Below are 144,179 nucleotides of genomic sequence, written 5' to 3' on the forward strand. Positions count from 1 at the left end.
CACTTCACCGCACTTTTTGGGCGCATTCTCGCATCCCATTAAATAATCGGTTTTGGAGGAAAAAATGCGAAGAGACAAAGTGCGATACGTTGCGATTTAAAGATGTTACTAAAAATCGCATTCTATTAAATTTCACCCTCTGGGCAGTATTCAATGAAAAAGTTCTCCGTGCATGGAGAGCGTTTTATTTCGCTCTCCATGCACTCTCCGTGTTCCGGAGGGCTCTCTGCCACTCCTGCTCCCTCTATTCAATGTGGCTGATGCTCTCCGCCACTCGCGGAGAGTCTTAACCCCTGCAGGGAGCAGGGAGCTTTCAGGGAGCCGGAAGCAGCCAGAGAGATTAAAGTCTCCCTGGCTGCTCCAGAGGACTGTGGAGGGGAGGGGGGCTCTCCAGGACCCAGGCTGCACCCCCCTATAGCCAGCGGGGGACCCAGTATTCACTGCATCCGTTTGTGCATAGTTACGTTCGGGTGCAGTGAATATATGAATATCTAATGAGCGGCTCGAGCGCTCCGGCCCCCTGCTGGCTGCACTGTGTAAAAAAAAAAAAAAAAAAATTTAAAAAATATTTTTTTTTAAATTAAATATATATTCATGTGCTATAAGCACATGACTAAAAATAACATGCCCCTTCACAGAAAAAAAAACTGATTTTTTTTACACCAAAATTTCTTAAAAAAACCTTTTAGTTTAAAAGTTCACATTCCAGCTCTCCATCAAAAGATGGAGAATTGCTACACGGAGAGACACGGAGAAAGTCACTTAGAAAGACGGAGAACATTTCACATTGAATAGGGTTGCTCGCTTTTGGAGAGCAAAATGCTCCGTCCAAGGCGAACAAAGCACAAGTTCTCCACAAAACACGGAGAACTTTTCTCATTGAATACTGCCCTCTATATTTTAGAAAATGCTAACTAAATAAGAAGTAGAATCTGAATGATTGCTATGGGCAACATCACATCTTTAATAGACCTCCCATCTTAGTAAATAATCAACTAAGGCCGGTATTCAATTTGGGGCCCAAAAAAACATCAGGGGCCTAATTCAGACTCAATTGCTAATGTGAGAATTCCCAGTGGGCTGCAAGGAGAAGCCGCCACGCAGGCAGAAAGAGAAAACGCTCCTTGCTAAATTGCTAGAAAATTATGTATGGATCGCTAATCACTATCCACTCGCAAATCTATGCGCATTTCCCGAACCAGTGACTAGCTCTGCCTCCCCTTCAGTAAATGTAGCCTCAGAGGGAATCAGAACACATTATCAATGAGACATACCATATCAACCATGAAAGCAGGGTGAGAAGAAAGGTTTAGAACATGGAACCCAAAATATAACATGAGACCCAAAATGAATCCTTGCTGGATCACTTCGCTCCTCACTCAGCCCACATGTTACTAAAGGGAGTAGATTGTAACGTGGATAATAAAATTGACTTTTGCCATTGTGGGTCAAATGGTATGTCCCATGTCTCATGTGCTGTGTTGACGCCAGTGGTCACATTCACTGCAGGGAATATAGCCTCTACTGCAGCAGCATCCCCTCCATATGTCAAAAGCACCTGGAGCTGGTGTGGTGTTAAAGCGGCTATAAGATGGAAGGTGATTACGAACCAGCCAATGAGCTGTATTTGAAAATGACAGTTAGGTTGATTGGTGCGTTATCACCTTCCACTTTATCACTTTATCGCCACTCTATCACTTTTTCAGGCTTAATACATCTGACCCATGAGTTTTAGTAAATCCAAAAGTCGTACTCTTGTCTATGGAAAGTACTTGCAAGTTAGTTCGATGGTCTGTCGACTTCTATTACCATGATTGGCCATCTGTTTCTATTCGGATCATATTTTTACAAGTATATCCATATTTGGCTTTTGTAAATCCCCCCAAAAATCTAAGGGACAAATATACTAAGCTTAAAAAGTGATAAAATGGAGAGTGATAAACCACTAACTAACTATCTCCTAACTGACATATCACTGGGTGTGACAGGTAGGAGCTGAATGGTGATTTATCATTCTCCATTTTATCACTTTCAAGTCGTAATACTTCTCGCCTTAAGGGGGGTATTTAATTTAATGCCAACAGTCGGAATCCTGGGTCATTTCCACCTGGCTTGACAGTTTCTAGACAGGAGGAATCAAATGTTCCACCTGTCGAGTGGGAAAAGGGTGTGTGCCGGTGAAAAAAACGGGCCGTTTCTTGACAATCCATGAGCGTTTCAGACGAAACAGATCCTACTCGTTTTAAAGCCAGATCTGTTTTGTTGAGATCCTCTTTCAATGCTGTTGGAAACGACAGAACTGAATAGACACTGGGTGCTATTTCCCCTATCGGAAATAGCGCACGGGAATGAATATCCCCTTTAGCCCGCAATCTCACCTAACACAATTCCCTTATAGTCCCAAACTTTAAATGAAGCACATACACGTATTACTTTGCAAAAGTAGCTAATGATATGCTGTTGTGTTCCTCCCGGGGTCCAATATCAATACTACAAATTATCAGCGTGTCCTTAAATTAATATCTAGATTTCCAGCTGCTCATTTGATTATGTTTATGAGAGTTCAGAAGCTCTGCAATGTCAGTATAGGAACATTAATCTGCTATTGAAAAGATAACCCTTGAGAAACACTATGTACTGCAATGTGCCCTTTGTAAGGCCAGCATTTAAGGTGTATGGATATGGTAAAGCAATACACAGGAGAGAGCTGAATATGTGCTGGTGCGCTCATTTCATTTAATCACATCTAGAAGCAAGTGGTTATATAACAATATTTTATTTTTAAAACTGCCAGTTTTATAATGATAGCAGATTGTTGTGGAGTGAGGTTGCTATGGATGTGTAAAAGATTAAGTCACAGTTTCAGTGTATGAAACTTATTTCCAAGTCTAATTTTTTTAGCTGTGTGGCAGAGCCGGGAATCAGTTTGTATCCTTCTGTCATTCTAAAAGGAAATAGGGACCCATTTTCCCCACCCCCTTCCCTGGAATGTCTCTCCATCCTAGGCCGTACAAATTTGGGAAACCACGATTGTATCATGGGATTTGTCACAAAAATCGACACAAAAATATTCTGTTTACATTATCTGCCTAATTAATGCATTGTTGACCTCATTAATGCATTGTCTGCCTCGTTAATGCACTGTCTACCTCATTAATGCATTGTCTGCCTCGTTGAGGCATGTTATACTGTATCGTCTAAGTTACTATATGGTTCTTTTGCAATAATGGTTTTCTTATTCTAGTAGTAATGTGTACAGGCTCATATTACACATAGGGCCTGATTCAGCTAGGCACCCATAAAACACTGGGAATTCCCCTGCAGCTGCCCCCAGCCCTCCCTACCTGCAACAAACAGCCCGGCTAGTATGTAACTCGCCAAAGCCGTTCTGTGCTGGGTTTAGACATGTGCAGAAATGCGCATGGGCAAACCCCGACCATCAGGGCTGGTGCCGAATTCGTATCGCAACAAGCTATCCTGAATCAGCCCCATAGAGTACATCACATATTACATACCTCCCAACTTCTGTGCTGTTGAAATAGGGACACTCGCTTCGCCCCGGAAAGGGGGCGGGCGTATGCAAATGAGGGTGTGGCTTATGCTAATTAGCCGCAACCTCATTTTCATACGAGAATAGACGCTGCACGATCACCGCTGCAGGGAAAGCCGCTCAGTGCATACACACTGAGCGGATTTCCCCCTGCCCTAACTAATGGAATTCAGGCTGTTGTGGGCTGGAATGTCCTAACAAACATCTTAGGTCCACTGTAAATGTCTTTTCTATCATTGTAGAGTGTTCTTTGACACTTAGGGGCAGATTTATTAAGCTTGGAGAAGAGATAAACTGGAGATAAAGCGGAGAAAAGGTAAAAGGAGATAAAGCACCAGCCAATCAACTCCCAACTGTCTTTTTCAAACACAGCTGATTGGCTGGTGCTTTATCTCCTTTTACCTTTTCTCCGCTTTATCTCCAGTTTATCTCTTCTCCAAGCTTAATAAATCTGCCCCATAGTCTGGGTTCTCCTTTGTGTCTGTCTCTTCCTCTCCAATCCAAGTGCTGTATATAGATGCCCAGGACAACTGTGGGCAGTTGCCTGGAACATCAGGAGCCTAAAAATACACTTTTCTTTAACTGTCAGTGTCTTAATTATGGGGCCACCATAACCCACCATCTGTGCAGTAAAGGTGTAATTAGTGGAAATTACTGATCCAGGCCCTACATGCTGAGCGGTTGATATAATACCCCCTACCACCTGGGGGACATCAAAGCTTCCCCCACCACTACCGCTGAAGGATCGGTAGGTGCCCCAATACATTGCTATGCAGAGGGGTCTACCCTGCTGTTGAAGCCCCTGTATGTATATATATGTGTGTGTGTGTGTGTGTGTGTGTGTGTGTGTGTGTGTGTGTGTGTGTATATATATATATATATATATATATATATTATTATTATTATTATTTATATACATTTGGTCTATCTATAATACTTTAACTGACCCGGCATATACTGGGTCACCTAAGTGTCCATCTACATGCTTTGCTCCGCTCCTCTGGAAACCCCCTTCTGAAAATCCTGCGTTTGCCACTGCTATGGCAGTTCACCCTGTATAGCACTGGCTTGCTGACGCATTGTGTGTAACCATAGTAGCCTACTCTGTATAGCACTGGTTTACTGACACATTTAACGTAAATTTAGCAGCTCACCCTGTAATAGCACTGACTTACTGACACATTGTGTTTAATTATAATAGCCTACCCTGTATAGCACTAGTTTACTGACACCTTGTGTGTAACTATAATAGTCTACTCTGTATAGCACTGGCTTACTGACACATTGCATTTAATTATAGTAGCCTACCCTGTATAGCATTGGCTTACTGATGCATTGTGTGTAACTATAGCAGCTCACCCTGTATAGAAACTGGCTTACTGACACAGTGGGTGGGATGTATTAATATACTTCGCCACCCTTCGCCGCTGTCCGCCGCGATGCCAGCACATATGTACAAACATATGCGGCTGGCATCGCGATGCGGTGACGGAGACCCCCCCGCGATACCTGTACTGTGGCCTGCGGGGGGTCTCCGTCTCCTGCCTGCCGCCTCCTGATGCCTACACGCTGGGGACAGCTAAGCAGGCTGTCCCCGGCGCCTCCTCCGTCCCCCTGCAGCCGGAAGGACGTCCGGCTGCGTTGATAGGGGGAGGAAGGGCTTACCTTCAGGAGTCCAGGAGGACCTGCAAGAAGGGTAGGCCCAAGGGAGGGGGAAAGGGGGGTCGGCGAGGTGGCGGGGTTGCGGCGAGGCGGCGGGTGGCGAAAAGAAGCCCATAGGCTTCTATATGTAGCTACCCTGCCCGGCTAAATCCGTGCGGCCGGGTAATGGTACATAGGAAAATGCGGTAAAACGGGGGTTTTATCGCAGTTTCCCTTTAGTACATCCCGCCCAGTGTGTGTATCTATAGCAGCTCACCCTGTTTAGCCCTGGCTTACTGACACAGTGTGTGTATCTATAGCAGCTCACCCTGTATAGCCCTGGCTTACTGACACAGTGTGTATCTATAGCAGCTCACCCTGTATAGCACTGGCTTACTGACGCATTATGTGTAACTATAGTATCCTACTCTGTATTGCACTAGCTTACTGAAGCATTGTGTGTAACTATATCAGCCTACTCCAGGGGTTCCCAATCTTTTTTAATCACGGCACCCTAGAGCAGGCATTGCCAAACATGGTCCTCAAGGCATTCCCAACCACGGTCCTCAAGACACGCCAACAGTGCAGGTTTTGTAGATATCCAGACTTGAGCACAGGTTACTTAATTAGTATCTGAGGGATTCTGATTAAACCATCTGTACTGAAGCCTGGATATCACTAAAACCTGCACTGTTGGCGTGCCTTGAGGACCGTGGTTGGGAATGCCTGCCCTAAAGTATCAGAATTTTTCCACGGCACCCCTAGGCCCCAAAAATATATATATAGACGACCAACCTGTATAACACTAGCTTACAGAAGCATTGTGTATAGCTATATTAACCTACTCTGTATAGCACTGGCTTACCGACACATTGTGTGTGTAACTATAGTACCCTACCCTGTATAGCACTGGCTTACTGACACATTGTGTGTATCTATAACAGTTCACCCTGTATAGCACTGGCTTACTGACGCATTGTGTGTAACTATAGTAGCCTACCCTGTATAGCACTGGCTTACTGACATTGTGTGTAACTATAGTAGCCTACTTTGTATAGCACTGGCTTACTGACACATTGTGTGTGTAACTATAGTACCCTACCCTGTAGAGCACTGGCTTACGGACACATTGTGTGTATCTATAGCAGTTCACCCTGTATAGCACTTACTTACTGACGCATTGTGTGTAACTATAGTAGCCTACCCTGTAATAGCACTGGCTTACTGACGCATTACATGTATCTATAGCAGCCTACCCTGTATAGCACGTCTTACTGACATATTGTGTATAGCTATAGCAGCCTACCCTGTATAGCACTGACTTACTGACATATTGTGTGTAAGTTTAGCAGCTCACCCTGTAATAGCACTGGCTTACTGACACATTGTGTGTAACTACAGTAGCCTACTCTATAGTATGAAAGTAATATAAAGGTGTTCAAATCGCGCTTAGAATGCATCTTGGTGGATGAAGACACAGGGATGGTGTCCCCACACCATATAAACACATGAAAGAAAAAGATCATATGCAAGACCATATGAAATTGTGTCTCGTTCATCAGCGCTATCAATAGATAATACATCCCTATGAAGGTATATTAGTCTCCTCTTCTCCGCCTCAAACTGGTTTATACAGTAGAGATGACCGCAGTATTGAAAGGGATTCTTGTTATATATGGATACCCATTACCGAAGATGCCTGCCAGAGTGGGGAGAAAATACCATACATCCCTATATTATTAATTTATTTATTAGCAGTTTCTTATATAGCGCACACAGATTCCGCTGCACTTTACAGAGAATATTTGAACATTCACATCAGTCCCTACCCCAGTGGAGCGTACAATCCATATTCCCTACCACATGTAGATTGGGCGTCTCCTCTTCTCCGTTTGTATGAAATAAAGTGTGGCCAAAATCGATAATCATCTGACTATACCACTCTCCAGTGGTGTGTACATAAGGAGAGAGATAAGTGTGCCACGTGTGCTGTTCATCAAGGCTTGTCGGCCTTTTTGGATGCTGTACACTGTATTGTCAGGACATAATTACCCATTTCCTTGTCTGCACCAAATAAGCGCTGGACTTGAAGTGTTCGGAAGAAGCCTGCTGTGTCTGTAAGGAGGATATTTATCAAAGATTGGAGAGAGCTAAGGTACCAACCAATCAGCTCTTAGCTGACATTTTTGAAACACAGGCCGTAACATGGCAGTTAGAAGCTGGTTGGCTGTTTTTATCTCTTTCCAACCTTTTTCACTTGGATAACTTGTTATAATTTATTATCCACGTGGCCTACAATTGGTAATGGTAAAGTATGGCGAGGGAGGCACCATACGAGGGTACTTGGTACACTAATTGAGGGACTGTTGTTGACCTAGGCACTAAAAATCTTAAAAAGTCATGTCGACCTTTTGCTTGTCTCAAACTTTAGTCCATGTCAACCATAGTGCATGTAGACCTTTTTACTGTCGACCAATAGTGGTTGACCTAATGACCGTTGACCTAGTTATCGTCGACCTACTAATACACTTTTTGACAGACAGCAATGCTAATATTGCATTGTGTGTATTATTTTAGCACAAACTTGTTAGGAAGATGCAAAATATCAGTCACTGTGAACAAGGGGCCTCACTGCAGCGCTTTGTGAAGTGGCCATTTTGTTTCCTGAGGTAACATTTTGAATGTGCCGCAACCTACTGTATGAACTCCCCAGGCATTTGTAACATTACTGAAATTACAGGATTTTAATGGCTGTTTTAAATACTGCAAGGACCAAAGCAAGGAACCCTCTGAGATGTGTGTAAACAGGAGAATGATGGGGTCTCCTCCTAGACCAAGGGATCTCCTCCTAGACCAGGGAACCCTCTGAGATGTCCTGTATGTAGACACAATAATGATGAGGTAATGGCTGCATCTCCTCATAGACCAAGGAACCCATCTGAGTTGTGTGTAGACAGGAGAATGATGGGGTAATGGCTATGTCTCCTCATAGATCAAGAAACCCTTTGAGATGTCTGTAGATAGGAGAAAGGAACCAAGGAACCCTCTGAGATGTATGTAGATAGAAGAATCATGGGTAATGGCTATGTCTCCTCATAGACCAAGGAACCCTCTGAGATGTGTGTAGACAGGAGAATGATGGGTAATGGCTAGGTCCTTCTCATAGACCAAGGAGCCCTCTGAGATGTGTGCAGACAGAATTATCGGGTAATGGCTAGGTCTTCTCATAGACCAAGGAACCCTCTGAGATGTGTGTAGACATATTTAAAAAAGTAAATGTACACATGTTTTATTTGACATATTCTGACACTGTAGCCGCCAAGCATTCACCCAGCATGGAGACGCTCCAAATGAGGAAATAACCACAGAGATACAGTATTATTCACCACTCATTTTATTACCCAAATTGTTGTTGGAAATAACACATGATGGGGTATAAGATGGGAATTCTGTTGAAGATGGGATGTTCTATCTAGTATCTCCTAGACAATACTAAATAAATAAATTGTCTATTATCTAGACTACTCATTAATTTAGTATCGTATAGGAGATAATAGATACAGTCTGATTGGTTGTTATGTGCAATATTCCATATTTAACAGAAGTTGAAATGTAGTGGGACACCTCTACATTGGGAGTGCATGCCACTTCGTGATGGTGACAGGGGTGCATACCACTCCTTGGATGGTGTAGGGGGTGCATGCCACTCCAGTGACAGGGACGCTTGCCACTCCGTAAATGGTGACGGGGGCGCATGCCACTCCGTGGATGGCGGCGGGGGTGCATACCACTCCGTGGATGGTGACGGGGGCGTATACCACTCTGGCGGTGGTGACGGGGGGCCACTCCATAGATGTTTCCTGGGTCTCTTGCCACTCCGTGTAGGTTTCCTGGGACTCTTGCCACACCATGGATGCTTCCTGGGACTCTTGCCACACCTTGGATGCTTCCTGGGACTCTTGCCACTCCGTGGATGCTTCCTGAGACTCTTGCCACTCTGTGGATGTTTCCGGGATCTCAAAATACCAGTCCATTGAGAATGGGTTCTCATGCCACTCCGTGGATTGGAACGGGGGCTCTTGCCTCTCCATGGATGGTGATGGGGGCGTATACCATTCCGTTGATCGTGACGGTGGCTCTTGCCACACCGTGGATATTGACGGGGGCGAATTCCTCAATGGTAAGTAAGCCTGTCTCTCCCTTGGTGCCGGTGGGGTCTGTCTCTCCCTTGGTGCCGGTGGGGCCTGTCTCTCCATTGGTGCCGATGGGGCCTGTCTCTCCCTTGGTGCCGGTGGGGCCTGTCTCTCCCTCGGTGCCGGTGGGGCCTGTCTCTCCCTCGGTGCCGGTGGGGCCTTTCTCTCGCGGGGAGGTGGTGGGGCCTTTCTCTCGCAGGGAGGCGGTGGGGCCTTTCTCTCGCAGGGAGGCGGTGGGGCCTTTCTCTCGCGGGGAGGCGGTGGTGCCTTTCTCTCGCGGGGAGGCGGTGGTGCCTTTTTCTCGCGAAGAATCGGTGGGGCCTGTCTTACCCGCGGTGCCGGGGGCATCTGCCTCTCCCGGGGTTCTTGTTTGGCTTGGCTCTCTGATGGCAATTGGGCCATTTCCCCTCTTGTAGCAAGTTTGACTCACTGCGCACCTTAATTAAAGATAAAATAGTAATATTAAATAACAAATAAGCTATACACAAATATCCCTTCTAGTCATAGTGGACGGAAACACAACAAACAGAGGAAAAATCATTCGATGCGGGTGGTGAATGTGTAAGCGTACGTGTTGCAGCATAGTGCGGGTATTTGTGTGGCGGGGTGGGCGTGCCTTTGGCGGGATGGAGTTTACCTGCTTGATAGGCAGCGGAAATAGGCAGCCAAGCGAGCCCTTTACGCTACTATACGCGACCTCTCTGGGCGCCATGAAAAGCAAAAGGTGAATATGGTCCCCGATCTCCTGTCACAATTAATTTCATATTCATAGGATTATAATCCGGAATCACAATGCTCCGCTAGTAGGATCAGTATAAATATGTGTTACACAACTGACCACAGATATGCAGGTATCAGCGAATACAATACCATAATGGAGTATTGGGGGAAATAAAGGGCTTTATTATGTAAAGCCCATTTATCAGCAACCTCATTTGCAGTGAAATGTGGGCATAATATCGGTGCCCATTGTCACATGCAAATTGTGATCATTTAACCACCAACAAAAAGAAAGGGTTTAAACCAAAATAAAAAAGTGTTTGTGTGTGTGTGTGTGTGGGGGGGGGGGACACGAACCCACTGGAATCGAATAACCATTTTAGCTCATATTGAACGCCAAAAATGTTGGGGGTCATTGGGAACCGGCAGTGATATAAATAATAAATAACCCCTCAGGTTTGGGCAAAGAGCCCCTGAAACACCCACTAATTTGGGACATAACCGCCTTCTATGCTATGACACGCCCACTTTCAGGTGAGCCTCGCTCCTTAAGAAATCCATGAAGAACCCCAATTGCTCAAACAAAAAAGTATGAATAGAAATAAGAGCGCACTTACCTTGCCACTATAGAACGGGACGCAGCGCAGGGCTGCTCCCGTTTGTCTCCTCCTTCCTCCTCTCTCTCCTCTCTCTCCTTGCTCCTCTCCAAACACAATATATGAACTGAAAATGCTGAATAATCAGACACGTTCAAAAGCTCTGACTGCACAAGTCGGGACCAGGCAACAGAATGATTCCTAGTGTTCCGTCCTGGCTCACCAGGCATTGTGACATCATAGAATCACTGTTATGTCATCCCAGGGCCATTGTGATGTCATCACACAGGTATTAGCAGTAGCCACACAGGCAAATATATGTATACAAATAAAGTGGTGCCCATACACTAGTAAGATTTATCTTCAGATCTGGCTGGTTGGAACAAAAACATGGTTATGGATGAGTGACAGTTTGTCTGTTTTCCAACATTTCCAAGCAAATGGTCAACTGTCATTTGCTCTCATCCATAACCATTTTTTTGTTTCAAGCAGCCAGATCTGAAGATAAATCTGCGTGTGTATGGCCACCTTTAGACTATGTGTATGTATAAGCAAGGGCAGAATAGCATATCTCCTACCTGCCTCAATTTACAACCCTGAAAGGGGCAAATATATTACCAAAGTGGGAGGCGATTTGCAGATTGGGGCAGGGTTTTTTATACCAATATAACATGTCTTAATGCTGTCAAGTGTATCAGGCCTTGCCAAGTACCATACTAAAGTTTGGGTAGGGGTCTGTCAGTGCTGCTTCAGCCTCTGTGCTCTCAGAAGGTCTGTTCGGGCACCGCTACTGGTCATGTGCGACCCTGATAAAGCCATTAAAGTGAAATGCGCATTGGCGGAACACCTGTGTTGTTATGGTAACAGTGATAGGTTACTGTGTGTGGCCTAGACAGAAGGGCTCAATAGTGGAGTTACCTGTAAGCCATAGGATAGATAGCTGCGGAAGGCTGATTGGATATACTGAATCACCTCTATGCAATATTGTTAGCAAACGAGATATTGATAAAGATATCGCTTCACCTGGTGGGCGAACGATCTAGGTCTTAAACACTGAATGATACCATTAACGATTTATAAACGGAATGTTAGGAGTAAATCACTGCTCTCTGACCGTCAGTGTAACCTCTACCTACCCTGTATATCACTGGCTTACTGACACATTGTGTAACTATACACGCCTACCCTGTACAGTATATCACGTTTTACTGACAAATTGTGTGTAACTATAGTAGCCTACCCAGTGTTCACTCTAGAAATTTTTTAGGGCAGGGTGCTGATCACATTTTTCATTTGCAAGGGCACATTTTTCAATCGCGAGGGCACATTTTTCATTTGCAAGGGCACATTTTTCATTCGCGAGGGCACATTTTTCATTCGCGAGGGCACATTTTAATTTAAAAGGTCAAAATGGTGACACCTGATCTTCAAACAATCAGCACGTTATTGCTAAAGTATATAATCCACCTTGTGACACCCGAGCGTATCACCATCGGCACATTTATGCTATATAACCATCTTGTGACACCTGAGCGTCACACCATCGGCACATTTATGCTATATAACCATCTTATGACACCTGAGTGTCACACCATCGGCACATTTATGCTATATAACCCATCTTGTGACACTGGAGCGTCACACCATCAGCACATTTATGCTATATAACCATCTTGTGACACCGGAGCGTCACACCATCAGCACATTTATGCTATATAATCCATCCTGTGACACCTGAGCGTCACACCATCAGCACATTTATGCTATATAATCCATCCTGTGACACCTGAGCGTCACACCATCAGCACATTTATGCTATATAACCATCTTGTGACACCAGAGTGTCACCAATCTTGTGACACCGGAGTGTCACACCATCGGCACATTTATGCTATATAATCCATCCTGTGACACCTGAGCGTCACACCATCAGCACATTTATGCTATATAATCCGTCCTGTGACACCTGAGCGTCACACCATCAGCACATTTATGCTATATAACCCATCTTGTGACACCTGAGCGTCACACCATCAGCACATTTATACTATATAATCCATCATGTGACACCTGAGCGTCACACCATCAGCACATTTATGCTATATAACCCATCTTGTGACACCTGAGTGTCACACCATCAGCACATTTATGCTATATAACCCATCTTGTGACACCTGAGCGTCACACCATCAGCACATTTATGCTATATAATCCATCTTGTGACACCTGAGTGTCACACCATCAGCACATTTATGCTATATAACCCATCTTGTGACACCTGAGTGTCACACCATCAGCACATTTATGCTATATAAACCATCTTGTGACACCTGAGCGTCACACCATCAGCACATTTATGCTATATAACCCATCCTGTGACACCTGAGTGTCACACCATCAGCACATTTATGCTATATAACCCATCTTGTGACACCTGAGCGTCACACCATCAGCACATTTATGCTATATAACCCATCCTGTGACACCTGAGTGTCACACCATCAGCACATTTATGCTATATAATCCATCTTGTGACACCTGAGTGTCACACCATCAGCACATTTATGCTATATAACCCATCTTGTGACACCTGAGTGTCACACCATCAGCAAATTTATGCTATATAAACCATCTTGTGACACCTGAGCGTCACACCATCAGCACATTTATGCTATATAACCCATCCTGTGACACCTGAGCGTCACACCATCAGCACATTTATGCTATATAACCCATCTTGTGACACCTGAGCGTCACACCATCAGCACATTTATGCTATATAACCCATCCTGTGACACCTGAGTGTCACACCATCAGCACATTTATGCTATATAACCATCTTGTGACACATGAGCGTCACACCATCAGCACATTTATGCTATATAACCCATCCTGTGACACCTGAGTGTCACACCTTTAGCACATTTATGCTATATAACCATCTTGTGACACCTGAGTGTCACACCATCAGCACATTTATATGCTATATAACCATCTTGTGACACCTGAGTGTCACACCATCAGCACATTTATGCTATATAACCCATCCTGTGACACCTGAGTGTCACACCATCAGCACCATTATGCTATATAACCCATCTTGTGACACCTGAGCGTCACACCAACAGCACATTTATTCTACTGTATATAATCCATCCTGTGACACCTGAGCATCACACCATCGGTACATTTATGCTATATAACCATCTTGTGACACCTGAGCGTCACACCATCAATTTGCATGTGCACTGCACTCGTACTGCGAATGAATAGTATGGGTCTGTGACATCGGTCATACTTTGACATCATAATGTCAGTGATGGAGAATGGGCAATAGTGTTGTTGGCATCCATTAAGTATTGCCTATTTCAAGCACAAATTCCTTGAGTTTAGCCATGTAAACCTGATAAATTTATGAATACTGCTGGGCTTTGAGTACATTACTTCTGACCACCTGAGACCCCCTGGCCACATCCTGTATTTATTATGGACAATGTTTTGATAGGCAATATGCATACTGTGATTACAGAAAATGTGAGTGGATCAATATAATGCAAACAATGCGTCCGGAAATGAAACGTTAAAGTTGGGTTCCTGCAACTTCCCTATGTATACTGGACAATATTATATGGCCAACAATGGTGGTTATTAGCATTGCACATGTAAATAAACTTGCACATATGAAACAGACCTTTGACACTTATCTGTGATCAATATAATCAAGTTTGCTGTCCACATCCCTGGCCTGCTCCCAGCCCTCTGGCAGGGGTAACTCTCCGGAGCGGGTTATATCCCCTATAAAGTCCCCCAGAGGCAGCGCTGAGGAGTCCATGTGGCCTGCAGAGAGGGGGCAGATGAGCCGGGACCCCCCTACACGCTGCACTCGGGCGCATCAACAAGTGCGCGGCGGCGGGGGAGCGGGAGGGCTGCATATCCCAGGGTGCCCAGCTGTCCATCACTGGCCCCGGGGGCCAAGCACTCCTTCCAGCCAGCAGGTGTCACTACCAGCAGGCTTCTGGGCCGGTGCCTTCAAGTGGACGCACTGTCACGCACAGAGCAGCCTCTGCCCTGTGATCTCCTGGTGCTCACTGTCCCCCCCCCCCCCTGCTGCTGCAGGCAGGGCGGAAATCGGCAGCTATAAAAGGGGCAGGGCGCAGCGCCCCGTGAAATAAGCCTAGCGGGAACACTACTACCCTGTATAGCACTGACTTGCTGACACATTACATGTATCTATAGCAGCCTACCCTGTATAGCACGTCTTACTGACACATAGTGTGTATCTATAGCAGCCTACCCTGTATAGAACTGGCTTACTGACACATCGTGTGTATCTATGGCAGCCTATCTGTATGGCACTGGCTTACTGACTCTTTGTGAGTAACAGTATGGCAGTTCACCCTGTATAGCACTGGCTTGCTGACGCATTGTGTGTAACCATAGTAGCCTACTCTGTATAGCACTGGTTTACTGACACATTTAATGTAAATTTAGCAGCTCACCCTGTAATAGCACTGACTTACTGACACATTGTGTTTAATTATAATAGCCTACCCTGTATAGCACTAGTTTACTGACACCTTGTGTGTAACTATAGTAGTCTACTCTGTATAGCACTAGCTTACTGACACATTGCATTTAATTATAGTAGCCTACCCTGTATAGCATTGGCTTACTGACGCATTGTGTGTAACTATAGCAGCTCACCCTGTATAGCAACTGGCTTACTGACACAGTGGGGGGATGTATTAATATACATCGCCGCCCTTCGCCGCTGTCCGCCGCGATGCCAGCGCATATGTACTAACATATGCGGCTGGCATCGCGATGCGGTGACGGAGACCCCCCGCGATACCTGTACTGTGGCCTGCGGGGGGTCTCCGTCTCCTGCCTGCCGCCTCCTGATGCCTACACGCTGGGGAAAGCTAAGCAGGCTGTCCCCGGCGCCTCCTCCTCCCCCTGCAGCCGGAAGGACGTCCGGCTGCGTTGATAGGGGGAGGAAGGGCTTACCTTCCGGGGTCCAGGAGGACCTGCAAGAAGGGTAGGCCCAAGGGAGGGGGAAAGGGGGGGTCGGCGAGGTGGCGGGGTTGCGACGAGGCGGCGGGTGGCGAAAAGAAGCCCATAGGCTGCTATATGTAGCTACCCTGCCCGGCGAAATCCGTGCGGCCGGGTAATGGTACATAGGAAAATGCGGTAAAACAGGAGTTTTACCGCATTTTCCCTTTAGTACATTCCGCCCAGTGTGTGTATCTATAGCAGCTCACCCTGGCCCTTATTCTGGTTGGTGCGGCCGGAGCCGCATATGCGTCTCCGACCGTGCAGGCGAATCCCCGCCTTCCATACGGATCGCCACGGCCGTCCGTACGCGGATATGTGGCGATCCGCATGAAATTGGACGGGGATACGCCTCCTCCATGGTGGGAGCAGCCCCTGCATTCGATGGTCGCCGAACATCGAATGCAGGGCCGCACGCTCCACCAGGTCCCGCAACACAAGACCACACGGACACTTGTCCGTGTGAAATCTTGTATGGGGGCGGGCAGCTGACATCCGGCGATGTCAGATGCCCGCCCCGTACCCACGTGTCACGGCCTCATTACCATGCATACGCCCCGCGTTTGCATGGGAACGCCCATGAAACGCGGGGCGTATGCATAGGGTAATGAGGCTAAGTAGCCCCTCACGCCCCTCTACGCCCCCTGTGCGGCGTATAGAGAATCCTTGCGGCGAAATCGCCTGCACATGCGCAGAGTGACCTCTGCACATGCGCAGAAGATAAACATCGGCGGCCCGTACGCAAGCGGGAAAAACCGCATCGATCAGAATAAAGGCCCCTGTATAGCCCTGGCTTACTGACACAGTGTGTGTATCTATAGCAGCTCACCCTGTATAGCCCTGGCTTACTGACACAGTGTGTATCTGTAGCAGCTCACCCTGTATAGCACTGGCTTACCGACGCATTATGTGTAACTATAGTATCCTACTCTGTATTGCACTAGCTTACTGAAGCATTGTGTGTAACTATATCAGCCTACTCCAGGGGTTCTCAATCTTTTTTAATCAAGGCATTGCCAACCACGGTCCTCAAGGCTCACCAACAGTGCAGGTTTTGTAGATATCCAGACTTGAGCACAGGTGACTTAATTAGTATCTGAGGGATTCTGATTAAACCATCTGTACTGAAGCCTGGATATCACTAAAACCTGCACTGTTGGCGTGCCTTGAGGACCGTGGTTGGGAATGCCTGCCCTAAAGTATCAGAATTTTTCCACGGCACCCCTAGGCCCCAAAAATATATATATAGACGACCAACCTGTATAACACTAGCTTACAGAAGCATTGTGTATAGCTATATTAACCTACTCTGTATAGCACTGGCTTACCGACACATTGTGTGTGTAACTATAGTACCCTACCCTGTATAGCACTGGCTTACTGACACATTGTGTGTATCTATAACAGTTCACCCTGTATAGCACTGGCTTACTGACGCATTGTGTGTAACTATAGTAGCCTACCCTGTATAGCACTGGCTTACTGACATTGGGCCTTATTCTAGTTCACTCTTCTTGACAAAATCCTTCTTAGATGGACAAAACCATGTGCACTGCAGGGGGGCAGATGTAACATGTGCAGATAGAAATAGATTTGGTGAGTTTTTTGGTGATTCTTTGCAGGATAAATACTGGCTGCTTTATTTTAACACTGCAATATAGATCTCACTTTGAAGTAAAACCCCACCCAAATCTAATTAGATCTGCACAAGTTACATCTGCCCCCCTGCAGTGCACATGGTTTTGTCCATCTAAGAAGGATTTTGTCTGAAAGAGTGAACTCGAATAAGGCCCATTGTGTGTAACTATAGTAGCCTACTTTGTATAGCACTGGCTTACTGACACATTGTGTGTGTAACTATAGTACCCTACCCTGTAGAGCACTGGCTTACGGACACATTGTGTGTATCTATAGCAGTTCACCCTGTATAGCACTTACTTACTGACGCATTGTGTGCTACTATAGTAGCCTACCCTGTATAGCACTGGCTTACTGACACATTGTGTGTAACTATAGTAGCCTACCCTGTAATAGCACTGGCTTACTGACGCATTACATGTATCTATAGCAGCCTACCCTGTATAGCACGTCTTACTGACATATTGTGTATAGCTATAGCAGCCTACCCTGTATAGCACTGACTTACTGACATATTGTGTGTAAGTTTAGCAGCTCACCCTGTAATAGCACTGGCTTACTGACACATTGTGTGTAACTACAGTAGCCTACTCTATAGTATGAAAGTAATATAAAGGTGTTCAAATCGCGCTTAGAATGCATCTTGGTGGATGAAGACACAGGGATGGTGTCCCCACACCATATAAACACATGAAAGAAAAAGATCATATGCAAGACCATATGAAATTGTGTCTCGTTCATCAGCGCTATCAATAGATAATACATCCCTATGAAGGTATATTAGTCTCCTCTTCTCCGCCTCAAACTGGTTTATACAGTAGAGATGACCGCAGTATTGAAAGGGATTCTTGTTATATATGGATACCCATTACCGAAGATGCCTGCCAGAGTGGGAAGAAAATACCATACATCCCTATATTATTAATTTATTTATTAGCAGTTTCTTATATAGCGCACACAGATTCCGCTGCACTTTACAGAGAATATTTGAACACTAGGTGATTCATCGCGCCCTACGGGCGCTCTTCGCGGGGGGGTGCCGCGAATTGCGGGAGGGGGGGTCGCGGGGGTGGGTGCCGCGAATCGCGGGAGGGCGGGGTTCACAGGGGTTCCGGTGGGGGGTTGCCGCGAATTGCGGGAGGTGGGGGGTCACGGGGGGTGCCGCGAATCGCGGGAGGGGGGGTTGCGGGGGGGTGTGACGCAAATCGCCACAAGAAAAAATCAACACAGAAAGGTCAACACATGTAAATGTTGACATAAGTGTGCCACTTCATTGGTGTCCATGTTGACACATGACAATGAATATGAAAACATTCAAAAAATGAAATAAATCTTCAAAAACTCATGTCAACCTTTTTCATTGTCGACCATAGCCGTGCCAGTGTTTTGCATGTGCCATTTAATCCTGGGGCTGCCGCGAATCGCGGGGGGTGCCGCGATTTGCGGGAGGGGGGGGGTTGCGGGGGGTGGGTGCCGCGAATCGCGGGAGAGCGGGGTTCATGGGGGTTCCGGTGGGGGGTTGCCGCGAATTGCGGGAGGGGGGGGGGTCGCGGGGGGGTGCCGCGAATCGCCGGAGGGGGGGTTGCGGGGGGTGTGACGCGAATCGCCACAAGAAAAAAATCAACACAGAAAGGTCAACACATGTAAATGTTGATAAAAGTGTGCCACTTCATTGGTGTCCATGTCGACACATGACAATGAATATGAAAAAATTTAAAAAATTAAAAATAAATCTTCAAAAACTCATGTCAACCTTTTTCATTGTCGACCATAGCCATGGCAGTGTTTTGCATGTGCCATTTAATCCTGGGGCTGCTGCGAATTGCGGGGGGGGGGAGGGGTGTGTGCCGCGAATCGCGGGAGGGGGGTCGCAGGGGGGGTGCCGCCAATCGTGCAAGGGGGGGTCGCGGGGGAGTTCTTTTTGCCGCGAATCGCGGGAGGGAGGTCGCGGGGGGGGGGGTGTTTTTTCCGTGAATCGGGGGGGGGGGGTGTCACGGAGGAGGGTTTGCCGCGATTCGCGGGAGGGGGGGTCGCGGGGTGGTGGTTATGCCGCGAATTGCGGGAGGGGTTGTGGGGGGGTTCTTTTTGCAGCGAATCGCGGGAGGGGGGGTCGCGGGGGTGTTTTTGCTGCGAATCGCGGTAGGGGGGGTCGCGGGGGAGCGGGTGTTTTTGCCGCGAATCGCGGGAGGGGGGGGGGCGCGCGGGGGGGGGGAGTTTTTGCCGCAAATCGCGGGAGGGGGCGCTCACCTGGTGGCTGTGGAATAGCAGTGCTGGGCAACATGGGAAGGCAGTGGGTGTCTGGCACTGTCTGTGGGCTCACTGGGCTGGTTCTCTGTCACATACCTCCCAACATGACCCTCTCCAGGAGGGACACAATGCTCTGTTTCTAGACTTCCCCTTAATGTATGATTGCCATCACCTGTTTTAAACAGGTTAATTTCTCAGAAAGGTGTTCAGCACAGATGAAGGCAATCACACATTAAGAGGAAAGTCCAGGAACAGAGCGTTATAGACACAGACACCCACTTTGAGTGACAGATGTAGCCAAATATATAGGAGATTCACATCAGTCCCTACCCCAGTGGAGCGTACAATCCATATTCCCTACCACATGTAGATTGGGCGTCTCCTCTTCTCCGTTTGTATGAAATAAAGTGTGGCCAAAATCGATAATCATCTGACTATACCACTCTCCAGTGGTGTGTACATAAGGAGAGAGATAAGTGTGCCACGTGTGCTGTTCATCAAGGCTTGTCGGCCTTTTTGGATGCTGTACACTGTATTGTCAGGACATAATTACCCATTTCCTTGTCTGCACCAAATAAGCGCTGGACTTGAAGTGTTCGGAAGAAGCCTGCTGTGTCTGTAAGGAGGATATTTATCAAAGATTGGAGAGAGCTAAGGTACCAACCAATCAGCTCTTAGCTGACATTTTTGAAACACAGGCCGTAACATGGCAGTTAGAAGCTGGTCGGCTGTTTTTATCTCTTTCCAACCTTTTTCACTTGGATAACTTGTTATAATTTATTATCCACGTGGCCTACAATTGGTAATGGTAAAGTATGGCGAGGGAGGCACCATACGAGGGTACTTGGTACACTAATTGAGGGACTGTTGTTGACCTAGGCACTAAAAATCTTAAAAAGTCATGTCGACCTTTTGCTTGTCTCAAACTTTAGTCCATGTCAACCATAGTGCATGTAGACCTTTTTACTGTCGACCAATAGTGGTTGACCTAATGACCGTTGACCTAGTTATCGTCGACCTACTAATACACTTTTTGACAGACGGCAATGCTAATATTGCATTGTGTGTATTATTTTAGCACAAACTTGTTAGGAAGATGCAAAATATCAGTCACTGTGAACAAGGGGCCTCACTGCAGCGCTTTGTGAAGTGGCCATTTTGTTTCCTGAGGTAACATTTTGAATGTGCCGCAACCTACTGTATGAACTCCCCAGGCATTTGTAACATTACTGAAATTACAGGATTTTAATGGCTGTTTTAAATACTGCAAGGACCAAAGCAAGGAACCCTCTGAGATGTGTGTAAACAGGAGAATGATGGGGTCTCCTCCTAGACCAAGGGATCTCCTCCTAGACCAGGGAACCCTCTGAGATGTCCTGTATGTAGACACAATAATGATGAGGTAATGGCTGCATCTCCTCATAGACCAGTGGTTCCCAAACTGTGTGCCGTGGCTCCCTGGGGTGCCCCGGGACACATGCAGGGGTGCCGCGGGTTGGTGGTCCAGGACCAACTCAAATTATTAATGGTTAATTATTTATGAGCAAACCAGTGCTGGTGGCTGCCAATCATAGAATGTGTACAAACAGAAGCAAATCCTGCCCTTTACCACATAACTGCCACTAAGAATCGCATATAAACCCAATCTAATTAATTTTTTTTGGATCTAGGGGTGCCGTGAAAAAAATTATGATTCTCTAGGGTGCCGTTAATCAAAAAAGATTGGGAACCCCTGTCATAGACCAAGGAACCCATCTGAGTTGTGTGTAGACAGGAGAATGATGGGGTAATGGCTATGTCTCCTCATAGATCAAGAAACCCTTTGAGATGTCTGTAGATAGGAGAAAGGAACCAAGGAACCCTCTGAGATGTATGTAGATAGAAGAATCATGGGTAATGGCTATGTCTCCTCATAGACCAAGGAACCCTCTGAGATGTGTGTAGACAGAATTATCGGGTAATGGCTAGGTCTTCTCATAGACCAAGGAACCCTCTGAGATGTGTGTAGACAGAATTATCGGGTAATGGCTAGGTCTTCTCATAGACCAAGGAACCCTCTGAGATGTGTGTAGACATATTTAAAAAAGTAAATGTACACATGTTTTATTTGACATATTCTGACACTGTAGCCGCCAAGCATTCACCCAGCATGGAGACGCTCCAAATGAGGAAATAACCACAGAGATACAGTATTATTCACCACTCATTTTATTACCCAAATTGTTGTTGGAAATAACACATGATGGGGTATAAGATGGGAATTCTGTTGAAGATGGGATGTTGCCCATAACAACCAATCAGATTCTATCTAGTATCTCCTAGACAATACTAAATAAATAAATTGTCTATTATCTAGACTACTCATTCATTTAGTATCGTATAGGAGATAATAGATACAGTCTGATTGGTTGTTATGTGCAATATTCCATATTTAACAGAAGTTGAAATGTAGTGGGACACCTCTACATTGGGAGTGCATGCCACTTCGTGATGGTGACAGGGGTGCATACCACTCCTTGGATGGTGTAGGGGGTGCATGCCACTCCAGTGACAGGGACGCTTGCCACTCCGTAAATGGTGACGGGGGCGCATGCCACTCCGTGGATGGCGGCGGGGGTGCATACCACTCCGTGGATGGTGACGGGGGCGTATACCACTCTGTCGGTGGTGACGGGGGGCCACTCCATAGATGTTTCCTGGGTCTCTTGCCACTCCGTGTAGGTTTCCTGGGACTCTTGCCACACCATGGATGCTTCCTGGGACTCTTGCCACACCGTGGATGCTTCCTGGGACTCTTGCCACTTCGTGGATGCTTCCTGAGACTCTTGCCACTCTGTGGATGTTTCCGGGATCTCAAAATACCAGTCCATTGAGAATGGGTTCTCATGCCACTCCGTGGATTGGAACGGGGGCTCTTGCCTCTCCATGGATGGTGATGGGGGCGTATACCATTCCGTTGATCGTGACGGTGGCTCTTGCCACACCGTGGATATTGACGGGGGCGAATTCCTCAATGGTAAGGAAGCCTGTCTCTCCCTTGGTGCCGGTGGGGTCTGTCTCTCCCTTGGTGCCGGTGGGGCCTGTCTCTCCATTGGTGCCGATGGGGCCTGTCTCTCCCTTGGTGCCGGTGGGGCCTGTCTCTCCCTCGGTGCCGGTGGGGCCTGTCTCTCCCTCGGTGCCGGTGGGGCCTTTCTCTCGCGGGGAGGTGGTGGGGCCTTTCTCTCGCAGGGAGGCGGTGGGGCCTTTCTCTCGCAGGGAGGTGGTGGGGCCTTTCTCTCGCGGGGAGGCGGTGGTGCCTTTCTCTCGCGGGGAGGCGGTGGTGCCTTTTTCTCGCGGGGAGGCGGTGGGGCCTGTCTTACCCGCGGTGCCGGGGGCATCTGCCTCTCCCGGGGTTCTTGTTTGGCTTGGCTCTCTGATGGCAATTGGGCCATTTCCCCTCTTGTAGCAAGTTTGACTCACTGCGCACCTTAATTAAAGATAAAATAGTAATATTAAATAACAAATAAGCTATACACAAATATCCCTTCTAGTCATAGGGCAGTATTCAATGACGGAGTTCTCCGTGCATGGAGAGCGTTTTATTTTGCTCTCCATGCACTCTCCGTGTTCCGGAGGGCTCGCTGCCACTCCTGCTCCCACTATTCAACGTTTTTAAGACTCGCCGCCACTCGCGGCGAGTCTTAACCCCTGCAGCGGACGAGCTGACAGGGAGCCGTGGGACGTGGCATCCAGGGAGATTAAAGTCTCCCTGGATGCCACAGAACATATGTGAGGGTAGGGGGCCCCCTGGGACCCAGGCAGCACAGGCTGCCCCCCCCCTATAGCCAGCGGGGGACCCAGTATTCACTGCACCCGAACGTGCATACGGGTGCAGTGAATATATGAATATCTAATGAGCGGCTCGAGCGCTCCGGCCCCCTGCTGGCTGCACTGTGTAAAAAAAAAGAAAAAAAAATTAAAAAAAATATAATAAAATAAAATATTTTTTTTAAATTAAATATATATTCATGTGCTATAAGCACATGAATAAAAATCACATGCCCCTTCACAGAAAAAAATTCCTGATTTTTTGACACCAAAATTAAATACAAAACCCTTTTAGATTAAAAGTTCACATTCCAGCTCTCCATCAAAAGATGGAGAATTTCTACACGGAGAGAGACGGCGAAAATAACTTAGAAAGACGGAGAACATTTCACATTGAATAGGGTTGCTCGCTTTTGGAGAGCAAAATGCCCCGTCCAAGGCGAAAAAAGCACAAATTCTCCACAAAACACGGAGAACTTTTCTCATTGAATACTGCCCATAGTGGACGGAAACACAACGAACAGAGGAAAAATCATTCGATGCGGGTGGTGAATGTGTAAGCGTACGTGTTGCAGCATAGTGCGGGTATTTGTGTGGCGGGGTGGGCGTGCCTTTGGCGGGATGGAGTTTACCTGCTTGATAGGCAGCGGAAATAGGCAGCCAAGCGAGCCCTTTACGCTACTATACGCGACCTCTCTGGGCGCCATGAAAAGCAAAAGGTGAATATGGTCCCCGATCTCCTGTCACAATTAATTTCATATTCATAGGATTATAATCCGGAATCACAATGCTCCGCTAGTAGGATCAGTATAAATATGTGTTACACAACTGACCACAGATATGCAGGTATCAGCGAATACAATACCATAATGGAGTATTGGGGGAAATAAAGGGCTTTATTATGTAAAGCCCATTTATCAGCAACCTCATTTGCAGTGAAATGTGGGCATAATATCGGTGCCCATTGTCACATGCAAATTGTGATCATTTAACCACCAACAAAAAGAAAGGGTTTAAACCAAAATAAAAAAGTGTTTGTGTGTGTGTGTGGGGGGGGGGGGGACACAAACCCACTGGAATCGAATAACCATTTTAGCTCATATTGAACGCCAAAAATGTTGGGGGTCATTGGGAACCGGCAGTGATATAAATAATAAATAACCCCTCAGGTTTGGGCAAAGAGCCCCTGAAACACCCACTAAATTGGGACATAACCGCCTTCTATGCTATGACACGCCCACTTTCAGGTGAGCCTCGCCCCTTAAGAAATCCATGAAGAACCCCAATTGCTCAAACAAAAAAGTATGAATAGAAATAAGAGCGCACTTACCTTGCCACTATAGAACGGGACGCAGCGCAGGGCTGCTCCCGTTTGTCTCCTCCTTCCTCCTCTCTCTCCTCTCTCTCCTTGCTCCTCTCCAAACACAATATATGAACTGAAAATGCTGAATAATCAGACACGTTCAAAAGCTCTGACTGCACAAGTCGGGACCAGGCAACAGAATGATTCCTAGTGTTCCGTCCTGGCTCACCAGGCATTGTGACATCATAGAATCACTGTTATGTCATCCCAGGGCCATTGTGATGTCATCACACAGGTATTAGCAGTAGCCACACAGGCAAATATATGTATACAAATAAAGTGGTGCCCATACACTAGTAAGATTTATCTTCAGATCTGGCTGGTTGGAACAAAAACATGGTTATGGATGAGTGACAGTTTGTCTGTTTTCCAACATTTCCAAGCAAATGGTCAACTGTCATTTGCTCTCATCCATAACCATTTTTTTGTTTCAAGCAGCCAGATCTGAAGATAAATCTGCGTGTGTATGGCCACCTTTAGACTATGTGTATGTATAAGCAAGGGCAGAATAGCATATCTCCTACCTGCCTCAATTTACAACCCTGAAAGGGGAAAATATATTACCAAAGTGGGAGGCGATTTGCAGATTGGGGCAGGGTTTTTTATACCAATATAACATGTCTTAGGCCCTTATTCTGAATCGGACGGTACGGCCCGCGTGCGGCCGTACCGCCGATGTTTTTAGTCTGCACATGCGCAGAGGTCAATCTGCGCATGTGCAGCCCCATTCGCCGCAGACGTATTTCGTCCGCCGCAAAGGGGGCGTATAGGGGCGTGAGGGGCTTCATACCCTCATTTCCCTATGTATACGCCCCGCGTTTCATGGGCGTTCCCATGCAAACGCGGGGCGTATGCATGCTAATCAGGGTATGACGCCACTGATGGGGGCGGAAAGCTGACGTCGCCGGATGTCAGCTCTCAGCCCCCATACAAGCTATCACACGGACGATTGTCCGTGTGGTCTCAGCTTGCGGGAGCTGCTGTGGCGTGCGGCCCTGCCTTCGATGGTCGACGACCATCGAATGCAGGGGGCAGCTCCCACCATGGTGGAGGCGTACGCCCCACCATTTTTATGCGGATCGCCAGCCGTCCGTGTACGGACGGCCGTGGCGATCCGTCTCGTGGGCGGGGATTGGTTTGTGCGGCCGGAGCACCGTGTGCGGCTCCGGCCGCACCAACCAGAATAAGGGCCATAATGCTGTCAAGTGTATCAGGCCTTGCCAAGTACCATACTAAAGTTTGGGTAGGGGTCTGTCAGTGCTGCTTCAGCCTCTGTGCTCTCAGAAGGTCTGTTCGGGCACCGCTACTGGTCATGTGCGACCCTGATAAAGCCATTAAAGTGAAATGTGCATTGGCGGAACACCTGTGTTGTTATGGTAACAGTGATAGGTTACTGTGTGTGGCCTAGACAGAAGGGCTCAATAGTGGAGTTACCTGTAAGCCATAGGATAGATAGCTGCGGAAGGCTGATTGGATATACTGAATCACCTCTATGCAATATTGTTAGCAAACGAGATATTGATAAAGATATCGCTTCACCTGGTGGGCGAACGATCTAGGTCTTAAACACTGAATGATACCATTAACGATTTATAAACGGAATGTTAGGAGTGAATCACTGCTCTCTGACCGTCAGTGTAACATCTACCTACCCTGTATATCACTGGCTTACTGACACATTGTGTAACTATACACGCCTACCCTGTACAGTATATCACGTTTTACTGACAAATTGTGTGTAACTATAGTAGCCTACCCAGTGTTCACTCTAGAAATTTTTTAGGGCAGGGTGCTGATCACATTTTTCATTTGCAAGGGCACATTTTTCAATCGCGAGGGCACATTTTTCATTTGCAAGGGCACATTTTTAATTCGCGAGGGCACATTTTTCATTCGCGAGGGCACATTTTAATTTAAAAGGTCAAAATGGTGACACCTGATCTTCAAACAATCAGCACGTTATTGCTAAAGTATATAATCCACCTTGTGACACCCGAGCGTCACACCATCGGCACATTTATGCTATATAACCATCTTGTGACACCTGAGCGTCACACCATCGGCACATTTATGCTATATAACCATCTTATGACACCTGAGTGTCACACCATCGGCACATTTATGCTATATAACCCATCTTGTGACACTGGAGCGTCACACCATCAGCACATTTATGCTATATAACCATCTTGTGACACCGGAGCGTCACACCATCAGCACATTTATGCTATATAATCCATCCTGTGACACCTGAGCGTCACACCATCAGCACATTTATGCTATATAATCCATCCTGTGACACCTGAGCGTCACACCATCAGCACATTTATGCTATATAACCATCTTGTGACACCAGAGTGTCACCAATCTTGTGACACCGGAGTGTCACACCATCGGCACATTTATGCTATATAATCCATCCTGTGACACCTGAGCGTCACACCATCAGCACATTTATGCTATATAATCCGTCCTGTGACACCTGAGCGTCACACCATCAGCACATTTATGCTATATAACCCATCTTGTGACACCTGAGCGTCACACCATCAGCACATTTATACTATATAATCCATCATGTGACACCTGAGCGTCACACCATCAGCACATTTATGCTATATAACCCATTTTGTGACACCTGAGTGTCACACCATCAGCACATTTATGCTATATAACCCATCTTGTGACACCTGAGCGTCACACCATCAGCACATTTATGCTATATAATCCATCTTGTGACACCTGAGTGTCACACCATCAGCACATTTATGCCATATAACCCATCTTGTGACACCTGAGTGTCACACCATCAGCACATTTATGCTATATAAACCATCTTGTGACACCTGAGCGTCACACCATCAGCACATTTATGCTATATAACCCATCCTGTGACACCTGAGTGTCACACCATCAGCACATTTATGCTATATAACCCATCTTGTGACACCTGAGCGTCACACCATCAGCACATTTATGCTATATAACCCATCCTGTGACACCTGAGTGTCACACCATCAGCACATGTATGCTATATAATCCATCTTGTGACACCTGAGTGTCACACCATCAGCACATTTATGCTATATAACCCATCTTGTGACTCCTGAGTGTCACACCATCAGCAAATTTATGCTATATAAACCATCTTGTGACACCTGAGCGTCACACCATCAGCACATTTATGCTACATAACCCATCCTGTGACACCTGAGCGTCACACCATCAGCACATTTATGCTATATAACCCATCTTGTGACACCTGAGCGTCACACCATCAGCACATTTATGCTATATAACCCATCCTGTGACACCTGAGTGTCACACCATCAGCACATTTATGCTATATAACCATCTTGTGACACATGAGCGTCACACCATCAGCACATTTATGCTATATAACCCATCCTGTGACACCTGAGTGTCACACCTTTAGCACATTTATGCTATATAACCATCTTGTGACACCTGAGTGTCACACCATCAGCACATTTATATGCTATATAACCATCTTGTGACACCTGAGTGTCACACCATCAGCACATTTATGCTATATAACCCATCCTGTGACACCTGAGTGTCACACCATCAGCACCATTATGCTATATAACCCATCTTGTGACACCTGAGCGTCACACCAACAGCACATTTATTCTACTGTATATAATCCATCCTGTGACACCTGAGCATCACACCATTGGCACATTTATGCTATATAACCATCTTGTGACACCTGAGCGTCACACCATCAATTTGCATGTGCACTGCACTCGTACTGCGAATGAATAGTATGGGTCTGTGACATCGGTCATACTTTGACATCATAATGTCAGTGATGGAGAATGGGCAATAGTGTTGTTGGCACCCATTAAGTATTGCCTATTTCAAGCACAAATTCCTTGAGTTTAGCCATGTAAACCTGATAAATTTATGAATACTGCTGGGCTTTGAGTACATTACTTCTGACCACCTGAGACCCCCTGGCCACATCCTGTATTTATTATGGACAATGTTTTGATTGGCAATATGCATACTGTGATTACAGAAAATGTGAGTGGATCAATATAATGCAAACAATGCGTCCGGAAATGAAACGTTAAAGTTGGGTTCCTGCAACTTCCCTATGTATACTGGACAATATTATATGGCCAACAATGGTGGTTATTAGCATTGCACATGTAAATAAACTTGCACATATGAAACAGACCTTTGACACTTATCTGTGATCAATATAATCAAGTTTGCTGTCCACATCCCTGGCCTGCTCCCAGCCCTCTGGCAGGGGTAACTCTCCGGAGCGGGTTATATCCCCTATAAAGTCCCCCAGAGGCAGCGCTGAGGAGTCCATGTGGCCTGCAGAGAGGGGGCAGATGAGCCGGGACCCCCCTACACGCTGCACTCGGGCGCATCAACAAGTGCGCGGCGGCGGGGGAGCGGGAGGGCTGCATATCCCAGGGTGCCCAGCTGTCCATCACTGGCCCCGGGGGCCAAGCACTGCCTCCAGCCAGCAGGTGTCACTACCAGCAGGCTTCTGGGCCGGTGCCTTCAAGTGGACGCACTGTCACGCACAGAGCAGCCTGTGCCCTGTGATCTCCTGGTGCTCACTGTCCCCCCCGCCCCCCCCCCCTGCTGCTGCAGGCAGGGCGGAAATCGGCAGCTATAAAAGGGGCAGGGCGCAGCGCCCCGTGAAATAAGCCTAGCGGGAACACTACTACCCTGTATAGCACTGACTTGCTGACACATTACATGTATCTATAGCAGCCTACCCTGTATAGCACGTCTTACTGACACATAGTGTGTATCTATAGCAGCCTACCCTGTATAGAACTGGCTTACTGACACATCGTGTGTATCTATGGCAGCCTATCTGTATGGCACTGGCTTACTGACTCTTTGTGAGTAACAGTATGGCAGTTCACCCTGTATAGCACTGGCTTGCTGACGCATTGTGTGTAACCATAGTAGCCTACTCTGTATAGCACTGGTTTACTGACACATTTAATGTAAATTTAGCAGCTCACCCTGTAATAGCACTGACTTACTGACACATTGTGTTTAATTATAATAGCCTACCCTGTATAGCACTAGTTTACTGACACCTTGTGTGTAACTATAGTAGTCTACTCTGTATAGCACTGGCTTACTGACACATTGCATTTAATTATAGTAGCCTACCCTGTATAGCATTGGCTTACTGACGCATTGTGTGTAACTATAGCAGCTCACCCTGTATAGCAACTGGCTTACTGACACAGTGGGGGGATGTATTAATATACATCGCCGCCCTTCGCCGCTGTCCGCCGCGATGCCAGCGCATATGTACTAACATATGCGGCTGGCATCGCGATGCGGTGACGGAGACCCCCCGCGATACCTGTACTGTGGCCTGCGGGGGGTCTCCGTCTCCTGCCTGCCGCCTCCTGATGCCTACACGCTGGGGAAAGCTAAGCAGGCTGTCCCCGGCGCCTCCTCCTCCCCCTGCAGCCGGAAGGACGTCCGGCTGCGTTGATAGGGGGAGGAAGGGCTTACCTTCCGGGGTCCAGGAGGACCTGCAAGAAGGGTAGGCCCAAGGGAGGGGGAAAGAGGGGGTCGGCGAGGTGGCGGGGTTGCGACGAGGCGGCGGGTGGCGAAAAGAAGCCCATAGGCTGCTATATGTAGCTACCCTGCCCGGCGAAATCCGTGCGGCCGGGTAATGGTACATAGGAAAATGCGGTAAAACAGGGGTTTTACCGCATTTTCCCTTTAGTACATTCCGCCCAGTGTGTGTATCTATAGCAGCTCACCCTGTATAGCCCTGGCTTACTGACACAGTGTGTGTATCTATAGCAGCTCACCCTGTATAGCCCTGGCTTACTGACACAGTGTGTATCTATAGCAGCTCACCCTGTATAGCACTGGCTTACCGACGCATTATGTGTAACTATAGTATCCTACTCTGTATTGCACTAGTTTACTGAAGCATTGTGTGTAACTATATCAGCCTACTCCAGGGGTTCTCAATCTTTTTTAATCAAGGCATTGCCAACCACGGTCCTCAAGGCTCACCAACAGTGCAGGTTTTGTAGATATCCAGACTTGAGCACAGGTGACTTAATTAGTATCTGAGGGATTCTGATTAAACCATCTGTACTGAAGCCTGGATATCACTAAAACCTGCACTGTTGGCGTGCCTTGAGGACCGTGGTTGGGAATGCCTGCCCTAAAGTATCAGAATTTTTCCACGGCACCCCTAGGCCCCAAAAATATATATATAGACGACCAACCTGTATAACACTAGCTTACAGAAGCATTGTGTATAGCTATATTAACCTACTCTGTATAGCACTGGCTTACCGACACATTGTGTGTGTAACTATAGTACCCTACCCTGTATAGCACTGGCTTACTGACACATTGTGTGTATCTATAACAGTTCACCCTGTATAGCACTGGCTTACTGACGCATTGTGTGTAACTATAGTAGCCTACCCTGTATAGCACTGGCTTACTGACATTGTGTGTAACTATAGTAGCCTACTTTGTATAGCACTGGCTTACTGACACATTGTGTGTGTAACTATAGTACCCTACCCTGTAGAGCACTGGCTTACGGACACATTGTGTGTATCTATAGCAGTTCACCCTGTATAGCACTTACTTACTGACGCATTGTGTGCAACTATAGTAGCCTACCCTGTATAGCACTGGCTTACTGACACATTGTGTGTAACTATAGTAGCCTACCCTGTAATAGCACTGGCTTACTGACGCATTTTATGTATCTATAGCAGCCTACCCTGTATAGCACGTCTTACTGACATATTGTGTATAGCTATAGCAGCCTACCCTGTATAGCACTGACTTACTGACATATTGTGTGTAAGTTTAGCAGCTCACCCTGTAATAGCACTGGCTTACTGACACATTGTGTGTAACTACAGTAGCCTACTCTATAGTATGAAAGTAATATAAAGGTGTTCAAATCGCGCTTAGAATGCATCTTGGTGGATGAAGACACAGGGATGGTGTCCCCACACCATATAAACACATGAAAGAAAAAGATCATATGCAAGACCATATGAAATTGTGTCTCGTTCATCAGCGCTATCAATAGATAATACATCCCTATGAAGGTATATTAGTCTCCTCTTCTCCGCCTCAAACTGGTTTATACAGTAGAGATGACCGCAGTATTGAAAGGGATTCTTGTTATATATGGATACCCATTACCGAAGATGCCTGCCAGAGTGGGGAGAAAATACCATACATCCCTATATTATTAATTTATTTATTAGCAGTTTCTTATATAGCGCACACAGATTCCGCTGCACTTTACAGAGAATATTTGAACATTCACATCAGTCCCTACCCCAGTGGAGCGTACAATCCATATTCCCTACCACATGTAGATTGGGCGTCTCCTCTTCTCCGTTTGTATGAAATAAAGTGTGGCCAAAATCGATAATCATCTGACTATACCACTCTCCAGTGGTGTGTACATAAGGAGAGAGATAAGTGTGCCACGTGTGCTGTTCATCAAGGCTTGTCGGCCTTTTTGGATGCTGTACACTGTATTGTCAGGACATAATTACCCATTTCCTTGTCTGCACCAAATAAGCGCTGGACTTGAAGTGTTCGGAAGAAGCCTGCTGTGTCTGTAAGGAGGATATTTATCAAAGATTGGAGAGAGCTAAGGTACCAACCAATCAGCTCTTAGCTGACATTTTTGAAACACAGGCCGTAACATGGCAGTTAGAAGCTGGTTGGCTGTTTTTATCTCTTTCCAACCTTTTTCACTTGGATAACTTGTTATAATTTATTATCCACGTGGCCTACAATTGGTAATGGTAAAGTATGGCGAGGGAGGCACCATACGAGGGTACTTGGTACACTAATTGAGGGACTGTTGTTGACCTAGGCACTAAAAATCTTAAAAAGTCATGTCAACCTTTTGCTTGTCTCAAACTTTAGTCCATGTCAACCATAGTGCATGTAGACCTTTTTACTGTCGACCAATAGTGGTTGACCTAATGACCGTTGACCTAGTTATCGTCGACCTACTAATACACTTTTTGACAGACAGCAATGCTAATATTGCATTGTGTGTATTATTTTAGCACAAACTTGTTAGGAAGATGCAAAATATCAGTCACTGTGAACAAGGGGCCTCACTGCAGCGCTTTGTGAAGTGGCCATTTTGTTTCCTGAGGTAACATTTTGATTGTGCCGCAACCTACTGTATGAACTCCCCAGGCATTTGTAACATTACTGAAATTACAGGATTTTAATGGCTGTTTTAAATACTGCAAGGACCAAAGCAAGGAACCCTCTGAGATGTGTGTAAACAGGAGAATGATGGGGTCTCCTCCTAGACCAAGGGATCTCCTCCTAGACCAGGGAACCCTCTGAGATGTCCTGTATGTAGACACAATAATGATGAGGTAATGGATGCATCTCCTCATAGACCAAGGAACCCATCTGAGTTGTGTGTAGACAGGAGAATGATGGGGTAATGGCTATGTCTCCTCATAGATCAAGAAACCCTTTGAGATGTCTGTAGATAGGAGAAAGGAACCAAGGAACCCTCTGAGATGTATGTAGATAGAAGAATCATGGGTAATGGCTATGTCTCCTCATAGACCAAGGAACCCTCTGAGATGTGTGTAGACAGGAGAATGATGGGTAATGGCTAGGTCCTTCTCATAGACCAAGGAGCCCTCTGAGATGTGTGCAGACAGAATTATCGGGTAATGGCTAGGTCTTCTCATAGACCAAGGAACCCTCTGAGATGTGTGTAGACATATTTAAAAAAGTAAATGTACACATGTTTTATTTGACATATTCTGACACTGTAGCCGCCAAGCATTCACCCAGCATGGAGACGCTCCAAATGAGGAAATAACCACAGAGATACAGTATTATTCACCACTCATTTTATTACCCAAATTGTTGTTGGAAATAACACATGATGGGGTATAAGATGGGAATTCTGTTGAAGATGGGATGTTGCCCATAACAACCAATCAGATTCTATCTAGTATCTCCTAGACAATACTAAATAAATAAATTGTCTATTATCTAGACTACTCATTAATTTAGTATCGTATAGGAGATAATAGATACAGTCTGATTGGTTGTTATGTGCAATATTCCATATTTAACAGAAGTTGAAATGTAGTGGGACACCTCTACATTGGGAGTGCATGCCACTTCGTGATGGTGACAGGGGTGCATACCACTCCTTGGATGGTGTAGGGGGTGCATGCCACTCCAGTGACAGGGACGCTTGCCACTCCGTAAATGGTGACAGGGGCGCATGCCACTCCGTGGATGGCGGCGGGGGTGCATACCACTCCGTGGATGGTGACGGGGGCGTATACCACTCTGTCGGTGGTGACGGGGGGCCACTCCATAGATGTTTCCTGGGTCTCTTGCCACTCCGTGTAGGTTTCCTGGGACTCTTGCCACACCATGGATGCTTCCTGGGACTCTTGCCACACCGTGGATGCTTCCTGGGACTCTTGCCACTCCGTGGATGCTTCCTGAGACTCTTGCCACTCTGTGGATGTTTCCGGGATCTCAAAATACCAGTCCATTGAGAATGGGTTCTCATGCCACTCCGTGGATTGGAACGGGGGCTCTTGCCTCTCCATGGATGGTGATGGGGGCGTATACCATTCCGTTGATCGTGACGGTGGCTCTTGCCACACCGTTGATATTGACGGGGGCGAATTCCTCAATGGTAAGGAAGCCTGTCTCTCCCTTGGTGCCGGTGGGGTCTGTCTCTCCCTTGGTGCCGGTGGGGCCTGTCTCTCCATTGGTGCCGATGGGGCCTGTCTCTCCCTTGGTGCCGGTGGGGCCTGTCTCTCCCTCGGTGCCGGTGGGGCCTGTCTCTCCCTCGGTGCCGGTGGGGCCTTTCTCTCGCAGGGAGGCGGTGGGGCCTTTCTCTCGCAGGGAGGCGGTGGGGCCTTTCTCTTGCGGGGAGGCGGTGGTGCCTTTCTCTCGCGGGGAGGCGGTGGTGCCTTTTTCTCGCGGGGAGGCGGTGGGGCCTGTCTTACTCGCGGTGCCGGGGGCATCTGCCTCTCCCGGGGTTCTTGTTTGGCTTGGCTCTCTGATGGCAATTGGGCCATTTCCCCTCTTGTAGCAAGTTTGACTCACTGCGCACCTTAATTAAAGATAAAATAGTAATATTAAATAACAAATAAGCTATACACAAATATCCCTTCTAGTCATAGTGGACGGAAACACAACGAACAGAGGAAAAATCATTCGATGCGGGTGGTGAATGTGTAAGCGTACGTGTTGCAGCATAGTGCGGGTATTTGTGTGGCGGGGTGGGCGTGCCTTTGGCGGGATGGAGTTTACCTGCTTGATAGGCAGCGGAAATAGGCAGCCAAGCGAGCCCTTTACGCTACTATACGCGACCTCTCTGGGCGCCATGAAAAGCAAAAGGTGAATATGGTCCCCGATCTCCTGTCACAATTAATTTCATATTCATAGGATTATAATCCGGAATCACAATGCTCCGCTAGTAGGATCAGTATAAATATGTGTTACACAACTGACCACAGATATGCAGGTATCAGCGAATACAATACCATAATGGAGTATTGGGGGAAATAAAGGGCTTTATTATGTAAAGCCCATTTATCAGCAACCTCATTTGCAGTGAAATGTGGGCATAATATCGGTGCCCATTGTCACATGCAAATTGTGATCATTTAACCACCAACAAAAAGAAAGGGTTTAAACCAAAATAAAAAAGTGTTTGTGTGTGTGTGTGTGGGGGGGGGGGGGGACACGAACCCACTGGAATCGAATAACCATTTTAGCTCATATTGAACGCCAAAAATGTTGGGGGTCATTGGGAACCGGCAGTGATATAAATAATAAATAACCCCTCAGGTTTGGGCAAAGAGCCCCTGAAACACCCACTAAATTGGGACATAACCGCCTTCTATGCTATGACACGCCCACTTTCAGGTGAGCCTCGCCCCTTAAGAAATCCATGAAGAACCCCAATTGCTCAAACAAAAAAGTATGAATAGAAATAAGAGCGCACTTACCTTGCCACTATAGAACGGGACGCAGCGCAGGGCTGCTCCCGTTTGTCTCCTCCTTCCTCCTCTCTCTCCTCTCTCTCCTTGCTCCTCTCCAAACACAATATATGAACTGAAAATGCTGAATAATCAGACACGTTCAAAAGCTCTGACTGCACAAGTCGGGACCAGGCAACAGAATGATTCCTAGTGTTCCGTCCTGGCTCACCAGGCATTGTGACATCATAGAATCACTGTTATGTCATCCCAGGGCCATTGTGATGTCATCACACAGGTATTAGCAGTAGCCACACAGGCAAATATATGTATACAAATAAAGTGGTGCCCATACACTAGTAAGATTTATCTTCAGATCTGGCTGGTTGGAACAAAAACATGGTTATGGATGAGTGACAGTTTGTCTGTTTTCCAACATTTCCAAGCAAATGGTCAACTGTCATTTGCTCTCATCCATAACCATTTTTTTGTTTCAAGCAGCCAGATCTGAAGATAAATCTGCGTGTGTATGGCCACCTTTAGACTATGTGTATGTATAAGCAAGGGCAGAATAGCATATCTCCTACCTGCCTCAATTTACAACCCTGAAAGGGGAAAATATATTACCAAAGTGGGAGGCGATTTGCAGATTGGGGCAGGGTTTTTTATACCAATATAACATGTCTTAATGCTGTCAAGTGTATCAGGCCTTGCCAAGTACCATACTAAAGTTTGGGTAGGGGTCTGTCAGTGCTGCTTCAGCCTCTGTGCTCTCAGAAGGTCTGTTCGGGCACCGCTACTGGTCATGTACGACCCTGATAAAGCCATTAAAGTGAAATGCGCATTGGCGGAACACCTGTGTTGTTATGGTAACAGTGATAGGTTACTGTGTGTGGCCTAGACAGAAGGGCTCAATAGTGGAGTTACCTGTAAGCCATAGGATAGATAGCTGCGGAAGGCTGATTGGATATACTGAATCACCTCTATGCAATATTGTTAGCAAACGAGATATTGATAAAGATATCGCTTCACCTGGTGGGCGAACGATCTAGGTCTTAAACACTGAATGATACCATTAACGATTTATAAACGGAATGTTAGGAGTGAATCACTGCTCTCTGACCGTCAGTGTAACATCTACCTACCCTGTATATCACTGGCTTACTGACACATTGTGTAACTATACACGCCTACCCTGTACAGTATATCACGTTTTACTGACAAATTGTGTGTAACTATAGTAGCCTACCCAGTGTTCACTCTAGAAATTTTTTAGGGCAGGGTGCTGATCACATTTTTCATTTGCAAGGGCACATTTTTCAATCGCGAGGGCACATTTTTCATTTGCAAGGGCACATTTTTAATTCGCGAGGGCACATTTTTCATTCGCGAGGGCACATTTTAATTTAAAAGGTCAAAATGGTGACACCTGATCTTCAAACAATCAGCACGTTATTGCTAAAGTATATAATCCACCTTGTGACACCCGAGCGTCACACCATCGGCACATTTATGCTATATAACCATCTTATGACACTGGAGCGTCACACCATCAGCACATTTATGCTATATAACCATCTTGTGACACCGGAGCGTCACACCATCAGCACATTTATGCTATATAATCCATCCTGTGACACCTGAGCGTCACACCATCAGCACATTTATGCTATATAATCCATCCTGTGACACCTGAGCGTCACACCATCAGCACATTTATGCTATATAACCATCTTGTGACACCAGAGTGTCACCAATCTTGTGACACCGGAGTGTCACACCATCGGCACATTTATGCTATATAATCCATCCTGTGACACCTGAGCGTCACACCATCAGCACATTTATGCTATATAATCCGTCCTGTGACACCTGAGCGTCACACCATCAGCACATTTATGCTATATAACCCATCTTGTGACACCTGAGCGTCACACCATCAGCACATTTATACTATATAATCCATCATGTGACACCTGAGCGTCACACCATCAGCACATTTATGCTATATAACCCATCTTGTGACACCTGAGTGTCACACCATCAGCACATTTATGCTATATAACCCATCTTGTGACACCTGAGCGTCACACCATCAGCACATTTATGCTATATAATCCATCTTGTGACACCTGAGTGTCACACCATCAGCACATTTATGCTATATAACCCATCTTGTGACACCTGAGTGTCACACCATCAGCACATTTATGCTATATAAACCATCTTGTGACACCTGAGCGTCACACCATCAGCACATTTATGCTATATAACCCATCCTGTGACACCTGAGTGTCACACCATCAGCACATTTATGCTATATAACCCATCTTGTGACACCTGAGCGTCACACCATCAGCACATTTATGCTATATAACCCATCCTGTGACACCTGAGTGTCACACCATCAGCACATTTATGCTATATAATCCATCTTGTGACACCTGAGTGTCACACCATCAGCACATTTATGCTATATAACCCATCTTGTGACACCTGAGTGTCACACCATCAGCAAATTTATGCTATATAAACCATCTTGTGACACCTGAGCGTCACACCATCAGCACATTTATGCTATATAACCCATCCTGTGACACCTGAGCGTCACACCATCAGCACATTTATGCTATATAACCCATCTTGTGACACCTGAGCGTCACACCATCAGCACATTTATGCTATATAACCCATCCTGTGACACCTGAGTGTCACACCATCAGCACATTTATGCTATATAACCATCTTGTGACACATGAGCGTCACACCATCAGCACATTTATGCTATATAACCCATCCTGTGACACCTGAGTGTCACACCTTTAGCACATTTATGCTATATAACCATCTTGTGACACCTGAGTGTCACACCATCAGCACATTTATATGCTATATAACCATCTTGTGACACCTGAGTGTCACACCATCAGCACATTTATGCTATATAACCCATCCTGTGACACCTGAGTGTCACACCATCAGCACCATTATGCTATATAACCCATCTTGTGACACCTGAGCGTCACACCAACAGCACATTTATTCTACTGTATATAATCCATCCTGTGACACCTGAGCATCACACCATCGGCACATTTATGCTATATAACCATCTTGTGACACCTGAGCGTCACACCATCAATTTGCATGTGCACTGCACTCGTACTGCGAATGAATAGTATGGGTCTGTGACATCGGTCATACTTTGACATCATAATGTCAGTGATGGAGAATGGGCAATAGTGTTGTTGGCACCCATTAAGTATTGCCTATTTCAAGCACAAATTCCTTGAGTTTAGCCATGTAAACCTGATAAATTTATGAGACCCCCCGCGATACCTGTACTGTGGCCTGCGGGGGGTCTCCGTCTCCTGCCTGCCGCCTCCTGATGCCTACACGCTGGGGAAAGCTAAGCAGGCTGTCCCCGGCGCCTCCTCCTCCCCCTGCAGCCGGAAGGACGTCCGGCTGCGTTGATAGGGGGAGGAAGGGCTTACCTTCCGGGGTCCAGGAGGACCTGCAAGAAGGGTAGGCCCAAGGGAGGGGGAAAGGGGGGGTCGGCGAGGTGGCGGGGTTGCGACGAGGCGGCGGGTGGCGAAAAGAAGCCCATAGGCTGCTATATGTAGCTACCCTGCCCGGCGAAATCCGTGCGGCCGGGTAATGGTACATAGGAAAATGCGGTAAAACAGGGGTTTTACCGCATTTTCCCTTTAGTACATTCCGCCCAGTGTGTGTATCTATAGCAGCTCACCCTGTATAGCCCTGGCTTACTGACACAGTGTGTGTATCTATAGCAGCTCACCCTGTATAGCCCTGGCTTACTGACACAGTGTGTATCTATAGCAGCTCACCCTGTATAGCACTGGCTTACCGACGCATTATGTGTAACTATAGTATCCTACTCTGTATTGCACTAGCTTACTGAAGCATTGTGTGTAACTATATCAGCCTACTCCAGGGGTTCTCAATCTTTTTTAATCAAGGCATTGCCAACCACGGTCCTCAAGGCTCACCAACAGTGCAGGTTTTGTAGATATCCAGACTTGAGCACAGGTGACTTAATTAGTATCTGAGGGATTCTGATTAAACCATCTGTACTGAAGCCTGGATATCACTAAAACCTGCACTGTTGGCGTGCCTTGAGGACCGTGGTTGGGAATGCCTGCCCTAAAGTATCAGAATTTTTCCACGGCACCCCTAGGCCCCAAAAATATATATATAGACGACCAACCTGTATAACACTAGCTTACAGAAGCATTGTGTATAGCTATATTAACCTACTCTGTATAGCACTGGCTTACCGACACATTGTGTGTGTAACTATAGTACCCTACCCTGTATAGCACTGGCTTACTGACACATTGTGTGTATCTATAACAGTTCACCCTGTATAGCACTGGCTTACTGACGCATTGTGTGTAACTATAGTACCGACACATTGTGTGTGTAACTATAGTAGCCTACCCTGTATAGCACTGGCTTACTGACATTGGGCCTTATTCTGGTTGGAGCGTCCGGGCCGTACGCGTACGTCCCGGGGTTTTTCACGATCTGCGCATGTGCAGATACGCTAATGCGCCGGCGCGAACACTCCACAACGCTTACGGCCGGTGTCTCAACGTGCGAAAAAACCTGTACGCGAGTGTACGGGTAATGGGGCGGCATAGGGGCGTGTTGATGGGAGCGGCCGAAATAATGAGGGAAAATGGGCGTAAATATGGGCGTACACGGGGGTGTGCACCAAAAATGAGCGGTGCTACTACCGCACGATCGACTAAGGCACCGTTCATTTCGGACACAAAACAGGCGGCCGCCAACCGCCAGCTCAAACCACCCCTACAGATACCGCATGCCAGCGTGCGCCTGAGTTGGCTAATTAACGCTGATTACTACTCAAACACATACACCTGAATGTAATAAGCAATGCTGCAGTCTATTAACTCCAAACCATGATTTCACTGCCTGCAAGCCACACATACAGCACGCAAACACATTGGAAGCTTATGTTTCTATACTTCTCCACATTTAAAGGTTTGTTTAATTGAAGGTAAGAATCTTTTTATACGCTAAGGTAGGTATTTGCTAAACAGACACATTCACTACGTGCTTTCATAGACTTTACGCAGTAGCACACTCAATCTACACAAGTCGACATGTGTCAACGTGTTCACTCTAATACTAACATAGGTTTTGTATTTAGGATACAATAACATAAACCACATCTAACACCTACAAAGGATGTTTCAGCAATGTTTGAAGCCCATGACCACTATTTTCCACACAATCTTTGTATAGTACCCAAAATAATGACCTGTACCACTATCTCATCTGCTATGATTTGGATTTGACTACACTCTGGATGTAAGATGCCACCAATCACATTATTGCACTCTCATCTCTCTAACAAAGGATTCCTACATCTGCTTATGACACTGTCAAATCATATATATTTAAAAAGTTATGCATGTTTGTTCACAAGCTAATTTATCATGTTTGGCCCATTCACACATCTTTTTTTAGGGAGGACACATATGCATTCCTACACAAATGTACCTTTTCACCCTTGTTTGTCTGCCTCACCCACTCCATGAGGAAAGCATTGTTCTGGACCTGCTTTTACCTACTACTGTAGGAGCTACCTCACCTGCACACAAACTGCTTTCTCACCTATTAAGTTGCTCTGCACATGTGCTGACACAAACTAATTAGCAGGGAAAAGTTGGATAGGAACATGGGAATGGCCATGGAGAGGGTTACACATGGGAAACTTCGACCACACTTCAACAAATGTTCAAAAATACCCTGGTCAGTAAGTACACATAAATCTAGTATTTGTTTCACACAAGAAATTACACATACCACAATTTAGATTTAATTTGTAAAATAAATTTATTTGCTGTTCAGCATCACAGCTTGACACTTTAATGTGAGAAATCAAATAAACAAATAAAATAGACACACAAATAATAAAACAGCCAGAACAAGAGGTTGCATATCTCCAAACATGTGTTACCCTGCAAATGCAATGGTGAAAGAAATGGGGACACCAGAATACGTACTGCAACAACCAGGGTGAATACTAAGCAAGATACACACCACCAAAAAAAAATATCCTGCATTTGTAGAGGTCAAAATACGAACTTTCATGCCCATGGCACGCAAATGGATCGATGGGCAACTCAGGAAGCGGATGTCCAGTGCAATTTAAACCTTTGGGCTCCAACCACAGAGGAAGTGAACCAGGTCTCATTTGGGCCCTTTTTTGCCCCTTTTAGATGGGGCCTTGGGGACAGGGGCCTTTGGCTCAGCTGGCTTTTGGCGTCTTCCCCTAGTCGACACAGGAGGGTCAGCCGAGGTGGAAGGTTGGGGAGCAGCTTGGGGTGGGGCAGCAGATGGGGGATTGTCCCTTAGGGACCTGGCGGTGGACAGCTGCTCCGCAAGAAGTTCATTCTGGCGGCTGAGGTGTTGGCCAATGCTTAGCATGCCAGCCGCCAGAGTTTCATTAATGCGGTTCAAGGCCTCAACCTGCAGCTGGTTTGTGGCCTTCCACTCCGCCAGAAAATCCGCCACCTGCTGCTGACGGATCGCAGCATCCACCCCTTGCTGCTCGATCCTGTCCAGCGTCACCAACAGGCTCTCACTCAATGTCTCCTGTGGCTGGGGGCGACGTCTTGGTGGAGGCTGGACCACTTGCTCCACCTGTGGCTCTGCAGAGGAAGATGCTGCCGGTACATCCTGACTTTCTGCTTCTGCTAGGATAAGAATTGAAAACAATGTCACCATCACATACGCAATAAAAAATATCTTTCTAAATACAATGCATTACTGTGACTTACCATCAAAAGCAGCAGCAAAGACCTCCGCCGGGAGCTCACTGTCCATATTGGAGATCCCCCTGATCTCCCCCACATCGATCACGTCACAGGAGTCCAGCTCCAGGGGGGTATACTCCAAATGGTCAGGCATAGGACCGCTCCCGGTGGACATGCTGTGGTTGTACCGGTCAGTCATCTTCCTCTTCAGTGCACTTTTGAAGTCAGTCCACCTACAAGTTTAAAAATACAAATATCACCATGAGATATGTGCACCACTGTGCTACGTGTAGGGTTACCACCTAGTCCCTTTAATTCCGGACACAGGTTACTTACACAGGTTCTGTGGCAGTTTAAAATTAGGTGAAGTGGAGTCTTGAAGTCAGCCAGCCACAGAACCTGTGTAATTAATATGTGTCCGGAATTAAAGGGACTATGTGGTACCCCTAGCTACGTGACATTTCCTAGTGTGGGTGATCTTATGTTTTTTTGCCATGTGTGGCCAAATATTTCTTTGATGGACAAAACCATGTGCACTGCAGGTGAGGCAGGTGTAAAACCCCACCCAAATCTGATTATCTCTGCACAAGTAATACCTGCCTCACCTGCAGTGCACATGGTTTTGTCCATCTAAGAAATATTTGGGCAGAAAGAGTGAACTAGAATAAGGGCCTCAGTTCCTGCTGGAGACTGCTGAAAAATTGCCCTGACAAACACACTAACCTTTTCTTCACCGCGTCCCAAGTTCTGACCACTGGTGACACCTGGTTCACTTCCTCTGTGATCTTGTCCCAAAGGTTTCTCCTTGCACTGGCACCCGGCTTCCTGGTTGCCAATTCAATCCATTCGCGTGCCCTGGGCACTAGAATTCGCATTTCGGCCTCTACAAATGCAGGGTTTCTCTTTCTGGTGGTGGTATCCTGCTCAGTCATCACCCTAGATGTTGCAGCACGTTTTCTGGTGGCCCCAGTTCTCTCACCATGCACCTGCTGGGTCACACCTGTTTGGAGAGATGCAACCTCTTGTTCTGGCTGGTTGCTTGGCCCTTGTGGAGCTGGTGGAGGTTCACCAGGGCCTGTTACTGAGGGGCCCGCTTGATCTTGCAGGCGACTCCTCTCTTGGGCCCTCCTTCTCCGCTCCTGTTCCCTCTTGTTCAGTGCATCAAGCAGGGATTGTGCTGTAGCTCTCTGCAGAGCGTCCTCAGCTGCAGAATCGTCTGAGTCAGACATGTTTGCAGCAATTGTGGGCTGCATCTGACTGAATATTTATATGTTAATCTCCCGCCATGAACAAGGGGGCGTATATTTTTCCCCGCAAGGTAGATGCAAATTTACGCCGATATTTCCCGCCGATAATTCCCGCTTAAATTACGCAGGTCTCAACGCACCTGATCAATCACCTGTATATGCATATACACAGGTTGTGGAGCATTGTGGGCTACATCGTGAAATGTGTGCACCTGTCATTCCAATGATGAGTGTTGTCAGCTGGTATCTGTTGGAGTTCGTGTATGCCTTGTGAGTCACATTTCAAAACATCACGTTACAATGCTTTCCTTACATATGTAATGTGTAGGAAATTGTCATACAGCAACATGTTGCATTGTGGCCCTTTAAGCAGCGTAGTTATAAGTAGAGGGTTGCGTGTATTATTTTCCGCCTACTGTATATACAGTACTCCTCTCCATGCATATCGGTGTATCGTGCCCCCTTTAAGCAGCGTAGTTATAAGTAGAGGGTTGCGTGTATTATTTTCCGCCTACTGTATATACAGTACTCCTCTCCATGCATATCGGTGTATCGTGCCCCCTTTAAGCAGCGTAGTTATAAGTAGAGGGTTGCGTGTATTATTTTCCGCCTACTGTATATACAGTACTCCTCTCCATGCATATCGGTGTATCGTGCCCCCTTTAAGCAGCGTAGTTATAAGTAGAGGGTTGCATGTAATATTTTGCGCACACTGTAAATACAGTACTTCTCTCTTCATTGAATGCATGCTGTTGGTTGTGGTGTGTGTATATCGGAACGGTCCGCGTAAGTTTCTATTCGCATCCAGTTTGTTAATGTAAGAAGGATTAATAAAGTTAATACCAAACAAACAATTTTTTACACCAATCAGCAAGCACCAAAAGTGATATATGTACCTGCAATTAATAACTGCGCCATTGCCACCATGACTTCAACCAGGGCTAGGGCGTTTTCTACCCAGGAGCTATTGGCCTTGGTTGAGGTCATGGACCGCCGCCTGGGGCCCAGGGGCCCTTATGTGTCAAATAGGGAAAAGCGGCGGGCATACAATGCTGCCCGCCGGCTAATTTTCGCCAGGACCGGCGTGGATAGGAGCCTGGCTCAACTGGAGCGGCGCTGGTCGGACCTGCGCCGGCGGCAGCCAGTGTTGCTCAGCACACTTCGCCGCCATATTGCCCGATGTAAGTTTTTATTTACTAGTATGCCTGCGTTATTTTGCAAATGTTTTCTGTACTTTTTATAAATGTGTCCCTGAGTATGTGGGTGTATATGGGGTGTATATGGGGGTGTATATGGGTGTATATGGGTGTATATGGGGGGTATATGGGTGTATATGGGGGTGTATATGGGTTTATATGGGTGTATATGGGGGTGTATATGGGGGTGTATATGGGGGTGTATATGGGTGTATATGGGGGGTATATGGGTGTATATGGGGGTGTATATGGGTGTATAGGGGGTGTATAGGGGGGGTTTAAGTAGTTGATCAGTTTTTGGGTGTAGGATATCAAATAGTTTGCATGATAAATGTCTGAAATTTCACAGCAATGATAATTTTGAAGGTTATGAGCATGACTAATGTGAATTTTTCTTTCCCCCTTTTTTATGAAACCCAATCTTCGATTTCTATGCCATCAACATGAACATTTCAGCACGGGCAAGGGCACGCATTGAAGCCCGGGAGCAGGCAGCCCGGGACCAGGCAGCCGAGGAGGAGGAGGAAGAGGAGGAAGAGGAAGAGGAGGAGGAGGAAGAGGAGGAGGAGGAAGAGGAGGAGGAGGAAGAGGAGGAGGAGGAGGAGGAGAAGAAAGAGGAGGAGGAAGAGGAGGAGGAGGAAGAGGAGGAGGAGGAAGAAGAGGAGGAGGAAGAAGAGGAGACACAGGGTGCAGTTTGGACCCACACAATTTCCCCATCCCCTTCCCCCTCCACAACCCCCACCCCCTCCACAACCCCCCCCCCCCCCCTCCCCAACCCCCACCCCCTCCACAACCCCCACCCCCTCCACAACCCCCCCCTCCCCAACCCCCACCCCCCCCCCTCCCCACCCCATTTCCAACCCCCCTACACCTCTCCACCACCCACCCCCAAACCTCTCCACTCCCCACTCACACCCACTACCTCGGTCCAAACTCCAGGACCATCCCCCTTGCTCGTGACCCCCCCAACCACTGCACAGCCAACCAGCGGCGACCAGGATGGCTCAAGTAGCCGTAAGTAAATAATGTGTCTAATGTTGACCTACACATTTCTACACATAAACAATCACAACAACCACATATGTGTATCCAACATCAACATTAGTTGCAACATATCACTGCAGGCCGACCATGAGGTGTGTCCTGTCCTTCTCCAGGAACAAGGCTCCCCTTGGTGTTTTTTTTGAGTGTGGCCATGCCTCACCCCTTGAATAATTGACATAACAGTACATCCAATGAGATATCCGACATTAGTGGTGTGGTAGTTATGTGGCTCCAGGTGTTGGGTAACTCCAGTTCCCAGCATGATGTGCAACACAGGGCCGGATTATAATGGAGGCGCAAGGGGTCAGTGCCCCTGGGCCCCCCTCTAGCTAGGGGCCCCCTGTGGTTGTCATGTATTTTTTAAAAATAAAATGTTTAAGTTATGTTTTTTTTTTTTTTAGCTAAATGTTTTGTGCATGGGTGGGGTAGTGCTGCAGCTTGACCTATCTGCCAATGTGACAATGATTTATGGTGCTGAGCATCGGGAGCCAAGGCACACTGATTGCACAAGTGTGCAGTGCATTTCTGGGAGTTGACTAAGTCCCATGACACTTTGCACCAGAGGACAGAGGCTGAGAAGTTTGTGCTGAGCTCTGATTGGTGGAGCTCATTACATGCTTCTCAGGTCCATGGAGAACAGCAGCAGCAGCTTAGTCATAGGAGGGTTTTTAATCAGAGGCAGCACTAGGACTGTGAGGTCTCCTCCAGAGTAAGGGGCAGAGGGACAAACACAGGCTTTTCATGTGGTGTGTGTATATATATATATATGGGGTCTATTATTATTCCGAGTGCCGCCAACCCCCTGTCTATATATATATATATATATATATATATATATATATATATATATATATATATATATATATATATCCCCTGCAGGTAACCATTGACTAAGTTTATTCTGCCTTTACTCTATGTTTTGACAGTATAATATTCGCCCATGCAGTGTGCGGCCAGTAATGACAAGTGCAAGGGGGCCCCCCGCTCTAAAGTACCCCGGGCCCCCCAAAGGCTTAATCTGCCACTGGTGCAACTTAAATGTAGAGATTGTTTTGGTAATAGTGTGTGAGGCCATGCGGATGCATGCTTTACAAACATAGCTGTAGGCCTATATTTGTACAGCAATGTCCTAAATTTAAAATACTAAGGAGTGCTTAAGCCACAACAATGTCATAACCCTTAAATAGCACAGGCTAATTGTGAGGTTAGAGGACAGTCCCCCAAAACCAAAGTACCAATTGGGATACAGCATACATTCATTGATGAAGGAGTAATTGAATTAATGTTATTTACTATGTACAGTATGTGTGTGTTAACATATTATTTTTTAGTACTGTGTTTACAGCAGACCCATCTTCAATGTAGTTTCTAAATGTATGTGCCCTTCACACATAACTCTGAACTTTTTATTATGTACAAATACAACAAACATTTGTGTATGTTATATATTAATTTTTTGTTTTATCCCTTCATTACAGACACTGAACAGCAGCAGGAGGAGGTGGCAGCCCTAATACGGGAGATCATGCTGACCCTCGTATACCTCCAGCTCCTTTTTGGCCTTCTGGAGGCCCGCCTTTAATTTTTTATTTATCCCACCCCCTTTTTATTTTTGTATAAAATAAAAGTTTGATTACAGTTCGAAATTGCCTGTGTTTTTAATAATAAATATGTTAGAGGGCGTGTAAGGGTAGGTACATACAGATGTGTACTGTAAGTTATACTTGTCATTTGAGGTGAGGGGTAATGATTGATGTGTGAATGTGTGTGTTTTTGAGTAAAATAACACATAGTGAAAATGCATGAATGTTTAATGTTGTTCGATTAAAACATCACACATAACATCAGGGTAGGTATACATGTTACACATTTTGGACAAAGTAATTACGGACATAATTTAGTACATATACAGAAACACCAACATAACTTGATTTAAAAGTAACAGCAATATGGGGACACATAGATAGTGATTAAAATGCCACATTAGAACATAACAAATATACATGTAATGTGGGTTCAAATGTAGTTTTATTAGGTCTTTATTAAGGTAGACAATTGAGTTAATAGAAAACAATAATTGAATAACAAATAGATTAATTAATCAATTGTCAGATTAGTAGTTGAGAGGCAAGATTTGCAGGTCCATATATGTGAAGGGTATGCCAGCGTGCACGGACGTACGCTCACTCTCACGAGCGGTGACATAAGCTGAGTTTTCCATTGAAAACAATAGGGACCCGTCCGTGCAAACTGGCGTACGCTCAGATCTCCGCAAGAAGTCGGTGGGGAGACGGAGGAAAGACGGCCGTACACGGCGCCGTACGCTCAGTTGTACGCCTGTTGTCGGAGTGCAAGGGCTGGCCCGTCCGCGTACGTTGCCGTACGCTCATTTGTACGCCACTCCCCTTCTACGTTATTTCTGCCCGTACGTAAGCGGCTGATTTGTGGGTGGACTTAACCCTAACGGCCGCGTACGGCTAGCGTGCGGTAATGGCGAACGTACGCACGTTTGGCCGCTCCGAGCAGAATAATGCCCATTGTGTGTAACTATAGTAGCCTACTTTGTAGAGCACTGGCTTACTGACACATTGTGTGTGTAACTATAGTACCCTACCCTGTAGAGCACTGGCTTACGGACACATTGTGTGTATCTATAGCAGTTCACCCTGTATAGCACTTACTTACTGACGCATTGTGTGCAACTATAGTAGCCTACCCTGTATAGCACTGGCTTACTGACACATTGTGTGTAACTATAGTAGCCTACCCTGTAATAGCACTGGCTTACTGACGCATTTTATGTATCTATAGCAGCCTACCCTGTATAGCACGTCTTACTGACATATTGTGTATAGCTATAGCAGCCTACCCTGTATAGCACTGACTTACTGACATATTGTGTGTAAGTTTAGCAGCTCACCCTGTAATAGCACTGGCTTACTGACACATTGTGTGTAACTACAGTAGCCTACTCTATAGTATGAAAGTAATATAAAGGTGTTCAAATCGCGCTTAGAATGCATCTTGGTGGATGAAGACACAGGGATGGTGTCCCCACACCATATAAACACATGAAAGAAAAAGATCATATGCAAGACCATATGAAATTGTGTCTCGTTCATCAGCGCTATCAATAGATAATACATCCCTATGAAGGTATATTAGTCTCCTCTTCTCCGCCTCAAACTGGTTTATACAGTAGAGATGACCGCAGTATTGAAAGGGATTCTTGTTATATATGGATACCCATTACCGAAGATGCCTGCCAGAGTGGGGAGAAAATACCATACATCCCTATATTATTAATTTATTTATTAGCAGTTTCTTATATAGCGCACACAGATTCCGCTGCACTTTACAGAGAATATTTGAACATTCACATCAGTCCCTACCCCAGTGGAGCGTACAATCCATATTCCCTACCACATGTAGATTGGGCGTCTCCTCTTCTCCGTTTGTATAAAATAAAGTGTGGCCAAAATCGATAATCATCTGACTATACCACTCTCCAGTGGTGTGTACATAAGGAGAGAGATAAGTGTGCCACGTGTGCTGTTCATCAAGGCTTGTCGGCCTTTTTGGATGCTGTACACTGTATTGTCAGGACATAATTACCCATTTCCTTGTCTGCACCAAATAAGCGCTGGACTTGAAGTGTTCGGAAGAAGCCTGCTGTGTCTGTAAGGAGGATATTTATCAAAGATTGGAGAGAGCTAAGGTACCAACCAATCAGCTCTTAGCTGACATTTTTGAAACACAGGCCGTAACATGGCAGTTAGAAGCTGGTTGGCTGTTTTTATCTCTTTCCAACCTTTTTCACTTGGATAACTTGTTATAATTTATTATCCACGTGGCCTACAATTGGTAATGGTAAAGTATGGCGAGGGAGGCACCATACGAGGGTACTTGGTACACTAATTGAGGGACTGTTGTTGACCTAGGCACTAAAAATCTTAAAAAGTCATGTCGACCTTTTGCTTGTCTCAAACTTTAGTCCATGTCAACCATAGTGCATGTAGACCTTTTTACTGTCGACCAATAGTGGTTGACCTAATGACCGTTGACCTAGTTATCGTCGACCTACTAATACACTTTTTGACAGACAGCAATGCTAATATTGCATTGTGTGTATTATTTTAGCACAAACTTGTTAGGAAGATGCAAAATATCAGTCACTGTGAACAAGGGGCCTCACTGCAGCGCTTTGTGAAGTGGCCATTTTGTTTCCTGAGGTAACATTTTGAATGTGCCGCAACCTACTGTATGAACTCCCCAGGCATTTGTAACATTACTGAAATTACAGGATTTTAATGGCTGTTTTAAATACTGCAAGGACCAAAGCAAGGAACCCTCTGAGATGTGTGTAAACAGGAGAATGATGGGGTCTCCTCCTAGACCAAGGGATCTCCTCCTAGACCAGGGAACCCTCTGAGATGTCCTGTATGTAGACACAATAATGATGAGGTAATGGCTGCATCTCCTCATAGACCAAGGAACCCATCTGAGTTGTGTGTAGACAGGAGAATGATGGGGTAATGGCTATGTCTCCTCATAGATCAAGAAACCCTTTGAGATGTCTGTAGATAGGAGAAAGGAACCAAGGAACCCTCTGAGATGTATGTAGATAGAAGAATCATGGGTAATGGCTATGTCTCCTCATAGACCAAGGAACCCTCTGAGATGTGTGTAGACAGTGTGTGTAGACAGGAGAATGATGGGTATTGGCTAGGTCCTTCTCATAGACCAAGGAGCCCTCTGAGATGTGTGCAGACAGAATTATCGGGTAATGGCTAGGTCTTCTCATAGACCAAGGAACCCTCTGAGATGTGTGTAGACATATTTAAAAAAGTAAATGTACACATGTTTTATTTGACATATTCTGACACTGTAGCCGCCAAGCATTCACCCAGCATGGAGACGCTCCAAATGAGGAAATAACCACAGAGATACAGTATTATTCACCACTCATTTTATTACCCAAATTGTTGTTGGAAATAACACATGATGGGGTATAAGATGGGAATTCTGTTGAAGATGGGATGTTGCCCATAACAACCAATCAGATTCTATCTAGTATCTCCTAGACAATACTAAATAAATAAATTGTCTATTATCTAGACTACTCATTAATTTAGTATCGTATAGGAGATAATAGATACAGTCTGATTGGTTGTTATGTGCAATATTCCATATTTAACAGAAGTTGAAATGTAGTGGGACACCTCTACATTGGGAGTGCATGCCACTTCGTGATGGTGACAGGGGTGCATACCACTCCTTGGATGGTGTAGGGGGTGCATGCCACTCCAGTGACAGGGACGCTTGCCACTCCGTAAATGGTGACGGGGGCGCATGCCACTCCGTGGATGGCGGCGGGGGTGCATACCACTCCGTGGATGGTGACGGGGGCGTATACCACTCTGTCGGTGGTGACGGGGGGCCACTCCATAGATGTTTCCTGGGTCTCTTGCCACTCCGTGTAGGTTTCCTGGGACTCTTGCCACACCATGGATGCTTCCTGGGACTCTTGCCACACCGTGGATGCTTCCTGGGACTCTTGCCACTCCGTGGATGCTTCCTGAGACTCTTGCCACTCTGTGGATGTTTCCGGGATCTCAAAATACCAGTCCATTGAGAATGGGTTCTCATGCCACTCCGTGGATTGGAACGGGGGCTCTTGCCTCTCCATGGATGGTGATGGGGGCGTATACCATTCCGTTGATCGTGACGGTGGCTCTTGCCACACCGTGGATATTGACGGGGGCGAATTCCTCAATGGTAAGGAAGCCTGTCTCTCCCTTGGTGCCGGTGGGGTCTGTCTCTCCCTTGGTGCCGGTGGGGCCTGTCTCTCCATTGGTGCCGATGGGGCCTGTCTCTCCCTTGGTGCCGGTGGGGCCTGTCTCTCCCTCGGTGCCGGTGGGGCCTGTCTCTCCCTCGGTGCCGGTGGGGCCTTTCTCTCGCGGGGAGGTGGTGGGGCCTTTCTCTCGCAGGGAGGCGGTGGGGCCTTTCTCTCGCAGGGAGGCGGTGGGGCCTTTCTCTCGCGGGGAGGCGGTGGTGCCTTTCTCTCGCGGGGAGGCGGTGGTGCCTTTTTCTCGCGGGGAGGCGGTGGGGCCTGTCTTACCCGCGGTGCCGGGGGCATCTGCCTCTCCCGGGGTTCTTGTTTGGCTTGGCTCTCTGATGGCAATTGGGCCATTTCCCCTCTTGTAGCAAGTTTGACTCACTGCGCACCTTAATTAAAGATAAAATAGTAATATTAAATAACAAATAAGCTATACAAAAATATCCCTTCTAGTCATAGTGGACGGAAACACAACGAACAGAGGAAAAATCATTCGATGCGGGTGGTGAATGTGTAAGCGTACGTGTTGCAGCATAGTGCGGGTATTTGTGTGGCGGGGTGGGCGTGCCTTTGGCGGGATGGAGTTTACCTGCTTGATAGGCAGCGGAAATAGGCAGCCAAGCGAGCCCTTTACGCTACTATACGCGACCTCTCTGGGCGCCATGAAAAGCAAAAGGTGAATATGGTCCCCGATCTCCTGTCACAATTAATTTCATATTCATAGGATTATAATCCGGAATCACAATGCTCCGCTAGTAGGATCAGTATAAATATGTGTTACACAACTGACCACAGATATGCAGGTATCAGCGAATACAATACCATAATGGAGTATTGGGGGAAATAAAGGGCTTTATTATGTAAAGCCCATTTATCAGCAACCTCATTTGCAGTGAAATGTGGGCATAATATCGGTGCCCATTGTCACATGCAAATTGTGATCATTTAACCACCAACAAAAAGAAAGGGTTTAAACCAAAATAAAAAAGTGTTTGTGTGTGTGTGTGGAGGGGGGGACACGAACCCACTGGAATCAAATAACCATTTTAGCTCATATTGAACGTCAAAAATGTTGGGGGTCATTGGGAACCGGCAGTGATATAAATAATAAATAACCCCTCAGGTTTGGGCAAAGAGCCCCTGAAACACCCACTAAATTGGGACATAACCGCCTTCTATGCTATGACACGCCCACTTTCAGGTGAGCCTCGCCCCTTAAGAAATCCATGAAGAACCCCAATTGCTCAAACAAAAAAGTATGAATAGAAATAAGAGCGCACTTACCTTGCCAATATAGAACGGGACGCAGCGCAGGGCTGCTCCCGTTTGTCTCCTCCTTCCTCCTCTCTCTCCTCTCTCTCCTTGCTCCTCTCCAAACACAATATATGAACTGAAAATGCTGAATAATCAGACACGTTCAAAAGCTCTGACTGCACAAGTCGGGACCAGGCAACAGAATGATTCCTAGTGTTCCGTCCTGGCTCACCAGGCATTGTGACATCATAGAATCACTGTTATGTCATCCCAGGGCCATTGTGATGTCATCACACAGGTATTAGCAGTAGCCACACAGGCAAATATATGTATACAAATAAAGTGGTGCCCATACACTAGTAAGATTTATCTTCAGATCTGGCTGGTTGGAACAAAAACATGGTTATGGATGAGTGACAGTTTGTCTGTTTTCCAACATTTCCAAGCAAATGGTCAACTGTCATTTGCTCTCATCCATAACCATTTTTTTGTTTCAAGCAGCCAGATCTGAAGATAAATCTGCGTGTGTATGGCCACCTTTAGACTATGTGTATGTATAAGCAAGGGCAGAATAGCATATCTCCTACCTGCCTCAATTTACAACCCTGAAAGGGGAAAATATATTACCAAAGTGGGAGGCGATTTGCAGATTGGGGCAGGGTTTTTTATACCAATATAACATGTCTTAATGCTGTCAAGTGTATCAGGCCTTGCCAAGTACCATACTAAAGTTTGGGTAGGGGTCTGTCAGTGCTGCTTCAGCCTCTGTGCTCTCAGAAGGTCTGTTCGGGCACCGCTACTGGTCATGTGCGACCCTGATAAAGCCATTAAAGTGAAATGCGCATTGGCGGAACACCTGTGTTGTTATGGTAACAGTGATAGGTTACTGTGTGTGGCCTAGACAGAAGGGCTCAATAGTGGAGTTACCTGTAAGCCATAGGATAGATAGCTGCGGAAGGCTGATTGGATATACTGAATAACCTCTATGCAATATTGTTAGCAAACGAGATATTGACAAAGATATCGCTTCACCTGGTGGGCGAACGATCTAGGTCTTAAACACTGAATGATACCATTAACGATTTATAAACGGAATGTTAGGAGTGAATCACTGCTCTCTGACCGTCAGTGTAACATCTACCTACCCTGTATATCACTGGCTTACTGACACATTGTGTAACTATACACGCCTACCCTGTACAGTATATCACGTTTTACTGACAAATTGTGTGTAACTATAGTAGCCTACCCAGTGTTCACTCTAGAAATATTTTAGGGCAGGGTGCTGATCACATTTTTCATTTGCAAGGGCACATTTTTCAATCGCGAGGGCACATTTTTCATTTGCAAGGGCACATTTTTCATTCGCGAGGGCACATTTTTCATTCGCGAGGGCACATTTTAATTTAAAAGGTCAAAATGGTGACACCTGATCTTCAAACAATCAGCACGTTATTGCTAAAGTATATAATCCACCTTGTGACACCCGAGCGTCACACCATCGGCACATTTATGCTATATAACCATCTTGTGACACCTGAGCGTCACACCATCGGCACATTTATGCTATATAACCATCTTATGACACCTGAGTGTCACACCATCGGCACATTTATGCTATATAACCCATCTTGTGACACTGGAGCGTCACACCATCAGCACATTTATGCTATATAACCATCTTGTGACACCGGAGCGTCACACCATCAGCACATTTATGCTATATAATCCATCCTGTGACACCTGAGCGTCACACCATCAGCACATTTATGCTATATAATCCATCCTGTGACACCTGAGCGTCACACCATCAGCACATTTATGCTATATAACCATCTTGTGACACCAGAGTGTCACCAATCTTGTGACACCGGAGTGTCACACCATCGGCACATTTATGCTATATAATCCATCCTGTGACACCTGAGCGTCACACCATCAGCACATTTATGCTATATAATCCGTCCTGTGACACCTGAGCGTCACACCATCAGCACATTTATGCTATATAACCCATCTTGTGACACCTGAGCGTCACACCATCAGCACATTTATACTATATAATCCATCATGTGACACCTGAGCGTCACACCATCAGCAGATTTATGCTATATAACCCATCTTGTGACACCTGAGTGTCACACCATCAGCAAATTTATGCTATATAACCCATCCTGTGACACCTGAGCGTCACACCATCAGCACATTTATGCTATATAATCCATCTTGTGACACCTGAGTGTCACACCATCAGCACATTTATGCTATATAACCCATCTTGTGACACCTGAGTGTCACACCATCAGCACATTTATGCTATATAAACCATCCTGTGACACCTGAGCGTCACACCATCAGCACATTTATGCTATATAACCCATCTTGTGACACCTGAGCGTCACACCATCAGCACATTTATGCTATATAACCCATCCTGTGACACCTGAGTGTCACACCATCAGCACATTTATGCTATATAATCCATTTTGTGACACCTGAGTGTCACACCATCAGCACATTTATGCTATATAACCCATCTTGTGACACCTGAGTGTCACACCATCAGCAAATTTATGCTATATAAACCATCTTGTGACACCTGAGCGTCACACCATCAGCACATTTATGCTATATAACCCATCCTGTGACACCTGAGCGTCACACCATCAGCACATTTATGCTATATAACCCATCTTGTGACACCTGAGCGTCACACCATCAGCACATTTATGCTATATAACCCATCCTGTGACACCTGAGTGTCACACCATCAGCACATTTATGCTATATAACCATCTTGTGACACATGAGCGTCACACCATCAGCACATTTATGCTATATAACCCATCCTGTGACACCTGAGTGTCACACCTTTAGCACATTTATGCTATATAACCATCTTGTGACACCTGAGTGTCACACCATCAGCACATTTATATGCTATATAACCATCTTGTGACACCTGAGTGTCACACCATCAGCACATTTATGCTATATAACCCATCCTGTGACACCTGAGTGTCACACCATCAGCACATTTATGCTATATAACCCATCTTGTGACACCTGAGCGTCACACCAACAGCACATTTATTCTACTGTATATAATCCATCCTGTGACACCTGAGCATCACACCATCGGCACATTTATGCTATATAACCATCTTGTGACACCTGAGCGTCACACCATCAATTTGCATGTGCACTGCACTCGTACTGCGAATGAATAGTATGGGTCTGTGACATCGGTCATACTTTGACATCATAATGTCAGTGATGGAGAATGGGCAATAGTGTTGTTGGCACCCATTAAGTATTGCCTATTTCAAGCACAAATTCCTTCACTGGCCCCGGGGGCCAAGCACTGCCTCCAGCCAGCAGGTGTCACTACCAGCAGGCTTCTGGGCCGGTGCCTTCAAGTGGACGCACTGTCACGCACAGAGCAGCCTCTGCCCTGTGATCTCCTGGTGCTCACTGTCCCCCCCCCCCCCCCCTGCTGCTGCAGGCAGGGCGGAAATCGGCAGCTATAAAAGGGGCAGGGCGCAGCGCCCCGTGAAATAAGCCTAGCGGGAACACTACTACCCTGTATAGCACTGACTTGCTGACACATTACATGTATCTATAGCCGCCTACCCTGTATAGCACGTCTTACTGACACATAGTGTGTATCTATAGCAGCCTACCCTGTATAGAACTGGCTTACTGACACATCGTGTGTATCTATGGCAGCCTATCTGTATGGCACTGGCTTACTGACTCTTTGTGAGTAACAGTATGGCAGTTCACCCTGTATAGCACTGGCTTGCTGACGCATTGTGTGTAACCATAGTAGCCTACTCTGTATAGCACTGGTTTACTGACACATTTAATGTAAATTTAGCAGCTCACCCTGTAATAGCACTGACTTACTGACACATTGTGTTTAATTATAATAGCCTACCCTGTATAGCACTAGTTTACTGACACCTTGTGTGTAACTATAGAAGTCTACTCTGTATAGCAGTGGCTTACTGACACATTGCATTTAATTATAGTAGCCTACCCTGTATAGCATTGGCTTACTGACGCATTGTGTGTAACTATAGCAGCTCACCCTGTATAGCAACTGGCTTACTGACACAGTGGGGGGATGTATTAATATACATCGCCGCCCTTCGCCGCTGTCCGCCGCGATGCCAGCGCATATGTACTAACATATGCGGCTGGCATCGCGATGCGGTGACGGAGACCCCCCGCGATACCTGTACTGTGGCCTGCGGGGGGTCTCCGTCTCCTGCCTGCCGCCTCCTGATGCCTACACGCTGGGGAAAGCTAAGCAGGCTGTCCCCGGCGCCTCCTCCTCCCCCTGCAGCCGGAAGGACGTCCGGCTGCGTTGATAGGGGGAGGAAGGGCTTACCTTCCGGGGTCCAGGAGGACCTGCAAGAAGGGTAGGCCCAAGGGAGGGGGAAAGGGGGGGTCGGCGAGGTGGCGGGGTTGCGACGAGGCGGCGGGTGGCGAAAAGAAGCCCATAGGCTGCTATATGTAGCTACCCTGCCCGGCGAAATCCGTGCGGCCGGGTAATGGTACATAGGAAAATGCGGTAAAACAGGGGTTTTACCGCATTTTCCCTTTAGTACATTCCGCCCAGTGTGTGTATCTATAGCAGCTCACCCTGTATAGCCCTGGCTTACTGACACAGTGTGTGTATCTATAGCAGCTCACCCTGTATAGCCCTGGCTTACTGACACAGTGTGTATCTATAGCAGCTCACCCTGTATAGCACTGGCTTACCGACGCATTATGTGTAACTATAGTATCCTACTCTGTATTGCACTAGCTTACTGAAGCATTGTGTGTAACTATATCAGCCTACTCCAGGGGTTCTCAATCTTTTTTAATCAAGGCATTGCCAACCACGGTCCTCAAGGCTCACCAACAGTGCAGGTTTTGTAGATATCCAGACTTGAGCACAGGTGACTTAATTAGTATCTGAGGGATTCTGATTAAACCATCTGTACTGAAGCCTGGATATCACTAAAACCTGCACTGTTGGCGTGCCTTGAGGACCGTGGTTGGGAATGCCTGCCCTAAAGTATCAGAATTTTTCCACGGCACCCCTAGGCCCCAAAAATATATATATAGACGACCAACCTGTATAACACTAGCTTACAGAAGCATTGTGTATAGCTATATTAACCTACTCTGTATAGCACTGGCTTACCGACACATTGTGTGTGTAACTATAGTACCCTACCCTGTATAGCACTGGCTTACTGACACATTGTGTGTATCTATAACAGTTCACCCTGTATAGCACTGGCTTACTGACGCATTGTGTGTAACTATAGTAGCCTACCCTGTATAGCACTGGCTTACTGACATTGTGTGTAACTATAGTAGCCTACTTTGTATAGCACTGGCTTACTGACACATTGTGTGTGTAACTATAGTACCCTACCCTGTAGAGCACTGGCTTACGGACACATTGTGTGTATCTATAGCAGTTCACCCTGTATAGCACTTACTTACTGACGCATTGTGTGCAACTATAGTAGCCTACCCTGTATAGCACTGGCTTACTGACACATTGTGTGTAACTATAGTAGCCTACCCTGTAATAGCACTGGCTTACTGACGCATTACATGTATCTATAGCAGCCTACCCTGTATAGCACGTCTTACTAACATATTGTGTATAGCTATAGCAGCCTACCCTGTATAGCACTGACTTACTGACATATTGTGTGTAAGTTTAGCAGCTCACCCTGTAATAGCACTGGCTTACTGACACATTGGGCCTTATTTTGGTTCATTCTTTCTGACAAAATCCTTCTTAGATGGACAAAACCATGTGCACTGCAGGGGGGGCAGATGTAACATGTGCAGAGAGAATTAGATTTGGGTGAGTAATTTTGTTTCTGTGCAGGGAAAATACTGACTGCTTTATTTTTACACTGCAATATAGATCTCACTTTATAGTAAAACCCCACCCAAATCTAATTCTCTCTGCACAAGTAACACCTGCCCCACCTGCAGTGCACATGGTTTTGCCCATCTAAGAAGGATTTTGTCAGAAAGAATGAACCAAAATAAGGCCCATTGTGTAACTACAGTAGCCTACTCTATAGTATGAAAGTAATATAAAGGTGTTCAAATCACGCTTAGAATGCATCTTGGTGGATGAAGACACAGGGATGGTGTCCCTACACCATATAAACACATGAAAGAAAAAGATCATATGCAAGACCATATGAAATTGTGTCTCGTTCATCAGCGCTATCAATAGATAATACATCCCTATGAAGGTATATTAGTCTCCTCTTCTCCGCCTCAAACTGGTTTATACAGTAGAGATGACCGCAGTATTGAAAGGGATTCTTGTTATATATGGATACCCATTACCGAAGATGCCTGCCAGAGTGGGGAGAAAATACCATACATCCCTATATTATTAATTTATTTATTAGCAGTTTCTTATATAGCGCACACAGATTCCGCTGCACTTTACATAGAATATTTGAACATTCACATCAGTCCCTACCCCAGTGGAGCGTACAATCCATATTCCCTATCACATGTAGATTGGGCGTCTCCTCTTCTCCGTTTGTATGAAATAAAGTGTGGCCAAAATCGATAATCATCTGACTATACCACTCTCCAGTGGTGTGTACATAAGGAGAGAGATAAGTGTGCCACGTGTGCTGTTCATCAAGGCTTGTCGGCCTTTTTGGATGCTGTACACTGTATTGTCAGGACATAATTACCCATTTCCTTGTCTGCACCAAATAAGCGCTGGACTTGAAGTGTTCGGAAGAAGCCTGCTGTGTCTGTAAGGAGGATATTTATCAAAGATTGGAGAGAGCTAAGGTACCAACCAATCAGCTCTTAGCTGACATTTTTGAAACACAGGCCGTAACATGGCAGTTAGAAGCTGGTTGGCTGTTTTTATCTCTTTCCAACCTTTTTCACTTGGATAACTTGTTATAATTTATTATCCACGTGGCCTACAATTGGTAATGGTAAAGTATGGCGAGGGAGGCACCATACGAGGGTACTTGGTACACTAATTGAGGGACTGTTGTTGACCTAGGCACTAAAAATCTTAAAAAGTCATGTCGACCTTTTGCTTGTCTCAAACTTTAGTCCATGTCAACCATAGTGCATGTAGACCTTTTTACTGTCGACCAATAGTGGTTGACCTAATGACCGTTGACCTAGTTATCGTCGACCTACTAATACACTTTTTGACAGACAGCAATGCTAATATTGCATTGTGTGTATTATTTTAGCACAAACTTGTTAGGAAGATGCAAAATATCAGTCACTGTGAACAAGGGGCCTCACTGCAGCGCTTTGTGAAGTGGCCATTTTGTTTCCTGAGGTAACATTTTGAATGTGCCGCAACCTACTGTATGAACTCCCCAGGCATTTGTAACATTACTGAAATTACAGGATTTTAATGGCTGTTTTAAATACTGCAAGGACCAAAGCAAGGAACCCTCTGAGATGTGTGTAAACAGGAGAATGATGGGGTCTCCTCCTAGACCAAGGGATCTCCTCCTAGACCAGGGAACCCTCTGAGATGTCCTGTATGTAGACACAATAATGATGAGGTAATGGCTGCATCTCCTCATAGACCAAGGAACCCATCTGAGTTGTGTGTAGACAGGAGAATGATGGGGTAATGGCTATGTCTCATAGATCAAGAAACACTTTGAGATGTCTGTAGATAGGAGAAAGGAACCAAGGAACCCTCTGAGATGTATGTAGATAGAAGAATCATGGGTAATGGCTATGTCTCCTCATAGACCAAGGAACCCTCTGAGATGTGTGTAGACAGTGTGTGTAGACAGGAGAATGATGGGTATTGGCTAGGTCCTTCTCATAGACCAAGGAGCCCTCTGAGATGTGTGCAGACAGAATTATCGGGTAATGGCTAGGTCTTCTCATAGACCAAGGAACCCTCTGAGATGTGTGTAGACATATTTAAAAAAGTAAATGTACACATGTTTTATTTGACATATTCTGACACTGTAGCCGCCAAGCATTCACCCAGCATGGAGACGCTCCAAATGAGGAAATAACCACAGAGATACAGTATTATTCACCACTCATTTTATTACCCAAATTGTTGTTGGAAATAACACATGATGGGGTATAAGATGGGAATTCTGTTGAAGATGGGATGTTGCCCATAACAACCAATCAGATTCTATCTAGTATCTCCTAGACAATACTAAATAAATAAATTGTCTATTATCTAGACTACTCATTAATTTAGTATCGTATAGGAGATAATAGATACAGTCTGATTGGTTGTTATGTGCAATATTCCATATTTAACAGAAGTTGAAATGTAGTGGGACACCTCTACATTGGGAGTGCATGCCACTTCGTGATGGTGACAGGGGTGCATACCACTCCTTGGATGGTGTAGGGGGTGCATGCCACTCCAGTGACAGGGACGCTTGCCACTCCGTAAATGGTGACGGGGGCGCATGCCACTCCGTGGATGGCGGCGGGGGTGCATACCACTCCGTGGATGGTGACGGGGGCGTATACCACTCTGTCGGTGGTGACGGGGGGCCACTCCATAGATGTTTCCTGGGTCTCTTGCCACTCCGTGTAGGTTTCCTGGGACTCTTGCCACACCATGGATGCTTCCTGGGACTCTTGCCACACCGTGGATGCTTCCTGGGACTCTTGCCACTCCGTGGATGCTTCCTGAGACTCTTGCCACTCTGTGGATGTTTCCGGGATCTCAAAATACCAGTCCATTGAGAATGGGTTCTCATGCCACTCCGTGGATTGGAACGGGGGCTCTTGCCTCTCCATGGATGGTGATGGGGGCGTATACCATTCCGTTGATCGTGACGGTGGCTCTTGCCACACCGTGGATATTGACGGGGGCGAATTCCTCAATGGTAAGGAAGCCTGTCTCTCCCTTGGTGCCGGTGGGGTCTGTCTCTCCCTTGGTGCCGGTGGGGCCTGTCTCTCCATTGGTGCCGATGGGGCCTGTCTCTCCCTTGGTGCCGGTGGGGCCTGTCTCTCCCTCGGTGCCGGTGGGGCCTGTCTCTCCCTCGGTGCCGGTGGGGCCTTTCTCTCACGGGGAGGTGGTGGGGCCTTTCTCTCGCAGGGAGGCGGTGGGGCCTTTCTCTCGCAGGGAGGCGATGGGGCCTTTCTCTCGCGGGGAGGCGGTGGTGCCTTTCTCTCGCGGGGAGGCGGTGGTGCCTTTTTCTCGCGGGGAGGCGGTGGGGCCTGTCTTACCCGCGGTGCCGGGGGCATCTGCCTCTCCCGGGGTTCTTGTTTGGCTTGGCTCTCTGATGGCAATTGGGCCATTTCCCCTCTTGTAGCAAGTTTGACTCACTGCGCACCTTAATTAAAGATAAAATAGTAATATTAAATAACAAATAAGCTATACACAAATATCCCTTCTAGTCATAGTGGACGGAAACACAACGAACAGAGGAAAAATCATTCGATGCGGGTGGTGAATGTGTAAGCGTACGTGTTGCAGCATAGTGCGGGTATTTGTGTGGCGGGGTGGGCGTGCCTTTGGCGGGATGGAGTTTACCTGCTTGATAGGCAGCGGAAATAGGCAGCCAAGCGAGCCCTTTACGCTACTATACGCGACCTCTCTGGGCGCCATGAAAAGCAAAAGGTGAATATGGTCCCCGATCTCCTGTCACAATTAATTTCATATTCATAGGATTATAATCCGGAATCACAATGCTCCGCTAGTAGGATCAGTATAAATATGTGTTACACAACTGACCACAGATATGCAGGTATCAGCGAATACAATACCATAATGGAGTATTGGGGGAAATAAAGGGCTTTATTATGTAAAGCCCATTTATCAGCAACCTCATTTGCAGTGAAATGTGGGCATAATATCGGTGCCCATTGTCACATGCAAATTGTGATCATTTAACCACCAACAAAAAGAAAGGGTTTAAACCAAAATAAAAAAGTGTTTGTGTGTGTGTGGGGGGGGGGGGGGGGACACGAACCCACTGGAATCGAATAACCATTTTAGCTCATATTGAACGTCAAAAATGTTGGGGGTCATTGGGAACCGGCAGTGATATAAATAATAAATAACCCCTCAGGTTTGGGCAAAGAGCCCCTGAAACACCCACTAAATTGGGACATAACCGCCTTCTATGCTATGACACGCCCACTTTCAGGTGAGCCTCGCCCCTTAAGAAATCCATGAAGAACCCCAATTGCTCAAACAAAAAAGTATGAATAGAAATAAGAGCGCACTTACCTTGCCAATATAGAACGGGACGCAGCGCAGGGCTGCTCCCGTTTGTCTCCTCCTTCCTCCTCTCTCTCCTCTCTCTCCTTGCTCCTCTCCAAACACAATATATGAACTGAAAATGCTGAATAATCAGACACGTTCAAAAGCTCTGACTGCACAAGTCGGGACCAGGCAACAGAATGATTCCTAGTGTTCCGTCCTGGCTCACCAGGCATTGTGACATCATAGAATCACTGTTATGTCATCCCAGGGCCATTGTGATGTCATCACACAGGTATTAGCAGTAGCCACACAGGCAAATATATGTATACAAATAAAGTGGTGCCCATACACTAGTAAGATTTATCTTCAGATCTGGCTGGTTGGAACAAAAACATGGTTATGGATGAGTGACAGTTTGTCTGTTTTCCAACATTTCCAAGCAAATGGTCAACTGTCATTTGCTCTCATCCATAACCATTTTTTTGTTTCAAGCAGCCAGATCTGAAGATAAATCTGCGTGTGTATGGCCACCTTTAGACTATGTGTATGTATAAGCAAGGGCAGAATAGCATATCTCCTACCTGCCTCAATTTACAACCCTGAAAGGGGAAAATATATTACCAAAGTGGGAGGCGATTTGCAGATTGGGGCAGGGTTTTTTATACCAATATAACATGTCTTAATGCTGTCAAGTGTATCAGGCCTTGCCAAGTACCATACTAAAGTTTGGGTAGGGGTCTGTCAGTGCTGCTTCAGCCTCTGTGCTCTCAGAAGGTCTGTTCGGGCACCGCTACTGGTCATGTGCGACCCTGATAAAGCCATTAAAGTGAAATGCGCATTGGCGGAACACCTGTGTTGTTATGGTAACAGTGATAGGTTACTGTGTGTGGCCTAGACAGAAGGGCTCAATAGTGGAGTTACCTGTAAGCCATAGGATAGATAGCTGCGGAAGGCTGATTGGATATACTGAATCACCTCTATGCAATATTGTTAGCAAACGAGATATTGATAAAGATATCGCTTCACCTGGTGGGCGAACGATCTAGGTCTTAAACACTGAATGATACCATTAACGATTTATAAACGGAATGTTAGGAGTGAATCACTGCTCTCTGACCGTCAGTGTAACATCTACCTACCCTGTATATCACTGGCTTACTGACACATTGTGTAACTATACACGCCTACCCTGTACAGTATATCACGTTTTACTGACAAATTGTGTGTAACTATAGTAGCCTACCCAGTGTTCACTCTAGAAATTTTTTAGGGCAGGGTGCTGATCACATTTTTCATTTGCAAGGGCACATTTTTCAATCGCGAGGGCACATTTTTCATTTGCAAGGGCACATTTTTCATTCGCGAGGGCACATTTTTCATTCGCGAGGGCACATTTTAATTTAAAAGGTCAAAATGGTGACACCTGATCTTCAAACAATCAGCACGTTATTGCTAAAGTATATAATCCACCTTGTGACACCCGAGCGTCACACCATCGGCACATTTATGCTATATAACCATCTTGTGACACCTGAGCGTCACACCATCGGCACATTTATGCTATATAACCATCTTATGACACCTGAGTGTCACACCATCGGCACATTTATGCTATATAACCCATCTTGTGACACTGGAGCGTCACACCATCAGCACATTTATGCTATATAACCATCTTGTGACACCGGAGCGTCACACCATCAGCACATTTATGCTATATAATCCATCCTGTGACACCTGAGCGTCACACCATCAGCACATTTATGCTATATAATCCATCCTGTGACACCTGAGCGTCACACCATCAGCACATTTATGCTATATAACCATCTTGTGACACCAGAGTGTCACCAATCTTGTGACACCGGAGTGTCACACCATCGGCACATTTATGCTATATAATCCATCCTGTGACACTTGAGCGTCACACCATCAGCACATTTATGCTATATAATCCGTCCTGTGACACCTGAGCGTCACACCATCAGCACATTTATGCTATATAATCCATCCTGTGACACCTGAGCGTCACACCATCAGCACATTTTTACTATATAATCCGTCCTGTGACACCTGAGCGTCACACCATCAGCACATTTATGCTATATAACCCATCTTGTGACACCTGAGCGTCACACCATCAGCACATTTATACTATATAATCCATCATGTGACACCTGAGCGTCACACCATCAGCACATTTATGCTATATAACCCATCTTGTGACACCTGAGTGTCACACCTTCAGCACATTTATGCTATATAACCCATCTTGTGACACCTGAGTGTCACACCATCAGCACATTTATGCTATATAAACCATCTTGTGACACCTGAGCGTCACACCATCAGCACATTTATGCTATATAACCCATCCTGTGACACCTGAGTGTCACACCATCAGCACATTTATGCTATATAACCCATCTTGTGACACCTGAGCGTCACACCATCAGCACATTTATGCTATATAACCCATCCTGTGACACCTGAGTGTCACACCATCAGCACATTTATGCTATATAATCCATCTTGTGACACCTGAGTGTCACACCATCAGCACATTTATGCTATATAACCCATCTTGTGACACCTGAGTGTCACACCATCAGCAAATTTATGCTATATAAACCATCTTGTGACACCTGAGCGTCACACCATCAGCACATTTATGCTATATAACCCATCCTGTGACACCTGAGCGTCACACCATCAGCACATTTATGCTATATAACCCATCCTGTGACACCTGAGCGTCACACCATCAGCACATTTATGCTATATAACCCATCCTGTGACACCTGAGTGTCACACCATCAGCACATTTATGCTATATAACCATCTTGTGACACATGAGCGTCACACCATCAGCACATTTATGCTATATAACCCATCCTGTGACACCTGAGTGTCACACCTTTAGCACATTTATGCTATATAACCATCTTGTGACACCTGAGTGTCACACCATCAGCACATTTATATGCTATATAACCATCTTGTGACACCTGAGTGTCACACCATCAGCACATTTATGCTATATAACCCATCTTGTGACACTGGAGCGTCACACCATCAGCACATTTATGCTATATAACCATCTTGTGACACCGGAGCGTCACACCATCAGCACACGTTTATCACGTTTTACTGACAAATTGTGTGTAACTATAGTAGCCTACCCAGTGTTCACTCTAGAAATTTTTTAGGGCAGGGTGCTGATCACATTTTTCATTTGCAAGGGCACATTTTTCAATCGCGAGGGCACATTTTTCATTTGCAAGGGCACATTTTTCATTCGCGAGGGCACATTTTTCATTCGCGAGGGCACATTTTAATTTAAAAGGTCAAAATGGTGACACCTGATCTTCAAACAATCAGCACGTTATTGCTAAAGTATATAATCCACCTTGTGACACCCGAGCGTCACACCATCGGCACATTTATGCTATATAACCATCTTGTGACACCTGAGCGTCACACCATCGGCACATTTATGCTATATAACCATCTTATGACACCTGAGTGTCACACCATCGGCACATTTATGCTATATAACCCATCTTGTGACACTGGAGCGTCACACCATCAGCACATTTATGCTATATAACCATCTTGTGACACCTGAGCGTCACACCATCAGCACATTTATGCTATATAACCCATCCTGTGACACCTGAGTGTCACACCATCAGCACATTTATGCTATATAATCCATCTTGTGACACCTGAGTGTCACACCATCAGCACATTTATGCTATATAACCCATCTTGTGACACCTGAGTGTCACACCATCAGCAAATTTATGCTATATAAACCATCTTGTGACACCTGAGCGTCACACCATCAGCACATTTATGCTATATAACCCATCCTGTGACACCTGAGCGTCACACCATCAGCACATTTATGCTATATAACCCATCTTGTGACACCTGAGCGTCACACCATCAGCACATTTATGCTATATAACCCATCCTGTGACACCTGAGTGTCACACCATCAGCACATTTATGCTATATAACCATCTTGTGACACATGAGCGTCACACCATCAGCACATTTATGCTATATAACCCATCCTGTGACACCTGAGTGTCACACCTTTAGCACATTTATGCTATATAACCATCTTGTGACACCTGAGTGTCACACCATCAGCACATTTATATGCTATATAACCATCTTGTGACACCTGAGTGTCACACCATCAGCACATTTATGCTATATAACCCATCCTGTGACACCTGAGTGTCACACCATCAGCACATTTTTGCTATATAACCCATCTTGTGACACCTGAGCGTCACACCAACAGCACATTTATTCTACTGTATATAATCCATCCTGTGACACCTGAGCATCACACCATCGGCACATTTATGCTATATAACCATCTTGTGACACCTGAGCGTCACACCATCAATTTGCATGTGCACTGCACTCGTACTGCGAATGAATAGTATGGGTCTGTGACATCGGTCATACTTTGACATCATAATGTCAGTGATGGAGAATGGGCAATAGTGTTGTTGGCATCCATTAAGTATTGCCTATTTCAAGCACAAATTCCTTGAGTTTAGCCATGTAAACCTGATAAATTTATGAATACTGCTGGGCTTTGAGTACATTACTTCTGACCACCTGAGACCCCCTGGCCACATCCTGTATTTATTATGGACAATGTTTTGATTGGCAATATGCATACTGTGATTACAGAAAATGTGAGTGGATCAATATAATGCAAACAATGCGTCCGGAAATGAAACGTTAAAGTTGGGTTCCTGCAACTTCCCTATGTATACTGGACAATATTATATGGCCAACAATGGTGGTTATTAGCATTGCACATGTAAATAAACTTGCACATATGAAACAGACCTTTGACACTTATCTGTGATCAATATAATCAAGTTTGCTGTCCACATCCCTGGCCTGCTCCCAGCCCTCTGGCAGGGGTAACTCTCCGGAGCGGGTTATATCCCCTATAAAGTCCCCCAGAGGCAGCGCTGAGGAGTCCATGTGGCCTGCAGAGAGGGGGCAGATGAGCCGGGACCCCCCTACACGCTGCACTCGGGCGCATCAACAAGTGCGCGGCGGCGGGGGAGCGGGAGGGCTGCATATCCCAGGGTGCCCAGCTGTCCATCACTGGCCCCGGGGGCCAAGCACTGCATCCAGCCAGCAGGTGTCACTACCAGCAGGCTTCTGGGCCGGTGCCTTCAAGTGGACGCACTGTCACGCACAGAGCAGCCTCTGCCCTGTGATCTCCTGGTGCTCACTGTCCCCCCCCCCTGCTGCTGCAGGCAGGGCGGAAATCGGCAGCTATAAAAGGGGCAGGGCGCAGCGCCCCGTGAAATAAGCCTAGCGGGAACACTACTACCCTGTATAGCACTGACTTGCTGACACATTACATGTATCTATAGCAGCCTACCCTGTATAGCACGTCTTACTGACACATAGTGTGTATCTATAGCAGCCTACCCTGTATAGAACTGGCTTACTGACACATCGTGTGTATCTATGGCAGCCTATCTGTATGGCACTGGCTTACTGACTCTTTGTGAGTAACAGTATGGCAGTTCACCCTGTATAGCACTGGCTTGCTGACGCATTGTGTGTAACCATAGTAGCCTACTCTGTATAGCACTGGTTTACTGACACATTTAATGTAAATTTAGCAGCTCACCCTGTAATAGCACTGACTTACTGACACATTGTGTTTAATTATAATAGCCTACCCTGTATAGCACTAGTTTACTGACACCTTGTGTGTAACTATAGTAGTCTACTCTGTATAGCACTGGCTTACTGACACATTGCATTTAATTATAGTAGCCTACCCTGTATAGCATTGGCTTACTGACGCATTGTGTGTAACTATAGCAGCTCACCCTGTATAGCAACTGGCTTACTGACACAGTGGGGGGATGTATTAATATACATCGCCGCCCTTCGCCGCTGTCCGCCGCGATGCCAGCGCATATGTACTAACATATGCGGCTGGCATCGCGATGCGGTGACGGAGACCCCCCGCGATACCTGTACTGTGGCCTGCGGGGGGTCTCCGTCTCCTGCCTGCCGCCTCCTGATGCCTACACGCTGGGGAAAGCTAAGCAGGCTGTCCCCGGCGCCTCCTCCTCCCCCTGAAGCCGGAAGGACGTCCGGCTGCGTTGATAGGGGGAGGAAGGGCTTACCTTCCGGGGTCCAGGAGGACCTGCAAGAAGGGTAGGCCCAAGGGAGGGGGAAAGGGGGGGTCGGCGAGGTGGCGGGGTTGCGACGAGGCGGCGGGTGGCGAAAAGAAGTCCATAGGCTGCTATATGTAGCTACCCTGCCCGGCGAAATCCGTGCGGCCGGGTAATGGTACATAGGAAAATGCGGTAAAACAGGGGTTTTACCGCATTTTCCCTTTAGTACATTCCGCCCAGTGTGTGTATCTATAGCAGCTCACCCTGTATAGCCCTGGCTTACTGACACAGTGTGTGTATCTATAGCAGCTCACCCTGTATAGCCCTGGCTTACTGACACAGTGTGTATCTATAGCAGCTCACCCTGTATAGCACTGGCTTACCGACGCATTATGTGTAACTATAGTATCCTACTCTGTATTGCACTAGCTTACTGAAGCATTGTGTGTAACTATATCAGCCTACTCCAGGGGTTCTCAATCTTTTTTAATCAAGGCATTGCCAACCACGGTCCTCAAGGCTCACCAACAGTGCAGGTTTTGTAGATATCCAGACTTGAGCACAGGTGACTTAATTAGTATCTGAGTGAATCTGATTAAACCATCTGTACTGAAGCCTGGATATCACTAAAACCTGCACTGTTGGCGTGCCTTGAGGACCGTGGTTGGGAATGCCTGCCCTAAAGTATCAGAATTTTTCCACGGCACCCCTAGGCCCCAAAAATATATATATAGACGACCAACCTGTATAACACTAGCTTACAGAAGCATTGTGTATAGCTATATTAACCTACTCTGTATAGCACTGGCTTACCGACACATTGTGTGTGTAACTATAGTACCCTACCCTGTATAGCACTGGCTTACTGACACATTGTGTGTATCTATAACAGTTCACCCTGTATAGCACTGGCTTACTGACGCATTGTGTGTAACTATAGTAGCCTACCCTGTATAGCACTGGCTTACTGACACATTGTGTGTGTAACTATAGTACCCTACCCTGTAGAGCACTGGCTTACGGACACATTGTGTGTATCTATAGCAGTTCACCCTGTATAGCACTTACTTACTGACGCATTGTGTGCAACTATAGTAGCCTACCCTGTATAGCACTGGCTTACTGACACATTGTGTGTAACCATAGTAGCCTACCCTGTAATAGCACTGGCTTACTGACGCATTACATGTATCTATAGCAGCCTACCCTGTATAGCACGTCTTACTGACATATTGTGTATAGCTATAGCAGCCTACCCTGTATAGCACTGACTTACTGACATATTGTGTGTAAGTTTAGCAGCTCACCCTGTAATAGCACTGGCTTACTGACACATTGTGTGTAACTACAGTAGCCTACTCTATAGTATGAAAGTAATATAAAGGTGTTCAAATCACGCTTAGAATGCATCTTGGTGGATGAAGACACAGGGATGGTGTCCCTACACCATATAAACACATGAAAGAAAAAGATCATATGCAAGACCATATGAAATTGTGTCTCGTTCATCAGCGCTATCAATAGATAATACATCCCTATGAAGGTATATTAGTCTCCTCTTCTCCGCCTCAAACTGGTTTATACAGTAGAGATGACCGCAGTATTGAAAGGGATTCTTGTTATATATGGATACCCATTACCGAAGATGCCTGCCAGAGTGGGGAGAAAATACCATACATCCCTATATTATTAATTTATTTATTAGCAGTTTCTTATATAGCGCACACAGATTCCGCTGCACTTTACATAGAATATTTGAACATTCACATCAGTCCCTACCCCAGTGGAGCGTACAATCCATATTCCCTACCACATGTAGATTGGGCGTCTCCTCTTCTCCGTTTGTATGAAATAAAGTGTGGCCAAAATCGATAATCATCTGACTATACCACTCTCCAGTGGTGTGTACATAAGGAGAGAGATAAGTGTGCCACGTGTGCTGTTCATCAAGGCTTGTCGGCCTTTTTGGATGCTGTACACTGTATTGTCAGGACATAATTACCCATTTCCTTGTCTGCACCAAATAAGCGCTGGACTTGAAGTGTTCGGAAGAAGCCTGCTGTGTCTGTAAGGAGGATATTTATCAAAGATTGGAGAGAGCTAAGGTACCAACCAATCAGCTCTTAGCTGACATTTTTGAAACACAGGCCGTAACATGGCAGTTAGAAGCTGGTTGGCTGTTTTTATCTCTTTCCAACCTTTTTCACTTGGATAACTTGTTATAATTTATTATCCACGTGGCCTACAATTGGTAATGGTAAAGTATGGCGAGGGAGGCACCATACGAGGGTACTTGGTACACTAATTGAGGGACTGTTGTTGACCTAGGCACTAAAAATCTTAAAAAGTCATGTCGACCTTTTGCTTGTCTCAAACTTTAGTCCATGTCAACCATAGTGCATGTAGACCTTTTTACTGTCGACCAATAGTGGTTGACCTAATGACCGTTGACCTAGTTATCGTCGACCTACTAATACACTTTTTGACAGACAGCAATGCTAATATTGCATTGTGTGTATTATTTTAGCACAAACTTGTTAGGAAGATGCAAAATATCAGTCACTGTGAACAAGGGGCCTCACTGCAGCGCTTTGTGAAGTGGCCATTTTGTTTCCTGAGGTAACATTTTGAATGTGCCGCAACCCACTGTATGAACTCCCCAGGCATTTGTAACATTACTGAAATTACAGGATTTTAATGGCTGTTTTAAATACTGCAAGGACCAAAGCAAGGAACCCTCTGAGATGTGTGTAAACAGGAGAATGATAGGGTCTCCTCCTAGACCAAGGGATCTCCTCCTAGACCAGGGAACCCTCTGAGATGTCCTGTATGTAGACACAATAATGATGAGGTAATGGCTGCATCTCCTCATAGACCAAGGAACCCATCTGAGTTGTGTGTAGACAGGAGAATGATGGGGTAATGGCTATGTCTCCTCATAGATCAAGAAACACTTTGAGATGTCTGTAGATAGGAGAAAGGAACCAAGGAACCCTCTGAGATGTATGTAGATAGAAGAATCATGGGTAATGGCTATGTCTCCTCATAGACCAAGGAACCCTCTGAGATGTGTGTAGACAGGAGAATGATGGGTAATGGCTAGGTCCTTCTCATAGACCAAGGAGCCCTCTGAGATGTGTGCAGACAGAATTATCGGGTAATGGCTAGGTCTTCTCATAGACCAAGGAACCCTCTGAGATGTGTGTAGACATATTTAAAAAAGTAAATGTACACATGTTTTATTTGATATATTCTGACACTGTAGCCGCCAAGCATTCACCCAGCATGGAGACGCTCCAAATGAGGAAATAACCACAGAGATACAGTATTATTCACCACTCATTTTATTACCCAAATTGTTGTTGGAAATAACACATGATGGGGTATAAGATGGGAATTCTGTTGAAGATGGGATGTTGCCCATAACAACCAATCAGATTCTATCTAGTATCTCCTAGACAATACTAAATAAATAAATTGTCTATTATCTAGACTACTCATTTATTTAGTATCGTATAGGAGATAATAGATACAGTCTGATTGGTTGTTATGTGCAATATTCCATATTTAACAGAAGTTGAAATGTAGTGGGACACCTCTACATTGGGAGTGCATGCCACTTCGTGATGGTGACAGGGGTGCATACCACTCCTTGGATGGTGTAGGGGGTGCATGCCACTCCAGTGACAGGGACGCTTGCCACTCCGTAAATGGTGACGGGGGCGCATGCCACTCCGTGGATGGTGGCGGGGGTGCATACCACTCCGTGGATGGTGACGGGGGCGTATACCACTCTGTCGGTGGTGACGGGGGGCCACTCCATAGATGTTTCCTGGGTCTCTTGCCACTCCGTGTAGGTTTCCTGGGACTCTTGCCACACCATGGATGCTTCCTGGGACTCTTGCCACACCGTGGATGCTTCCTGGGACTCTTGCCACACCGTGGATGCTTCCTGGGACTCTTGCCACTCCGTGGATGCTTCCTGAGACTCTTGCCACTCTGTGGATGTTTCCGGGATCTCAAAATACCAGTCCATTGAGAATGGGTTCTCATGCCACTCCGTGGATTGGAACGGGGGCTCTTGCCTCTCCATGGATGGTGATGGGGGCGTATACCATTCCGTTGATCGTGACGGTGGCTCTTGCCACACCGTGGATATTGACGGGGGCGAATTCCTCAATGGTAAGGAAGCCTGTCTCTCCCTTGGTGCCGGTGGGGTCTGTCTCTCCCTTGGTGCCGGTGGGGCCTGTCTCTCCATTGGTGCCGATGGGGCCTGTCTCTCCCTTGGTGCCGGTGGGGCCTGTCTCTCCCTCGGTGCCGGTGGGGCCTGTCTCTCCCTCGGTGCCGGTGGGGCCTTTCTCTCGCGGGGAGGTGGTGGGGCCTTTCTCTCGCAGGGAGGCGGTGGGGCCTTTCTCTCGCAGGGAGGCGGTGGGGCCTTTCTCTCGCGGGGAGGCGGTGGTGCCTTTCTCTCGCGGGGAGGCGGTGGTGCCTTTTTCTCGCGGGGAGGCGGTGGGGCCTGTCTTACCCGCGGTGCCGGGGGCATCTGCCTCTCCCGGGGTTCTTGTTTGGCTTGGCTCTCTGATGGCAATTGGGCCATTTCCCCTCTTGTAGCAAGTTTGACTCACTGCGCACCTTAATTAAAGATAAAATAGTAATATTAAATAACAAATAAGCTATACACAAATATCCCTTCTAGTCATAGTGGACGGAAACACAACGAACAGAGGAAAAATCATTCGATGCGGGTGGTGAATGTGTAAGCGTACGTGTTGCAGCATAGTGCGGGTATTTGTGTGGCGGGGTGGGCGTGCCTTTGGCGGGATGGAGTTTACCTGCTTGATAGGCAGCGGAAATAGGCAGCCAAGCGAGCCCTTTACGCTACTATACGCGACCTCTCTGGGCGCCATGAAAAGCAAAAGGTGAATATGGTCCCCGATCTCCTGTCACAATTAATTTCATATTCATAGGATTATAATCCGGAATCACAATGCTCCGCTAGTAGGATCAGTATAAATATGTGTTACACAACTGACCACAGATATGCAGGTATCAGCGAATACAATACCATAATGGAGTATTGGGGGAAATAAAGGGCTTTATTATGTAAAGCCCATTTATCAGCAACCTCATTTGCAGTGAAATGTGGGCATAATATCGGTGCCCATTGTCACATGCAAATTGTGATCATTTAACCACCAACAAAAAGAAAGGGTTTAAACCAAAATAAAAAAAGTGTTTGTGTGTGTGTGTGGGGGGGGGGGGGGGACACAAACCCACTGGAATCGAATAACCATTTTAGCTCATATTGAACGCCAAAAATGTTGGGGGTCATTGGGAACCGGCAGTGATATAAATAATAAATAACCCCTCAGGTTTGGGCAAAGAGCCCCTGAAACACCCACTAAATTGGGACATAACCGCCTTCTATGCTATGACACGCCCACTTTCAGGTGAGCCTCGCCCCTTAAGAAATCCATGAAGAACCCCAATTGCTCAAACAAAAAAGTATGAATAGAAATAAGAGCGCACTTACCTTGCCACTATAGAACGGGACGCAGCGCAGGGCTGCTCCCGTTTGTCTCCTCCTTCCTCCTCTCTCTCCTCTCTCTCCTTGCTCCTCTCCAAACACAATATATGAACTGAAAATGCTGAATAATCAGACACGTTCAAAAGCTCTGACTGCACAAGTCGGGACCAGGCAACAGAATGATTCCTAGTGTTCCGTCCTGGCTCACCAGGCATTGTGACATCATAGAATCACTGTTATGTCATCCCAGGGCCATTGTGATGTCATCACACAGGTATTAGCAGTAGCCACACAGGCAAATATATGTATACAAATAAAGTGGTGCCCATACACTAGTAAGATTTATCTTCAGATCTGGCTGGTTGGAACAAAAACATGGTTATGGATGAGTGACAGTTTGTCTGTTTTCCAACATTTCCAAGCAAATGGTCAACTGTCATTTGCTCTCATCCATAACCATTTTTTTGTTTCAAGCAGCCAGATCTGAAGATAAATCTGCGTGTGTATGGCCACCTTTAGACTATGTGTATGTATAAGCAAGGGCAGAATAGCATATCTCCTACCTGCCTCAATTTACAACCCTGAAAGGGGCAAATATATTACCAAAGTGGGAGGCGATTTGCAGATTGGGGCAGGGTTTTTTATACCAATATAACATGTCTTAATGCTGTCAAGTGTATCAGGCCTTGCCAAGTACCATACTAAAGTTTGGGTAGGGGTCTGTCAGTGCTGCTTCAGCCTCTGTGCTCTCAGAAGGTCTGTTCGGGCACCGCTACTGGTCATGTGCGACCCTGATAAAGCCATTAAAGTGAAATGCGCATTGGCGGAACACCTGTGTTGTTATGGTAACAGTGATAGGTTACTGTGTGTGGCCTAGACAGAAGGGCTCAATAGTGGAGTTACCTGTAAGCCATAGGATAGATAGCTGCGGAAGGCTGATTGGATATACTGAATCACCTCTATGCAATATTGTTAGCAAACGAGATATTGATAAAGATATCGCTTCACCTGGTGGGCGAACGATCTAGGTCTTAAACACTGAATGATACCATTAACGATTTATAAACGGAATGTTAGGAGTGAATCACTGCTCTCTGACCGTCAGTGTAACATCTACCTACCCTGTATATCACTGGCTTACTGACACATTGTGTAACTATACACGCCTACCCTGTACAGTATATCACGTTTTACTGACAAATTGTGTGTAACTATAGTAGCCTACCCAGTGTTCACTCTAGAAATTTTTTAGGGCAGGGTGCTGATCACATTTTTCATTTGCAAGGGCACATTTTTCAATCGCGAGGGCACATTTTTCATTTGCAAGGGCACATTTTTCATTCACGAGGGCACATTTTTCATTCGCAAGGGCACATTTTAATTTAAAAGGTCAAAATGGTGACACCTGATCTTCAAACAATCAGCACGTTATTGCTAAAGTATATAATCCACCTTGTGACACCCGAGCGTCACACCATCGGCACATTTATGCTATATAACCATCTTGTGACACCTGAGCGTCACACCATCGGCACATTTATGCTATATAACCATCTTATGACACCTGAGTGTCACACCATCGGCACATTTATGCTATATAACCCATCTTGGGACACTGGAGCGTCACACCATCAGCACATTTATGCTATATAACCATCTTGTGACACCGGAGCGTCACACCATCAGCACATTTATGCTATATAATCCATCCTGTGACACCTGAGCGTCACACCATCAGCACATTTATGCTATATAATCCATCCTGTGACACCTGAGCGTCACACCATCACATGCCCACAGATGACACCACACCGGCAGATGAGGGGGTTCGTGGGGCCCTCCTGCGGGCGGAGCACCATTTGCGGCTATTACTAGCCGATCTCCAGGACCTGCGAGATCTACTTGTCTAATTTATTATTTTATATTTTTATATTTCAATGTTAATTTTTCATTCAAATAAATGGTTTATGCAAGTTCACAGTTGTTGGTTTTATTTGCACATTAAACAGTATATGTGTAGATTGTTTATAATCTTTTACACAGGGTCTAATACAAACCATTGCACTTCAATTGCTGTAAGGGTTAATGTGTGCAATGCATGTGTTAGGCATGCTTGTAAGGATATATTGGCATCTAATTGATTCCAATTCCAAATAAGCATTTTTGTATGAGGATAGGTAATTGAATAAGTGGGTCATGTGATGTATTGCAGAATAGACATAATAGTGGTTTTTTTGGCGTAAATACACCGCTTACGTGCGGTAGCACCGCTTGGCTCCCGTTCGGATGCGGTATTCCCGTGCATACTCTGTAATACTCTGTAATACCGTGCAGAATCGGAGTGTTTATCCCGCACACGCATGGTTTGTATGTCGTCCGTAAACACGCCCAGTTCTTAAAGAGTGAGTCCGTCCGAATGCGGAGGACACGTGGGCGTTTCTACGGACGATGGCCGCACGCGGCAGAACACCGTGGCGTGCGGCCCGCACCGTAAGAATTCGGGAATATCCGCACCGATCAGAATAAGGGCCAATGTCAGTAAGCCAGTGCTATACAGGGTAGGCTACTATAGTTACACACAATGCGTCAGTAAGCCAGTGCTATACAGGGTGAACTGTTATAGATACACACAATGTGTCAGTAAGCCAGTGCTATACAGGGTAGGGTACTATAGTTACACACACAATGTGTCGGTAAGCCAGTGCTATACAGAGTAGGTTAATATAGCTATACACAATGCTTCTGTAAGCTAGTGTTATACAGGTTGGTCGTCTATATATATATTTTTGGGGCCTAGGGGTGCCGTGGAAAAATTCTGATACTTTAGGGCAGGCATTCCCAACCACGGTCCTCAAGGCACGCCAACAGTGCAGGTTTTAGTGATATCCAGGCTTCAGTACAGATGGTTTAATCAGAATCCCTCAGATACTAATTAAGTCACCTGTGCTCAAGTCTGGATATCTACAAAACCTGCACTGTTGGTGAGCCTTGAGGACCGTGGTTGGCAATGCCTTGATTAAAAAAGATTGAGAACCCCTGGAGTAGGCTGATATAGTTACACACAATGCTTCAGTAAGCTAGTGCAATACAGAGTAGGATACTATAGTTACACATAATGCGTCGGTAAGCCAGTGCTATACAGGGTGAGCTGCTATAGATACACACTGTGTCAGTAAGCCAGGGCTATACAGGGTGAGCTGCTATAGATACACACACTGTGTCAGTAAGCCAGGGCTATACAGGGTGAGCTGCTATAGATACACACACTGGGCGGAATGTACTAAAGGGAAAATGCGGTAAAACCCCTGTTTTACCGCATTTTCCTATGTACCATTACCCGGCCGCACGGATTTCGCCGGGCAGGGTAGCTACATATAGCAGCCTATGGGCTTCTTTTCGCCACCCGCCGCCTCGTCGCAACCCCGCCACCTCGCCGACCCCCCCTTTCCCCCTCCCTTGGGCCTACCCTTCTTGCAGGTCCTCCTGGACCCCGGAAGGTAAGCCCTTCCTCCCCCTATCAACGCAGCCGGACGTCCTTCCGGCTGCAGGGGGAGGAGGAGGCGCCGGGGACAGCCTGCTTAGCTTTCCCCAGCGTGTAGGCATCAGGAGGCGGCAGGCAGGAGACGGAGACCCCCCGCAGGCCACAGTACAGGTATCGCGGGGGGTCTCATAAATTTATCAGGTTTACATGGCTAAACTCAAGGAATTTGTGCTTGAAATAGGCAATACTTAATGGGTGCCAACAACACTATTGCCCATTCTCCATCACTGACATTATGATGTCAAAGTATGACCGATGTCACAGACCCATACTATTCATTCGCAGTACGAGTGCAGTGCACATGCAAATTGATGGTGTCAAAGGGTCAAAAATTAGTCATGATATTCATGCATACATTTCACATACTGCGACATAAATTGCACAAATGCTAGGTGACATGTGTATATATATATATATATATATATGTAGAGAGATAGAGACACACATAGATAAATAGATATGACACACACATATATACATACATGCAAACTTATTTACTACATACTGTGTTTTTTTCCCTCTACCCTTTACTCTGCAGAAGACATAACAGTTATAGTGTTTCTTCTCATTCACAACCCACCCATGACTAACCAATGACAAGCATGTCATGGCCTCCGTCAATAAGAACTTGTCACAATCTCCTCAGTCTAAGTTCAGTGATGGTTCGTGGCATGGGAGTTATGCAAATGTCAGGAATGCACAGTACACATCCTCAAAATCCTAATTCAGTCTAAACCAACCTACAATTCTGTGAGGGGCAAAAAACAATCTTAACTACAGGGGGTGTTTAGGTAGAGGAGGCTCCAGGGACACTGGCAACTTGTGACTCCATTCCAAGGTAGGCCGGCCCATACTCCATTTATAGCATACATCCTATAGTTTATAAATAACATTCAACAACAATATAGATTCCACTATATGATGGGTCAGAATCGAGGCTTGCAGCAGGTGAATTTAATCCACAAATGATCCACTCATCCCTTTACTCCAGGATCTTGTTTAACTACAACGGTTATGTGGCAGTCAAAATGGAGCTCCAAGCCATCCCACAAACCTGTGTAATTCAGAGGTGTCCTGGATGAAAGGGATGCCTTGGACACCCCATCTAACCCGTACCTGTATCTGTAGCTACCCACTTTGAGTTCTGTATTAATAGTATTGTACCAAATTTTTTCTTCACCAGTGCTACATAACAAATACCAGTACAACTACTTCATGAATGATGCATTATGTAAACATACCGATCTGATGGGACTCCGGTGCCTCACACGCCTCCTCCCCCTCGGATTCGTCCAACTCCGGGGCAACCGTGGCCTCCTCAGCCACCTCCTCCGCCAGCTCCTCCGCCACCATCACCTCCTCCACCTCCTCCTCCGCCACAATCACCTCCTCCACCTCCTCCTCCGCCACAATCACCTCCTCCACCACCACCACCTCCTCAGGCACCTCCTCCTCCTCAACCACCTCCTCCACCATCTCCTCCACCTCCTCCACCATCTCCTCCACCTCCTCCACCATCTCCTCCACCATCTCCTCCACCTCCTCCACTTGCTCCTCCACCATTTCCTCCTCCTCCTCCACTTGCTCCTCCTCCACCCTCGCCGCCACCTCCTCATCGGCCAGGGCTGCCTCGGCCTGTTCCCGTGCCTGTCGTGCTCGGGCTCGTGCTGTGTGGTAGAAAAAAAAATCATGGTCAATGTCGGGTCATTGGGGCACATGTATTAATCCATAACAAGCCATACATGGAAGGGTGATAATGTTGGCAAACGATGCTTGAAAGTAGCTCCTTACTGGTAATGGACTCCAAAATGTGACATTTAAGTTATTATGTGATTGTTAGTAATTTGTTCAATCATTACAACCCTGGCATTTATCAATGTTGAACACATATTAGATCTGGCACATTGTATGCATCAGAATCATGAATGCTATGTCATTACATATAAAAGCCACATGACTGCATGTTAACCAGGAAGAAGCACACATAACAGTCTATGGACTTTTAAACCCATGGACACCCACTTATCATGAGACACATTTTATTGTTTATATATGCTATGATGTAAGTGCGAAATTTCATAGCTAAAATACTCACAATCAGCTATTTCGCCCCTAATCTGCTGTAAAAGCTGGGGCTGGCGCCTGCGGAGGTCCGACCACCGCCTCTCTAGCTGCCCGATGGTCCTCCGCACCCGAGTGCGTGCGTAAATCCTGCGCCCTGCCGCAGCATAGGCCCGCCGCTTCTGCCCATTACTGATAAAGGGCCCCGCACGGCCCAGCCTTGTCTCCATGACGGAGACCAGAGCCCTCAGTTCCGCAGGCGAAAAAGGCTCTGCCCTGCGTGTCTCCGCCATGTTAACAATGGCATCAATCAACCAATCAGGTGGTGGCATTGGTTTATCACAGTTATTTGTGTTAATAACTTTATTGTTCATCTTTACATGAACAGCGTCTCTGCGCCAACACAAATGGTGACAAATTCGCATGCCTTAAAAACAGTAGTGCTGATGTATGGGAATGAACAAATCTGATATATATAAAACACAGTGTGTATGCACTTAGCTTAATGGATATCATATCTACAAGGACCATGGAAGAGCTTACCTTAGACCCTGACAAGTCCAGATCTGGAGACAAATGATTCTAGCAGCAACTCACTATTTAGAGGCCTCTCACATGTGTGGTCTATAACAGTAGGGATGAGTATTGCATGACTTGTGGCCTGGATTTTCTAAGGGATTGGGCTACTTTTAGCTTGCAATCAAACTCCACAATACCACAGTAGTCATGAACCAAATGTCATGTCATGCTAGCAAATAGCATGTGTATTGTGCGATAGTCACAGGTGTATCAGAAGATTCTATGCAATGTTAGAATTGGTGACCAGTATTTCATGGCGAAGTTTCGCCAGGTTTTACACAATGGAATTTCCACCACCGTATGCGGCGCGAAAAAACAGCGACGTACGCTCGCGCACGGAACGCAGCTGCCGCTGATGTCCGCCAAACAGGATACACAAACAGTATATAAAGGTGTATTAGAATGTGACAATGTTGTTGCTAACATGTCTGGATCACAACCAGAGGTGGACCAGGAGCTGCAGCAACTATTTGACCAGATGGACTCCAGCACCTCCTATGTGCCACTGCACATGCAGCCAGTGGGAAATGAGGAGGCTGTTGGCCCTTCTACAGCAGGGCAACCTGCACCTGACCATTCTACAGCAGGGCAACCTGTACCTGGCCCTTCTGCAGCAGGGCAACCTGCAGCTGCCTCATATGCACCATCAGCAGAATCATTTGGAACACAACCGGGGACTTCACAAGATAGTACCATGGCCAGCACTTCAAGTACAGCGCCACGTGCCAGTGGGCGTGGCCATGGCCGTGGCAAGGGGAAAAAGAGGGCAACAGAGGAACCAACTTCCCGAAATAAGGCATATGAAGCACAGGAGCTTGCCATCCTGGTTCCCCGAGCACGTGATTGGATTGAGTGTCCATCGGAGAGGCTGACACACACACGCAGATGGAAGATTTGGGAAGACATAACGGCAGAGATTAATGAAGTTGCGCCACAAGTTCGTGAGGCGGACCATGTCAAGAAGAGGCAAGTTGTTTTGTGATACATGTGCCCAGTAATAGACAAGTAATGATTGAATTCATGCTTAGATGGATTTGGCAAATGGCCGGTGAGGTTGTTACGATACACAGACATTATTGACATGTTATTTAGTTGAGAGTTAGAGTAGGGTGATTGTGAATGTGTATTGTAACGGTTGATATCATAGTTGCATGTAATGTTATCTTTTTGACATTAAGCACATGTCGTAATATGGAGCACAGAGCAATGGCTGCAACAGCAAACATCTGGAGTGACATGTATTAATATGTCAACTTACATTGCAGGTGGCAGGACTTCAAAACCAACCTGAAGAGGAAGATGACCAAGCGGTGGGAACACAGCCAGAGATCTGGGGCCGGGCCCATGCCATCAGGGCTAGAGTTCACCCCCCTGGAGTTGATGGCCGAGAGCTGTATAGCAGTTGAGGAGGTCAGGGGGGTGAGCACGATGGATAGCGAGGCCCCAGCTGAAGTGTTTGCGTCTTTTATTGAAGGTAAATATTTGTCATGCCATAAGCTTGTGCAAGTAATTATCTTAGAATGTGTCCTAATTGTGTTTATCATTTTCCACAGACACCCCACTGCTTGGTGACGACTCTGCTCAGGAGGTGGAGGAGTCCGTGCCACCTGGCCCCAGTGGTAGGCCTGTGCAGCAGCAGCCATCGGCCCAAGCCGATTTTGCCGCCTTGGCCCAGATGCTTGGGGACATAAACCAGCAGGGAGAGTTGGCATCAGAACGGATGCATAGGACCGAGGAGATCATAGCGAGCTTGGTCAGCACCCAGCAGGCCATCGCTGGGAGCATGCAGGCCATGGCTGAGGCGCATCAGGCCATGGCTGCAAGTGCTCAGGTGCTGGCCGAGCAAGCCACCCGCCAAAATGATCTCCTCCTCCACCATAATGAGCTTATGGTGGAGCTGGTTAACAGCAACAGGGTCCTAATGTCATCCGTTTCTGGTGCATTACCACCAGCAACACTCCCTGCTGGCAGGAGGGGTAGACCAGCCAACCCCTCACCAGCATCTGCTCCACCTGCCCCAGCATCTGGCCGTGGCCGAAGAGCTGCTGCACAGGCCAAGGAGCCTACCAAGGCCAAACGTGGTCGCAAATGAACTTGTGGCTGCATTAATCTCCACCGTTATGTCATCCCAACTCTTCCATTGTGCTGTGTGTGTCAGCTTCTTGTGTCCAATCACGTGCTGAGGGTAACCAGATGAGCCCTTGCTTCAAATGTCCTTTTTGGTTCCCCTGTGCCCTCTTTTGCCTGCCATTACTGTCAGCTGTACTTGAAGTGATGTTGCTAAGTCCCCGGTTGTGTTCCAAATGATTCTGCTGATGGTGCATATGAGCCAGCTGCAGGTTGCCCTGCTGCAGAAGGGCCAGGTGCAGGTTGCCCTGCTGTAGAATGGTCAGGTGCAGGTTGCCCTGCTGTAGAAGGGCCAGCAGCCTCCTCATTTCCCACTGGCTGCATGTGCAGTGGCACATAGGAGGTGCTGTAGTCCATCTGTGTGCAATTATATTTGTTTTGTATTATAATTTATTTTGGTACATTCCTGCCATGATTTTGTTTTTGGGTTTTTTTTATTTTTTTGTCATTGCATCACAGTGGCATTGACTGTGAAACGTATATAAATAAATTTATTTACTTTACAAAAATTGTGTGGTTTCATTAGTACATGTCGAATACACATGTGTATTGCTAGTATTAATATTCAGTCATGTCCATTGTTAGCAGGTTTAAAGTGTGTGACAAGTACAGCATATGTGGCTGATTAGTAAGGTTTCCTTGAAGCAGCAATGGTTTCAATTAAAGCACTGACAAGCGTCCTATTAGTGAGTAATGAGTAAAGGAGTCGATTCTATTGGGTTCAGGTGTTAATGCTTGTAGTCATTAGGCGGTCCGTTCGCCTACCGCAGGAACGAGTGGTGTCCGCAAAGCAATAGTAGCCTTTTGGACACCGCACATTTCTTCCCTTTTTGTTCGCGTACATTCGGAGTGGTATCCGAATGCACGCCCCCCAACATAAGTGTACTCCCCCGTGTCCGCCCATGTTTCCGCCCCGTTTTGCCCACTTTGAAACTACGCCCATGTGTCATTCCGCATGACGCCCATAATACGCCCATATTTCCCGACTGATTGCGGTGAACAGTTTTGTACGGGATTTGCCCGAACAGGTACGGAGTCAAGGCGTGGCACATGCGCGTTGCGTTCTCCACGCATGCGCAGACGCCGTAAAGACGCGATCCGAAAGTATGCGGAAAAGTACGCGTCAATCAGAATAAGGGCCATTGTGTGTAACTATAGTAGCCTACTTTGTATAGCACTGGCTTACTGACACATTGTGTGTATAACTATAGTACCCTACCCTGTAGAGCACTGGCTTACGGACACATTGTGTGTATCTATAGCAGTTCACCCTGTATAGCACTTACTTACTGACGCATTGTGTGTAACTATAGTAGCCTACCCTGTAATAGCACTGGCTTACTGACACATTACATGTATCTATAGCAGCCTACCCTGTATAGCACGTCTTACTGACATATTGTGTATAGCTATAGCAGCCTACCCTGTATAGCACTGACTTACTGACATATTGTGTGTAAGTTTAGCAGCTCACCCTGTAATAGCACTGGCTTACTGACACATTGTGTGTAACTACAGTAGCCTACTCTATAGTATGAAAGTAATATAAAGGTGTTCAAATCGCGCTTAGAATGCATCTTGGTGGATGAAGACACAGGGAAGGTGTCCCCACACCATATAAACACATGAAAGAAAAAGATCATATGTAAGACCATATGAAATTGTGTCTCGTTCATCAGCGCTATCAATAGATAATACATCCCTATGAAGGTATATTAGTCTCCTCTTCTCCGCCTCAAACTGGTTTATACAGTAGAGATGACCGCAGTATTGAAAGGGATTCTTGTTATATATGGATACCCATTACCGAAGATGCCTGCCGGAGTGGGGAGAAAATACCATACATCCCTATATTATTAATTTATTTATTAGCAGTTTCTTATATAGCGCACACAGATTCCGCTGCACTTTACAGAGAATATTTGAACATTCACATCAGTCCCTACCCCAGTGGAGCGTACAATCCATATTCCCTACCACATGTAGATTGGGCGTCTCCTCTTCTCCGTTTGTATGAAATAAAGTGTGGCCAAAATCGATAATCATCTGACTATACCACTCTCCAGTGGTGTGTACATAAGGAGAGAGATAAGTGTGCCACGTGTGCTGTTCATCAAGGCTTGTCGGCCTTTTTGGATGCTGTACACTGTATTGTCAGGACATAATTACCCATTTCCTTGTCTGCACCAAATAAGCGCTGGACTTGAAGTGTTCGGAAGAAGCCTGCTGTGTCTGTAAGGAGGATATTTATCAAAGATTGGAGAGAGCTAAGGTACCAACCAATCAGCTCTTAGCTGACATTTTTGAAACACAGGCCGTAACATGGCAGTTAGAAGCTGGTTGGCTGTTTTTATCTCTTTCCAACCTTTTTCACTTGGATAACTTGTTATAATTTATTATCCACGTGGCCTACAATTGGTAATGGTAAAGTATGGCGAGGGAGGCACCATACGAGGGTACTTGGTACACTAATTGAGGGACTGTTGTTGACCTAGGCACTAAAAATCTTAAAAAGTCATGTCGACCTTTTGCTTGTCTCAAACTTTAGTCCATGTCAACCATAGTGCATGTAGACCTTTTTACTGTCGACCAATAGTGGTTGACCTAATGACCGTTGACCTAGTTATCGTCGACCTACTAATACACTTTTTGACAGACAGCAATGCTAATATTGCATTGTGTGTATTATTTTAGCACAAACTTGTTAGGAAGATGCAAAATATCAGTCACTGTGAACAAGGGGCCTCACTGCAGCGCTTTGTGAAGTGGCCATTTTGTTTCCTGAGGTAACATTTTGAATGTGCCGCAACCTACTGTATGAACTCCCCAGGCATTTGTAACATTACTGAAATTACAGGATTTTAATGGCTGTTTTAAATACTGCAAGGACCAAAGCAAGGAACCCTCTGAGATGTGTGTAAACAGGAGAATGATGGGGTCTCCTCCTAGACCAAGGGATCTCCTCCTAGACCAGGGAACCCTCTGAGATGTCCTGTATGTAGACACAATAATGATGAGGTAATGGCTGCATCTCCTCATAGACCAAGGAACCCATCTGAGTTGTGTGTAGACAGGAGAATGATGGGGTAATGGCTATGTCTCCTCATAGATCAAGAAACCCTTTGAGATGTCTGTAGATAGGAGAAAGGAACCAAGGAACCCTCTGAGATGTATGTAGATAGAAGAATCATGGGTAATGGCTATGTCTCCTCATAGACCAAGGAACCCTCTGAGATGTGTGTAGACAGGAGAATGATGGGTAATGGCTAGGTCCTTCTCATAGACCAAGGAGCCCTCTGAGATGTGTGCAGACAGAATTATCGGGTAATGGCTAGGTCTTCTCATAGACCAAGGAACCCTCTGAGATGTGTGTAGACATATTTAAAAAAGTAAATGTACACATGTTTTATTTGACATATTCTGACACTGTAGCCGCCAAGCATTCACCCAGCATGGAGACGCTCCAAATGAGGAAATAACCACAGAGATACAGTATTATTCACCACTCATTTTATTACCCAAATTGTTGTTGGAAATAACACATGATGGGGTATAAGATGGGAATTCTGTTGAAGATGGGATGTTGCCCATAACAACCAATCAGATTCTATCTAGTATCTCCTAGACAATACTAAATAAATAAATTGTCTATTATCTAGACTACTCATTAATTTAGTATCGTATAGGAGATAATAGATACAGTCTGATTGGTTGTTATGTGCAATATTCCATATTTAACAGAAGTTGAAATGTAGTGGGACACCTCTACATTGGGAGTGCATGCCACTTCGTGATGGTGACAGGGGTGCATACCACTCCTTGGATGGTGTAGGGGGTGCATGCCACTCCAGTGACAGGGACGCTTGCCACTTCGTAAATGGTGACGGGGGCGCATGCCACTCCGTGGATGGCGGCGGGGGTGCATACCACTCCGTGGATGGTGATGGGGGCGTATACCACTCTGTCGGTGGTGACGGGGGGCCACTCCATAGATGTTTCCTGGGTCTCTTGCCACTCCGTGTAGGTTTCCTGGGACTCTTGCCACACCATGGATGCTTCCTGGGACTCTTGCCACACCGTGGATGCTTCCTGGGACTCTTGCCACTCCGTGGATGCTTCCTGAGACTCTTGCCACTCTGTGGATGTTTCCGGGATCTCAAAATACCAGTCCATTGAGAATGGGTTCTCATGCCACTCCGTGGATTGGAACGGGGGCTCTTGCCTCTCCATGGATGGTGATGGGGGCGTATACCATTCCGTTGATCGTGACGGTGGCTCTTGCCACACCGTGGATATTGACGGGGGCGAATTCCTCAATGGTAAGGAAGCCTGTCTCTCCCTTGGTGCCGGTGGGGTCTGTCTCTCCCTTGGTGCCGGTGGGGCCTGTCTCTCCATTGGTGCCGATGGGGCCTGTCTCTCCCTTGGTGCCGGTGGGGCCTGTCTCTCCCTCGGTGCCGGTGGGGCCTGTCTCTCCCTCGGTGCCGGTGGGGCCTTTCTCTCGCGGGGAGGTGGTGGGGCCTTTCTCTCGCAGGGAGGCGGTGGGGCCTTTCTCTCGCAGGGAGGCGGTGGGGCCTTTCTCTCGCGGGGAGGCGGTGGTGCCTTTCTCTCGCGGGGAGGCGGTGGTGCCTTTTTCTCGTGGGGAGGCGGTGGGGCCTGTCTTACCCGCGGTGCCGGGGGCATCTGCCTCTCCCGGGGTTCTTGTTTGGCTTGGCTCTCTGATGGCAATTGGGCCATTTCCCCTCTTGTAGCAAGTTTGACTCACTGCGCACCTTAATTAAAGATAAAATAGTAATATTAAATAACAAATAAGCTATACACAAATATCCCTTCTAGTCATAGTGGACGGAAACACAACGAACAGAGGAAAAATCATTCGATGCGGGTGGTGAATGTGTAAGCGTACGTGTTGCAGCATAGTGCGGGTATTTGTGTGGCGGGGTGGGCGTGCCTTTGGCGGGATGGAGTTTACCTGCTTGATAGGCAGCGGAAATAGGCAGCCAAGCGAGCCCTTTACGCTACTATACGCGACCTCTCTGGGCGCCATGAAAAGCAAAAGGTGAATATGGTCCCCGATCTCCTGTCACAATTAATTTCATATTCATAGGATTATAATCTGGAATCACAATGCTCCGCTAGTAGGATCAGTATAAATATGTGTTACACAACTGACCACAGATATGCAGGTATCAGCGAATACAATACCATAATGGAGTATTGGGGGAAATAAAGGGCTTTATTATGTAAAGCCCATTTATCAGCAACCTCATTTGCAGTGAAATGTGGGCATAATATCGGTGCCCATTGTCACATGCAAATTGTGATCATTTAACCACCAACAAAAAGAAAGGGTTTAAACCAAAATAAAAAAGTGTTTGTGTGTGTGTGTGGGGGGGGGGGGGGACACGAACCCACTGGAATCGAATAACCATTTTAGCTCATATTGAACGTCAAAAATGTTGGGGGTCATTGGGAACCGGCAGTGATATAAATAATAAATAACCCCTCAGGTTTGGGCAAAGAGCCCCTGAAACACCCACTAAATTGGGACATAACCGCCTTCTATGCTATGACACGCCCACTTTCAGGTGAGCCTCGCCCCTTAAGAAATCCATGAAGAACCCCAATTGCTCAAACAAAAAAGTATGAATAGAAATAAGAGCGCACTTACCTTGCCAATATAGAACGGGACGCAGCGCAGGGCTGCTCCCGTTTGTCTCCTCCTTCCTCCTCTCTCTCCTCTCTCTCCTTGCTCCTCTCCAAACACAATATATGAACTGAAAATGCTGAATAATCAGACACGTTCAAAAGCTCTGACTGCACAAGTCGGGACCAGGCAACAGAATGATTCCTAGTGTTCCGTCCTGGCTCACCAGGCATTGTGACATCATAGAATCACTGTTATGTCATCCCAGGGCCATTGTGATGTCATCACACAGGTATTAGCAGTAGCCACACAGGCAAATATATGTATACAAATAAAGTGGTGCCCATACACTAGTAAGATTTATCTTCAGATCTGGCTGGTTGGAACAAAAACATGGTTATGGATGAGTGACAGTTTGTCTGTTTTCCAACATTTCCAAGCAAATGGTCAACTGTCATTTGCTCTCATCCATAACCATTTTTTTGTTTCAAGCAGCCAGATCTGAAGATAAATCTGCGTGTGTATGGCCACCTTTAGACTATGTGTATGTATAAGCAAGGGCAGAATAGCATATCTCCTACCTGCCTCAATTTACAACCCTGAAAGGGGAAAATATATTACCAAAGTGGGAGGCGATTTGCAGATTGGGGCAGGGTTTTTTATACCAATATAACATGTCTTAATGCTGTCAAGTGTATCAGGCCTTGCCAAGTACCATACTAAAGTTTGGGTAGGGGTCTGTCAGTGCTGCTTCAGCCTCTGTGCTCTCAGAAGGTCTGTTCGGGCACCGCTACTGGTCATGTGCGACCCTGATAAAGCCATTAAAGTGAAATGCGCATTGGCGGAACACCTGTGTTGTTATGGTAACAGTGATAGGTTACTGTGTGTGGCCTAGACAGAAGGGCTCAATAGTGGAGTTACCTGTAAGCCATAGGATAGATAGCTGCGGAAGGCTGATTGGATATACTGAATCACCTCTATGCAATATTGTTAGCAAACGAGATATTGATAAAGATATCGCTTCACCTGGTGGGCGAACGATCTAGGTCTTAAACACTGAATGATACCATTAACGATTTATAAACGGAATGTTAGGAGTGAATCACTGCTCTCTGACCGTCAGTGTAACATCTACCTACCCTGTATATCACTGGCTTACTGACACATTGTGTAACTATACACGCCTACCCTGTACAGTATATCACGTTTTACTGACAAATTGTGTGTAACTATAGTAGCCTACCCAGTGTTCACTCTAGAAATTTTTTAGGGCAGGGTGCTGATCACATTTTTCATTTGCAAGGGCACATTTTTCAATCGCGAGGGCACATTTTTCATTTGCAAGGGCACATTTTTCATTCGCGAGGGCACATTTTAATTTAAAAGGTCAAAATGGTGACACCTGATCTTCAAACAATCAGCACGTTATTGCTAAAGTATATAATCCACCTTGTGACACCCGAGCGTCACACCATCGGCACATTTATGCTATATAACCATCTTGTGACACCTGAGCGTCACACCATCGGCACATTTATGCTATATAACCATCTTATGACACCTGAGTGTCACACCATCGGCACATTTATGCTATATAACCCATCTTGTGACACTGGAGCGTCACACCATCAGCACATTTATGCTATATAACCATCTTGTGACACCGGAGCGTCACACCATCAGCACATTTATGCTATATAATCCATCCTGTGACACCTGAGCGTCACACCATCAGCACATTTATGCTATATAATCCATCCTGTGACACCTGAGCGTCACACCATCAGCACATTTATGCTATATAACCATCTTGTGACACCAGAGTGTCACCAATCTTGTGACACCGGAGTGTCACACCATCGGCACATTTATGCTATATAATCCATCCTGTGACACCTGAGCGTCACACCATCAGCACATTTATGCTATATAATCCGTCCTGTGACACCTGAGCGTCACACCATCAGCACATTTATGCTATATAACCCATCTTGTGACACCTGAGCGTCACACCATCAGCACATTTATACTATATAATCCATCATGTGACACCTGAGCGTCACACCATCAGCACAGTTATGCTATATAACCCATCTTGTGACACCTGAGTGTCACACCATCAGCACATTTATGCTATATAACCCATCTTGTGACACCTGAGCGTCACACCATCAGCACATTTATGCTATATAATCCATCTTGTGACACCTGAGTGTCACACCATCAGCACATTTATGCTATATAAACCATCTTGTGACACCTGAGCGTCACACCATCAGCACATTTATGCTATATAACCCATCCTGTGACACCTGAGTGTCACACCATCAGCACATTTATGCTATATAACCCATCTTGTGACACCTGAGCGTCACACCATCAGCACATTTATGCTATATAACCCATCCTGTGACACCTGAGTGTCACACCATCAGCACATTTATGCTATATAATCCATCTTGTGACACCTGAGTGTCACACCATCAGCACATTTATGCTATATAACCCATCTTGTGACACCTGAGTGTCACACCATCAGCAAATTTATGCTATATAAACCATCTTGTGACACCTGAGCGTCACACCATCAGCACATTTATGCTATATAACCCATCCTGTGACACCTGAGCGTCACACCATCAGCACATTTATGCTATATAACCCATCTTGTGACACCTGAGCGTCACACCATCAGCACATTTATGCTATATAACCCATCCTGTGACACCTGAGTGTCACACCATCAGCACATTTATGCTATATAACCATCTTGTGACACATGAGCGTCACACCATCAGCACATTTATGCTATATAACCCATCCTGTGACACCTGAGTGTCACACCTTTAGCACATTTATGCTATATAACCATCTTGTGACACCTGAGTGTCACACCATCAGCACATTTATATGCTATATAACCATCTTGTGACACCTGAGTGTCACACCATCAGCACATTTATGCTATATAACCCATCCTGTGACACCTGAGTGTCACACCATCAGCACATTTATGCTATATAACCCATCTTGTGACACCTGAGCGTCACACCAACAGCACATTTATTCTACTGTATATAATCCATCCTGTGACACCTGAGCATCACACCATCGGCACATTTATGCTATATAACCATCTTGTGACACCTGAGTGTCACACCATCAGCACATTTATGCTATATAACCCATCTTGTGACACCTGAGCGTCACACCAACAGCACATTTATTCTACTGTATATAATCCATCCTGTGACACCTGAGCATCACACCATCGGCACATTTATGCTATATAACCATCTTGTGACACCTGAGCGTCACACCATCAATTTGCATGTGCACTGCACTCGTACTGCGAATGAATAGTATGGGTCTGTGACATCGGTCATACTTTGACATCATAATGTCAGTGATGGAGAATGGGCAATAGTGTTGTTGGCACCCATTAAGTATTGCCTGTTTCAAGCACAAATTCCTTGAGTTTAGCCATGTAAACCTGATAAATTTATGAATACTGCTGGGCTTTGAGTACATTACTTCTGACCACCTGAGACCCCCTGGCCACATCCTGTATTTATTATGGACAATGTTTTGATTGGCAATATGCATACTGTGATTACAGAAAATGTGAGTGGATCAATATAATGCAAACAATGCGTCCGGAAATGAAACGTTAAAGTTGGGTTCCTGCAACTTCCCTATGTATACTGGACAATATTATATGGCCAACAATGGTGGTTATTAGCATTGCACATGTAAATAAACTTGCACATATGAAACAGACCTTTGACACTTATCTGTGATCAATATAATCAAGTTTGCTGTCCACATCCCTGGCCTGCTCCCAGCCCTCTGGCAGGGGTAACTCTCCGGAGCGGGTTATATCCCCTATAAAGTCCCCCAGAGGCAGCGCTGAGGAGTCCATGTGGCCTGCAGAGAGGGGGCAGATGAGCCGGGACCCCCCTACACGCTGCACTCGGGCGCATCAACAAGTGCGCGGCGGCGGGGGAGCGGGAGGGCTGCATATCCCAGGGTGCCCAGCTGTCCATCACTGGCCCCGGGGGCCAAGCACTGCATCCAGCCAGCAGGTGTCACTACCAGCAGGCTTCTGGGCCGGTGCCTTCAAGTGGACGCACTGTCACGCACAGAGCAGCCTCTGCCCTGTGATCTCCTGGTGCTCACTGTCCCCCCCCCCCCCCCTGCTGCTGCAGGCAGGGCGGAAATCGGCAGCTATAAAAGGGGCAGGGCGCAGCGCCCCGTGAAATAAGCCTAGCGGGAACACTACTACCCTGTATAGCACTGACTTGCTGACACATTACATGTATCTATAGCAGCCTACCCTGTATAGCACGTCTTACTGACACATAGTGTGTATCTATAGCAGCCTACCCTGTATAGAACTGGCTTACTGACACATCGTGTGTATCTATGGCAGCCTATCTGTATGGCACTGGCTTACTGACTCTTTGTGAGTAACAGTATGGCAGTTCATCCTGTATAGCACTGGCTTGCTGACGCATTGTGTGTAACCATAGTAGCCTACTCTGTATAGCACTGGTTTACTGACACATTTAATGTAAATTTAGCAGCTCACCCTGTAATAGCACTGACTTACTGACACATTGTGTTTAATTATAATAGTCTACCCTGTATAGCACTAGTTTACTGACACCTTGTGTGTAACTATAGTAGTCTACTCTGTATAGCACTGGCTTACTGACACATTGCATTTAATTATAGTAGCCTACCCTGTATAGCATTGGCTTACTGACGCATTGTGTGTAACTATAGCAGCTCACCCTGTATAGCAACTGGCTTACTGACACAGTGGGGGGATGTATTAATATACATCGCCGCCCTTCGCCGCTGTCCGCCGCGATGCCAGCGCATATGTACTGTACTGTGGCCTGCGGGGGGTCTCCGTCTCCTGCCTGCCGCCTCCTGATGCCTACACGCTGGGGAAAGCTAAGCAGGCTGTCCCCGGCGCCTCCTCCTCCCCCTGCAGCCGGAAGGACGTCCGGCTGCGTTGATAGGGGGAGGAAGGGCTTACCTTCCGGGGTCCAGGAGGACCTGCAAGAAGGGTAGGCCCAAGGGAGGGGGAAAGGGGGGGTCGGCGAGGTGGCGGGGTTGCGACGAGGCGGCGGGTGGCGAAAAGAAGCCCATAGGCTGCTATATGTAGCTACCCTGCCCGGCGAAATCCGTGCGGCCGGGTAATGGTACATAGGAAAATGCAGTAAAACAGGGGTTTTACCGCATTTTCCCTTTAGTACATTCCGCCCAGTGTGTGTATCTATAGCAGCTCACCCTGTATAGCCCTGGCTTACTGACACAGTGTGTGTATCTATAGCAGCTCACCCTGTATAGCCCTGGCTTACTGACACAGTGTGTATCTATAGCAGCTCACCCTGTATAGCACTGGCTTACCGACGCATTATGTGTAACTATAGTATCCTACTCTGTATTGCACTAGCTTACTGAAGCATTGTGTGTAACTATATCAGCCTACTCCAGGGGTTCTCAATCTTTTTTAATCAAGGCATTGCCAACCACGGTCCTCAAGGCTCACCAACAGTGCAGGTTTTGTAGATATCCAGACTTGAGCACAGGTGACTTAATTAGTATCTGAGGGATTCTGATTAAACCATCTGTACTGAAGCCTGGATATCACTAAAACCTGCACTGTTGGCGTGCCTTGAGGACCGTGGTTGGGAATGCCTGCCCTAAAGTATCAGAATTTTTCCACGGCACCCCTAGGCCCCAAAAATATATATATAGACGACCAACCTGTATAACACTAGCTTACAGAAGCATTGTGTATAGCTATATTAACCTACTCTGTATAGCACTGGCTTACCGACACATTGTGTGTGTAACTATAGTACCCTACCCTGTATAGCACTGGCTTACTGACACATTGTGTGTATCTATAACAGTTCACCCTGTATAGCACTGGCTTACTGACGCATTGTGTGTAACTATAGTAGCCTACCCTGTATAGCACTGGCTTACTGACATTGTGTGTAACTATAGTAGCCTACTTTGTATAGCACTGGCTTACTGACACATTGTGTGTGTAACTATAGTACCCTACCCTGTAGAGCACTGGCTTACGGACACATTGTGTGTATCTATAGCAGTTCACCCTGTATAGCACTTACTTACTGACGCATTGTGTGCAACTATAGTAGCCTACCCTGTATAGCACTGGCTTACTGACACATTGTGTGTAACTATAGTAGCCTACCCTGTAATAGCACTGGCTTACTGACACATTACATGTATCTATAGCAGCCTACCCTGTATAGCACGTCTTACTAACATATTGTGTATAGCTATAGCAGCCTACCCTGTATAGCACTGACTTACTGACATATTGTGTGTAAGTTTAGCAGCTCACCCTGTAATAGCACTGGCTTACTGACACATTGTGTGTAACTACAGTAGCCTACTCTATAGTATGAAAGTAATATAAAGGTGTTCAAATCGCGCTTAGAATGCATCTTGATGGATGAAGACACAGGGATGGTGTCCCCACACCATATAAACACATGAAAGAAAAAGATCATATGCAAGACCATATGAAATTGTGTCTCGTTCATCAGCGCTATCAATAGATAATACATCCCTATGAAGGTATATTAGTCTCCTCTTCTCCGCCTCAAACTGGTTTATACAGTAGAGATGACCGCAGTATTGAAAGGGATTCTTGTTATATATGGATACCCATTACCGAAGATGCCTGCCAGAGTGGGGAGAAAATACCATACATCCCTATATTATTATGCAGCGCACACAGATTCCGCTGCACTTTACATAGAATATTTGAACATTCACATCAGTCCCTACCCCAGTGGAGCGTACAATCCATATTCCCTACCACATGTAGATTGGGCGTCTCCTCTTCTCCGTTTGTATGAAATAAAGTGTGGCCAAAATCGATAATCATCTGACTATACCACTCTCCAGTGGTGTGTACATAAGGAGAGAGATAAGTGTGCCACGTGTGCTGTTCATCAAGGCTTGTCGGCCTTTTTGGATGCTGTACACTGTATTGTCAGGACATAATTACCCATTTCCTTGTCTGCACCAAATAAGCGCTGGACTTGAAGTGTTCGGAAGAAGCCTGCTGTGTCTGTAAGGAGGATATTTATCAAAGATTGGAGAGAGCTAAGGTACCAACCAATCAGCTCTTAGCTGACATTTTTGAAACACAGGCCGTAACATGGCAGTTAGAAGCTGGTTGGCTGTTTTTATCTCTTTCCAACCTTTTTCACTTGGATAACTTGTTATAATTTATTATCCACGTGGCCTACAATTGGTAATGGTAAAGTATGGCGAGGGAGGCACCATACGAGGGTACTTGGTACACTAATTGAGGGACTGTTGTTGACCTAGGCACTAAAAATCTTAAAAAGTCATGTCGACCTTTTGCTTGTCTCAAACTTTAGTCCATGTCAACCATAGTGCATGTAGACCTTTTTACTGTCGACCAATAGTGGTTGACCTAATGACCGTTGACCTAGTTATCGTCGACCTACTAATACACTTTTTGACAGACAGCAATGCTAATATTGCATTGTGTGTATTATTTTAGCACAAACTTGTTAGGAAGATGCAAAATATCAGTCACTGTGAACAAGGGGCCTCACTGCAGCGCTTTGTGAAGTGGCCATTTTGTTTCCTGAGGTAACATTTTGAATGTGCCGCAACCTACTGTATGAACTCCCCAGGCATTTGTAACATTACTGAAATTACAGGATTTTAATGGCTGTTTTAAATACTGCAAGGACCAAAGCAAGGAACCCTCTGAGATGTGTGTAAACAGGAGAATGATGGGGTCTCCTCCTAGACCAAGGGATCTCCTCCTAGACCAGGGAACCCTCTGAGATGTCCTGTATGTAGACACAATAATGATGAGGTAATGGCTGCATCTCCTCATAGACCAAGGAACCCATCTGAGTTGTGTGTAGACAGGAGAATGATGGGGTAATGGCTATGTCTCCTCATAGATCAAGAAACCCTTTGAGATGTCTGTAGATAGGAGAAAGGAACCAAGGAACCCTCTGAGATGTATGTAGATAGAAGAATCATGGGTAATGGCTATGTCTCCTCATAGACCAAGGAACCCTCTGAGATGTGTGTAGACAGGAGAATGATGGGTAATGGCTAGGTCCTTCTCATAGACCAAGGAGCCCTCTGAGATGTGTGCAGACAGAATTATCGGGTAATGGCTAGGTCTTCTCATAGACCAAGGAACCCTCTGAGATGTGTGTAGACATATTTAAAAAAGTAAATGTACACATGTTTTATTTGACATATTCTGACACTGTAGCCGCCAAGCATTCACCCAGCATGGAGACGCTCCAAATGAGGAAATAACCACAGAGATACAGTATTATTCACCACTCATTTTATTACCCAAATTGTTGTTGGAAATAACACATGATGGGGTATAAGATGGGAATTCTGTTGAAGATGGGATGTTGCCCATAACAACCAATCAGATTCTATCTAGTATCTCCTAGACAATACTAAATAAATAAATTGTCTATTATCTAGACTACTCATTTATTTAGTATCGTATAGGAGATAATAGATACAGTCTGATTGGTTGTTATGTGCAATATTCCATATTTAACAGAAGTTGAAATGTAGTGGGACACCTCTACATTGGGAGTGCATGCCACTTCGTGATGGTGACAGGGGTGCATACCACTCCTTGGATGGTGTAGGGGGTGCATGCCACTCCAGTGACAGGGACGCTTGCCACTCCGTAAATGGTGACGGGGGCGCATGCCACTCCGTGGATGGCGGCGGGGGTGCATACCACTCCGTGGATGGTGACGGGGGCGTATACCACTCTGTCGGTGGTGACGGGGGGCCACTCCATAGATGTTTCCTGGGTCTCTTGCCACTCCGTGTAGGTTTCCTGGGACTCTTGCCACACCATGGATGCTTCCTGGGACTCTTGCCACACCGTGGATGCTTCCTGGGACTCTTGCCACTCCGTGGATGCTTCCTGAGACTCTTGCCACTCTGTGGATGTTTCCGGGATCTCAAAATACCAGTCCATTGAGAATGGGTTCTCATGCCACTCCGTGGATTGGAACGGGGGCTCTTGCCTCTCCATGGATGGTGATGGGGGCGTATACCATTCCGTTGATCGTGACGGTGGCTCTTGCCACACCGTGGATATTGACGGGGGCGAATTCCTCAATGGTAAGGAAGCCTGTCTCTCCCTTGGTGCCGGTGGGGTCTGTCTCTCCCTTGGTGCCGGTGGGGCCTGTCTCTCCATTGGTGCCGATGGGGCCTGTCTCTCCCTTGGTGCCGGTGGGGCCTGTCTCTCCCTCTGTGCCGGTGGGGCCTGTCTCTCCCTCGGTGCCGGTGGGGCCTTTCTCTCGCGGGGAGGTGGTGGGGCCTTTCTCTCGCAGGGAGGCGGTGGGGCCTTTCTCTCACAGGGAGGCGGTGGGGCCTTTCTCTCGCGGGGAGGCGGTGGTGCCTTTCTCTCGCGGGGAGGCGGTGGTGCCTTTTTCTCGCGGGGAGGCGGTGGGGCCTGTCTTACCCGCGGTGCCGGGGGCATCTGCCTCTCCCGGGGTTCTTGTTTGGCTTGGCTCTCTGATGGCAATTGGGCCATTTCCCCTCTTGTAGCAAGTTTGACTCACTGCGCACCTTAATTAAAGATAAAATAGTAATATTAAATAACAAATAAGCTATACACAAATATCCCTTCTAGTCATAGTGGACGGAAACACAACGAACAGAGGAAAAATCATTCGATGCGGGTGGTGAATGTGTAAGCGTACGTGTTGCAGCATAGTGCGGGTATTTGTGTGGCGGGGTGGGCGTGCCTTTGGCGGGATGGAGTTTACCTGCTTGATAGGCAGCGGAAATAGGCAGCCAAGCGAGCCCTTTACGCTACTATACGCGACCTCTCTGGGCGCCATGAAAAGCAAAAGGTGAATATGGTCCCCGATCTCCTGTCACAATTAATTTCATATTCATAGGATTATAATCCGGAATCACAATGCTCCGCTAGTAGGATCAGTATAAATATGTGTTACACAACTGACCACAGATATGCAGGTATCAGCGAATACAATACCATAATGGAGTATTGGGGGAAATAAAGGGCTTTATTATGTAAAGCCCATTTATCAGCAACCTCATTTGCAGTGAAATGTGGGCATAATATCGGTGCCCATTGTCACATGCAAATTGTGATCATTTAACCACCAACAAAAAGAAAGGGTTTAAACCAAAATAAAAAAGTGTTTGTGTGTGTGTGTGGGGGGGGGGGGGGGACACGAACCCACTGGAATCGAATAACCATTTTAGCTCATATTGAACGCCAAAAATGTTGGGGGTCATTGGGAACCGGCAGTGATATAAATAATAAATAACCCCTCAGGTTTGGGCAAAGAGCCCCTGAAACACCCACTAAATTGGGACATAACCGCCTTCTATGCTATGACACGCCCACTTTCAGGTGAGCCTCGCCCCTTAAGAAATCCATGAAGAACCCCAATTGCTCAAACAAAAAAGTATGAATAGAAATAAGAGCGCACTTACCTTGCCACTATAGAACGGGACGCAGCGCAGGGCTGCTCCCGTTTGTCTCCTCCTTCCTCCTCTCTCTCCTCTCTCTCCTTGCTCCTCTCCAAACACAATATATGAACTGAAAATGCTGAATAATCAGACACGTTCAAAAGCTCTGACTGCACAAGTCGGGACCAGGCAACAGAATGATTCCTAGTGTTCCGTCCTGGCTCACCAGGCATTGTGACATCATAGAATCACTGTTATGTCATCCCAGGGCCATTGTGATGTCATCACACAGGTATTAGCAGTAGCCACACAGGCAAATATATGTATACAAATAAAGTGGTGCCCATACACTAGTAAGATTTATCTTCAGATCTGGCTGGTTGGAACAAAAACATGGTTATGGATGAGTGACAGTTTGTCTGTTTTCCAACATTTCCAAGCAAATGGTCAACTGTCATTTGCTCTCATCCATAACCATTTTTTTGTTTCAAGCAGCCAGATCTGAAGATAAATCTGCGTGTGTATGGCCACCTTTAGACTATGTGTATGTATAAGCAAGGGCAGAATAGCATATCTCCTACCTGCCTCAATTTACAACCCTGAAAGGGGCAAATATATTACCAAAGTGGGAGGCGATTTGCAGATTGGGGCAGGGTTTTTTATACCAATATAACATGTCTTAATGCTGTCAAGTGTATCAGGCCTTGCCAAGTACCATACTAAAGTTTGGGTAGGGGTCTGTCAGTGCTGCTTCAGCCTCTGTGCTCTCAGAAGGTCTGTTCGGGCACCGCTACTGGTCATGTGCGACCCTGATAAAGCCATTAAAGTGAAATGCGCATTGGCGGAACACCTGTGTTGTTATGGTAACAGTGATAGGTTACTGTGTGTGGCCTAGACAGAAGGGCTCAATAGTGGAGTTACCTGTAAGCCATAGGATAGATAGCTGCGGAAGGCTGATTGGATATACTGAATCACCTCTATGCAATATTGTTAGCAAACGAGATATTGATAAAGATATCGCTTCACCTGGTGGGCGAACGATCTAGGTCTTAAACACTGAATGATACCATTAACGATTTATAAACGGAATGTTAGGAGTGAATCACTGCTCTCTGACCGTCAGTGTAACATCTACCTACCCTGTATATCACTGGCTTACTGACACATTGTGTAACTATACACGCCTACCCTGTACAGTATATCACGTTTTACTGACAAATTGTGTGTAACTATAGTAGCCTACCCAGTGTTCACTCTAGAAATTTTTTAGGGCAGGGTGCTGATCACATTTTTCATTTGCAAGGGCACATTTTTCAATCGCGAGGGCACATTTTTCATTTGCAAGGGCACATTTTTCATTCGCGAGGGCACATTTTTCATTCGCGAGGGCACATTTTAATTTAAAAGGTCAAAATGGTGACACCTGATCTTCAAACAATCAGCACGTTATTGCTAAAGTATATAATCCACCTTGTGACACCCGAGCGTCACACCATCGGCACATTTATGCTATATAACCATCTTGTGACACCTGAGCGTCACACCATCGGCACATTTATGCTATATAACCATCTTATGACACCTGAGTGTCACACCATCGGCACATTTATGCTATATAACCCATCTTGTGACACTGGAGCGTCACACCATCAGCACATTTATGCTATATAACCATCTTGTGACACCGGAGCGTCACACCATCAGCACATTTATGCTATATAATCCATCCTGTGACACCTGAGCGTCACACCATCAGCACATTTATGCTATATAATCCATCCTGTGACACCTGAGCGTCACACCATCAGCACATTTATGCTATATAACCATCTTGTGACACCAGAGTGTCACCAATCTTGTGACACCGGAGTGTCACACCATCGGCACATTTATGCTATATAATCCATCCTGTGACACCTGAGCGTCACACCATCAGCACATTTATGCTATATAATCCGTCCTGTGACACCTGAGCGTCACACCATCAGCACATTTATGCTATATAACCCATCTTGTGACACCTGAGCGTCACACCATCAGCACATTTATACTATATAATCCATCATGTGACACCTGAGCGTCACACCATCAGCACATTTATGCTATATAACCCATCTTGTGACACCTGAGCGTCACACCATCAGCACATTTATGCTATATAACCCATCTTGTGACACCTGAGCGTCACACCATCAGCACATTTATGCTATATAATCCATCTTGTGACACCTGAGTGTCACACCATCAGCACATTTATGCTATATAACCCATCTTGTGACACCTGAGTGTCACACCATCAGCACATTTATGCTATATAAACCATCTTGTGACACCTGAGCGTCACACCATCAGCACATTTATGCTATATAACCCATCCTGTGACACCTGAGTGTCACACCATCAGCACATTTATGCTATATAACCCATCTTGTGACACCTGAGCGTCACACCATCAGCACATTTATGCTATTAACCCATCCTGTGACACCTGAGTGCCACACCATCAGCACATTTATGCTATATAATCCATCTTGTGACACCTGAGTGTCACACCATCAGCACATTTATGCTATATAACCCATCTTGTGACACCTGAGTGTCACACCATCAGCAAATTTATGCTATATAAACCATCTTGTGACACCTGAGCGTCACACCATCAGCACATTTATGCTATATAACCCATCCTGTGACACCTGAGCGTCACACCATCAGCACATTTATGCTATATAACCCATCTTGTGACACCTGAGCGTCACACCATCAGCACATTTATGCTATATAACCCATCCTGTGACACCTGAGTGTCACACCATCAGCCCATTTATGCTATATAACCATCTTGTGACACATGAGCGTCACACCATCAGCACATTTATGCTATATAACCCATCCTGTGACACCTGAGTGTCACACCTTTAGCACATTTATGCTATATAACCATCTTGTGACACCTGAGTGTCACACCATCAGCACATTTATATGCTATATAACCATCTTGTGACACCTGAGTGTCACACCATCAGCACATTTATGCTATATAACCCATCCTGTGACACCTGAGTGTCACACCATCAGCACATTTATGCTATATAACCCATCTTGTGACACCTGAGCGTCACACCAACAGCACATTTATTCTACTGTATATAATCCATCCTGTGACACCTGAGCATCACACCATCGGCACATTTATGCTATATAACCATCTTGTGACACCTGAGCGTCACACCATCAATTTGCATGTGCACTGCACTCGTACTGCGAATGAATAGTATGGGTCTGTGACATCGGTCATACTTTGACATCATAATGTCAGTGATGGAGAATGGGCAATAGTGTTGTTGGCACCCATTAAGTATTGCCTGTTTCAAGCACAAATTCCTTGAGTTTAGCCATGTAAACCTGATAAATTTATGAATACTGCTGGGCTTTGAGTACATTACTTCTGACCACCTGAGACCCCCTGGCCACATCCTGTATTTATTATGGACAATATTTTGATTGGCAATATGCATACTGTGATTACAGAAAATGTGAGTGGATCAATATAATGCAAACAATGCGTCCGGAAATGAAACGTTAAAGTTGGGTTCCTGCAACTTCCCTATGTATACTGGACAATATTATATGGCCAACAATGGTGGTTATTAGCATTGCACATGTAAATAAACTTGCACATATGAAACAGACCTTTGACACTTATCTGTGATCAATATAATCAAGTTTGCTGTCCACATCCCTGGCCTGCTCCCAGCCCTCTGGCAGGGGTAACTCTCCGGAGCGGGTTATATCCCCTATAAAGTCCCCCAGAGGCAGCGCTGAGGAGTCCATGTGGCCTGCAGAGAGGGGGCAGATGAGCCGGGACCCCCCTACACGCTGCACTCGGGCGCATCAACAAGTGCGCGGCGGCGGGGGAGCGGGAGGGCTGCATATCCCAGGGTGCCCAGCTGTCCATCACTGGCCCCGGGGGCCAAGCACTGCCTCCAGCCAGCAGGTGTCACTACCAGCAGGCTTCTGGGCCGGTGCCTTCAAGTGGACGCACTGTCACGCACAGAGCAGCCTCTGCCCTGTGATCTCCTGGTGCTCACTGTCCCCCCCCCCCCCCCCTGCTGCTGCAGGCAGGGCGGAAATCGGCAGCTATAAAAGGGGCAGGGCGCAGCGCCCCGTGAAATAAGCCTAGCGGGAACACTACTACCCTGTATAGCACTGACTTGCTGACACATTACATGTATCTATAGCAGCCTACCCTGTATAGCACGTCTTACTGACACATAGTGTGTATCTATAGCAGCCTACCCTGTATAGAACTGGCTTACTGACACATCGTGTGTATCTATGGCAGCCTATCTGTATGGCACTGGCTTACTGACTCTTTGTGAGTAACAGTATGGCAGTTCACCCTGTATAGCACTGGCTTGCTGACGCATTGTGTGTAACCATAGTAGCCTACTCTGTATAGCACTGGTTTACTGACACATTTAATGTAAATTTAGCAGCTCACCCTGTAATAGCACTGACTTACTGACACATTGTGTTTAATTATAATAGCCTACCCTGTATAGCACTAGTTTACTGACACCTTGTGTGTAACTATAGTAGTCTACTCTGTATAGCACTGGCTTACTGACACATTGCATTTAATTATAGTAGCCTACCCTGTATAGCATTGGCTTACTGACGCATTGTGTGTAACAATAGCAGCTCACCCTGTATAGCAACTGGCTTACTGACACAGTGGGGGGATGTATTAATATACATCGCCGCCCTTCGCCGCTGTCCGCCGCGATGCCAGAGCATATGTACTAACATATGCGGCTGGCATCGCGATGCGGTGACGGAGACCCCCCGTGATACCTGTACTGTGGCCTGCGGGGGGTCTCCGTCTCCTGCCTGCCGCCTCCTGATGCCTACACGCTGGGGAAAGCTAAGCAGGCTGTCCCCGGCGCCTCCTCCTCCCCCTGCAGCCGGAAGGACGTCCGGCTGCGTTGATAGGGGGAGGAAGGGCTTACCTTCCGGGGTCCAGGAGGACCTGCAAGAAGGGTAGGCCCAAGGGAGGGGGAAAGGGGGGGTCGGCGAGGTGGCGGGGTTGCGACGAGGCGGCGGGTGGCGAAAAGAAGCCCATAGGCTGCTATATGTAGCTACCCTGCCCGGCGAAATCCGTGCGGCCGGGTAATGGTACATAGGAAAATGCGGTAAAACAGGGGTTTTACCGCATTTTCCCTTTAGTACATTCCGCCCAGTGTGTGTATCTATAGCAGCTCACCCTGTATAGCCCTGGCTTACTGACACAGTGTGTGTATCTATAGCAGCTCACCCTGTATAGCCCTGGCTTACTGACACAGTGTGTATCTATAGCAGCTCACCCTGTATAGCACTGGCTTACCGACGCATTATGTGTAACTATAGTATCCTACTCTGTATTGCACTAGCTTACTGAAGCATTGTGTGTAACTATATCAGCCTACTCCAGGGGTTCTCAATCTTTTTTAATCAAGGCATTGCCAACCACGGTCCTCAAGGCTCACCAACAGTGCAGGTTTTGTAGATATCCAGACTTGAGCACAGGTGACTTAATTAGTATCTGAGGGATTCTGATTAAACCATCTGTACTGAAGCCTGGATACAGGGCCGGCGCTACCCGCTCAGCGCAGCCTGCAATGCAGGTAGGCGCCGGCCCTGAGAGGCGCTCCGACGAGTCCTGCCCGCCAGCCTCCTCTAACAGCGCTGCTGCTGCCGGGTGCCGCAGTCGGCAGTGCACGCACCTGTCAAAATATATGACAGCCTTGGCGCCGGCAGCAGGCTCTGAGAGGCGCTCCGAGTACTGCCCGCCCCCGCCAGCTCCCTTTAACAGCGCTGCTGCTGCCGGGTGCCGCAGTCGACAGTGCACCTGTCAATATATATGACAGCCTCGGCGCCGGCAGCAGGATCAGCGCGCCACGCAGGCAGCACAGCGGAGCCCTGAGCCCTGTACCACTGTGTCAGCCATCGCTGGCTGCTGTCAGCGTCATGGTCAGCCAGGAGAAAGCTGGTGCCAGGAAGCCACTCCTATTAATGGAGACTGGAGGTGCTGCTGAGTGCCAGGAATAAGGTAATAACCACAGACCATATAATTTTGGTGCTCCCCCCCCCCCAACTATATATATATATATATATATATATATATATATATATATATATATATATATATATATATATATATATATATATATATATATTGTCCAGTCAGATAGCACAGCAGTTCTGGATGTATTATAATATGTGTCCCTGCACTCATAAAAAAAACTTTTGTGCTCTACAGAAAGTGGTACCCCTGCTACCTTCCAGAATGCTGACAAGTAGCAGCATCAGCTCCCACCCAGATACTTCTCGTCAGCAACTGTTACATGGTGCTACTACTGTCAGCAATTGGTGTGGGCATTACACGGTGCTACTACTGTCAGCAATTGGTGTGGGCATTACACGGTGCTTCTACTGTCAGCAATTGGTGTGGGCATTACACGGTGCTACTACTGTCAGCAATTGGTGTGGGTGTTACACGGTGCTACTACTGTCAGCAATTGGTGTGGGCATTACACGGTGCTACTACTGTCAGCAATTGGTGTGGGTGTTACACGGTGCTACTACTGTCTGCAACTGGTGTGGGCGTTAAACGGTGCTACTACTGTCGGCAATTGGTGTGGGCATTACATGGTACTACTACTGTCGGCAACTGGTGTGGACGTTACACGGTGCTACTACAGTCGGCAACTGGTGTGGGCGTTACACGGTGCTACTTCTGTCCGCAGCTGGTGTGGGCGTTACATGGTGCTACTTCTGTCAGCAATTGGTGTGGGCGTTACACGGTGCTACTACTGTCAGCAATTGGTGTGGGCATTACACGGTGCTACTACTGTCAGCAATTGGTGTGGGTGTTACACGGTGCTACTACTGTCTGCAACTGGTGTGGGCGTTAAACGGTGCTACTACTGTCGGCAATTGGTGTGGGCATTACATGGTACTACTACTGTCGGCAACTGGTGTGGACGTTACACAGTGCTACTACAGTCGGCAACTGGTGTGGGCGTTACACGGTGCTACTTCTGTCCGCAGCTGGTGTGGGTGTTACATGGTGCTACTTCTGTCAGCAATTGGTGTGGGCGTTACACGGTGCTACTACTGTCCGAAACTGGTGTGGGCGTTACACGGTGCTACTTCTGTCGGCAGCTGGTGTGGGCGTTACACGGTGCTACTTCTGTCGGCAGCTGGTGTGGGCGTTACACGGTGCCACTTCTGTCGGCAGCTGGTGTCGGCTTTACATGGTGCTATTACTGTTGGCAACTGGTACTGGCGTTACACGGTGCAACTACTGTCGGCAACTGGTGTGAGTGTTACACGGTGCTACTATTGTTGGCAACCGGTGTGGGCGTTACACGGTGCTACTTCTGTCGGCAGCTGGTGTGGGCGTTACATATAATCAGCGCTTCTAATGAGGGCAACAGTGAGCTTTATGTATAAGCAATGCTACTACTGTAGGATACATTTGGCATTATGTATAAGCAATGCTACTACTATCAGAGCTTGTGGTCCGACAGCTGCAGTTATTGATTGGCTGTCGGACCGAGAGCTCCAATTGGCTCATGAGCTGGCGCCATATTTGAAAATGAATTCCATGCCTATGTAGGCTCTGCTGGTCTCAGGGCTAGACTGGACTTGATTACACAGCAGTACTGGGGCATTGTTTAAGGGGCACTACTCGTGGCATTATGTGTATAAGCAGAAGTACTTGGGGCATTATGCATAGCATAATGTGTAAGGTGCATCACGATGTGTGGCATATCTTGTAATTTACATTACTGTGAAGCATAATGAGGAATGGCCATTATGGCATGTGGCATAATGTGTAACAACGGTGTTATTGGTACTGTTATGTGGCCATGCCCCTACATTTTTTTGCGCGCGCCTTCGGCGCGCACTCTCCCTGTTCTCTCTATAGTGGTGGTAGTGGGGTGGGGTCACAATTCCTTTTCTGTCACAGTTACAGCTCTGGTGCTGTGTAATGAGAATAAGATTGTGCTACTGTGTCATGATTTGAACTGGGAGTACTATTGTGTGCCCATGCCCCTTCCTTGTGAGACCACACATCTTTTTTCGGTGTGCGCTGTCTCTTTGTAAAGTATGAGGGGGCGCAAATGTAAAGTTTGCAGGAGGGCGCCAAACACCCTAGCACCGGCCCTGCCTGGATATCACTAAAACCTGCACTGTTGGCGTGCCTTGAGGACCGTGGTTGGGAATGCCTGCCCTAAAGTATCAGAATTTTTCCACGGCACCCCTAGGCCCCAAAAATATATATATAGACGACCAACCTGTATAACACTAGCTTACAGAAGCATTGTGTATAGCTATATTAACCTACTCTGTATAGCACTGGCTTACCGACACATTGTGTGTGTAACTATAGTACCCTACCCTGTATAGCACTGGCTTACTGACACATTGTGTGTATCTATAACAGTTCACCCTGTATAGCACTGGCTTACTGACGCATTGTGTGTAACTATAGTAGCCTACCCTGTATAGCACTGGCTTACTGACACATTGTGTGTGTAACTATAGTACCCTACCCTGTAGAGCACTGGCTTACGGACACATTGTGTGTATCTATAGCAGTTCACCCTGTATAGCACTTACTTACTGACGCATTGTGTGCAACTATAGTAGCCTACCCTGTATAGCACTGGCTTACTGACACATTGTGTGTAACTATAGTAGCCTACCCTGTAATAGCACTGGCTTACTGACGCATTACATGTATCTATAGCAGCCTACCCTGTATAGCACGTCTTACTGACATATTGTGTATAGCTATAGCAGCCTACCCTGTATAGCACTGACTTACTGACATATTGTGTGTAAGTTTAGCAGCTCACCCTGTAATAGCACTGGCTTACTGACACATTGTGTGTAACTACAGTAGCCTACTCTATAGTATGAAAGTAATATAAAGGTGTTCAAATCGCGCTTAGAATGCATCTTGGTGGATGAAGACACAGGGATGGTGTCCCCACACCATATAAACACATGAAAGAAAAAGATCATATGCAAGACCATATGAAATTGTGTCTCGTTCATCAGCGCTATCAATAGATAATACATCCCTATGAAGGTATATTAGTCTCCTCTTCTCCGCCTCAAACTGGTTTATACAGTAGAGATGACCGCAGTATTGAAAGGGATTCTTGTTATATATGGGTACCCATTACCGAAGATGCCTGCCAGAGTGGGGAGAAAATACCATACATCCCTATATTATTAATTTATTTATTAGCAGTTTCTTATATAGCGCACACAGAATCCGCTGCACTTTACAGAGAATATTTGAACATTCACATCAGTCCCTACCCCAGTGGAGCGTACAATCCATATTCCCTACCACATGTAGATTGGGCGTCTCCTCTTCTCCGTTTGTATGAAATAAAGTGTGGCCAAAATCGATAATCATCTGACTATACCACTCTCCAGTGGTGTGTACATAAGGAGAGAGATAAGTGTGCCACGTGTGCTGTTCATCAAGGCTTGTCGGCCTTTTTGGATGCTGTACACTGTATTGTCAGGACATAATTACCCATTTCCTTGTCTGCACCAAATAAGCGCTGGACTTGAAGTGTTCGGAAGAAGCCTGCTGTGTCTGTAAGGAGGATATTTATCAAAGATTGGAGAGAGCTAAGGTACCAACCAATCAGCTCTTAGCTGACATTTTTGAAACACAGGCCGTAACATGGCAGTTAGAAGCTGGTTGGCTGTTTTTATCTCTTTCCAACCTTTTTCACTTGGATAACTTGTTATAATTTATTATCCACGTGGCCTACAATTGGTAATGGTAAAGTATGGCGAGGGAGGCACCATACGAGGGTACTTGGTACACTAATTGAGGGACTGTTGTTGACCTAGGCACTAAAAATCTTAAAAAGTCATGTCGACCTTTTGCTTGTCTCAAACTTTAGTCCATGTCAACCATAGTGCATGTAGACCTTTTTACTGTCGACCAATAGTGGTTGACCTAATGACCGTTGACCTAGTTATCGTCGACCTACTAATACACTTTTTGACAGACAGCAATGCTAATATTGCATTGTGTGTATTATTTTAGCACAAACTTGTTAGGAAGATGCAAAATATCAGTCACTGTGAACAAGGGGCCTCACTGCAGCGCTTTGTGAAGTGGCCATTTTGTTTCCTGAGGTAACATTTTGAATGTGCCGCAACCTACTGTATGAACTCCCCAGGCATTTGTAACATTACTGAAATTACAGGATTTTAATGGCTGTTTTAAATACTGCAAGGACCAAAGCAAGGAACCCTCTGAGATGTGTGTAAACAGGAGAATGATGGGGTCTCCTCCTAGACCAAAGGATCTCCTCCTAGACCAGGGAACCCTCTGAGATGTCCTGAGATGTCCTGTATGTAGACACAATAATGATGAGGTAATGGCTGCATCTCCTCATAGACCAAGGAACCCATCTGAGTTGTGTGTAGACAGGAGAATGATGGGGTAATGGCTATGTCTCCTCATAGATCAAGAAACCCTTTGAGATGTCTGTAGATAGGAGAAAGGAACCAAGGAACCCTCTGAGATGTATGTAGATAGAAGAATCATGGGTAATGGCTATGTCTCCTCATAGACCAAGGAACCCTCTGAGATGTGTGTAGACAGGAGAATGATGGGTAATGGCTAGGTCCTTCTCATAGACCAAGGAGCCCTCTGAGATGTGTGCAGACAGAATTATCGGGTAATGGCTAGGTCTTCTCATAGACCAAGGAACCCTCTGAGATGTGTGTAGACATATTTAAAAAAGTAAATGTACACATGTTTTATTTGACATATTCTGACACTGTAGCCGCCAAGCATTCACCCAGCATGGAGACGCTCCAAATGAGGAAATAACCACAGAGATACAGTATTATTCACCACTCATTTTATTACCTAAATTGTTGTTGGAAATAACACATGATGGGGTATAAGATGGGAATTCTGTTGAAGATGGGATGTTGCCCATAACAACCAATCAGATTCTATCTAGTATCTCCTAGACAATACTAAATAAATAAATTGTCTATTATCTAGACTACTCATTTATTTAGTATCGTATAGGAGATAATAGATACAGTCTGATTGGTTGTTATGTGCAATATTCCATATTTAACAGAAGTTGAAATGTAGTGGGACACCTCTACATTGGGAGTGCATGCCACTTCGTGATGGTGACAGGGGTGCATACCACTCCTTGGATGGTGTAGGGGGTGCATGCCACTCCAGTGACAGGGACGCTTGCCACTCCGTAAATGGTGACGGGGGCGCATGCCACTCCGTGGATGGCGGCGGGGGTGCATACCACTCCGTGGATGGTGACGGGGGCGTATACCACTCTGTCGGTGGTGACGGGGGGCCACTCCATAGATGTTTCCTGGGTCTCTTGCCACTCCGTGTAGGTTTCCTGGGACTCTTGCCACACCATGGATGCTTCCTGGGACTCTTGCCACACCGTGGATGCTTCCTGGGACTCTTGCCACTCCGTGGATGCTTCCTGAGACTCTTGCCACTCTGTGGATGTTTCCGGGATCTCAAAATACCAGTCCATTGAGAATGGGTTCTCATGCCACTCCGTGGATTGGAACGGGGGCTCTTGCCTCTCCATGGATGGTGATGGGGGCGTATACCATTCCGTTGATCGTGACGGTGGCTCTTGCCACACCGTGGATATTGACGGGGGCGAATTCCTCAATGGTAAGGAAGCCTGTCTCTCCCTTGGTGCCGGTGGGGTCTGTCTCTCCCTTGGTGCCGGTGGGGCCTGTCTCTCCATTGGTGCCGATGGGGCCTGTCTCTCCCTTGGTGCCGGTGGGGCCTGTCTCTCCCTCGGTGCCGGTGGGGCCTGTCTCTCCCTCGGTGCCGGTGGGGCCTTTCTCTCGCGGGGAGGTGGTGGGGCCTTTCTCTCGCAGGGAGGCGGTGGGGCCTTTCTCTCGCAGGGAGGCGGTGGGGCCTTTCTCTCGCGGGGAGGCGGTGGTGCCTTTCTCTCGCGGGGAGGCGGTGGTGCCTTTTTCTCGCGGGGAGGCGGTGGGGCCTGTCTTACCCGCGGTGCCGGGGGCATCTGCCTCTCCCGGGGTTCTTGTTTGGCTTGGCTCTCTGATGGCAATTGGGCCATTTCCCCTCTTGTAGCAAGTTTGACTCACTGCGCACCTTAATTAAAGATAAAATAGTAATATTAAATAACAAATAAGCTATACACAAATATCCCTTCTAGTCATAGTGGACGGAAACACAACGAACAGAGGAAAAATCATTCGATGCGGGTGGTGAATGTGTAAGCGTACGTGTTGCAGCATAGTGCGGGTATTTGTGTGGCGAGGTGGGCGTGCCTTTGGCGGGATGGAGTTTACCTGCTTGATAGGCAGCGGAAATAGGCAGCCAAGCGAGCCCTTTACGCTACTATACGCGACCTCTCTGGGCGCCATGAAAAGCAAAAGGTGAATATGGTCCCCGATCTCCTGTCACAATTAATTTCATATTCATAGGATTATAATCCGGAATCACAATGCTCCGCTAGAAGGATCAGTATAAATATGTGTTACACAACTGACCACAGATATGCAGGTATCAGCGAATACAATACCATAATGGAGTATTGGGGGAAATAAAGGGCTTTATTATGTAAAGCCCATTTATCAGCAACCTCATTTGCAGTGAAATGTGGGCATAATATCGGTGCCCATTGTCACATGCAAATTGTGATCATTTAACCACCAACAAAAAGAAAGGGTTTAAACCAAAATAAAAAAGTGTTTGTGTGTGTGTGGGGGGGGGGGGGACACGAACCCACTGGAATCGAATAACCATTTTAGCTCATATTGAACGCCAAAAATGTTGGGGGTCATTGGGAACCGGCAGTGATATAAATAATAAATAACCCCTCAGGTTTGGGCAAAGAGCCCCTGAAACACCCACTAAATTGGGACATAACCGCCTTCTATGCTATGACACGCCCACTTTCAGGTGAGCCTCGCCCCTTAAGAAATCCATGAAGAACCCCAATTGCTCAAACAAAAAAGTATGAATAGAAATAAGAGCGCACTTACCTTGCCACTATAGAACGGGACGCAGCGCAGGGCTGCTCCCGTTTGTCTCCTCCTTCCTCCTCTCTCTCCTCTCTCTCCTTGCTCCTCTCCAAACACAATATATGAACTGAAAATGCTGAATAATCAGACACGTTCAAAAGCTCTGACTGCACAAGTCGGGACCAGGCAACAGAATGATTCCTAGTGTTCCGTCCTGGCTCACCAGGCATTGTGACATCATAGAATCACTGTTATGTCATCCCAGGGCCATTGTGATGTCATCACACAGGTATTAGCAGTAGCCACACAGGCAAATATATGTATACAAATAAAGTGGTGCCCATACACTAGTAAGATTTATCTTCAGATCTGGCTGGTTGGAACAAAAACATGGTTATGGATGAGTGACAGTTTGTCTGTTTTCCAACATTTCCAAGCAAATGGTCAACTGTCATTTGCTCTCATCCATAACCATTTTTTTGTTTCAAGCAGCCAGATCTGAAGATAAATCTGCGTGTGTATGGCCACCTTTAGACTATGTGTATGTATAAGCAAGGGCAGAATAGCATATCTCCTACCTGCCTCAATTTACAACCCTGAAAGGGGCAAATATATTACCAAAGTGGGAGGCGATTTGCAGATTGGGGCAGGGTTTTTTATACCAATATAACATGTCTTAATGCTGTCAAGTGTATCAGGCCTTGCCAAGCACCATACTAAAGTTTGGGTAGGGGTCTGTCAGTGCTGCTTCAGCCTCTGTGCTCTCAGAAGGTCTGTTCGGGCACCGCTACTGGTCATGTGCGACCCTGATAAAGCCATTAAAGTGAAATGCGCATTGGCGGAACACCTGTGTTGTTATGGTAACAGTGATAGGTTACTGTGTGTGGCCTAGACAGAAGGGCTCAATAGTGGAGTTACCTGTAAGCCATAGGATAGATAGCTGCGGAAGGCTGATTGGATATACTGAATCACCTCTATGCAATATTGTTAGCAAACGAGATATTGATAAAGATATCGCTTCACCTGGTGGGCGAACGATCTAGGTCTTAAACACTGAATGATACCATTAACGATTTATAAACGGAATGTTAGGAGTGAATCACTGCTCTCTGACCGTCAGTGTAACATCTACCTACCCTGTATATCACTGGCTTACTGACACATTGTGTAACTATACACGCCTACCCTGTACAGTATATCACGTTTTACTGACAAATTGTGTGTAACTATAGTAGCCTACCCAGTGTTCACTCTAGAAATTTTTTAGGGCAGGGTGCTGATCACATTTTTCATTTGCAAGGGCACATTTTTCAATCGCGAGGGCACATTTTTCATTTGCAAGGGCACATATTTCATTCGCGAGGGCACATTTTTCATTCGCGAGGGCACATTTTAATTTAAAAGGTCAAAATGGTGACACCTGATCTTCAAACAATCAGCACGTTATTGCTAAAGTATATAATCCACCTTGTGACACCCGAGCGTCACACCATCGGCACATTTATGCTATATAACCATCTTGTGACACCTGAGCGTCACACCATCGGCACATTTATGCTATATAACCATCTTATGACACCTGAGTGTCACGCCATCGGCACATTTATGCTATATAACCCATCTTGGGACACTGGAGCGTCACACCATCAGCACATTTATGCTATATAACCATCTTGTGACACCGGAGCGTCACACCATCAGCACATTTATGCTATATAATCCATCCTGTGACACCTGAGCGTCACACCATCAGCACATTTATGCTATATAATCCATCCTGTGACACCTGAGCGTCACACCATCAGCACATTTATGCTATATAACCATCTTGTGACACCAGAGTGTCACCAATCTTGTGACACCGGAGTGTCACACCATCGGCACATTTATGCTATATAATCCATCCTGTGACACCTGAGCGTCAAACCATCAGCACATTTATGCTATATAATCCGTCCTGTGACACCTGAGCGTCACACCATCAGCACATTTATGCTATATAACCCATCTTGTGACACCTGAGCGTCACACCATCAGCACATTTATACTATATAATCCATCATGTGACACCTGAGCGTCACACCATCAGCACATTTATGCTATATAACCCATTTTGTGACACCTGAGTGTCACACCATCAGCACATTTATGCTATATAACCCATCTTGTGACACCTGAGCGTCACACCATCAGCACATTTATGCTATATAACCCATCTTGTGACACCTGAGTGTCACACCATCAGCACATTTATGCTATATAAACCATCTTGTGACACCTGAGCGTCACACCATCAGCACATTTATGCTATATAACCCATCCTGTGACACCTGAGTGTCACACCATCAGCACATTTATGCTATATAACCCATCTTGTGACACCTGAGCGTCACACCATCAGCACATTTATGCTATATAACCCATCCTGTGACACCTGAGTGTCACACCATCAGCACATTTATGCTATATAATCCATCTTGTGACACCTGAGTGTCACACCATCAGCACATTTATGCTATATAACCCATCTTGTGACACCTGAGTGTCACACCATCAGCAAATTTATGCTATATAAACCATCTTGTGACACCTGAGCGTCACACCATCAGCACATTTATGCTATATAACCCATCCTGTGACACCTGAGCGTCACACCATCAGCACATTTATGCTATATAACCCATCTTGTGACACCTGAGCGTCACACCATCAGCACATTTATGCTATATAACCCATCCTGTGACACCTGAGTGTCACACCATCAGCACATTTATGCTATATAACCATCTTGTGACACATGAGCGTCACACCATCAGCACATTTATGCTATATAACCCATCCTGTGACACCTGAGTGTCACACCTTTAGCACATTTATGCTATATAACCATCTTGTGACACCTGAGTGTCACACCATCAGCACATTTATATGCTATATAACCATCTTGTGACACCTGAGTGTCACACCATCAGCACATTTATGCTATATAACCCATCCTGTGACACCTGAGTGTCACACCATCAGCACCATTATGCTATATAACCCATCTTGTGACACCTGAGCGTCACACCAACAGCACATTTATTCTACTGTATATAATCCATCCTGTGACACCTGAGCATCACACCATCGGCACATTTATGCTATATAACCATCTTGTGACACCTGAGCGTCACACCATCAATTTGCATGTGCACTGCACTCGTACTGCGAATGAATAGTATGGGTCTGTGACATCGGTCATACTTTGACATCATAATGTCAGTGATGGAGAATGGGCAATAGTGTTGTTGGCACCCATTAAGTATTGCCTATTTCAAGCACAAATTCCTTGAGTTTAGCCATGTAAACCTGATAAATTTATGAATACTGCTGGGCTTTGAGTACATTACTTCTGACCACCTGAGACCCCCTGGCCACATCCTGTATTTATTATGGACAATATTTTGATTGGCAATATGCATACTGTGATTACAGAAAATGTGAGTGGATCAATATAATGCAAACAATGCGTCCGGAAATGAAACGTTAAAGTTGGGTTCCTGCAACTTCCCTATGTATACTGGACAATATTATATGGCCAACAATGGTGGTTATTAGCATTGCACATGTAAATAAACTTGCACATATGAAACAGACCTTTGACACTTATCTGTGATCAATATAATCAAGTTTGCTGTCCACATCCCTGGCCTGCTCCCAGCCCTCTGGCAGGGGTAACTCTCCGGAGCGGGTTATATCCCCTATAAAGTCCCCCAGAGGCAGCGCTGAGGAGTCCATGTGGCCTGCAGAGAGGGGGCAGATGAGCCGGGACCCCCCTACACGCTGCACTCGGGCGCATCAACAAGTGCGCGGCGGCGGGGGAGCGGGAGGGCTGCATATCCCAGGGTGCCCAGCTGTCCATCACTGGCCCCGGGGGCCAAGCACTGCCTCCAGCCAGCAGGTGTCACTACCAGCAGGCTTCTGGGCCGGTGCCTTCAAGTGGACGCACTGTCACGCACAGAGCAGCCTCTGCCCTGTGATCTCCTGGTGCTCACTGTCCCCCCCCCCCCCCCCTGCTGCTGCAGGCAGGGCGGAAATCGGCAGCTATAAAAGGGGCAGGGCGCAGCGCCCCGTGAAATAAGCCTAGCGGGAACACTACTACCCTGTATAGCACTGACTTGCTGACACATTACATGTATCTATAGCAGCCTACCCTGTATAGCACGTCTTACTGACACATAGTGTGTATCTATAGCAGCCTACCCTGTATAGAACTGGCTTACTGACACATCGTGTGTATCTATGGCAGCCTATCTGTATGGCACTGGCTTACTGACTCTTTGTGAGTAACAGTATGGCAGTTCACCCTGTATAGCACTGGCTTGCTGACGCATTGTGTGTAACCATAGTAGCCTACTCTGTATAGCACTGGTTTACTGACACATTTAATGTAAATTTAGCAGCTCACCCTGTAATAGCACTGACTTACTGACACATTGTGTTTAATTATAATAGCCTACCCTGTATAGCACTAGTTTACTGACACCTTGTGTGTAACTATAGTAGTCTACTCTGTATAGCACTGGCTTACTGACACATTGCATTTAATTATAGTAGCCTACCCTGTATAGCATTGGCTTACTGACGCATTGTGTGTAACAATAGCAGCTCACCCTGTATAGCAACTGGCTTACTGACACAGTGGGGGGATGTATTAATATACATCGCCGCCCTTCGCCGCTGTCCGCCGCGATGCCAGAGCATATGTACTAACATATGCGGCTGGCATCACGATGCGGTGACGGAGACCCCCCGTGATACCTGTACTGTGGCCTGCGGGGGGTCTCCGTCTCCTGCCTGCCGCCTCCTGATGCCTACACGCTGGGGAAAGCTAAGCAGGCTGTCCCCGGCGCCTCCTCCTCCCCCTGCAGCCGGAAGGACGTCCGGCTGCGTTGATAGGGGGAGGAAGGGCTTACCTTCCGGGGTCCAGGAGGACCTGCAAGAAGGGTAGGCCCAAGGGAGGGGGAAAGGGGGGGTCGGCGAGGTGGCGGGGTTGCGACGAGGCGGCGGGTGGCGAAAAGAAGCCCATAGGCTGCTATATGTAGCTACCCTGCCCGGCGAAATCCGTGCGGCCGGGTAATGGTACATAGGAAAATGCGGTAAAACAGGGGTTTTACCGCATTTTCCCTTTAGTACATTCCGCCCAGTGTGTGTATCTATAGCAGCTCACCCTGTATAGCCCTGGCTTACTGACACAGTGTGTGTATCTATAGCAGCTCACCCTGTATAGCCCTGGCTTACTGACACAGTGTGTATCTATAGCAGCTCACCCTGTATAGCACTGGCTTACCGACGCATTATGTGTAACTATAGTATCCTACTCTGTATTGCACTAGCTTACTGAAGCATTGTGTGTAACTATATCAGCCTACTCCAGGGGTTCTCAATCTTTTTTAATCAAGGCATTGCCAACCACGGTCCTCAAGGCTCACCAACAGTGCAGGTTTTGTAGATATCCAGACTTGAGCACAGGTGACTTAATTAGTATCTGAGGGATTCTGATTAAACCATCTGTACTGAAGCCTGGATACAGGGCCGGCGCTACCCGCTCAGCGCAGCCTGCAATGCAGGTAGGCGCCGGCCCTGAGAGGCGCTCCGACGAGTCCTGCCCGCCAGCCTCCTCTAACAGCGCTGCTGCTGCCGGGTGCCGCAGTCGGCAGTGCACGCACCTGTCAAAATATATGACAGCCTTGGCGCCGGCAGCAGGCTCTGAGAGGCGCTCCGAGTACTGCCCGCCCCCGCCAGCTCCCTTTAACAGCGCTGCTGCTGCCGGGTGCCGCAGTCGACAGTGCACCTGTCAATATATATGACAGCCTCGGCGCCGGCAGCAGGATCAGCGCGCCACGCAGGCAGCACAGCGGAGCCCTGAGCCCTGTACCACTGTGTCAGCCATCGCTGGCTGCTGTCAGCGTCATGGTCAGCCAGGAGAAAGCTGGTGCCAGGAAGCCACTCCTATTAATGGAGACTGGAGGTGCTGCTGAGTGCCAGGAATAAGGTAATAACCACAGACCATATAATTTTGGTGCTCCCCCCCCCCCAACTATATATATATATATATATATATATATATATATATATATATATATATATATATATATATATATATATATATATATATATATATATATATATTGTCCAGTCAGATAGCACAGCAGTTCTGGATGTATTATAATATGTGTCCCTGCACTCATAAAAAAAACTTTTGTGCTCTACAGAAAGTGGTACCCCTGCTACCTTCCAGAATGCTGACAAGTAGCAGCATCAGCTCCCACCCAGATACTTCTCGTCAGCAACTGTTACATGGTGCTACTACTGTCAGCAATTGGTGTGGGCATTACACGGTGCTACTACTGTCAGCAATTGGTGTGGGCATTACACGGTGCTTCTACTGTCAGCAATTGGTGTGGGCATTACACGGTGCTACTACTGTCAGCAATTGGTGTGGGTGTTACACGGTGCTACTACTGTCAGCAATTGGTGTGGGCATTACACGGTGCTACTACTGTCAGCAATTGGTGTGGGTGTTACACGGTGCTACTACTGTCTGCAACTGGTGTGGGCGTTAAACGGTGCTACTACTGTCGGCAATTGGTGTGGGCATTACATGGTACTACTACTGTCGGCAACTGGTGTGGACGTTACACGGTGCTACTACAGTCGGCAACTGGTGTGGGCGTTACACGGTGCTACTTCTGTCCGCAGCTGGTGTGGGCGTTACATGGTGCTACTTCTGTCAGCAATTGGTGTGGGCGTTACACGGTGCTACTACTGTCAGCAATTGGTGTGGGCATTACACGGTGCTACTACTGTCAGCAATTGGTGTGGGTGTTACACGGTGCTACTACTGTCTGCAACTGGTGTGGGCGTTAAACGGTGCTACTACTGTCGGCAATTGGTGTGGGCATTACATGGTACTACTACTGTCGGCAACTGGTGTGGACGTTACACGGTGCTACTACAGTCGGCAACTGGTGTGGGCGTTACACGGTGCTACTTCTGTCCGCAGCTGGTGTGGGCGTTACATGGTGCTACTTCTGTCAGCAATTGGTGTGGGCGTTACACGGTGCTACTACTGTCCGAAACTGGTGTGGGCGTTACACGGTGCTACTTCTGTCCGCAGCTGGTGTGGGTGTTACATGGTGCTACTTCTGTCAGCAATTGGTGTGGGCGTTACACGGTGCTACTACTGTCCGAAACTGGTGTGGGCGTTACACGGTGCTACTTCTGTCGGCAGCTGGTGTGGGCGTTACACGGTGCTACTTCTGTCGGCAGCTGGTGTGGGCGTTACACGGTGCCACTTCTGTCAGCAGCTGGTGTCGGCTTTACATGGTGCTATTACTGTTGGCAACTGGTACTGGCGTTACACGGTGCAACTACTGTCGGCAACTGGTGTGAGTGTTACACGGTGCTACTATTGTTGGCAACCGGTGTGGGCGTTACACGGTGCTACTTCTGTCGGCAGCTGGTGTGGGCGTTACATATAATCAGCGCTTCTAATGAGGGCAACAGTGAGCTTTATGTATAAGCAATGCTACTACTGTAGGATACATTTGGCATTATGTATAAGCAATGCTACTACTATCAGAGCTTGTGGTCCGACAGCTGCAGTTATTGATTGGCTGTCGGACCGAGAGCTCCAATTGGCTCATGAGCTGGCGCCATATTTGAAAATGAATTCCATGCCTATGTAGGCTCTGCTGGTCTCAGGGCTAGACTGGACTTGATTACACAGCAGTACTGGGGCATTGTTTAAGGGGCACTACTCGTGGCATTATGTGTATAAGCAGAAGTACTTGGGGCATTATGCATAGCATAATGTGTAAGGTGCATCACGATGTGTGGCATATCTTGTAATTTACATTACTGTGAAGCATAATGAGGAATGGCCATTATGGCATGTGGCATAATGTGTAACAACGGTGTTATTGGTACTGTTATGTGGCCATGCCCCTACATTTTTTTGCGCGCGCCTTCGGCGCGCACTCTCCCTGTTCTCTCTATAGTGGTGGTAGTGGGGTGGGGTCACAATTCCTTTTCTGTCACAGTTACAGCTCTGGTGCTGTGTAATGAGAATAAGATTGTGCTACTGTGTCATGATTTGAACTGGGAGTACTATTGTGTGCCCATGCCCCTTCCTTGTGAGACCACACATCTTTTTTCGGTGTGCGCTGTCTCTTTGTAAAGTATGAGGGGGCGCAAATGTAAAGTTTGCAGGAGGGCGCCAAACACCCTAGCACCGGCCCTGCCTGGATATCACTAAAACCTGCACTGTTGGCGTGCCTTGAGGACCGTGGTTGGGAATGCCTGCCCTAAAGTATCAGAATTTTTCCACGGCACCCCTAGGCCCCAAAAATATATATATAGACGACCAACCTGTATAACACTAGCTTACAGAAGCATTGTGTATAGCTATATTAACCTACTCTGTATAGCACTGGCTTACCGACACATTGTGTGTGTAACTATAGTACCCTACCCTGTATAGCACTGGCTTACTGACACATTGTGTGTATCTATAACAGTTCACCCTGTATAGCACTGGCTTACTGACGCATTGTGTGTAACTATAGTAGCCTACCCTGTATAGCACTGGCTTACTGACACATTGTGTGTGTAACTATAGTACCCTACCCTGTAGAGCACTGGCTTACGGACACAGTGTGTGTATCTATAGCAGTTCACCCTGTATAGCACTTACTTACTGACGCATTGTGTGCAACTATAGTAGCCTACCCTGTATAGCACTGGCTTACTGACACATTGTGTGTAACTATAGTAGCCTACCCTGTAATAGCACTGGCTTACTGACGCATTACATGTATCTATAGCAGCCTACCCTGTATAGCACGTCTTACTGACATATTGTGTATAGCTATAGCAGCCTACCCTGTATAGCACTGACTTACTGACATATTGTGTGTAAGTTTAGCAGCTCACCCTGTAATAGCACTGGCTTACTGACACATTGTGTGTAACTACAGTAGCCTACTCTATAGTATGAAAGTAATATAAAGGTGTTCAAATCGCGCTTAGAATGCATCTTGGTGGATGAAGACACAGGGATGGTGTCCCCACACCATATAAACACATGAAAGAAAAAGATCATATGCAAGACCATATGAAATTGTGTCTCGTTCATCAGCGCTATCAATAGATAATACATCCCTATGAAGGTATATTAGTCTCCTCTTCTCCGCCTCAAACTGGTTTATACAGTAGAGATGACCGCAGTATTGAAAGGGATTCTTGTTATATATGGGTACCCATTACCGAAGATGCCTGCCAGAGTGGGGAGAAAATACCATACATCCCTATATTATTAATTTATTTATTAGCAGTTTCTTATATAGCGCACACAGAATCCGCTGCACTTTACAGAGAATATTTGAACATTCACATCAGTCCCTACCCCAGTGGAGCGTACAATCCATATTCCCTACCACATGTAGATTGGGCGTCTCCTCTTCTCCGTTTGTATGAAATAAAGTGTGGCCAAAATCGATAATCATCTGACTATACCACTCTCCAGTGGTGTGTACATAAGGAGAGAGATAAGTGTGCCACGTGTGCTGTTCATCAAGGCTTGTCGGCCTTTTTGGATGCTGTACACTGTATTGTCAGGACATAATTACCCATTTCCTTGTCTGCACCAAATAAGCGCTGGACTTGAAGTGTTCGGAAGAAGCCTGCTGTGTCTGTAAGGAGGATATTTATCAAAGATTGGAGAGAGCTAAGGTACCAACCAATCAGCTCTTAGCTGACATTTTTGAAACACAGGCCGTAACATGGCAGTTAGAAGCTGGTTGGCTGTTTTTATCTCTTTCCAACCTTTTTCACTTGGATAACTTGTTATAATTTATTATCCACGTGGCCTACAATTGGTAATGGTAAAGTATGGCGAGGGAGGCACCATACGAGGGTACTTGGTACACTAATTGAGGGACTGTTGTTGACCTAGGCACTAAAAATCTTAAAAAGTCATGTCGACCTTTTGCTTGTCTCAAACTTTAGTCCATGTCAACCATAGTGCATGTAGACCTTTTTACTGTCGACCAATAGTGGTTGACCTAATGACCGTTGACCTAGTTATCGTCGACCTACTAATACACTTTTTGACAGACAGCAATGCTAATATTGCATTGTGTGTATTATTTTAGCACAAACTTGTTAGGAAGATGCAAAATATCAGTCACTGTGAACAAGGGGCCTCACTGCAGCGCTTTGTGAAGTGGCCATTTTGTTTCCTGAGGTAACATTTTTAATGTGCCGCAACCTACTGTATGAACTCCCCAGGCATTTGTAACATTACTGAAATTACAGGATTTTAATGGCTGTTTTAAATACTGCAAGGACCAAAGCAAGGAACCCTCTGAGATGTGTGTAAACAGGAGAATGATGGGGTCTCCTCCTAGACCAAAGGATCTCCTCCTAGACCAGGGAACCCTCTGAGATGTCCTGAGATGTCCTGTATGTAGACACAATAATGATGAGGTAATGGCTGCATCTCCTCATAGACCAAGGAACCCATCTGAGTTGTGTGTAGACAGGAGAATGATGGGGTAATGGCTATGTCTCCTCATAGATCAAGAAACCCTTTGAGATGTCTGTAGATAGGAGAAAGGAACCAAGGAACCCTCTGAGATGTATGTAGATAGAAGAATCATGGGTAATGGCTATGTCTCCTCATAGACCAAGGAACCCTCTGAGATGTGTGTAGACAGGAGAATGATGGGTAATGGCTAGGTCCTTCTCATAGACCAAGGAGCCCTCTGAGATGTGTGCAGACAGAATTATCGGGTAATGGCTAGGTCTTCTCATAGACCAAGGAACCCTCTGAGATGTGTGTAGACATATTTAAAAAAGTAAATGTACACATGTTTTATTTGACATATTCTGACACTGTAGCCGCCAAGCATTCACCCAGCATGGAGACGCTCCAAATGAGGAAATAACCACAGAGATACAGTATTATTCACCACTCATTTTATTACCCAAATTGTTGTTGGAAATAACACATGATGGGGTATAAGATGGGAATTCTGTTGAAGATGGGATGTTGCCCATAATAACCAATCAGATTCTATCTAGTATCTCCTAGACAATACTAAATAAATAAATTGTCTATTATCTAGACTACTCATTTATTTAGTATCGTATAGGAGATAATAGATACAGTCTGATTGGTTGTTATGTGCAATATTCCATATTTAACAGAAGTTGAAATGTAGTGGGACACCTCTACATTGGGAGTGCATGCCACTTCGTGATGGTGACAGGGGTGCATACCACTCCTTGGATGGTGTAGGGGGTGCATGCCACTCCAGTGACAGGGACGCTTGCCACTCCGTAAATGGTGACGGGGGCGCATGCCACTCCGTGGATGGCGGCGGGGGTGCATACCACTCCGTGGATGGTGACGGGGGCGTATACCACTCTGTCGGTGGTGACGGGGGGCCACTCCATAGATGTTTCCTGGGTCTCTTGCCACTCCGTGTAGGTTTCCTGGGACTCTTGCCACACCATGGATGCTTCCTGGGACTCTTGCCACACCGTGGATGCTTCCTGGGACTCTTGCCACTCCGTGGATGCTTCCTGAGACTCTTGCCACTCTGTGGATGTTTCCGGGATCTCAAAATACCAGTCCATTGAGAATGGGTTCTCATGCCACTCCGTGGATTGGAACGGGGGCTCTTGCCTCTCCATGGATGGTGATGGGGGCGTATACCATTCCGTTGATCGTGACGGTGGCTCTTGCCACACCGTGGATATTGACGGGGGCGAATTCCTCAATGGTAAGGAAGCCTGTCTCTCCCTTGGTGCCGGTGGGGTCTGTCTCTCCCTTGGTGCCGGTGGGGCCTGTCTCTCCATTGGTGCCGATGGGGCCTGTCTCTCCCTTGGTGCCGGTGGGGCCTGTCTCTCCCTCGGTGCCGGTGGGGCCTGTCTCTCCCTCGGTGCCGGTGGGGCCTTTCTCTCGCGGGGAGGTGGTGGGGCCTTTCTCTCGCAGGGAGGCGGTGGGGCCTTTCTCTCGCAGGGAGGCGGTGGGGCCTTTCTCTCGCGGGGAGGCGGTGGTGCCTTTCTCTCGCGGGGAGGCGGTGGTGCCTTTTTCTCGCGGGGAGGCGGTGGGGCCTGTCTTACCCGCGGTGCCGGGGGCATCTGCCTCTCCCGGGGTTCTTGTTTGGCTTGGCTCTCTGATGGCAATTGGGCCATTTCCCCTCTTGTAGCAAGTTTGACTCACTGCGCACCTTAATTAAAGATGAAATACTAATATTAAATAACAAATAAGCTATACACAAATATCCCTTCTAGTCATAGTGGACGGAAACACAACGAACAGAGGAAAAATCATTCGATGCGGGTGGTGAATGTGTAAGCGTACGTGTTGCAGCATAGTGCGGGTATTTGTGTGGCGGGGTGGGCGTGCCTTTGGCGGGATGGAGTTTACCTGCTTGATAGGCAGCGGAAATAGGCAGCCAAGCGAGCCCTTTACGCTACTATACGCGACCTCTCTGGGCGCCATGAAAAGCAAAAGGTGAATATGGTCCCCGATCTCCTGTCACAATTAATTTCATATTCATAGGATTATAATCCGGAATCACAATGCTCCGCTAGAAGGATCAGTATAAATATGTGTTACACAACTGACCACAGATATGCAGGTATCAGCGAATACAATACCATAATGGAGTATTGGGGGAAATAAAGGGCTTTATTATGTAAAGCCCATTTATCAGCAACCTCATTTGCAGTGAAATGTGGGCATAATATCGGTGCCCATTGTCACATGCAAATTGTGATCATTTAACCACCAACAAAAAGAAAGGGTTTAAACCAAAATAAAAAAGTGTTTGTGTGTGTGTGGGGGGGGGGGGGACACGAACCCACTGGAATCGAATAACCATTTTAGCTCATATTGAACGCCAAAAATGTTGGGGGTCATTGGGAACCGGCAGTGATATAAATAATAAATAACCCCTCAGGTTTGGGCAAAGAGCCCCTGAAACACCCACTAAATTGGGACATAACCGCCTTCTATGCTATGACACGCCCACTTTCAGGTGAGCCTCGCCCCTTAAGAAATCCATGAAGAACCCCAATTGCTCAAACAAAAAAGTATGAATAGAATTAAGAGCGCACTTACCTTGCCACTATAGAACGGGACGCAGCGCAGGGCTGCTCCCGTTTGTCTCCTCCTTCCTCCTCTCTCTCCTCTCTCTCCTTGCTCCTCTCCAAACACAATATATGAACTGAAAATGCTGAATAATCAGACACGTTCAAAAGCTCTGACTGCACAAGTCGGGACCAGGCAACAGAATGATTCCTAGTGTTCCGTCCTGGCTCACCAGGCATTGTGACATCATAGAATCACTGTTATGTCATCCCAGGGCCATTGTGATGTCATCACACAGGTATTAGCAGTAGCCACACAGGCAAATATATGTATACAAATAAAGTGGTGCCCATACACTAGTAAGATTTATCTTCAGATCTGGCTGGTTGGAACAAAAACATGGTTATGGATGAGTGACAGTTTGTCTGTTTTCCAACATTTCCAAGCAAATGGTCAACTGTCATTTGCTCTCATCCATAACCATTTTTTTGTTTCAAGCAGCCAGATCTGAAGATAAATCTGCGTGTGTATGGCCACCTTTAGACTATGTGTATGTATAAGCAAGGGCAGAATAGCATATCTCCTACCTGCCTCAATTTACAACCCTGAAAGGGGCAAATATATTACCAAAGTGGGAGGCGATTTGCAGATTGGGGCAGGGTTTTTTATACCAATATAACATGTCTTAATGCTGTCAAGTGTATCAGGCCTTGCCAAGCACCATACTAAAGTTTGGGTAGGGGTCTGTCAGTGCTGCTTCAGCCTCTGTGCTCTCAGAAGGTCTGTTCGGGCACCGCTACTGGTCATGTGCGACCCTGATAAAGCCATTAAAGTGAAATGCGCATTGGCGGAACACCTGTGTTGTTATGGTAACAGTGATAGGTTACTGTGTGTGGCCTAGACAGAAGGGCTCAATAGTGGAGTTACCTGTAAGCCATAGGATAGATAGCTGCGGAAGGCTGATTGGATATACTGAATCACCTCTATGCAATATTGTTAGCAAACGAGATATTGATAAAGATATCGCTTCACCTGGTGGGCGAACGATCTAGGTCTTAAACACTGAATGATACCATTAACGATTTATAAACGGAATGTTAGGAGTGAATCACTGCTCTCTGACCGTCAGTGTAACATCTACCTACCCTGTATATCACTGGCTTACTGACACATTGTGTAACTATACACGCCTACCCTGTACAGTATATCACGTTTTACTGACAAATTGTGTGTAACTATAGTAGCCTACCCAGTGTTCACTCTAGAAATTTTTTAGGGCAGGGTGCTGATCACATTTTTCATTTGCAAGGGCACATTTTTCAATCGCGAGGGCACATTTTTCATTTGCAAGGGCACATATTTCATTCGCGAGGGCACATTTTTCATTCGCGAGGGCACATTTTAATTTAAAAGGTCAAAATGGTGACACCTGATCTTCAAACAATCAGCACGTTATTGCTAAAGTATATAATCCACCTTGTGACACCCGAGCGTCACACCATCGGCACATTTATGCTATATAACCATCTTGTGACACCTGAGCGTCACACCATCGGCACATTTATGCTATATAACCATCTTATGACACCTGAGTGTCACGCCATCGGCACATTTATGCTATATAACCCATCTTGGGACACTGGAGCGTCACACCATCAGCACATTTATGCTATATAACCATCTTGTGACACCGGAGCGTCACACCATCAGCACATTTATGCTATATAATCCATCCTGTGACACCTGAGCGTCACACCATCAGCACATTTATGCTATATAATCCATCCTGTGACACCTGAGCGTCACACCATCAGCACATTTATGCTATATAACCATCTTGTGACACCAGAGTGTCACCAATCTTGTGACACCGGAGTGTCACACCATCGGCACATTTATGCTATATAATCCATCCTGTGACACCTGAGCGTCAAACCATCAGCACATTTATGCTATATAATCCGTCCTGTGACACCTGAGCGTCACACCATCAGCACATTTATGCTATATAACCCATCTTGTGACACCTGAGCGTCACACCATCAGCACATTTATACTATATAATCCATCATGTGACACCTGAGCGTCACACCATCAGCACATTTATGCTATATAACCCATTTTGTGACACCTGAGTGTCACACCATCAGCACATTTATGCTATATAACCCATCTTGTGACACCTGAGCGTCACACCATCAGCACATTTATGCTATATAATCCATCTTGTGACACCTGAGTGTCACACCATCAGCACATTTATGCTATATAACCCATCTTGTGACACCTGAGTGTCACACCATCAGCACATTTATGCTATATAAACCATCTTGTGACACCTGAGCGTCACACCATCAGCACATTTATGCTATATAACCCATCCTGTGACACCTGAGTGTCACACCATCAGCACATTTATGCTATATAACCCATCTTGTGACACCTGAGCGTCACACCATCAGCACATTTATGCTATATAACCCATCCTGTGACACCTGAGTGTCACACCATCAGCACATTTATGCTATATAATCCATCTTGTGACACCTGAGTGTCACACCATCAGCACATTTATGCTATATAACCCATCTTGTGACACCTGAGTGTCACACCATCAGCAAATTTATGCTATATAAACCATCTTGTGACACCTGAGCGTCACACCATCAGCACATTTATGCTATATAACCCATCCTGTGACACCTGAGCGTCACACCATCAGCACATTTATGCTATATAACCCATCTTGTGACACCTGAGCGTCACACCATCAGCACATTTATGCTATATAACCCATCCTGTGACACCTGAGTGTCACACCATCAGCACATTTATGCTATATAACCATCTTGTGACACATGAGCGTCACACCATCAGCACATTTATGCTATATAACCCATCCTGTGACACCTGAGTGTCACACCTTTAGCACATTTATGCTATATAACCATCTTGTGACACCTGAGTGTCACACCATCAGCACATTTATATGCTATATAACCATCTTGTGACACCTGAGTGTCACACCATCAGCACATTTATGCTATATAACCCATCCTGTGACACCTGAGTGTCACACCATCAGCACCATTATGCTATATAACCCATCTTGTGACACCTGAGCGTCACACCAACAGCACATTTATTCTACTGTATATAATCCATCCTGTGACACCTGAGCATCACACCATCGGCACATTTATGCTATATAACCATCTTGTGACACCTGAGCGTCACACCATCAATTTGCATGTGCACTGCACTCGTACTGCGAATGAATAGTATGGGTCTGTGACATCGGTCATACTTTGACATCATAATGTCAGTGATGGAGAATGGGCAATAGTGTTGTTGGCACCCATTAAGTATTGCCTATTTCAAGCACAAATTCCTTGAGTTTAGCCATGTAAACCTGATAAATTTATGAATACTGCTGGGCTTTGAGTACATTACTTCTGACCACCTGAGACCCCCTGGCCACATATTGTATTTATTATGGACAATGTTTTGATTGGCAATATGCATACTGTGATTACAGAAAATGTGAGTGGATCAATATAATGCAAACAATGCGTCCGGAAATGAAACGTTAAAGTTGGGTTCCTGCAACTTCCCTATGTATACTGGACAATATTATATGGCCAACAATGGTGGTTATTAGCATTGCACATGTAAATAAACTTGCACATATGAAACAGACCTTTGACACTTATCTGTGATCAATATAATCAAGTTTGCTGTCCACATCCCTGGCCTGCTCCCAGCCCTCTGGCAGGGGTAACTCTCCGGAGCGGGTTATATCCCCTATAAAGTCCCCCAGAGGCAGCGCTGAGGAGTCCGTGTGGCCTGCAGAGAGGGGGCAGATGAGCCGGGACCCCCCTACACGCTGCACTCGGGCGCATCAACAAGTGCGCGGCGGCGGGGGAGCGGGAGGGCTGCATATCCCAGGGTGCCCAGCTGTCCATCACTGGCCCCGGGGGCCAAGCACTGCCTCCAGCCAGCAGGTGTCACTACCAGCAGGCTTCTGGGCCGGTGCCTTCAAGTGGACGCACTGTCACGCACAGAGCAGCCTCTGCCCTGTGATCTCCTGGTGCTCACTGTCCCCCCCCCCCCCTGCTGCTGCAGGCAGGGCGGAAATCGGCAGCTATAAAAGGGGCAGGGCGCAGCGCCCCGTGAAATAAGCCTAGCGGGAACACTACTACCCTGTATAGCACTGACTTGCTGACACATTACATGTATCTATAGCAGCCTACCCTGTATAGCACGTCTTACTGACACATAGTGTGTATCTATAGCAGCCTACCCTGTATAGAACTGGCTTACTGACACATCGTGTGTATCTATGGCAGCCTATCTGTATGGCACTGGCTTACTGACTCTTTGTGAGTAACAGTATGGCAGTTCACCCTGTATAGCACTGGCTTGCTGACGCATTGTGTGTAACCATAGTAGCCTACTCTGTATAGCACTGGTTTACTGACACATTTAATGTAAATTTAGCAGCTCACCCTGTAATAGCACTGACTTACTGACACATTGTTTTTAATTATAATAGCCTACCCTGTATAGCACTAGTTTACTGACACCTTGTGTGTAACTATAGTAGTCTACTCTGTATAGCACTGGCTTACTGACACATTGCATTTAATTATAGTAGCCTACCCTGTATAGCATTGGCTTACTGACGCATTGTGTGTAACTATAGCAGCTCACCCTGTATAGCAACTGGCTTACTGACACAGTGGGGGGATGTATTAATATACATCGCCGCCCTTCGCCGCTGTCCGCCGCGATGCCAGCGCATATGTACTAACATATGCGGCTGGCATCGCGATGCGGTGACGGAGACCCCCCGCGATACCTGTACTGTGGCCTGCGGGGGGTCTCCGTCTCCTGCCTGCCGCCTCCTGATGCCTACACGCTGGGGAAAGCTAAGCAGGCTGTCCCCGGCGCCTCCTCCTCCCCCTGCAGCCGGAAGGACGTCCGGCTGCGTTGATAGGGGGAGGAAGGGCTTACCTTCCGGGGTCCAGGAGGACCTGCAAGAAGGGTAGGCCCAAGGGAGGGGGAAAGGGGGGGTCGGCGAGGTGGCGGGGTTGCGACGAGGCGGCGGGTGGCGAAAAGAAGCCCATAGGCTGCTATATGTAGCTACCCTGCCCGGCGAAATCCGTGCGGCCGGGTAATGGTACATAGGAAAATGCGGTAAAACAGGGGTTTTACCGCATTTTCCCTTTAGTACATTCCGCCCAGTGTGTGTATCTATAGCAGCTCACCCTGTATAGCCCTGGCTTACTGACACAGTGTGTGTATCTATAGCAGCTCACCCTGTATAGCCCTGGCTTACTGACACAGTGTGTATCTATAGCAGCTCACCCTGTATAGCACTGGCTTACCGACGCATTATGTGTAACTATAGTATCCTACTCTGTATTGCACTAGCTTACTGAAGCATTGTGTGTAACTATATCAGCCTACTCCAGGGGTTCTCAATCTTTTTTAATCAAGGCATTGCCAACCACGGTCCTCAAGGCTCACCAACAGTGCAGGTTTTGTAGATATCCAGACTTGAGCACAGGTGACTTAATTAGTATCTGAGGGATTCTGATTAAACCATCTGTACTGAAGCCTGGATATCACTAAAACCTGCACTGTTGGCGTGCCTTGAGGACCGTGGTTGGGAATGCCTGCCCTAAAGTATCAGAATTTTTCCACGGCACCCCTAGGCCCCAAAAATATATATATAGACGACCAACCTGTATAACACTAGCTTACAGAAGCATTGTGTATAGCTATATTAACCTACTCTGTATAGCACTGGCTTACCGACACATTGTGTGTGTAACTATAGTACCCTACCCTGTATAGCACTGGCTTACTGACACATTGTGTGTATCTATAACAGTTCACCCTGTATAGCACTGGCTTACTGACGCATTGTGTGTAACTATAGTAGCCTACCCTGTATAGCACTGGCTTACTGACATTGTGTGTAACTATAGTAGCCTACTTTGTATAGCACTGGCTTACTGACACATTGTGTGTGTAACTATAGTACCCTACCCTGTAGAGCACTGGCTTACGGACACATTGTGTGTATCTATAGCAGTTCACCCTGTATAGCACTTACTTACTGACGCATTGTGTGCAACTATAGTAGCCTACCCTGTATAGCACTGGCTTACTGACACATTGTGTGTAACTATAGTAGCCTACCCTGTAATAGCACTGGCTTACTGACACATTACATGTATCTATAGCAGCCTACCCTGTATAGCACGTCTTACTGACATATTGTGTATAGCTATAGCAGCCTACCCTGTATAGCACTGACTTACTGACATATTGTGTGTAAGTTTAGCAGCTCACCCTGTAATAGCACTGGCTTACTGACACATTGTGTGTAACTACAGTAGCCTACTCTATAGTATGAAAGTAATATAAAGGTGTTCAAATCGCGCTTAGAATGCATCTTGGTGGATGAAGACACAGGGATGGTGTCCCCACACCATATAAACACATGAAAGAAAAAGATCATATGCAAGACCATATGAAATTGTGTCTCGTTCATCAGCGCTATCAATAGATAATACATCCCTATGAAGGTATATTAGTCTCCTCTTCTCCGCCTCAAACTGGTTTATACAGTAGAGATGACCGCAGTATTGAAAGGGATTCTTGTTATATATGGATACCCATTACCGAAGATGCCTGCCAGAGTGGGGAGAAAATACCATACATCCCTATATTATTAATTTATTTATTAGCAGTTTCTTATATAGCGCACACAGATTCCGCTGCACTTTACAGAGAATATTTGAACATTCACATCAGTCCCTACCCCAGTGGAGCGTACAATCCATATTCCCTACCACATGTAGATTGGGCGTCTCCTCTTCTCCGTTTGTATGAAATAAAGTGTGGCCAAAATCGATAATCATCTGACTATACCACTCTCCAGTGGTGTGTACATAAGGAGAGAGATAAGTGTGCCACGTGTGCTGTTCATCAAGGCTTGTCGGCCTTTTTGGATGCTGTACACTGTATTGTCAGGACATAATTACCCATTTCCTTGTCTGCACCAAATAAGTGCTGGACTTGAAGTGTTCGGAAGAAGCCTGCTGTGTCTGTAAGGAGGATATTTATCAAAGATTGGAGAGAGCTAAGGTACCAACCAATCAGCTCTTAGCTGACATTTTTGAAACACAGGCCGTAACATGGCAGTTAGAAGCTGGTTGGCTGTTTTTATCTCTTTCCAACCTTTTTCACTTGGATAACTTGTTATAATTTATTATCCACGTGGCCTACAATTGGTAATGGTAAAGTATGGCGAGGGAGGCACCATACGAGGGTACTTGGTACACTAATTGAGGGACTGTTGTTGACCTAGGCACTAAAAATCTTAAAAAGTCATGTCGACCTTTTGCTTGTCTCAAACTTTAGTCCATGTCAACCATAGTGCATGTAGACCTTTTTACTGTCGACCAATAGTGGTTGACCTAATGACCGTTGACCTAGTTATCGTCGACCTACTAATACACTTTTTGACAGACAGCAATGCTAATATTGCATTGTGTGTATTATTTTAGCACAAACTTGTTAGGAAGATGCAAAATATCAGTCACTGTGAACAAGGGGCCTCACTGCAGCGCTTTGTGAAGTGGCCATTTTGTTTCCTGAGGTAACATTTTGAATGTGCCGCAACCTACTGTATGAACTCCCCAGGCATTTGTAACATTACTGAAATTACAGGATTTTAATGGCTGTTTTAAATACTGCAAGGACCAAAGCAAGGAACCCTCTGAGATGTGTGTAAACAGGAGAATGATGGGGTCTCCTCCTAGACCAAGGGATCTCCTCCTAGACCAGGGAACCCTCTGAGATGTCCTGTATGTAGACACAATAATGATGAGGTAATGGCTGCATCTCCTCATAGACCAAGGAACCCATCTGAGTTGTGTGTAGACAGGAGAATGATGGGGTAATGGCTATGTCTCCTCATAGATCAAGAAACCCTTTGAGATGTCTGTAGATAGGAGAAAGGAACCAAGGAACCCTCTGAGATGTATGTAGATAGAAGAATCATGGGTAATGGCTATGTCTCCTCATAGACCAAGGAACCCTCTGAGATGTGTGTAGACAGGAGAATGATGGGTAATGGCTAGGTCCTTCTCATAGACCAAGGAGCCCTCTGAGATGTGTGCAGACAGAATTATCGGGTAATGGCTAGGTCTTCTCATAGACCAAGGAACCCTCTGAGATGTGTGTAGACATATTTAAAAAAGTAAATGTACACATGTTTTATTTGACATATTCTGACACTGTAGCCGCCAAGCATTCACCCAGCATGGAGACGCTCCAAATGAGGAAATAACCACAGAGATACAGTATTATTCACCACTCATTTTATTACCCAAATTGTTGTTGGAAATAACACATGATGGGGTATAAGATGGGAATTCTGTTGAAGATGGGATGTTGCCCATAACAACCAATCAGATTCTATCTAGTATCTCCTAGACAATACTAAATAAATAAATTGTCTATTATCTAGACTACTCATTCATTTAGTATCGTATAGGAGATAATAGATACAGTCTGATTGGTTGTTATGTGCAATATTCCATATTTAACAGAAGTTGAAATGTAGTGGGACACCTCTACATTGGGAGTGCATGCCACTTCGTGATGGTGACAGGGGTGCATACCACTCCTTGGATGGTGTAGGGGGTGCATGCCACTCCAGTGACAGGGACGCTTGCCACTCCGTAAATGGTGACGGGGGCGCATGCCACTCCGTGGATGGCGGCGGGGGTGCATACCACTCCGTGGATGGTGATGGGGGCGTATACCACTCTGTCGGTGGTGACGGGGGGCCACTCCATAGATGTTTCCTGGGTCTCTTGCCACTCCGTGTAGGTTTCCTGGGACTCTTGCCACACCATGGATGCTTCCTGGGACTCTTGCCACACCGTGGATGCTTCCTGGGACTCTTGCCACTCCGTGGATGCTTCCTGAGACTCTTGCCACTCTGTGGATGTTTCCGGGATCTCAAAATACCAGTCCATTGAGAATGGGTTCTCATGCCACTCCGTGGATTGGAACGGGGGCTCTTGCCTCTCCATGGATGGTGATGGGGGCGTATACCATTCCGTTGATCGTGACGGTGGCTCTTGCCACACCATGGATATTGACGGGGGCGAATTCCTCAATGGTAAGGAAGCCTGTCTCTCCCTTGGTGCCGGTGGGGTCTGTCTCTCCCTTGGTGCCGGTGGGGCCTGTCTCTCCATTGGTGCCGATGGGGCCTGTCTCTCCCTTGGTGCCGGTGGGGCCTGTCTCTCCCTCGGTGCCGGTGGGGCCTGTCTCTCCCTCGGTGCCGGTGGGGCCTTTCTCTCGCGGGGAGGTGGTGGGGCCTTTCTCTCGCAGGGAGGCGGTGGGGCCTTTCTCTCGCAGGGAGGCGGTGGGGCCTTTCTCTCGCGGGGAGGCGGTGGTGCCTTTCTCTCGCGGGGAGGCGGTGGTGCCTTTTTCTCGCGGGGAGGCGGTGGGGCCTGTCTTACCCGCGGTGCCGGGGGCATCTGCCTCTCCCGGGGTTCTTGTTTGGCTTGGCTCTCTGATGGCAATTGGGCCATTTCCCCTCTTGTAGCAAGTTTGACTCACTGCGCACCTTAATTAAAGATAAAATAGTAATATTAAATAACAAATAAGCTATACACAAATATCCCTTCTAGTCATAGTGGACGGAAACACAACGAACAGAGGAAAAATCATTCGATGCGGGTGGTGAATGTTATGATCCGCCTCCAGCGGATCGGTGTTATGTACTATTCTCATTTTCTGTGTGTAGTTCATGTTCTCCCTGGGTTTATCTCAGCCTGTGTGTGTGTGTGTGTACTCGCTAGTGGCATCCAGTGGTCAGCCTGGGCCATTGCAGGTTACTTTCAGTACTGTGTGTTCTGGACTCAGGTGTCTTGATTAGGCTCCTAGCCTGCAGTGCACACCTTTAGGCAATGTGTAATCAGCACCACATTGTGCTCACTATATAAACCCTCTGGTTACTCAGTCCCATGCCGGTTATAGCTTGTACCTCAGGGTCTCAAGTGTTCCTGGTTCCCGGTCCCAGTCATCCTGCATCCTGTCATTGATTCCCAGCTGTGTCCTCCATCCAGTCTCCTGTCCTCCCGGTGTCCGTGTGTCGTCCTTTATCCGTCTCCCGGTCCCTGCAGCTCCTGTTGGTCTTTGTGGGATTCCTTCTCCAGCTAAGTTGATATCCCTTGGTGTTCAGATAAGTTGGGAGATTCCCCCTCTTTGTCTCCTTACTAATCATTTGCTTATTGTGTCAGCGTATAGTGTATTGTTACACCTGTCAGCAGTACTTATTGTGTCAGCATATAGTGTATTGTTACACCTGTCAGCAGTACTTATTGTGTCAGCATATAGTGTATTGTTACACCCGTCAGCAGTTCTTAGTGTGTCAGCATATCGTGTATTGATACACCCGTCAGCAGTTCTTAGTGTGTCAGCATACTGTGTGTGGTTACACCTGTTAAGCATTAGCACAGCGGGTTCCTGTTTAGAGTGCTATCCACTGGCACCCCTCTCCGCAGGGCAGGGTGGTCCTCGCCTCTTTGTTTGTTAGATAGGTTTCCCCTTGTTCATCACTGGCCTTGGCGTGTGTGTTGTCCTTAACATAAGACCAGGTGGCATCGAGGTGGGAGCCTGACTAACGGGCTCCCACGAACGCGGCTATTATTGGTGAAGCCTAGCACCCCGCACACACACGTCAACTCCATCTGAGTACAACGGAGTCAGGTTGGCGAGGCTGCCCTGGTCCTGTCACTATCTCCTTCCAGCCAGTGTCACGTGGTGTCTCGCCAGACAGCGTGGCACAGGAGATCCTAACATTATAACCGGCCAAAACAGATAACTCTGGAGCTGAGTTCTGCCCTCTCAGTCCTGCAGTTTTCCTGTCTTGTCACAGTATCTGTTTTGTCACTGTCCTTGTCGAGCCACTTTTTGTCGTGTCATTGTTTGTTGTGTCTGGTCTGGAACCTTGCACGGCTATATCATGCAGGCCATGCAAGAAACTTTAGCGGCTCTAAATTTGGCATTTTCTGCCTTTAAACCTGGGCAGTTAGAGGTTTTGCAGCAGTCCTTACTGCAGTTGCAAAAACTCCTCACAGAAATTTTTCTGATCCTCCCAGAGGTCACAGGGGTTCATTCAGCCCCTAATGGGACCCTGCCTAAGGAGGTATTAGGCAGCAAGTCCTCAGACCCAGAGGTTCAGGTAATGCATAGAAGTGTTCTACGGCCGAAGCTCCCATTGGAGGAGCGTCAGCGGCGTAGAGACTTGAATCTATGCTTATACTGTGGAGATTCAGGCCACTTTGTGCAAACTTGTGTTTTGCGCAACTCCAGTGGTGGCAACAGGGTGTTTCCTCTGGCCAAGTCGGAGCAGGTTGTCAGATCTATGCCTGTCTACACTGTGGCAGAGGAGTGCTCTGAGTCTCCCAGTAAAAGCGCTCTGATTAATACGGTTGGTCCAAGTGCTGGGAGTCCCCATTTTGGGTTTAATAATCAGCAGAGGAGGTGCTCCCCGCATGATGGGATTTCTGTTCATATTAAGTCAGAGTTGCAAACCCTTAAGGGGAAAACCCAGGTGATTGACTCAGATGCCGGGGGCCCGCCGAGCCGGTCAGATGCCGGGGGCCCGAAGTGCGCAGCCCCGAGTGGGGTCCCGAAGTGCGCAGCCCCGAGTGGGGTCCCGGAGGCCGCAGCCCCGAGTGGGGTCCCGGAGGCCGCAGCCCCGAGTGGGGTCCCGGAGGCCGCAGCCCCGAGTGGGGTCCCGGAGGCCGCAGCCCCGAGTGGGGTCCCGGAGGCCGCAGCCCCGAGTGGGGTCCCGGAGGCCGCAGCCCCGAGTGGGGTCCCGGAGGCCGCAGCCCCGAGTGGGGTCCCGGAGGCCGCAGCCCCGAGTGGGGTTCAAGTTGGTGTTGCCCCGGAAGGGGTTCAAGTTGGTGTCGCCCCAGAGGGGGTTCAAGCCGGTGTCGCCCCAGAGGGGGTTCAAGCCGGCGTCGCCCCAGAGGGGGGTCCCGGAGGCCGCAGCCCCGAGTGGGGTCCCGGAGGCCGCAGCCCCGAGTGGGGTTCAAGTTTGTGTCGCCCCAGAAGGGGTTCAAGTTGGTGTCGCCCCAGAGGGGGTTCAAGCCGGCGTCGCCCCAGAAGGGGTTCAAGTTGGTGTCGCCCCAGAGGGGGTTCAAGCCGGCGTCGCCCCAGAGGGGGTTCAAGCCGGCGTCGCCCCAGAGGGGGTTCAAGCCGGCGTCGCCCCAGAGGGGGTTCAAGCCGGCGTCGCCCCAGAGGGGGTTCAAGCCGGCGTCGCCCCAGAGGGGGTTCAAGCCGGTGTCGCCCCAGAGGGGGTTCAAGCCGGTGTCGCCCCAGATGGGGACGCTGTCCGTCTAGTCCCTAAGAGGGATTCTGATTGTCCTGTCTCTGAGCAGAGTTCCAGCCATGTCGGTAACATGGAGGAACCATCTGTTGGTCTTTTTGTTGTTGCCCAGCCAGAGTTTCACTATAGTGCTGCCCACTTAGAAGTGCGTCACAGTGGTGATCAGCCAGAGACTCATCATAGTGCTGCCCAACCAGAAAGACCATCAGACTTGGAAGAGGTCATAACCTCTAAGGGGGTCCCTAAAGTCTCAGCCTCAAGGGCCATAATTCCAGCTATACAGACCAGTCAGTTAGCTGATAATGAAGTTACTGTTGATGCTTTGAACGATTTCTCTACATCTATAGTTTTTGATGGGGACCTAACCCAATTTGTTGCGCTCACTAACCATTTTGTCACTATTTTGAAGTCCAGACCATTTTTAGGTATCACTTCAGATAATGTGGTGCTCTATTTAATTTACTGCTTCAGAGGTGAACCTTTCGAATGGGCGTCCAAATTTATTGAATCTGAGGATCCCATTCTTAAGAATCTCCCAGCATTCAGTGATGCTGTATTGAAAAAATTTGGTCCCAATAAAAGTGGTTCACCTGCCTCTGGACCGACCATCTTCTCTGCAGAGACTCCATCATGCATAGGAAAGTCAGTACAAAAGTCCCAGCCCATAGCTATGGTCGCTGGGTGTGCTCGTTTTAACAGGAATGCCCCTGGAATCTTAGCTTTTACAGCAGTGGAATCCAAGCTTGATTCTGTCTTGAATTCCGATTCAGAGATCGATGGTTGTCCAGTGTCTTGTCCAGTGTCTACTCAATCTGTCAAGAGTCCTGCCTATGTTCAGTCATGCGATACTACTTCTTCTCCAGTGCCAAATGTTACCAAGATTGAAACCATAATCCTTCCCTTAGATGCGGACTCCAACTCAGATTACAACTCTGAAATCGATGAAATGCCGTTAGTTGAGGGTACCGTTAGTTCAGACAATATTTTTGGTATTACTGTGTTTACTCCCAGGCAACCTGGGAAGAAGAAGAAGTCTTGTCGGAGACATTGAGTCTGTTTTTGTTCTTGGTTCCCCTTGATCAAGCTGGGGTGTCCGGAGTCCACCTTTTTTAGGGGGGGATTCTGTTATGATCCGCCTCCAGCGGATCGGTGTTATGTACTATTCTCATTTTCTGTGTGTAGTTCATGTTCTCCCTGGGTTTATCTCAGCCTGTGTGTGTGTGTGTGTACTCGCTAGTGGCATCCAGTGGTCAGCCTGGGCCATTGCAGGTTACTTTCAGTACTGTGTGTTCTGGACTCAGGTGTCTTGATTAGGCTCCTAGCCTGCAGTGCACACCTTTAGGCAATGTGTAATCAGCACCACATTGTGCTCACTATATAAACCCTCTGGTTACTCAGTCCCATGCCGGTTATAGCTTGTACCTCAGGGTCTCAAGTGTTCCTGGTTCCCGGTCCCAGTCATCCTGCATCCTGTCATTGATTCCCAGCTGTGTCCTCCATCCAGTCTCCTGTCCTCCCGGTGTCCGTGTGTCGTCCTTTATCCGTCTCCCGGTCCCTGCAGCTCCTGTTGGTCTTTGTGGGATTCCTTCTCCAGCTAAGTTGATATCCCTTGGTGTTCAGATAAGTTGGGAGATTCCCCCTCTTTGTCTCCTTACTAATCATTTGCTTATTGTGTCAGCGTATAGTGTATTGTTACACCTGTCAGCAGTACTTATTGTGTCAGCATATAGTGTATTGTTACACCTGTCAGCAGTACTTATTGTGTCAGCATATAGTGTATTGTTACACCCGTCAGCAGTTCTTAGTGTGTCAGCATATCGTGTATTGATACACCCGTCAGCAGTTCTTAGTGTGTCAGCATACTGTGTGTGGTTACACCTGTTAAGCATTAGCACAGCGGGTTCCTGTTTAGAGTGCTATCCACTGGCACCCCTCTCCGCAGGGCAGGGTGGTCCTCGCCTCTTTGTTTGTTAGATAGGTTCCCCTTGTTCATCACTGGCCTTGGCGTGTGTGTTGTCCTTAACATAAGACCAGGTGGCATCGAGGTGGGAGCCTGACTAACGGGCTCCCACGAACGCGGCTATTATTGGTGAAGCCTAGCACCCCGCACACACACGTCAACTCCATCTGAGTACAACGGAGTCAGGTTGGCGAGGCTGCCCTGGTCCTGTCACTATCTCCTTCCAGCCAGTGTCACGTGGTGTCTCGCCAGACAGCGTGGCACAGGAGATCCTAACAGTGAATGTGTAAGCGTACGTGTTGCAGCATAGTGCGGGTATTTGTGTGGCGGGGTGGGCGTGCCTTTGGCGGGATGGAGTTTACCTGCTTGATAGGCAGCGGAAATAGGCAGCCAAGCGAGCCCTTTACGCTACTATACGCGACCTCTCTGGGCGCCATGAAAAGCAAAAGGTGAATATGGTCCCCGATCTCCTGTCACAATTAATTTCATATTCATAGGATTATAATCCGGAATCACAATGCTCCGCTAGTAGGATCAGTATAAATATGTGTTACACAACTGACCACAGATATGCAGGTATCAGCGAATACAATACCATAATGGAGTATTGGGGGAAATAAAGGGCTTTATTATGTAAAGCCCATTTATCAGCAACCTCATTTGCAGTGAAATGTGGGCATAATATCGGTGCCCATTGTCACATGCAAATTGTGATAATTTAACCACCAACAAAAAGAAAGGGTTTAAACCAAAATAAAAAAGTGTTTGTGTGTGTGTGGGGGGGGGACACGAACCCACTGGAATCAAATAACCATTTTAGCTCATATTGAACGTCAAAAATGTTGGGGGTCATTGGGAACCGGCAGTGATATAAATAATAAATAACCCCTCAGGTTTGGGCAAAGAGCCCCTGAAACACCCACTAAATTGGGACATAACCGCCTTCTATGCTATGACACGCCCACTTTCAGGTGAGCCTCGCCCCTTAAGAAATCCATGAAGAACCCCAATTGCTCAAACAAAAAAGTATGAATAGAAATAAGAGCGCACTTACCTTGCCACTATAGAACGGGACGCAGCGCAGGGCTGCTCCCGTTTGTCTCCTCCTTCCTCCTCTCTCTCCTCTCTCTCCTTGCTCCTCTCCAAACACAATATATGAACTGAAAATGCTGAATAATCAGACACGTTCAAAAGCTCTGACTGCACAAGTCGGGACCAGGCAACAGAATGATTCCTAGTGTTCCGTCCTGGCTCACCAGGCATTGTGACATCATAGAATCACTGTTATGTCATCCCAGGGCCATTGTGATGTCATCACACAGGTATTAGCAGTAGCCACACAGGCAAATATATGTATACAAATAAAGTGGTGCCCATACACTAGTAAGATTTATCTTCAGATCTGGCTGGTTGGAACAAAAACATGGTTATGGATGAGTGACAGTTTGTCTGTTTTCCAACATTTCCAAGCAAATGGTCAACTGTCATTTGCTCTCATCCATAACCATTTTTTTGTTTCAAGCAGCCAGATCTGAAGATAAATCTGCATGTGTATGGCCACCTTTAGACTATGTGTATGTATAAGCAAGGGCAGAATAGCATATCTCCTACCTGCCTCAATTTACAACCCTGAAAGGGGAAAATATATTACCAAAGTGGGAGGCGATTTGCAGATTGGGGCAGGGTTTTTTATACCAATATAACATGTCTTAATGCTGTCAAGTGTATCAGGCCTTGCCAAGTACCATACTAAAGTTTGGGTAGGGGTCTGTCAGTGCTGCTTCAGCCTCTGTGCTCTCAGAAGGTCTGTTCGGGCACCGCTACTGGTCATGTGCGACCCTGATAAAGCCATTAAAGTGAAATGCGCATTGGCGGAACACCTGTGTTGTTATGGTAACAGTGATAGGTTACTGTGTGTGGCCTAGACAGAAGGGCTCAATAGTGGAGTTACCTGTAAGCCATAGGATAGATAGCTGCGGAAGGCTGATTGGATATACTGAATCACCTCTATGCAATATTGTTAGCAAACGAGATATTGATAAAGATATCGCTTCACCTGGTGGGCGAACGATCTAGGTCTTAAACACTGAATGATACCATTAACGATTTATAAACGGAATGTTAGGAGTGAATCACTGCTCTCTGACCGTCAGTGTAACATCTACCTACCCTGTATATCACTGGCTTACTGACACATTGTGTAACTATACACGCCTACCCTGTACAGTATATCACGTTTTACTGACAAATTGTGTGTAACTATAGTAGCCTACCCAGTGTTCACTCTAGAAATTTTTTAGGGCAGGGTGCTGATCACATTTTTCATTTGCAAGGGCACATTTTTCAATCGCGAGGGCACATTTTTCATTTGCAAGGGCACATTTTTCATTCGCGAGGGCACATTTTTCATTCGCGAGGGCACATTTTAATTTAAAAGGTCAAAATGGTGACACCTGATCTTCAAACAATCAGCACGTTATTGCTAAAGTATATAATCCACCTTGTGACACCCGAGCGTCACACCATCGGCACATTTATGCTATATAACCATCTTGTGACACCTGAGCGTCACACCATCGGCACATTTATGCTATATAACCATCTTATGACACCTGAGTGTCACACCATCGGCACATTTATGCTATATAACCCATCTTGGGACACTGGAGCGTCACACCATCAGCACATTTATGCTATATAACCATCTTGTGACACCGGAGCGTCACACCATCAGCACATTTATGCTATATAATCCATCCTGTGACACCTGAGCGTCACACCATCAGCACATTTATGCTATATAATCCATCCTGTGACACCTGAGCGTCACACCATCAGCACATTTATGCTATATAATCCGTCCTGTGACACCTGAGCGTCACACCATCAGCACATTTATGCTATATAACCCATCTTGTGACACCTGAGCGTCACACCATCAGCACATTTATACTATATAATCCATCATGTGACACCTGAGCGTCACACCATCAGCACATTTATGCTATATAACCCATCTTGTGACACCTGAGCGTCACACAATCAGCACATTTATGCTATATAATCCATCTTGTGACACCTGAGTGTCACACCATCAGCACATTTATGCTATATAACCCATCTTGTGACACCTGAGTGTCACACCATCAGCACATTTATGCTATATAAACCATCTTGTGACACCTGAGCGTCACACCATCAGCACATTTATGCTATATAACCCATCCTGTGACACCTGAGTCACACCATCAGCACATTTATGCTATATAATCCATCTTGTGACTCCTGAGTGTCACACCATCAGCACATTTATGCTATATAACCCATCTTGTGACACCTGAGTGTCACACCATCAGCAAATTTATGCTATATAAACCATCCTGTGACACCTGAGTGTCACACCATCAGCACATTTATGCTATATAACCATCTTGTGACACATGAGCGTCACACCATCAGCACATTTATGCTATATAACCATCTTGTGACACCTGAGTGTCACACCATCAGCACATTTATGCTATATAACCCATCTTGTGACACCTGAGCGTCACACCAACAGCACATTTATTCTACTGTATATAATCCATCCTGTGACACCTGAGCATCACACCATCGGCACATTTATGCTATATAACCATCTTGTGACACCTGAGCGTCACACCATCAATTTGCATGTGCACTGCACTCGTACTGCGAATGAATAGTATGGGTCTGTGACATCGGTCATACTTTGACATCATAATGTCAGTGATGGAGAATGGGCAATAGTGTTGTTGGCACCCATTAAGTATTGCCTATTTCAAGCACAAATTCCTTGAGTTTAGCCATGTAAACCTGATAAATTTATGAATACTGCTGGGCTTTGAGTACATTACTTCTGACCACCTGAGACCCCCTGGCCA

Source organism: Crinia signifera, chromosome 1 (genome assembly GCF_055691185.1).
Source record: "Crinia signifera chromosome 1, ASM5569118v1, whole genome shotgun sequence".
NCBI lineage: Eukaryota > Metazoa > Chordata > Amphibia > Anura > Myobatrachidae > Crinia > Crinia signifera.